This window comes from Silene latifolia, chromosome 4 (genome assembly GCF_048544455.1).
Source record: "Silene latifolia isolate original U9 population chromosome 4, ASM4854445v1, whole genome shotgun sequence".
Lineage (NCBI taxonomy): Eukaryota > Viridiplantae > Streptophyta > Magnoliopsida > Caryophyllales > Caryophyllaceae > Silene > Silene latifolia.
The window spans coordinates 15,086,590-15,194,176 of NC_133529.1; the positions used below are offsets into that span (position 1 = coordinate 15,086,590).

At 38.5% G+C, this 107,587-nt stretch overlaps 11 protein-coding genes and 1 pseudogene across 14 annotated transcripts; all 12 read right to left on the reverse strand.

Annotated features, from left to right (window-relative positions):
• Positions 1-5,533: 5,533 nt before the first annotated feature.
• On the reverse strand, positions 5,534-9,771 carry LOC141653081 (protein KINESIN LIGHT CHAIN-RELATED 2-like). The gene is made up of 2 exons (XM_074460722.1): positions 7,872-9,771; positions 5,534-5,910 (listed from the first exon to the last, which is right to left on the reverse strand). Exon 1 carries the CDS (start codon positions 9,647-9,649, stop codon positions 7,904-7,906), a length of 1,746 nt encoding a protein of 581 aa, XP_074316823.1. The 5' UTR covers positions 9,650-9,771; the 3' UTR covers positions 5,534-5,910; positions 7,872-7,903.
• Positions 9,772-14,660: 4,889 nt separating this feature from the next.
• Positions 14,661-19,208, reverse strand: LOC141653079 (protein KINESIN LIGHT CHAIN-RELATED 2-like). Its single transcript, XM_074460720.1, has 2 exons — positions 16,898-19,208; positions 14,661-15,245 (listed from the first exon to the last, which is right to left on the reverse strand). The coding sequence occupies exons 1-2, from the start codon at positions 18,601-18,603 to the stop codon at positions 15,011-15,013; spliced, it is 1,941 nt and encodes a 646-aa protein (XP_074316821.1). The 5' UTR covers positions 18,604-19,208; the 3' UTR covers positions 14,661-15,010.
• A 247-nt stretch (positions 19,209-19,455) lies between these two features.
• LOC141653084 (uncharacterized) lies at positions 19,456-25,546 on the reverse strand. 3 transcript variants are annotated; one of them, XR_012547332.1, is made up of 7 exons: positions 24,764-25,546; positions 22,376-22,481; positions 22,017-22,072; positions 21,165-21,251; positions 20,452-20,723; positions 20,121-20,312; positions 19,878-20,057 (listed from the first exon to the last, which is right to left on the reverse strand). XR_012547332.1 is itself a non-coding variant. In XM_074460725.1 (4 exons), exons 2-4 carry the CDS (start codon positions 23,594-23,596, stop codon positions 19,691-19,693), a joined length of 381 nt encoding a protein of 126 aa, XP_074316826.1. In that variant the 5' UTR covers positions 23,597-23,653; positions 23,851-25,546; the 3' UTR covers positions 19,456-19,690. The 3 variants fall into 3 exon arrangements, 1 of the variants encoding a protein (XP_074316826.1); XM_074460725.1 differs by lacking the exons at positions 20,121-20,312; positions 20,452-20,723; positions 21,165-21,251; positions 22,017-22,072; positions 22,376-22,481 and adding exons at positions 19,456-19,759; positions 23,465-23,653 and having other exon boundaries at positions 23,851-25,546; XR_012547333.1 differs by lacking the exons at positions 19,878-20,057; positions 20,121-20,312; positions 20,452-20,723; ... (1 more) ...; positions 22,017-22,072; positions 22,376-22,481 and adding exons at positions 22,488-22,739; positions 22,867-23,357; positions 23,465-23,653 and having other exon boundaries at positions 23,851-25,546.
• Positions 25,547-38,095: 12,549 nt separating this feature from the next.
• LOC141653083 (uncharacterized) lies at positions 38,096-39,826 on the reverse strand. The gene is made up of 4 exons (XM_074460724.1): positions 39,538-39,826; positions 39,208-39,413; positions 38,651-38,854; positions 38,096-38,520 (listed from the first exon to the last, which is right to left on the reverse strand). The coding sequence occupies exons 1-4, from the start codon at positions 39,701-39,703 to the stop codon at positions 38,416-38,418; spliced, it is 681 nt and encodes a 226-aa protein (XP_074316825.1). The 5' UTR covers positions 39,704-39,826; the 3' UTR covers positions 38,096-38,415.
• A 1,528-nt stretch (positions 39,827-41,354) lies between these two features.
• Positions 41,355-43,472, reverse strand: LOC141653085 (uncharacterized). Of its 2 annotated transcripts, none has more exons than XM_074460726.1 (5): positions 43,354-43,472; positions 42,608-42,694; positions 42,229-42,418; positions 41,631-41,814; positions 41,355-41,503 (listed from the first exon to the last, which is right to left on the reverse strand). In XM_074460726.1, exons 3-5 carry the CDS (start codon positions 42,327-42,329, stop codon positions 41,450-41,452), a joined length of 339 nt encoding a protein of 112 aa, XP_074316827.1. In that variant the 5' UTR covers positions 42,330-42,418; positions 42,608-42,694; positions 43,354-43,472; the 3' UTR covers positions 41,355-41,449. The 2 variants fall into 2 exon arrangements, with proteins under 2 accessions (XP_074316827.1, XP_074316828.1); XM_074460727.1 differs by having other exon boundaries at positions 43,281-43,355.
• Positions 43,473-44,079: 607 nt separating this feature from the next.
• LOC141653078 (protein KINESIN LIGHT CHAIN-RELATED 2-like) lies at positions 44,080-48,983 on the reverse strand. Its single transcript, XM_074460719.1, has 2 exons — positions 47,267-48,983; positions 44,080-44,570 (listed from the first exon to the last, which is right to left on the reverse strand). The coding sequence occupies exons 1-2, from the start codon at positions 48,976-48,978 to the stop codon at positions 44,336-44,338; spliced, it is 1,947 nt and encodes a 648-aa protein (XP_074316820.1). The 5' UTR covers positions 48,979-48,983; the 3' UTR covers positions 44,080-44,335.
• Positions 48,984-51,108: 2,125 nt separating this feature from the next.
• On the reverse strand, positions 51,109-58,830 carry LOC141651107 (uncharacterized; annotated as a pseudogene).
• Positions 58,831-59,603: 773 nt separating this feature from the next.
• On the reverse strand, positions 59,604-64,845 carry LOC141653075 (protein KINESIN LIGHT CHAIN-RELATED 2-like). The gene is made up of 2 exons (XM_074460716.1): positions 63,068-64,845; positions 59,604-60,215 (listed from the first exon to the last, which is right to left on the reverse strand). Exons 1-2 carry the CDS (start codon positions 64,774-64,776, stop codon positions 60,008-60,010), a joined length of 1,917 nt encoding a protein of 638 aa, XP_074316817.1. The 5' UTR covers positions 64,777-64,845; the 3' UTR covers positions 59,604-60,007.
• A 1,565-nt stretch (positions 64,846-66,410) lies between these two features.
• LOC141651108 (uncharacterized) lies at positions 66,411-71,896 on the reverse strand. Its single transcript, XM_074458832.1, has 2 exons — positions 70,534-71,896; positions 66,411-70,336 (listed from the first exon to the last, which is right to left on the reverse strand). The coding sequence occupies exons 1-2, from the start codon at positions 71,894-71,896 to the stop codon at positions 66,411-66,413; spliced, it is 5,289 nt and encodes a 1,762-aa protein (XP_074314933.1).
• A 538-nt stretch (positions 71,897-72,434) lies between these two features.
• On the reverse strand, positions 72,435-77,230 carry LOC141653082 (uncharacterized). Its single transcript, XM_074460723.1, has 11 exons — positions 77,047-77,230; positions 76,710-76,838; positions 76,332-76,521; positions 75,734-76,224; positions 75,244-75,349; positions 74,669-74,944; positions 74,494-74,583; positions 73,805-74,077; positions 73,471-73,676; positions 72,914-73,117; positions 72,435-72,783 (listed from the first exon to the last, which is right to left on the reverse strand). Exons 6-11 carry the CDS (start codon positions 74,694-74,696, stop codon positions 72,679-72,681), a joined length of 906 nt encoding a protein of 301 aa, XP_074316824.1. The 5' UTR covers positions 74,697-74,944; positions 75,244-75,349; positions 75,734-76,224; positions 76,332-76,521; positions 76,710-76,838; positions 77,047-77,230; the 3' UTR covers positions 72,435-72,678.
• A 779-nt stretch (positions 77,231-78,009) lies between these two features.
• On the reverse strand, positions 78,010-83,097 carry LOC141653080 (protein KINESIN LIGHT CHAIN-RELATED 2-like). Its single transcript, XM_074460721.1, has 2 exons — positions 81,262-83,097; positions 78,010-78,627 (listed from the first exon to the last, which is right to left on the reverse strand). Exons 1-2 carry the CDS (start codon positions 82,971-82,973, stop codon positions 78,420-78,422), a joined length of 1,920 nt encoding a protein of 639 aa, XP_074316822.1. The 5' UTR covers positions 82,974-83,097; the 3' UTR covers positions 78,010-78,419.
• A 2,568-nt stretch (positions 83,098-85,665) lies between these two features.
• On the reverse strand, positions 85,666-90,387 carry LOC141653076 (uncharacterized). Its single transcript, XM_074460717.1, has 10 exons — positions 90,166-90,387; positions 89,036-89,141; positions 88,754-88,859; positions 88,368-88,425; positions 88,147-88,271; positions 87,972-88,061; positions 87,331-87,603; positions 86,997-87,202; positions 86,414-86,617; positions 85,666-86,283 (listed from the first exon to the last, which is right to left on the reverse strand). Exons 1-10 carry the CDS (start codon positions 90,297-90,299, stop codon positions 86,179-86,181), a joined length of 1,407 nt encoding a protein of 468 aa, XP_074316818.1. The 5' UTR covers positions 90,300-90,387; the 3' UTR covers positions 85,666-86,178.
• Between the last annotated feature and the right edge of the window lie 17,200 nt (positions 90,388-107,587).

A 107,587-nucleotide genomic window follows, 5' to 3' on the forward strand; every position in this document is an offset into this window, starting at 1 on the left:
AAATTGAAGAGATTTGTTAATTTTGAGAGAAGTTAGGGTTACCAATACAAAAAATTAGGTTTAAATTTTTTTTGTCAATGGTAGACAAATGGAAAGTAGGCGACAAAAAGTACTGAAATGAATAAAAAAATGTACCACAAAAATAATTTATAATTTTTTACGAATATATGAATTGTTTGATGATGATGATATAAATAAGTCATGGTAAGGAATTGATCAATCATTTATGGGAATCGGTTGGACTGTAGAAGTATACGGAATTTCTAGCGTAAAAAAAAATCAGTTCAATCCTATTTATTAAATGAACAACCACAGTGCTGAGTTGTCAGACTGTGGTTGAAAGTTCATTTTTTTATTTTAATTTTAAAAGTGGCCCACATTGTCCCCCACGTTCTCCTATCAACTTTTATTTACAAATCAGGCAATTCTCATTTTTGTGTTTTTTATAATACTCCGTACAACATTCAAGTTGAAGAATTTGTGCAGTCCAATATCAGTATGTGACTGTTTTAAACTTCTCATTAATTAACTTGAATAAAATAGGAATTAATAACCTATATTAATGTAAAAATAACAATAACAACTGAAATAATACAATCTACCAATTGAACAAAAATAAAAAAACACATACGCTATAATCTCATTAAATAATTTTATTTTACAGTTGGATAACTAATTATTCAGTAAAATTCTAGACAAAATGTGTATAAGTGGAACGGTTCTCCCTCCACTGGGGTAAAAAATGTAGATAAAATTAAGCAAATTGAACGAGGAAGCAGAAGATCTACCTAAAAACGAAATTTAATAGAAAAATTTACTAAGAATGAAGTAAAAAAAATTAGGAGCTTGGTCATCCAAAGCATGTGACTTTATAGAGATCTATAGAATTAAAACATCATTTTAAAAATACATTTTGAAATGTTTAAAAAAATACTATTTTATCAAACAAACCATAAAAACTCAATACAATATAAACTAGAAGCTAAAATAAGATATGAACATGGTTATTTAAATTTTAAAGAAACAAAAAGCAGAATTGACGATTGCATCTATAATTTGTTTATTTTCGGAACTTTATTTAAAAATATAATTAGTTATAATTTATTTATTTTCGAAACTTTATTTTAAAAAAATATAAACTTTATTTTAAAAAAATATAGGTAGAGTAAAATACCATATAGTTGTAGATCTACATACTTCATGTTAAAACCGCAGAAATACACGAGTTTTTACACCGTATTGCGTCAGACTGAGATAGTTTATAGAGTGAGGTACAGGATGTGAAGTATTGTGAACGGAGTGAAGTAAGGGAAAGTGGTGGGAGGCTAGGCGATGTCGCGGTGAAGAGAAAAAGGATGTAAACAGAGGGAGGTAGATGGAGGGATGTGAACGGCGTAAGATCATAGAAAAAAACTTGGGTTTGAAACGAGGAAGTATGGGGGGTGAAGAAATGAGTACAATTTTACAAGGATATGTGAATGTTTGACTAGGGTTTATGTAGCAAATGGATGGGTATGCAAATGGGCTGGATACATTTTGTTTTGGACTGCAATTTTAATTTTCTTTAACAGGTTGCGTATGTATTGTAATGCAAGAGTTGTGCACTTGTGCTACGGGGCATCATACTTCGAAAATTTATACTCCCTCCGTCCCGATCATTTGTTATCCTTTGGTTTTGGCACAAAGACCAAGGAAAGGGGAGGGAGCCAATGACTAAATGACAAGTGGAATAAATTGAGTGTGAATGATCAAATTACTCATCAAATTCAATCTTAAAATAGAAAGGGACAACAAATGACTGAGACACCCAAAAATGGAAAAGGACAACAAATGACCGGGACGGAGGGAGTACTTCATATTCAAAGTTTAATACTCCTTCATCATACAAAATTTGTGATATCAAAAATACTAAATAATATAGTTATTATATATATTATTAATAAACACGCAATAAATTTACCCATTTCCTCATTTAAGACGGATAATGATTATATCCGTCTTAACCTTAAAACGGGTCAAATATCACACATAACACATAACACAAAACACAAAAACAAAATGCATTAAGATGAACAAAACGTTTGTACCATCTATGTAAGTGGAGTGTTATTTAACCCATTACTAATAGTTTAGTCATTATAAAGCTCATCCTGCCCTACCAGCTTTTTAGCGGGTATGGACAAATATTTTTTGTAAAATAAATAAATAAAAGGGTTGCGGGTTAACTCCGGCTCACCAAGTTAAATTGAGGGTATGAACTATGAACATTATAATAATACTTTTATAAAAATTAAAGTTAACATGCTTATAACGAAAATCACCCCATATAAAAAAGATAGGAAAAATATTACAATGATTAACTTCAATTAAATATGGTGTTATAGTGTTGGATATTGCTAGCAAAATAAATTTCGTAATTAGACCATATAAGTACGTTATCGTTTTTCTTTCTTCTTTTTCTTCTTTCTTTAAAAGTTGTTATTATAATTTTTTTAATTATTGTCGTTGACCCATATAAATTCAGAGCTGGTCAATAGTGACCCATCCTACTAACGCAATATGCACATGACACGAAGTTAGCGGGTTCGACATTTTGACCAATTTAAGTAATTGGGTCGACAAAAAAGTTAACTAACTCGGGTTAGGGTTGGGGACTTATGACACAAAGCGACATAAATAACCCTCTTAATCTAAATGGGTTGAAATGAAGTTGGGTTGATTTGTTTAACCTATTTAACCCATAACTACCTTATATCATATATAGTGGTAGACTAAGTTAAAAAAAAAATATCCAACAGAGATGTTGAGATCTTACTTTTGGATTACTACATAACACTTAGAAAATGAAGTATTAGTAAGTTTTTTTACACTTTGATTAAGTCAAGTTGGATGTGAAAGGGTTTGAATATGTCATTTTGGGTTAATTAAGTGGTTTTGGGTTAAAAAGTCAGGGTAAATGGGTTAAATAAGATCAAATTAAGTTGTTTAAAGATATATCAACTTAAAATGTTTGATTACTGTATGTAATTAATTTATACCTATTTTTTGGAATCTTTAAAACTCACTCTCGATGCATGAATCTCAATGGTTTGATGAGAGATTATTCATAATCAAAAGAACAAGTCTCATAAGAAGGATGAGAGACAAAAACTGTGAGATTGAGGCGATTGCCTAAATTTAGGATTGTATTTATATAGTGTGAAATTTATATGGCGGTAAATGAAAAACGAGTCAATGTTTTCATTTTAAATGTACACGGGTCAAAATTTCATTTTAAACTTGCACAACTTTTACAAATGTGAATGAGTTTGACTAAATGAAAACGGAGTTTAACAATTTGCACGGGTCTGCAACTATAGAGATAGGTTCACATTTGCTAATTTTGTTTTATTTTCATCAGAATAATTTGGTCTGATATGTGAGTTGTGTTTTTTTAAAGTCGACCTGAGTAACATGAGAAAGTAGTAAGTCAAATTTAATTAACAAGAGTATATATCATACTAAAATAATTATTTGACCAATTGACCCGGTGCATTATAATATTATATATGTTAATTACAAGCGAAATTTATAATCCAATCTTAAAAACTTAAATATGACTTTATGACTTTAACTATTAGAATTTTGATTTCAATTTATTTAACAAAAAATAGAGAGATTTTATTGCTTTATTTTAAAACTTTGTTTTTAAAGATAATCCTTATTTTAGCTCTATAAGTTTTAATAGTTTAAAAATGAAAAGAGACAAAATCTAAGATGTTAATCAATTAGTATAACTAAATAACAAAATATTTAGAGAGCAACCCGTGCAACGCAAAGTTGCACGGGTTTAAATTTTAACATTTACTTTTGTTATGCTTTGATATATCACTATATAAATTGCAGTTTTATTATTGCCATATTTTAGATACCTTCGGTAGCTACAATTTTGATAATTGCAAACGAAATTATGATACGCATTGAGAACAATAAATATGACTTCAACTAAAGACCAACCACAATTAACACATACACCTTGATACAACATTCTAAATAACAAACCCGTGCAATTTGCACGGGTTTAAAACTAGTTAAGAATAAAACATTGTCCATATCCAACCACTTCAACCCACTATGTCCGAAAATATGTTTTCTGTTTGTTGAAAAGCAATCACACTAGGCATAAAGCAAATAAAATCTATCATCTATGTCAACTTCGCATATTATCAGACCATTCGTCTAGAGAGGCTAATTGGGTTGATGATTGGCTTGCTAATTAAGGAGTTACTTTGTCTCCGTTACTTACCGTCTTATCTGATCCGCCTAATAGTCTACATTCTATTCTATGTGAGGATGTTTTAGGTGTTTCTTTATCTCGTATCGTAACCAGTTAATTTCAGGGCTCTACGGCTCTACCCTCTTATGTACCCAAAAAAAAGACAACATCCATATTCCATAACTCTTCACATACAATCTTCGTAACAAAGTACTCTCTCCCATTTTTTGGAAAGTTACCACTTTCTTTTTCGTATCAATCATTGAATTCATATTTTATAAATGGTTTTTTGTCAAAAGCTACCTTATATTTAGAGGTATTTGTAAAAATACTACCTTATATTAATTTTTTTGTTTTCAACTACCTTTATTTTCTTTATTTTTGGTCAATGACTACCTATGTTAATGGTATAGACAAATTTGGTTAGTTTTTCGGCTTTAAACTGTGTCATACGACTCTTTAATGTTTAAATCATGCCTAGAACAGATTTTAGGAAGTCATGATGTACTTACGCTTAATTTTAGTAGATGCTCATAAGTATTATTGAAATGTGAAAACATAAATCTTGGTCATCTGAAGTTAAATTGTGGTTTTTATGCGGTTGATCATTGTTGTTTGATGTTAACAGAGTCATATGAGATAGGTTAATGTCACTAAATCGATCAAATCTCGTCATCTCGTGAGCTTAGGTAGTTTTTGACCAAGATAAGAGAAAATAAAGGTAGTTTAAAACAAGAAAAATAATATACGGTAGCTTTTTTACAAATACCCCTAAATATAAGGTAGTTTTTGACAAAAAACCCTTTTATAAATGGTGAAAAAAAATGTAAAAAGTCATTCATACCCCTCATTAGTCAGCATTTTTTTTCGAGGAAAAAAATGGTGTGTATTCATTAGTGAACTCCGAAATAAAGTCAGTGGCAACTACATTAGGCTATCGCATCCGGGCACGTGAACCCAGATTCGAGTCAAGAAATCTATCGGTAGGTAAATGAGTCATTCTGTGAGAAATAGGCTGGTATGTTCTTCTTTCGGCAGCTCTGTCCCTGTATATGCAAGTTTTATGCTGGCAAAAGACATGTTTTAACATGAGATGGGTGGCAGGCGGCAGTGTGTAACGATAAAACTACTTGTATCAACTATACGAAGACCGTATACAGTAAGGAAAAGTAGAGTTTTCTTCGGAGACCTGATCTCCCATGTCAGTGTTTAATTATTAACATTAACTCAGTAGTCATTAACGACGTTAGAACTTCAAAGTAAATGGGATCTCGAGCCTAAAGAAAACAAATCTTCATTAAGAGTGAAAATGTTGGTCCATCCAACCACCTAAACTGAATAAAAACTACTGTCATATTCGCATTTTGAAGATAACATACATAACTTCCCAGGTACAATCTTCAAAAATTAGTACGGAGAGAACTATCTAATTCAGCAGTTAATGGAGATTTCAAGGTACTATCGACACAAAAGGGTATAAGCCCGAATTAGCCTGAAATGTTCAAAAGCCTGTTTTAGCCCGAATTAGATTCCTTGGGACTGCTGGGTTGAGGAGCCTGCAAGCCTCCGCTTCCCTATGCTCGTCTTCTGCACTACATCCATGACCCTCCCATGCATCCACTGCCTTTTGCTGGAACTCTATTGCAAGGGGATAGCTGTCATTGAACATACAAGCTTTAAGTATACAGATTTTGGGAAAATTTCCATAAACTGATCCCATAATGTTTTTACGATAATAGTTACTGTCTCAATTCTCAACATAAGTAGTCAAAACTAAATCCGATATATAAAATTTGTTCACATCCTCAACACAAGAAATTTTGGTTTTCAGATATCCACGTCCAGTTAGATAGTTTTATGCCACTCGTTCTTTAAGATAATGGAAGGGGATGCCCCTTAAGGCCTTAATTACCTTAAGAACCCAAAGGAAAACTGCTCGTACAGAAATTAGTACCCCAAAGGAGACTGGTCCCAAAGATGATAAGGAGTTAACACCAAAAGAAAAAAAATCGGCATCATAGTTTACATGATTTGTTTCCGTAGCTTGTAAGTTGTAACTTACATGATTAAACATGTTTTCTCATAATAATCTGCATGATTAAGCACTAAATAGCGTTGGCCACGGGTATTGTGATAAAGTTTGGGTTTTAAACAACGATGTTCTTGACTTCTAAGAGTGTAACCATGCAGTCGTAATATTTTGGAAAACATGCTCAGGTGGTTCAATTAGGTGCATATAACAGAGTGAATTGTTAGGTCTAAGAAAAGGTTCTTCAGACTTGCTAGATGTGTATTTGCCTCATTTTCGAGTGAGACAAATCTTAGGTAGCTTTTGACAAAAAACCCATAGCAATTATTATTTCCCTCATTTTCAAGCAGTACTCCCTTCCACTTCAATAAAGAACCGTTATTGACTGTTTAGACAAACGCAGGATTGTTAAACTGCCTTACTGAAAAATAGGGATAGATATCTGAATAACTCTTCTACATTATTGCTTTTCATTCCCATTGATTAAATACCTCTGAACAATCCCAACAGAGGCAGCGTCTAAGCACATATTATAACAACTTAAAGCTCTGATCTGACATCCAAAACATGTAATATTAAAAGAAGCAATATAACAAAATGATCACGGAGATATTACATAATCTAATAGCAAGAGACGCTGCCTCCAAATGACTAAAGATCAACATAGATCATTAGAACTCAAGTCTGATACCAAAGCTAGTCTTTAGAAAACCCAAAGGAGCAGTTAGCGAAAGCAATTGGTAAATGAGCAGGTAGAGAAAAACTACTCAAAAAGATAACTAAACAGTAAACAGCTTAAAGCACTTGAGCCAAGGATTCAAACATACAGAAGAATAATAAGGTAAATAGTCCTACGGATCAGTTAACTTATACCTTATGGGTTAACTGCTCTACCAGAAATCAAAGAATAGGGACATTTCGTTAACATTGTTCATTCTTAAAACCGTCTTTCTTGACATTCTCCTTTACGCTTAAATCCGTAGTTTATGTGAAACAAACCAATGAGTTAGCTGCTTGACTTCTTTTTCACTGTCAGCTAACTTACCAATTGTTTAGACTAATAGAAGGAACGGAACCAGGAACAACATTTACCTAGGGGCGGAGGCAGCCCTTAGGTTTGTTTACAATTTGGGGCTGAACATTTACCTAGGGGCTGAGGCAACCCTTAGGAATAACATTTACCTAGGGGCGGAGACCTTCACAAAAGATAGAGAAAGAATTTGAAAGTCAAGTATGCAATTTGAATACAATTGGTCAAAAATATAGCTGAATAGTTTGTTTGAATCAAACACATATATACTGTGTATAACTCCCGATAACTCAGGCGGTCATGCCTCAATGGCTCATATATAGTGAACCTTATAAGGTTAGAGATGTTGGCTAAAAGTAGCATGGCTACAGTGTCATTTCTAATATAACGAAATCGCAACATTAATGTCATTTTTACAATGCTTCCTTTTCCAAGATATAACCAGAGATAACAAAGTGCACATAAGATTGAAAAATAAAGCATCATAAACCACTTAATAAAAAATCCGCTAAATAAGTCAACATATCAAGGACAGCAGTGAACGGACAGATATTTACCATTTCATGGCAGCATATGCGTTTTAGAGGTTTTAGCATGTGTGGATGGACTCGTTGTGATGAGGGCCAAGAGGAAAATCCAGAATGTCCTTAGCAACAACAACCATTTCTGCCACCGCCTCCGGTCTCTCCAACTCCAAATAAGCTCTGCCCAATTTGTTACAGATATACCCTACCCCTAAATGCTTATACCCACAGCTTTCTTTGACAATTTCAGCCCCCTTCTCCAAATAGGGTTTAGCTTGTGTAACCTTACCCGTCAACAAAAGTAGGGATCCTATCCTGCTCAATACACCCCCATTTGAATGTTGTTCTTCGGGTAACTTCTCTAACAAAGAGACCGCTCTCATTAACAAAGAAATTGCCGTTTCAAAATCATTCATAATTTCATACTGATCTGCCATTGTTATATACGCATCAGCAACCTCCAACGGATTTGCGTTTTCCTCTTTATCAAGAACACTACAAGCAATTACGAAACACCGCTTAGCCTCCTCAAAATTGTCTTGATGAACCAAGGCCTTACCCATTGTCATCAAAATAAGAGGATTCTCACTATCCTCCTCCACCGCCTTCTCATGCTCCTTCAGCGTATTCACAGCAGCCTCATACCTCCCAAGAGCAATATACACATTAGCAACATCAGTAACAGAACGAATCAAATCAGACCTACACCCATATTCCTTAAAACTCCTTTGCGCTTCCTCATGCATCTCGAACGCCTTCTCATAATCCTCCATCCCAGCATAAATAACCCCAAGAAGCCGTTTTTCACGAGCATGCTCCTCCCCGTCCCAATGCATCTTAGACGCCTTCTCACAACACAACAACCCATCCTTAAAGTTCTTCATCGTGACACACAGTTCAGCGAAATCCCTATTAGCTTTACCAAACCGCACCATATCCCTATTAGGATTACCATACCGGTCGAATCTATCCAACCCCATTAAAAACTTCTTAATCACCAAACTTTTCCGCAAATAATCAACAGCCTCGTTAATCCTACCCATACCAACAACAACATTAACTAACTCCATATAAACAGCATGAAGTGTAATCTTTACAGACTTAACACCATACTCATACTTACAATCATCCTCCAACTTAACCAATATATTTTTAGCTCTATTAAGAAAACCTAATGCATCATCAAACTTACTTAAACTACGATTAGTAGAACCCAAAAGTAGTAAATTCATAGCAACGGCTAAACAACATTTATTTTCTTCAGCATTATCCAAAAGAGCTAATGATTTATTAGCAAAAGATAGAATCTTTTGAGGATCCTCACCTTCTTTATCAAGTTCAAAGCCTATAGTCAAGCAAGCTGCACCAAGTTTACCTTTATCAAACTTATCCTCCATATCCATCTTAAAATATCCAAGCATTTGCATAGGCGAAGTCGCCGCCTTTGCCTCCTTAACAGCTTCCTGAATTAGTGACCTATTCTTCTTGATTTTATAATATGGGGTATTTTCAACATAATATGGTGTCCTTTCAACATAAGATACATAATATGGAGTACTTCCAACATGGGTACTATAATTTTGAGATGGGTTTTTGTGAAATTGATGGGTTTTGAAGGGTTTGTAGATTAAACCATTGGAATTTGAGCAGGGATTTAGGTTTTGAATTGGGGATTTGGAAATTGATGATGATGAAGATGAAGATGATGATGATGAACAAGTTCTGAATTGTGGGGTGAAATTCCCAGAAATTGATGTTGATGAAGTTGTGATTTTGGAGGATGAAATTAATTTGGTCGATAATCTCTTCATTTTGATTTTGGTTTTGACTTGGAGATTTGGAAATTGATGATGATGATGATGATGATGATGAACGAGTATTACTGCCTAAAACCCTAAACCCTTTTTCAAAACCAACTCGAATATTTTCTAGTTTTCCAAAAACTCCGGACTTGATTCATGTAACTGAGTCGGAATTGGGCCGAATAAAACCCCACATTTTTTTTACCAACCTGCTTACCATTTTTTTAATGACTATCCTAATGGCTAATTTACTCCCACTCTAAACCTTCCATATTTACAATTTTTTTTCAAATAGTACGACATTTTCGTCACCATCGCTTCAATTCCGCCACGAAATTCAAAGAATCGACGACAAGTAATCTAAACTAGTTTAATTTTTTAAAAATTTGTAATTAGTTAGTAATTTTACGTGGTTTAGAATAGAATTGTTATTGTTAGAACGGATTAGTGATTATCGATTACCGCAACAAAAATGAATCTAAGTCGGAAAATGTTTTTTTTATCAAAAAAAAAAACGAACGAAAAACATTTTTGTCTAGACGGAAACATTTTTGTCTAGACGAAAATATTTTTCGTCTGGACAAAACCGGACGAAAAACATTTTCGGCTTGACGTAGGTCCAGAGGAAAAATATTTCCGTCCAGAAAAAAAAAATTGGACAAAAATATTTTTAAACCGTTTCGAATTTGATCGTTGTTACCGTATATTTAAAACCGTTTTAATCGAAAAGTTCGTAAATTAAATTACGATTTTGTTCCAAAAAACCGTCTTTTTTTTGTTTTAGAAAGACTAGGGAGAGAGATAAGGGGAAGTTAATGGGGGCAAAATTGGAAAGATGTGTTAATTGTCGACGATAATTAGTAAAAGTGTCGACGATATTTAACACGACCGTTTTTTTACAGCTTGTCCCATTGAAGACGGCATATTCATCACAACTTAGATGGATAATATTCATCTCACAAAATCACAAGTGGGAGGGCAAATTAAATGGGATCCTCCATTTAATTTTCAGCAGATTTGCCACTTGCATTTTGTGAGATAGGAACAATCCGTCTTCTGTTTGTGACGAATACTGTCTATCTTCAATGAGAATTAATGTTTTTTTAATGGCCTAAAAAATATGCACTCAAATTTTTACGGTTGCCTTTTGCAATTGTGTGACACCAAAAAGCAAAAGGATGGTTTGGGGGGTTTGATGAGTCATAATTATATATTTATATGCATATTTATGTCTCCCCTTAGTTGGTTTTGATACGAATTTCGTGCTAGATTATATATCATTTACATGACTTTTATGTTAAAACGTTGATACTTCCGTTATTTGATTTTTAATGCAGGAATGATGCATTTGAGGAGCAAAAGAATAAATTGGGCATCGCGGAGTAGACATGAAAGAATACACGAAGTATGGCACGGGAATGCATATGAATGAAAGAAGAGAAGTTAAAAAGACAACACGAAGGAAAAAGCAGAAACAGAGTGATTCCTCGATCAACTAAGCATGGTCTCGATCGAGGAAGTTGGTTACTCGATCGAGTAAGACTAGGCACGATCGAGGAATCACTTATTTCTAGATTTTCCACAATTTTCCTTAAGTCGGTTATGTTTTATTATAAATAACCAAATCGTACCCTAGTTTATTTTACGTCTTATTTTACCTAGTTTCGCATAGTTACCCTAAAAACTCTATTAGAATACTCTTCACTTACCTAGCCTCTCTAGGTAAGTGGGAGTTCCGACATGAATTCAAGTTCTCACATCCAACCAAACAAGATTTCTACAATTCACATGATTTTCAGCTTCATATGAATTTAATCTTCCCGGGAATTCTATCTTCCCATGGTGAACCAAACGAATCCTTAGTTTAGTTTATTTATTATTCCCTTCGGATATATTGCCCTTTAATTACCGTATTTAATTACGTATCTAATCTTTCTTCAATAATTACAATTCAATCGTTATTCATCTTTTATTATTGTTCATCATGTTTCTTATTATTGCTATTGTTGTTCTTCCCTTTAGTATGAGTAGCTAAGCTTTTAATATAGGGTGAAAGGGATCTAGGTTGTTAGAAAAGGGTTAACTTATGAATTGATTGTTAAATTGTTTTTTTATTATTGTTTAATTATGTCTTACTACTAATTAGTTAATTACTGATCAGAATTGATTAATTAGTCTTCCATAAACTCGGATTTTCACCGACCGGGTTAAGACTAGTATATGCCACGATAATTGAATTATACCGACTTAATAATAGCAACACAAATAGGATTATACATCCAGTTGTACCATAAGCATGGTACAACCAAGTATAAGAATCCGAGCTTATGTGTATTCTTTCTGAGCTAATTTAAATGGATGAACTCAATACTTTCTAATAAAGCTCATATTCTTTAATATAAAGCTCGGATACTTTGACACAAAGCTCAGATTCTACCCGGTACAACATATACAACTGGTTGTATAATCCATGAATTGTAATAGCAATTGCATGTTAAGTTTAGATCTAAAAAGATTATCGATCATATGTCTTTCCTGAATATTGTTCTTAGTATTTGTCTACGTGTTTTCATAGAAGTCAACCTCTTTTTTATGTTTTATACTCCTATTGAAAATTGTTCTTACTAAACGATAAGGGTGATGCATCTCTTATTTTTCAGAACAGTTTTCTGAAACATTAACCGTATGTAACAATAATGAAGATTTTACAGATTGTTAGGTAAAATTCATGTACCACCAAGCACCACCGCGTTGGCCACAACGAACCCCATCAACCTAATTTGATTAATTAAATAAAACACCACTGTAGGCACGTAAAATTAATGTAAGTACCACGTCGAAAGTCAAATGGTAAAATGTTGCCATGTCAAAGGTCAAAAGTCAAAATATTGACCCGTCAAATAAAATGTAAACTAATACGGAGTATAATTATTTTGGACGAAATTTAATTAATTTAGTCCATTTTTAATTATTTTAGTCTGATCCGTTTCTCTAAAGTGACAAAACCCAATAAATGGATCAAATTCACCTAATGGGTCAAATACACTAAAATGGACAGAAATGATTAATTAAATAAAACACTATAAACACTAATTTCATCTCTAACAAACAATAAATTAATCAGATAAAAATTAATAAATAATATTTATTAATATTAGTAATTGTTAAACAGAAAATTACACCATTAATGGAAAACTAGTTTAGATCCTGTGTTAAAGCACGAAATTTTTGAGATATACACCAATATAACAGTGTAAAATACTTTGTTAAAATATATTTTTGTACAAATATTCACAAATAAGAATTATATAAAGTAGACAAACATTTGTATAAATTATACAATGAGCAAAAATGTTAAGCCCAATACTTAAGAATAACTACCAAAATGTTAAGGCCCAATATATACCTGGAAAATTTGAGCGGTAAAATTCCTAGATTCGCATATTCATTTAGTAAATAGAGGATTTTATTTTATTTTAATGAAAAATTATAGTAATGAATTTAATTAAAATATTAGAGTTTAACTATACGAATATATTTATTGAAAAGATAATAATAATATAATAAAGGAATATTTTACTTATTACCTTATTTATCTATATGACTTTTGGAGGGAAAACTAAAAAAAGTTTTATTCTCTTAGTAGTAGAAGGATGATGATCCATTGTTAAGTTTTTTGAGCAATTAGATTAGGTTTTACGAAAAAATTGATAGAAGAGTATGGAAGCAAGTGCATTGGCGGTGTCTTTCAAGACGAAGCTCGCTGACCGAGACTTACCGATTCGGCACTCGGCCAAAATATCCGATCAAGCAAGATCAAAATATCTTCCCCTGTCTGACTTGCACGAGTTGACAATCATAACAGAATATTGACTTAGTTAGTTAGCCTTAGTTTGTATATAAACTAACTCTGTAACAGAATTGATAAGTTAATGAATTCACATATTTTATTTACTCTTCTTCTCTCTTCATTTTTCTCTCTTTTTTAGATATTTTGTTTCTTCAAGCTTCAGCTCACTATTAATGGCGACCTTAAGCTCCATTAACGGAGGTTTCCTTGCTCATATTGCTCAATTTCATAAAGAGTTAATTTATTAGGTTTTAGGTGAGAATGGTATTAGATGTAAATTTATGAAAAAGTGTATGTGAAAGAGTAGAGTGCTGAGTGCGTATGTGAAAAAGTAATTCCGTGTGTGAATATATGAATTAGTCATAGTAAGGGACTGATTAGTTAAGGATAGTGCTCATTCATGTACGTATTTTACTCAATCATGGACGTACATGACCATAATACCCCTTATATTTTAATGAGTTTATTTTAATACCCTTGTTTCACACACACCATCTCTTTCATTTATTCTTTTCTTACTCTAACTACCACCATCCAACCACCACCCGTCCACCATCATCCACCATCGTCACCGCCTAGTAATTGAAAATGCTTTATCTGACCTTCAAATTGTAATAACTCATATTGATAAGTGATCTTTAAGTCTTAATGTGACTTTATATTAAGGGTATTAACTGAGCATTGCGACTATCACATGTGAAACTATATTAGAAATTACTAATAGTAGTAATTGACGGGATCTCCTTTCAAATTTTGACAACTTATTCTATTACAAACCTATAAACTTACATCACCCTCGATGTATAGCCAATTAGCCATCACGAGTATCGCGGCTATCCCTCACCCCAACTCCGACGACGGTTTAAACAAACCCTAATTTGATTAAATCAATTTCTTAATTTGATGATATAATTAAGAATTAGAATTATTACCGGATCAATACAAGAATTAGCATCCATAATTATGTAATGGGCAGTGCTTTTTCACATACGGATTTTACTCTTTCACATACGCTTTTTACGATTTTAGCCTTGTCATTTTTTCTCCTCCCTTGCCCAAAATCAATTACCCACTCGTTACCTCTCCATCTACCGGCCTATCCTCCCTCCGGCCGACCCCATCCACCTGCATACCCTCTCTGCTCCGACGTTACTTCAGAGTAAAACGGGATTTAGAGCCAAAAGAAAAAAATCTTCATGAAAAATGAAAGTTCGTTCATCCCACCACTTGTAAACACATTATGTCCGAAACCATGCAGCAATAACCCTCTATGGAGAGTACTGTCTGAATAAAAACTACTATCACGTTCGCATTTTGATAAGATAACATACATAACTTCCCGCGTACAATCTTCATAAAAAAGTACGGAGAGTACTATCTAATTCAGCAGTTAATGGAGATTTCAAAGATACTATAGACACAAAGGGTATAAGCCTGTTTTAGCCCGCATAGATCAGGTTTGGACTGACACAAAATAGTCTTGAACTTAACTAGAGTGCCTGAGACAACTTTCTTTAAATTTAAACAGATTTCTTGGGACTGCTGGGTTGAGGAGCCTGCAAGCCCCCACTAGCATCGCTAGAGTGCGGTAGAGGCAGAGCCTTTTCAGGGCAGTCTTTGGAAGAAGCACCACGAGCACTCACCTTCAGTTGCTCCAAAAGTCGACGTGCTTCCCTTAGCTTGTCTTCTGCACTATGTCCATGGCCCTCCCATGCATCGACTGCTTTTTGCTGGAACTCAATTGCAAGGGGATAGCTGCCATTGAACAAACAAACTTTAAGTATACAGAACTACCGATTTAGGGAAAAGTTCCATAAACTCCTGCCATAATATTTTTACAATAATAGTTACTGTCTCAATTCTCAACATTAGTCAAAACTACTTCCGATATATAAAAATTGTTTCACATCGTCAACACAAGAAAAATTGGTTTCCAGATATTCAAATCCAGTTAGATAGTTCTAAACCCAGAGGGGAACTGCTCGTACAGCAATTAGTACCCCGAAGAAAACTGCTTCCAAAGACGATAGGAGTTAACACCAAAAGAAAAAAATCGGCATAATAGTTTACATGATTTGTTTCCGTAGCATGTAAGTTGTAAGTACAACTTACATGATTAAACATGTTTTCTCATAATAATTTGCATGATTAAGCATTAAATAGCGTTGGCCACGAGTATTGTGATAAAGTTTGGGTTTTATACAATGATGCTCTTGACTTCTAAGTGTGTAAACCCCACTGACCTTTTTAAGTGTTCCTGTAGTCGTAATTATTTGGAAAACATGCTCGGGTGGTTTAATTAGGTGCATATAACAGAATGAAATATTAGGTCTGAGAACAGGTTCTTCAGACTTGCTAGATGTGTATTTGCGCATATATATCAATCATTATTTCCCTCATATTCAAGTAGCACTCCCTTCCACTTCACTCTTCAATAAAGAACCGTTATTGACTATTTAGGGAGGAGAAAACGGGTCAAACTAGCTTTCTGAAAAATAGGGGTAGATGATCTGAATGTCTTACTCTCTTGCCTCAATTTAGTTTTTGGTAGATTCACTGAAGATGGACGCTCAATTAAGTATTTGTACTGTTTCAACAAACGCAGGATTGTTAAATGTTGGGGCTGCATATGTTTCCAGTCAAAAGTCGATAAAAAGCAAGCTTCTACAGGTATATGGGTGTTTACTTTGTGCTACTTCTAACGACGACCAGAAACACTGTTATATATTAGAATCTGTATCTCTCGCATCCTATTACCCTCAAGAGTAACCGGGATCCATGAAACACTGCCGCATTTCCAAATGCTTGAATAGCAAAGCACTATATACTCTTACCGAGCAGGACATATTATAACAACTAAATCACCATCTTAGATGAACAACTCTTCTACATTATTGCTTTTCATTCCCATTGATTAAATCCATCTGAACAACCCCAACAGAGGCAGCGTCTAAGCACATATTTAACAACTAAAAGCTCTGATCTGACATCCAAAACACGTAGAAGATCATTAGAGCTCAAGTCAGGGAGATATTACATAATCTAATAGTGAGAGACGCTGCCTCCAAATGACTAAAGATCAATATAGAAGATCATTAGAGCTCAAGTCTGATACCAAAGCTAGTCTTTAGCAAACCCAAAGGAGCAGTTAGCGAAAGCAATTGGTAAACGAGATAGTAGAGAAAAACTAGTCAAGAAGATAACTAAACAGCTGAGGATTCAAACATACAGAAGCATAACCAAATTGCAACATTAATGTCATTTTTACAGTGTTTCCTTTTCCATGAAATAACCAGAAATAACAAAGTGCACGTGAGATTGAAAAATAAAGCATCATAACCGACTTAATAAAAATCCCCTAAATAAGCCAACATATCAAGGACAACAGTAAACAGATAGATAATTACCTTTTCATGGCAGCATACGCATTTGAGAGGTTTTGGCATGTGTTGATGGACTCCTTGTGATGAGGACCAAGAGAAGAATCCAGAATGTCCTTGGCAACAACAAATATTTCTGCCGCGGACTCAGGTCTCTTCAACACCAAATAAGCTTTGCCCAAATCGTTATACATATACCCTACTCCGAAATGCTTAGACCCATAACTTTCTTTCACAGTTTCAACTGCCCTCTCCAGGTAAGGTATAGCCATAGCCTGTGTCGCCTTATCCGTCATCAAAAGTAGGGATCCCATCCTGGACAATGCACCCCTTTCTAAATGACCTTTTTCAGGTAACTTCTCTAACAAAGCGAGTGTTCTCAATAACAAAAAAATTGATGCTTCAACTTCATCAATTTTTTCATATAGATCTGCTATCTTTATATAAGCATCAGCAACCTCCAACGGCTTTGATTTTTCCTTTTTATCAAGCACCCTACAAGCATTCTCCAAACACCCCTTAGCATCCGCAAAGTTCTTCTGATAAACCAAGGCCTTAGCCATTGTCATCAAAAAAAGAGGATTCTCACTATTCTCCTCCACCCCTTTCTCATGCTCCTTCAACATTTTCACAGCAGCCTCATACCTCCCACAAGTAATAAGCATATTAGCAGCATCAATCGCAGCATCAATCACATCCTCAGTACACCCACAAATCCTAAAAACCTTTTGGGCTAGCCAATTCTCCTCCAACGCCTTCTCATACTCCTCCAACCCAGCATAAATAGCCCCAAGAAGCTGTCTATCATGAGCAACCTCCACCGAGTTCTCTCCCAACAATCTCAAATGTATCTCCAACGCCTTCAAACAATACGGCAACCCATCCTTAAACTTCTGACTCCCGACACACGCCCCAGCGAATTCCCAATTAGCATCACCAAACTCTTTACTATCCTTCCCCTTTAAAAACCCCTTCGTCTCCACAGATTTCCTCAAATAATCCAGAGCCTCCATACTACGCATACCAATATGAACATCAACTAAGTCCAACTGAACAGCAAGAAGTACATCCTTTACAGACTTAACACCATACTCATAATTACCATCATTCTCTAACTTAACCAATATTTTATTGGCTCTATTAAGAAACCCTAATGCATCATTAAACTTCCTTAGTTTACAATAAATAAAACCCAGAATTTGTAAAGTCATAGCAATAGAAAAAGAACATTTTTTTACAGCATTATCCAAAATAGCTAATGATTTATGAGCAAAAGATAGAATCTTTTGAGGATCCTCACCTTCTTTCTCAAGATTAAGACCTATATTCAAGCAAGCTGCACCAAGTTCATCTTTATCAAACTTATCCTCCATATCCTTCTCAAAAGCTTCAAGCATTTCCTCAGGAGATTTCGCTGCCTTCGCCGCCTTAACAGCTTCCTGAATTAGTGCCCTTTTCTTCTCGATTTCACTCTGCTCAGAGTGATTATATGGGGTAATTTTAACATGGGTACTGTAATTATGAGATGGGGTTTTGTGGAATTGATGGGTTTTGTAGGGTTTGGAGAATAAACCATTGGAATTTGAACAGGGTTTTAGGTTTTGAATTAGGGATTCGGAAATTGATGATGATGATGAACAAGTTGTGAATTGTTGGGTGAAAATGCCAGAAATTGATGTTGAGGAAATTGTGGGTTTGGAGGATGAAATTAATCTGACAGATAATCTCTTCATTTTTTAATTATTTGGTAAAAAAATCCCAAAGTTCTTACCTTTGGAAATGTTCTTACCTTCTCTTGTCGGGTATACCTTTAACCTAAAAGTCTAAAACCCTAAACCCCTTTTTCAAGAGGGTAATTTAGAAGTGATCATTGAATGGCCTAAATTTGCTACTCCGAACTGATCCAACTCGATTTTTTTCGAAACTTTAAAAAACTAGCGACTTGATTCAGGTGATTGAGCCGTAATTGGAACGGTTTGAAGCCCCACATTCTGGTATTGCTTGAAAATTATGCACAATTTTCTACGAATTTTGAAGAATTTGACGATACGAATTTATGAATACGGTTAATACATGTACACACGGTTTCATGTATACCACCATGCAAGAAGCATTTTTCACGTCAAGTTGATGAATAGACCACCGTTTTAATAACCCGCTGAGCTAAATGGTCCATCGCAAATAATACCAACTTGTTACGTTTTCCCTTGTGGACGAAACTTATACCTTTCAAAAGAGCCATCATAATTCTTTATGTTTAAAAATACACATTGAACCTACCAAAGTTGGCTGATGTGAGTGATAAGGGCTCTTATCTCTTAAACAAGTGGTCAGAGGTTAAATTGCCTTCAGTACCTCAGAAGGAAATTACCCGAGCTATCGTTCATCTTACATTGTCAAAGTCCCATGGTCAACACCAAAAAAAAAAATACACATTGAACCTAAGACATTTACATTAAAATTCATCTTACATTGTCAAAGTCCCATTCCATTGCATATCCTCAACCTTTGATTTATATAATCTGAAATTTAAAGGCTGCTAGTCCAATTCAAGCTATAAACCATACTCACCTTTTACAATAGGCTGGCATAACTTCACTTCAATTATGAATGATCGATCACATGTTAGTAGAGGTAAATGTAGCATCAGACAAATTCGAAACAGGTCAAATACAAGGTGATATTCTTGCTTAAGGGTATATCGAAGAATATCTAGGATGTTGGAACTTAAATTTTTTCCTTTGGAACTAATGGACCCGATAGCCAGATCACTTCTTTAACAAGCTCCGTCCAAAAGGCCACCCCAAACCAGCAGTACCCTTATTCGCGGTTCCCTGTAGGCTGTAGTGGCTCTCTCGTTCCTTGTTGGCTTTTGCCGAGTCCTTCACCCTACATAACACAACAAGTATAGAAACTTGATCCAAGCAACCATTGAATATATAATGCACAGCTTACTGAATTACTAACCCGTATCTGAAAGACTGAAGGTAAATAAACCTTTACCATACTCTTTCCAGGTCATGTTTTCAAGAATCTTTTGGGCGTAACTTCCGGCTCCAAGCGACATCTGTAAGGCTTTAGCAGCAGCTTGCTCAGGACATTCTGATGACCCAGCTCCCATGGCCTCACCAAACTCCTTGTGAAATGTTCTTTTGGCAGCTCTGTCCCTATATATGCAAGTTTTATGCTGGCAGAAGACGTGTTTTAGCATGAGACAGATGGTCTGGTGAGGAGTGTGTTATGAAAATACCTTTTTACTAGTAGAGGGTCTATCGAGGAAGGAGCTCTCATTTAATTTGAGGAAATTTGGCATGGTGTCTTGGCATCACGGCCTTCCCTGATCTCTTCGTTGGATATCTCAGGAAATCCCCACCCCTTGGCTGGATTGGATGCATCATAACTTGGTATCCGACATTAGGGCTCCTCAGCTTATACACTTGCCCTACATTCAAAGTTTTCAATTGTACATCTTTAAAGGAAATAAAACTGATTCTCAACATAAAAAAGCAAATATTAGCAAATTGGTGACTAAGTTCTCTAATGGTTTAATGAAATCGGGCCGACAGCAGACCTGATCTAACCTGCACTAAATCAAGATGAACCCTGCATATTGGAGCTGTTTTGAAACGTCTACCATCAATACCACTACAAGTTATAGAAGGATGAAGACTTGAGGAAGGCTTCACCAACAAACTGAGCAGCGTGGCCACTTGGCAATTTCCGTCTTTTTTTACCTCTTGATTCATTTACCAGTCCTATATATCGACAACATGACATTCTGGCCTCGACTCATCCTCCTGTTGGACAACTTGACCATACTGAGCTCGCCAGTTTTCTTCCTCCCAAGAAATTTCTGAATGAGAGATTGTCATCAATTTATTAAAGTCCATGCAACAAATAATCAGTTATTTGGTCAATTGGGAAAGTCAAGAAACATTATAATTCTTCAACAAAAGACTCCAACCATAAGCATCAACCTATTCCGGGTTCACCGTTGCCTTTTCTGATGCACTTCTCCTTATACGTAATGTCAACAACAAATAATGGACATAAATTTTCATCCAAAGGCCTTAGTTTCAATGTATTAAGTATAAAAGTCCCTTTTATTGAATTCAAATAAAAAATTATAATCTTCATTCTTATCAGCGGATTCATACATACATGATTAAAAGCTGCCAGATCAGGCCAAAATGAGATCATTCAGAAGTTCCTTTTCCATTTAATAATTCCTGGTTTGGTTAATTGTGAGAGTTGCATCATCGAATAGTATATAGACGCAGAAGAAACTGCAGACCTTCACAGATAACAGCTGCACTTGAGTTGGTTGGGGCTTGATGGTCGGAACTCAACTCACTATATTGCTGCGCATGGAGTGCACTGTCTGCTGAAAAGAAGAAACGCCAACACAGATGCATAAGTAATGTGACATGGAGTTTTTACTAAATCATAAATGCATCAATTTAATCTCATAATTTTTAGAGTTACACCATGCTATGTTACTACTTCTACAACAAGTTTAAATTGACCATTTTTCTTAAATTCTACATTTACATTTTGCAAGATAAACAAAGGCTACATTTAGCTTCCTAGTATTCTTCCTTGTACAAAAACCTTCGATTTTACGTCAATAATCGAGTATTATCTCCGAATTAATTCATACAGTATTCGAAACAATTTCATATAAGTTTTTTAGCTAAAAAATGTCTCAAGAAATAACGTTTTAAGGATGATGAAGAACCGAGAATGGAGGACCTAACCGAATATGTGACAAAGACGGGACATGGGGTGAAGGGTTTATCCGAATTGGACCTACTTGCCTAAACAATACATACAACCTCAATCAGAAAGACCAAGTAGCACGAAAATCAAGGAAACAGACGGAGTTGAGGAGTTGTCTATTCCTATCATTGACCTGTCGAAATGGGAGGACCCGGGGGTGGCCAAGTCAATATGTGATGCAGCCGAGAAATGGGGATTCTTTCAGTTGGTAACGTAGAGCTGTTCATATCAGCATCTTGTTCACAAGGAAATAATCTTTCGGCAGCATTAAATGTTCCAGTGGGATAACCCGATAAATAAAGTTAACTAGTTTAAAAACACTACATAAGCTGAGATGACAAAAATCTGCTCAAAAGTAACGGCTTACCATTCAGATGGCCGGGAGATTTTCAGGCGCTTCATTGCTACTGCACCCTATATAGTCTGCGAGTTAGAGCCAAGAGAAATTAAACTTATACACTGGAAATATATCACTAATCACCATTTAGGTGTCCTCAAACTCGAGGATAAACACAAGCATACCAACTACCAAAAAAAATTACAAAGTTCAAAGTAAAGCACATACACAGAAAAAAAAAACATCAGTAACTGCATAAAACAAAAGGGGTCGTAAGCACATTTTGAAAAAACGCACGCACACAGTTCACATTTTTACAAGAATTAAAGGTGACCACACTCGTCAGCGCAAGGAAAGCTCATGATTCAGCCAGACTTAGTAAGCTCTACCTTCATTTGGTTCCTTCTCTTGATCATTCTCTAGCCCACCAGTGTTTTGTTCACTTGACTCGTCCTAAGGAATGATGCCTTGGCCTTTGATCATGGATTGGCAATCCTAATATCATCCATAAAACAGATATACTTACAGCATTGTACTTGAACAAGAATTCGAAAACCTATACTACACTGAAAGTCTGAAACAACAAACTGGTGTAGGAAACCGATACAAATGTTACTGCGACGAATGAAAATACACAAGAAACCAATGGATGGCAGCCAAACATGAGGACCACACAACTTTGAACACACAAGATGTCAGTTAAGCTACCGGTAGTAAAGTCATTCCTTGTTGGCTTTAGCCGAGTCCTTCACCCTACATAACACAAGTATAGAAACTTGATCCAAGCAAGCATTGAGTATAATGCACAGCTTACTAAGAGTTCCTAACAAATATCTGAAAGACTGAATCACTGAAAATAAACAAACCACCTTTACCCTACCTCTTTCCAGCCCATATTTTTGAGAATCATTTGGGCGTAACTTCCAGGTCCAAGTGACATCTCTAAGGCTTCGGCCGCAGCTTCCTCATAACATTCTGATGATCCAGCTACTTCATCTGATGACTCATCTCCCATGGCCTCATCAAACTCCTTGTGAAACGTTCTTCTTTCAGCGGCTCTGTCCCTATATATGCAAGTTTTAACATAAGATGGATGGCAGTGTGTAACGATAAAACTACTTTTATCAACTATAGGAGAACAATAAAGGTAAGGAAAAGTAGAATTTTCGGTGTAGAAAACTTCACTTTTCCAAGGCTCGAAGAGATACCCAAGTACACATTTTTTAGAGGATAAGGAGAGCAAGAGTCCGAACAAAGCTAAAGCCACAACCTGATGTTCTGAACACATAGCTAACATATTGGAAAGTTGAAACTTGGAAGCTTTACGCCTTTCCCCACTAAACCTTCACCTCAACCTCCATGCCTAAAGGGCTAAAACAGTTGGTTGCAATAAAGAAAGACTGCAATTACACTATTAAATGCAATGATGGCTCATTAATCCAACGATTTGTCCGGTGAAGAATGTGTTATGAAAATACCTTTTTACTAGTAGAGGGTCTATCGAGGAAGGAGCTCTCATTCTGCTTAGAGGAAATATGGCATGGTGTCTTAGCATTACGGTCTTCCCCGGTTCCTTCATTCCCACCCCTTTGTTGGGTTTGATGCATCATAACTTGACATGGTAGCTAGGAATCCGACGTTTGGGCTCCTCAGCTTATACACTTGCCCTACATTCAAGATTTTAAATTGTACATCTTTAGAGGAAGCATCCACATTTTTGAAAACAAGAAGGGAAAATGTCATGAAAACAAGGAAGAAATGACACCAAGGAAAATAAAACTAATAATTGATGTAAAAACCAAAGATTAGTAAATTGGTAACAAAATCTCTAATGGTTTCGGGCCGACAGCAGACCTGATCTTACCTGCACTGAATCAAGATGAACCCTGCATATTGGAGCTGTTTTGAAACGTCTAGCATGAGAAGTTATAGAAGGATGAAGGCTAGAGGAAGGCTTCACTAAAGACCCGAGCAGCTCAGCAGCCTGGCCACTTGGTAATTTCCGTCTTTTTTGGACCTCTTGATTCATTGACCAACCCTATATATCGACAATATGACATTCTGGCCTTAACTCATCCACGCATGTTTTCTACCTCCAAAAAAATTTCTGAATGATATTGTCATAGAAGAAGTATTTATTTGGTCAATTCTGAAAGTCAAAGAAAACATTAGGACTTTTTCAACAAAGATTTCCATACAAATACTGAAGTTAAATAAAAACTTATAATCTTCATTCTTATCAGCAGACTCATACACACATGATTGAAAGCTACCAGATCAGACCAAAATGAGATCATTCAGAAATTCTTAGGGTCTAATAACCTGAAACCGTCTCAGACACAAACGAATTGCAGACCTTCACAAATAACAGCTGCACTTAAGGCGGTTAGGGCTTGATGATCAGAACTCAACTCACTATATTGCTGCGCATGGAGTGTACTGTCTGCTGAAAAGAAGAAATGCCAACATATATGAAGCTTTACTAGTCTACTAATACCAAGTAAATCTCACTAATCAGTAATCACCATTTAGCTGTACTCAAACTCGCGGATAAACACAAGAATACCAATTACCAACTACAGAAAAGAGAAGTAACAAAGTTTAAAGTAAAGCACACAGGAAAAAAGGATCAGTAACTGCATAAAAACAGAAGGGGCCGTAAGCGCATTTTTGAAAAAACACATGCTCATAGTTTACATCTTACAAGAATTAAAAGTGGCCACACTCGTCAGCGCAAGGAATACTCATGATTCAGCAAGACATATGGTAAGCTCTACCTTCATTCACTTCCTTCTCTTGATCATTCTCTAGCCCGCGAGTGTTTTGTTCGCTTGACTCATAGGAAAGCATAGGTGCCTTGGCCATTGATCATGGATTGGAAATCCTAAGATCACACATAAAAAGTATACAAGAATTGTACTTGGACAAGAACTCAAAAACCTATACACACTTAAACAAATGTTACTGTGACAAATGAAAATACACAAGAAACAAATGAATAATACACTTTAAAATGGAAATAGTAACAATTCACCGGGACAAAGGGTACATGAAATAGTATAACCCATTTTTTTAAGATATTGACTCATACTTTAGGTTTGGAAAAGCTCGCTTCTCTATGCATATAATTGAATCGGAATTGGACCAGCCTTGAAGCCCACTTTTACGGATATATAAACATAGCTTCTAAAGATCGTCGACAATTTACTAATTATCGTCGACAATTTTAATGAACTTCCAAAACTACCCCTCCCTCACACTCCCCCTTATATTTTTCATATTTTTCAAAAATAGACCTTTCACACTTCAAATTTTTTAAAAAACAAACCCGACTCACATAACAACAAAAAACCAATTCAACCGCATCATTTCCGTCATCAAATTCAAACATTGAACAAGGTATGTGATTGTTATTAAATTTTTTTTTTTGGAGACGGAATTAGGATAGATGCCTTTATTGTCGACGGAATTAGGATAGATGCCTTGATTTGAATCGGATTTAGTCGTGTTTTGCAAAAAAAACAATCGCTAAATTCAAAAAAAAAAAAAAAAAAAAAAAAAAAAAAAAAACATACCTGGGATTCGTCCAGGTCCAGGCCAGACGAAAATGTTCTTCGTCTAGTGTGGGTCTTGGACGAAAAATATTTTCGTGTGGGCCTGGACCTGGACGAAAATGTTCTTCGTCCAAGCCCATTTTCGTGTTTTTTTTTTTGAATTTCTCGTTTTTTTTTTTTTTTTATAAATTTTTTAAAATTTATTTTTCCGTCTCGTTTTGTTTTCGTAAAATAATAATTAATTATTACTAATAAACCCCATTTATTACTAATTAAATTTGTGTTTGTTTTCATTTATTTTGTACGTTTTTAAACACTTTCTCTATGTTGGATGATTATGTTAGTTGACTATTCGAACCTTGTTTAATTCAAAAAACATGACGGTTTTAAATTCTGAAATTTCTTAAATACAAAGCAACTGATGCAAATTCATACATTTTCTGAAAATACTCACTATTTCATGACAATGGCCAACACAAGGAAAACAAACAAATATAAGATACACTTGAAATAAAACTTCATCATCCTTGACATTTCAGAAATCTCTTTTTTTATGCTCTTTCATGACATTTCCACTTGATGCATCATCACCTTCATCTTCACATGCTATCTTCAACTTTTTTGTTATTGTCAAATGATCTTCAGTCAACCACGACACAAAATGATTGCAATCTAAACACTTAAAATACGCTTTCTTTGGATTAGTTACAGACCCGGAAATCTTGATAGCGTTTTTGTGACACCGATTGTAACATTGATTCCTAAAATTAAGGCCTTCAATTGGGTGGTTTCCCCACATTGAGGATGATGTCGACATAAGTAGAGAAATGAAGAAGAAAATAGAAGAAGATGAAGATAAGTGAAAAAATACAAGAATATGTATATGTTTATATAGGAAAAATAACCGTTACAATTCAAAAAATAACCGTTATAAATCAAAAATAACCGTTATAATTCAAAATAACCGTTACAATTCAAAAATAACCGTTACAATTCAAAATAACCGTTACAATTCAAAAAATAACCGTTATAATTCAAAAATAACCGTTATAATTCAAATATAACCGTTATAATTCAAAAATAACCGTTACAATTCAAAATAACCGTTATAATTCAAAAATAACCGTTACAATTCAAAATAACCGTTATAATTAATAGCTTATAAATAGGCTATTCTATGTCAATTTCAATCACAACATCCAATCCTATTCACTCACTACAATACTAAAATGGTTCTCACAAATACTCAAAAAATCAGAGGTTATCAAGGCAGAATCGATCTAATTGTTCAAAATTTACCAGTTCTAGTTTCTCGACTTGAATTAGTGATTCCAGTGCCACTTTTTGTATGGCACATGCTTGAAGAGCCTCCAATTGGTAGCCTTTGTATAATTTTAGCAGGAAACCTAGGATCATATTCTAACTCCAGAGTTAGAGATGAGGTTGTTTACGATGAAGCGATAAACGAGAAGATGTGGGAGTTTCGCAGTTAAGTGATCTCTTTACATATTTTGAGCGCGTCCTCACCCTGATCGATTACCCAAGACTATCAGACTTATGTGTCGGTAGAGTGCTGAACCTAGAAAATGTTTATCTCTACATCAATGATTTGTTGACTCAATATATGGCTACCCAACCTGAATAAATTGAGGTTCAAGATCATGAAGAAGATAAGGAATCGTCATCTTCATCATCGGAAGATAATTAAGTTCGATAGTAGTTTAATTATGTTATGTTTTATTTAATATCGTTGTATGGGTTTAGGGTTTGAGGTTTGAGGTTTGAGGTTTGGCGTTGGGGGTTTGAGGGTTGGGGTTTAGGGTTTAGTTATGTTTTAAGTGGTTTATGTAATGTCATTGTATTTCAAATTAAGGAATGTTTTAATTAAATTATGTTTTAAGGACTGTTTTAATTAAATTACGTTTTAAGTCATTTAATTAAATTTTGTTGCATATTAAATTAAATTACGTTATAAGGTACAATAATCGGATAAATAAATTATAAACTACAATAATCGGATAAATAAAATATAAGGTACAATAATCGGATAAATAAAACATAAGGTACAATAATCGGATAAATAAAAGCTAAGATCCGGTCTCGAAACTGCGCCATAAAGATAGCTGATATCGATACATGCCACTATAATGAGCTACGCTTTCATCATGTACCCAACAAGGGGCTATTGGAGGCATAGGTGACAAGGGGCGTACCCGGAGCCTCAGATAGTGGTTTCCCGCATGCAATACCCATAAGACACTATATGGGGTACGTACTCCGGTGGGGGCTCGTAAAGGCAAATAAGTATGACTACTACTCCAATGTCGGTGACCTTCTTGATCTACCCATGAAGAAATACAACATATCACCCAATTGTACATCGTAGCATAACCATATAGATCGAAACTGTCCATCCAATGACCCGAGCCACACGGTATTTGATCCATAAATGTAATTCTAGCTACCTCCGCATCAAATCTCACTGGGCCATAAATATGATCACGGTAAAGGGGACTACGGATTTCCCTAAGTAAATCTATTCTAGCCATCGTGAAATGAGATTGGTCACCTCGAACAACATGTGAGAGAACTCGGAAACCACAATGACCGTCTCCGGAAGGATTATACCACGCTTCTAGATACTCGGGAAACCAGGAAGGCAAAAAGTCAAGATAAGGAAAGTACCTCGAATGTCCAATAGTGTAGTTTACCTCAAGAGGTGCGCAATGCGATGTGCTGAAACTCCCCGTACTCGTGGTAGACGGTGTACCGGGGCCCGTTTGAGTGGATCGGTGGGTACTAGACGGAGTAAAACGAACCGTCGGAGTGGAACGGGGAGTAGTAGACGGAGTAACAGGAACCGTCGGAGTGGAACGGGGGGACTAGACGGAGTATGTTTGGAAGACGAGTTTCTTTGGGGCGTAGCTCTGCGTAATCGAACCCGAACTCGTGCATGCTCAACGGCGGACGGCTCTCTACGAGTTCCCCTACTCGGATGTCCTCTAGGGTTCTCGTTCACCCGAGGCTCGTTTACATCCTCCTTATCCGGATGTACCTGAGAGTACAGGACATCGAACATGGATGATCTCATACTCGGATCTGCAATCCGAATTTCATCGAATAACTCCTCCAATCGATCATTGTCACAAGCCGGCATTGCCTCGGAACCATTGTACTCCAACTTCCTCCAAAATGCATGTAACACATCAACAGGAACCGAGATCCGTTTCTAGCAAAGCGATGAAGTGAACAAGCACATATCAAACCAAGTGTAGTAGCCTTTACACAACCGCAATCGATCATCAAGGCATCTTCCGTCATCTTGGCACCTCTTTCGAATTCTCCACGCAATTTAATGATGGCATTCTTTGATATTTTATAAGCAAGTCTGGAAAATAATCGATGAATCCCCGTCAACCGCCTCAATCTTGATAACTCCAACGAGTGTCGGATCTCAACATATTGCGTTTCCATCAAAGAATGAAAACGAATCCAGATGCTATCAATGGCCAGTTTTGCGCTATTCAACCATCTCTTCAAATTCGCATGAGCCGACTCAACCTGGGATGTAGAAGTATTCTCAAAATGAGTTATCTTGTTCGTTCTATACTTGGCCCATTTTTCCAAGTGCGGGAACCATTGCCTCTCAATATAAGCCGCCACTCCCGCCCATGGCCTTGCCAAATTGCCCCACGCCACATTAAACTTATCTTCGGTCTCCGCCTCGACAACCGCTTGAAACAAGTTACAAGTTATGTGCTTAGCCCAACTATCCCGACCCGTGAGATCAAGTGCTTTCGTCTCCACGTTAGAATATATATGCCAAAGACAAAGCAAGTGAGACGAATCCGGAAAAACAGTGGGAATCGCGTTCAACAAACCTTGTTCGCAATCAGTAACAATAGCATTAGGTTGAACGGCATCATTGAGAAGGGTCTTCAGTTTCCGTAAGACCCACCGATATCCATCATGGGAGTCATGCGTCACAAGAGCATACGCGATCACAAAGCTCTTCCCGACGGGTGTGACTCCAACCATCTCAACAAGCGGAAGACGGTATAAGTTTGTCTTGTACATGGAATCGATCAGGACCACATAATAGTATGATCGAAACATCTTAACGGCTTCTGGATGAGCCATGAACACGTGGGTTAGCTCATCGGTCTCGTGATAAGTGACCCAATAATGAACGTACTTATGCTGAACCGCAAGTGCTAGCATCTGTTGTGTTGGCTTTCTCCTATCTCTTTCCTCGGCCCTTACTTTCGGAGAACGATTGTAGATTTGTCGCCGATTAGGTCTTGACTTTTCCAGATTCCGCTGATGCAAACCCGCACTAATAATTGTCGGTCTAACGTGGGCTCTAACTTGGGCGTCGATATAAGCCAACTCCTCGGTATCTGTCGCCGTCACAATACAACGTTAAAGCATGATTATGAAACCCGGATCTCATGACAAGCTCCCACTTATTCTCTTGTATTCTAGCCATCGTGAAATGAGATTGGTCACCTCGAACAACATGTGAGAGAACTCGGAAACCACAATGACCGTCTCCGGAAGGATTATACCACGCTTCTAGATACTCGGGAAACCAGGAAGGCAAAAAGTCAAGATAAGGAAAGTACCTCGAATGTCCAATAGTGTAGTCTACCTCAAGAGGTGCGCAATGCGATGTGCTGAAACTCCCCGTACTCGTGGTAGCGGTGGTAGACGGTGTACCGGGGCCCGTTTGAGTGGATCGGTGGGTACTAGACAGAGTAAAACGAACCGTCGGAGTGGAACGGGGAGTAGTAGACGGAGTAACAGGAACCGTCGGAGTGGAACGGGGGGACTAGACGGAGTATGTTTGGAAGACGAGTTTCTTTGGGGCGTAGCTCTGCCTAATCGAACCCGAACTCGTGCATGCTCAACGGCGGACGGCTCTCTACGAGTTCCCCTACTCGGACGTCCTCTAGGGTTCTCGTTCACCCGAGGCTCGTTTACATCCTCCTCATCCGGATGTATCTGAGAGTAAAGGGCATCGAACATGGATGATCTCATACTCGGATCTACAATCCGAATATCATCGAATAACTCCTCCAATCGATTATTGTCACAAGCCGGCATTGCCTCGGAACCATCGTACTCCAACTTCCTCCAAAATGCATGTAACACATCAACAGGGACCCGAGATCCGTTTCTAGCAAAGCGATGAAGTGAACAAGCACATATCAAACCAAGTGTAGTAGCCTTTACACAACCGCAATCGATCGTTATTCAACCGCAGTCGGATCTCGGTTCCTGTTGATGTGTTACATGCTTGTGACAACCCTAGAGGACATCCGAGTAGGGGAACTCGTAGAGAGCCGTCCGCCGTTGAGCATGCACGAGTTCGGGTTCGATTACGCAGAGCTACGCCCCAAAGAAACTCGTCTTCCAAACATACTCCGTCTAGTCCCCCCGTTCCACTCCGACGGTTCTGTACCCGTCTACTACTCCCCGTTCCACTCCGACGGTTCGTTTTACTCCGTCTAGTACCCACCGATCCACTCAAACGGGCCCCGGTACACCGTCTACCACGAGTACGGGGAGTTTCAGCACATCGCATTGCGCACCTCTTGAGGTAAACTACACTATTGGACATTCGAGGTACTTTCCTTATCTTGACTTTTGCCTTCCTGGTTTCCCGAGTATCTAAGCGTGGTATAATCCTTAGGAGACGGTCATTGTGGGTTTCCGAGTTCTCTCACATGTTGTTCGAGGTGACCAATCTCATTTCACGATGGCTAGAATAGATTTACTTAGGGAAATCCGTAGTCCCCTTTACCGTGATCATATTTATGGCCCAGTGAGATTTGATGCGGAGGTAGCTAGAATTACATTTATGGATCAAATACCGTGTGGCTCGGGTCATTGGATGGACAGTTTCGATCTATATGGTTATGCTACGATGTACAATTGGGTGATATGTTGTATTTCTTCATGGGTAGATCAAGAAGGTCACCGACATTGGAGTAGTAGTCATACTTATTTGCCTTTACGAGCCCCCCCGAGATACGTACCCATATAGTGTCTTATGGGTATTGCATGCGGGAAACCACTATCTGAGGCTCCGGGTACGCCCCTTGTCACCTATGCCTCCAATAGCCCCTTGTTGGGTACATGATGAAAGCGTAGCTCATTATAGTGGCATGTATCGATATCAGCTATCTTTATGGCGCAGATTTGAGACCAGGATCTTAGCTTTTATTTATCCGATTATTGTACCTTATGTTTTATTTATCCGATTATTGTACCTTATATTTTATTTATCCGATTATTGTAGTTTATAATTTATTTATCCGATTATTGTACCTTATAACGTAATTTAATTTAATATGCAACAAAATTTAATTAAATGACTTAAAACGTAATTTAATTAAAACAGTCCTTAAAACATAATTTAATTAAAACATTCCTTAATTTGAAATACAATGACATTACATAAACCACTTAAAACATAACTAAACCCTAAACCCCAACCCTCAAACCCCCAACGCCAAACCTCAAACCTCAAACCTCAAACCCTAAACCCATACAACGATATTAAATAAAACATAACATAATTAAACTACTATCGAACTTAATTATCTTCCGATGATGAAGATGACGATTCCTTATCTTCTTCATGATCTTGAACCTCAATTTATTCAGGTTGGGTAGCCATATATTGAGTCAACAAATCATTGATGTAGAGATAAACATTTTCTAGGTTCAGCACTCTACCGGCACATAAGTCTGATAGTCTTGGGTAATCGATCAGGGTGAGGACGCGCTCAAAATATGTAAAGAGATCACTTCTTAATCTGCGAAACTCCCACATCTTCTCGTTTACTGCTTCATCAGAAACAACCTCATCTCTAACTGCTGGAGTTAGAATATGATCCGGGTTTCCGGTTAAAATTATACAAAGGCTACCAATTGGAGGCTCTTCAAGCATGTGCCATACAGTGGCACTGGGAATCACTAATTCAAGTCGAGAAACTAGAACTGGTAAATTTTGAACAATTAGATCGATTCTGCCTTGATAACCTCTGATTTTTTGAGTATTTGTGAGAACCATTTTAGTATTGTAGTGAGTGAATAGGATTGGATGTTGTGATTGAAATTGACATAGAATAGCCTATTTATAAGCTATTAATTATAACGGTTAGTTTGAATTGTAACGGTTATTTTTGAATTATAACGGTTATTTTGAATTGTAACGGTTATTTTTGAATTATAACGGTTATATTTGAATTATAACGGTTATTTTGAATTATAACGGTTATTTTTGAATTATAACGGTTATTTTTTGAATTGTAACGGTTATTTTTCCTATATAAACTTCTACATATTCTTGTATTTTTTCACTCATCTTCATCTTCTTCTATTTTTCACTCATCTTCATCTTCTTCTATTTTCTTCTTCATTTCTCTACTTATGTCGACATCATCCTCAATGTGGGGAAACCACCCAATTGAAGGCCTTAATTTTAGGAATCAATGTTGCAATCGGTGTCACAAAAACGCTATCATCAAGATTTCCGGGTCAGTAACTAATCCAAAGAAAGCGTATTTTAAGTGTTTAGATTGCAATCATTTTGTGTTGTCGTTGACTGAAGATCATTTGACAATAACAAAAAAGTTGAAGATAGCATGTGAAGATGAAGGTGATGATGCATCAAGTGGAAATGTCATGAAAGAGCAAGTGATAGGTATAAAAAAAGAGATTTCTGAAATGTCAAGGATGATGAAGTTTTATTTCAAGTGTATCTTGTATTTGTTTGTTTTCCTTGTGTTGGCCATTGTCATGAAGTAGTGAGTATTTTCAGAAAGTGTATGAATTTGCATGAGTTGCTATGTATTTAAGAAATTTCAGAAATTTCAGAATTTAAAACCGTCATGTTTTTTGAATTAAACAAGGTTCGAATAGTCAACTAACATAATCATCCAACATAGAGAAAGTGTTTAAAAACGTACAAAATAAATGAAAACAAACACAAATTTAATTAGTAATAATTAATTAGTAATAAATGGGGTTTATTAGTAATAATTAATTATTATTTTACGAAAACAAAACGAGACGAAAAAATAAATTTTAAAAAATTTTTAAAGTAAAATAAATAAATTTACAACGAGTTCGCCACGGACGAGGTTTATTATTAATAATTTATTAGTTTTTAACGATAACAAAACAAGACCGAAAAATAAGTTTTTAAAAAAATAAAATAAATAAATTTACAACGAGTTCACCACGGACGAGGTTTATTATTAATAATTTATTAGTTTTTAACGATAACAAAACAAGACGGAAAAAAAAGTTTTTTAAAAAAAAAAAAACGAGAAATTCAAAAAAAAAAAGAAAAAAAAACACGAAAATGGGCTTGGACGAAGAACATTTTCGTCAGTCCAGCCCGGCGAAAATGTTACCCACCTTTCGGACGAAGAACATTTTTTAAATGCGGCCCTGGACCTGGAAGAAAATGTTCTTCGTCCCGGCCTAGGTATGTTTTTTTTTTTTTTCGTTTTTTTTTTTTAATTTAGCGATTGTTTTTTTGCAAAACACGACTAAATCCGATTCAAATTAAGGCATCTATCCTAATTCCGTCTACAATAAAGGCATCTATCCTAATTCCGTTACAAATTTACAAACTAAGAAAATACTCAAAAAACAAAATTAATAACAATCACATACCTTGTTCAATGTTTGAATTTGATGACGGAAATGATGCGGTTGAAACGGTGTTTTGTTGTTATGTGAGTCGGATTTGTTTTTTAAAAAATTTGAAGTGTGAAAGGTCTATTTTTGAAGAATATGAAAAATATAAGGGGGAGTGTGAGGGAGGGGTAGTTTTGGAAGTTCATTAAAATTGTCGACGATAATTAGTAAATTGTCGACGATCTTTAGTAGCTAGGATTTCAAAGGTACTATCGACACAAAAGGGTATAAGCCCAAATTAGCCTGGAAATGCCCAAAAGCCTGTTTAGCCCGCATAGATCAGGTTGAGGAGCCTGCAAGCCCCCACAGATTTCTGGGATCTGCTGGGTTGAGGAGCCTGCAAGCCCCCACTAGCATCGATAGAGTGCGGTAGAGGCAGAGCCTTTTCAGGGCAGTCTTTGGAAGAAGCGCCACGAGCACGCACCTTCAGATGCACCAAAAGTCGACTGCTTCTTCCCGAGCTTGTCTTCGCACTATGTCCATGACCCTCCCATGCATCGATCGCTTTTTGCCGGAACTCAATTGCAAGGGGATAGCTGCCATTGAACATACAAGCTTTAAGTATACAGATTTAGGGAAAAGTTCCATAAACTGGTTCCATACTGTTTTTATGATAATAGCTACTATCTCAATTCTCAACATAAGAAGTCAAATCTAAATCCGATATCTAAAATATGTTCACATTGACAACACGAGAAAATTTGGTTTCCAGATATCTAAGTCCAGTTACCTAGTTTTATGCCACTCGTTCTTTAAGATAATGGAAGGGAATGCCCCTTAATGCCTTAACTACCTTAAGAACCCTAAGGGAAACTGCTAGTACAGCAGTTAGTATTCCAAATGAGACTGCTCCCAAAGACGATAGGAGTTAACACCATAAGAAAAAAAATCGGCATAATATTTTACATGATTTCTTTCCGTAGCTTGTAAGAAAAAAAAAAAGGGCTTACTGAAAAATAGGGGTAGATGATCTGAATGTCTTACTCTCTTGCCTCAATTTAGTTTGGTAGATTCATTGAAGATGGATGTTCATCAAGTATTTGTACTGTTTCGACAAACGCAGGATTGTTAAATGTCTTTTGGGGCTGTATATGTTTCCAGTCAAAAGTCGATGGAGCAAACTTCTACAGGTACAGGTATATGGGTGTTTGCTCTCTGCTACTTCTAACAAAGACCAGAAACATTGTTATAAATTTGAATCTGTATCTCTTGCATCCGTAACCTCAAGAGTCAGGCCACAGATCTACACACTGACTAGTGTAACCGGAATCCATGGAGCACTGCCACATTTCCAAATGCTTGAATAGCATAGCATTATATAATCTTAGCAAGCAGGACATATTATAACAACTAAATCACCATCTTAGATGAATAACTCTTCTATATTATTGCTTTTCATTCCCATTGATTAAATCCCTCTGAACAATCCCAACAGAGGCAGCGTCTAAGCACATATTATAACAACTAAAAGCTCTGATCTGACATCCAAAACATGTAATATTAAAAGAACAAAATGATCAAGGAGATATTACATAATCTAATAGTGAGAGACGCTGCCTCCAAATGACTAAAGATCATAGATCGAAGATGATTAGAGCTCAAGTCTGATACCAAAGCTAGTCTTTAACAAACCCAAAGAAGCAGTTAGCGAAAGCAATTGGTAAATGAGCTAATAGAGAAAAACTAGTCAAGAAGATAACTAAACAGCTTAACGCACTTTGAGCTGAGGATTCAAACATACAGAAGAATAACAAGGTAAATAGTCTTATGGATCAATTAACTTGTACCTTATGGGTTAAAGAATAGGGACATTTTGTTAACATTGTTCATTCTTAGAACAGTCTTTCTTGTCATTCTCCTTTGAACGTAAAATCCGTAGTTTATGTGAAATAAACCAATGAGTAAGCAGCTTGACTTCTTTTTCACTGTCAGCTAACTTACCAATTGTTTACGCTAATAGCAGGGACGGAACCAGGAATAACATTTCCCTAGGGCTAACTTTAAAAATTAACCTGTTGTGAAACTATCTTACCAGAGATGATATATATAATCTCAACTAATCTAGCATAAGACATAGACGATAGGAGGTTGATCCTTAAAAAAAGTAATACTAGAAGGAAAATACTTGTATTTTTAGTAACATGAAATGTGTTCTATATCTAATGAGATTTGACTCGACTAATTGCTCTGTGTTGGTTTTACTGATAACAATGATAAATCCCATCTTTAAACGCTATACGCACTGTGAATGACGATATTTGTTTTGTATTTGACAAGATCAGAAAGAAACCCCTCTAATAGCAACAGAATATATATTTTTAACATTATCCAAAAGACCTAATGCTTAATTAGCAAAAGATATAATCTTGTGAGGATCCTCACCTTCAAGTTCAAGGCCTATATTCAAGCAAGCTGAACCAAGTTCACCTTTATCAAACTTATCCTCCATATTCTTCTTAAAACCTTCAAGCATTTCCTCGGGCGATTTCGCCGCCTTCGCGGCCTTAACAGCTTCATCAATTAGTGCCCTTTTCTTCTTGTGTTTACTCAGCTCGGGATCATATGGGGTAATTCCATCGTAATATGGAGTAATTCCATTATGGGTACTGTAATTATGAGATGGGGTTTTGTAAAATTGATGGGTTTTGTAGGGTTTGTACAATAAAGAATTGGAATTTGAGCAGGGATTTAGGGTTTGAATGGGGGATTTGGAAATTGATGATGATGATGAACAAGTTGTGAAAAATTGATGATGATGATGAACAAGTTGTGAATTGTGGGGTGAAATTACCAGAAATTGATGTTGATGAAGTTGTGATTTTGGAAGATGAAATTAATTTGGTGGATAATCTTTTCATTTTTATTTTTGTTAGGTAAGAGAATCTGAAAGGCAACAATGCAAATGTTCTTACCTTCTCATCGACTCTTCCGAGTATACCTCTCGTTTAAAACCCTAAACCCTCTTTTTTAGTGTGTTTAGAAGTGTGATCTGGCTAGTCCGAACCAATTCAACTCGGAACTTTTTCTAAATTTTAAGACTCGCGACTTGATTCATGTAATTAAGTCGGAATTATATCTGCTAGTCCGAATCAATTCAAGTCGAGCTTTTTCTAAACTTCAAAAAACTCATAGTCGTGACTCAACTCATGTAACCAATCCAACAGGTCCTAAGCTATGTTATAACATAGAAGTAAAAGGAATTTCGAGCCTAAAGAAAAAAAATAGTTAAAAGTGAAACATTGTCCATTCAAGTATCCAACCACTTAAAACCACTATATCCAAAATTATGCTTTCTGTATTGCGTGCAAGATTTGGCATTTTCCTTATTCATTAGTGAACTCCGAAATGAAGTCAGTAGCAACTACATCAACTATCACATCCGGGAACATGTCAACCCAGATTCGAGTCAAGAAATCTAATGGTAGATAATGAACCATTATGTGAGCTGCTTCCTTAACCACCACCAACCCACACAAGCCCGCATACCCCCCACACGCGCACACACACGCCCACGCACAGACTCCTAATAAAATTAAAGAAACAAGAATCAAACAAACAACTATATTCTCAAATTTCCGTCACACTTTCAAGGTAACTTCTAGGCGGCTCCCTCGACTTGAGTGCATATATATCTATGCACCAATGCATATCCTCAACTTTTGATTTATATAATCAATTTGGCGAGAATATAATTTAACTTCACACACTGACCAACTTGGCAGGTATAAAATCTGGAATTCAAAGGCGGCTAGTTTCCTTTCCCTTAAAAAAAAAGGGAAAAAAAAAGGAGCTGCTAGTCAAATTCAAGATATAAACTACTCATTTTTTACAATAGGCTGTCATAACTTCACTTCAATTATGAATGATCGATCACATGTTAGTAGAGGTAAATGTAGCATTCGACAAATTCAAAACAGGTCTAAATACAAGGTGATATATTCTGGCGTAGGCGTTAAGAGTATTTCGAAGAATATCTAGGATGTTGAACTTCGAAATTTTTCCTTTGGGACTAATGGACCCGATAGCCTGTTTCAAACACGCAAGCTGGCTAATCCCGATAGCCTGTTTCAAACACGCAAGCTGGCTAATCCCTAGGCCATAATATACTCATTAGGCCCGTTACACATCCAATCCAAGCCTGAATTTGATCACTTCTTTTATAAGCTCCGTCCAAAAGGCCACCCCAAACCAGCAGTACCCTTATTCGCGGTTCCCTGTAGTGGCTCTCTCATTCCTTGTTGGCTTTTGCCAAGTCCTTCACCCTACATAACACAAGTATAGAAACTTGATCCAAGCAAGCATGGAGTATAATGCACCGCTTACTAAGAGCTAAATTTACTAACCCGTATCTGAAAGACTGAATCACTGAAAGTAAATAAACCTTTACCATACCTCTTTCCAGCCCATATTTTTGAGAATCTTTTGGGCGTAACTTCCCGCTCCAAGTGACATCTCTAAGGCTTCGGCAGCAGCTTCCTCAGGACATTCTGATGATCCAGCTACTTCATCTGATGACTCATCTCCCATGGCCTCACCAAACTCCTTGTGAAATGTTCTTCTTTCGGCAGCTCTGTCCCTATATATGCAAGTTTTATGCTGCCAAAAGACATGTTTTAACATGAGATGGATGGCGGTGTGTAATGATAAAACTACTTTTATCTGGAGGACAGTTTAAGGCAAGGAAAAGTAGATCTTTCATCGGAGAAAACTTCATCAATCCAAGGATGAGGCACCCAACACATGGGGAAAGTCCGAACAACGCTAAAGCCACAACGTGATGTTTTGAATGCATGGCTAACATATTTAAAGGTAGGAACTTGGAAGCTTTACCAACTAAGCCTTCACCTCAACCCCAATGCCTAAAGGGCTAAAACCGTAGGTTGCAATTACGCTATTACATGCAATGATGGCTCATTAATCCAAGATTTGTCTGGTGAAGAATGAAATACCTTTTTACTAGTAGAGGGTCTATCGAGGAAGGAGCTCTCATTCTGCTTAAAGGAAACATGGAATGGTGTCTTAGCATCACGGCCTTCCCCGGTCTCTTCATTGGATAGCTCAGGAAATCCCCACCCCTTGGTTGGGTTTGATGCATCATAACTTGACAAGGTAGCTAGGTATCCGACATTAGGGCTCCTCAGCTTATACACTTGCCCTACATTCAAGATTTTAGACCAGGAAAATGATACTAAGGAAAATAAAACTAATAACTGACGTAAAAACCAAAGAATAGTAAAGAGGTAACAAATTCTCTAATGGCTTTCGGGCCGACAGCAGACCTGATCTAACCTGCACTAAATCAAGATGAACCCTGCATATTGGAGCTGTTTTGAAACGTCTAGCATGAGAAGTTATAGAAGGATGAAGGCTGGAGGAAGGCTTCACTAACGACCCGAGCAATCTGGCCACTTGATCATTTCCGTCTTTTTGGATCTCTTGATTCATTGACCAATCCCATATATCGACAACATGACATTCTGGCCTTGACTCATCCTCCTGTTGCACAACTTGGCCATACTGAGCTCGCCAGTTTTCTTCCTCCCAAGAAATTTCTGAAAGATATTGTCATATAACGGATATAATAAGTATTTATTAAAGTCCAGACAACAAATAATCAGTTATTTGGTCAATTCGGAAAATCTAAGAAAACATTAGGAGTTCTTCAACAAAGAGTCCAACTGCAAACATCACCATCATCTAAAATAAAATAACGTGGGTTCAACGTTGCCTTTTCTCGTGCACTTCTTATATGTATGTCAACAACAAATAATGGATGTTGATTTTCATAACAAATACTGAACTCAAATAAAAAATTATAATCTTCATTGTTATCAGCAGATTCATACACACATGACTGAAAGGCTAAGTGAAAGCTACCAGATCAGACTAAAATGAGATCATTCAGAAGTTTTTATACGGTCTAATAACTCCTGGTTTGGTTAATATATACACAAAACGTATTGCAGACCTTCACAGATAACAGCAGCACTTGAGGTGGTTGGGGCTTCATGATCGGAACTCAACTCGCCATCTTGCTGCACATGGAGTGCATTGTTTGCTGAAAAGAAGAAATACCAACATAGATGCATAAGTAACGTGAAATGAAGCTTTTACTAGCCTACTACAACCAAAATAAATCTGACCATCAGTTGCTAACGGAGAACTGTTCATAAGGCAGTAACGTCTCGGCAGCATTAGATGTTCCAGTGGAATAACCCGATAAATAAAGTTCAATTAATGTGTCGTCTAACCTTGAAAACAGGAAGAAAGGGAAAAAATAGTTAACTAGTTTAAAAACACTACATCAGCTAAGATGACATAAATCTGCTCAAAAGTAACAGCCTACGATTCAGATGGCCAGGAGATTTTCAGGCGCTTCATTGCTACTGCACCATATATAGTCTGCGAGTTAGAGCCAAGAGAAATTTAACTTATACACTGAAATATATCACTAATAACCATTTAGGTGTACTCAAACTTGAGGATAAACAAAAGCATACCAACTACAAAAAAAATTACAAAGTTCAAAGTAAAGCACATACAAAGAAAAAAAAGATCAGTAACTGCATAAAACAAAAGGGCCGTAAGCACGTTTTGAAAAAAAACACGCACACAGTTTACATTTTTACAAGAATTAAAGGTGACCACACTCGTCAGCGCAAGGAAAGCTCATGATTCAGCCAGACTTAATAAGCTCTACCTTTATTCGGTTCCTTCTCTTGTTCATTCTCTAGCCCACCAGTGTTTTGTTCACTTGACTCATCCAAAGGAATGATGCCCTATGTTACTCCGACACTTCACTTAATTGCCGTGTCGCGTGTCAGACACGTGTCGGTGTCCGACACGACACGACACTTCGACACTTCAATTTAGACCACAAAACAGGAAAATTCACCCCAAATAGCCGTGTCCGACACGCCGACACGTGTCGGACACCGACACGTGTCGGCGTGTCTGAGTAACACAGATGATGCCTTGGCCTTTGATCATGGATTGGCAATCCTAATATCATCCATAAAACAGATATACTTCCACAAGAACCCAAAAACATATACTACACTGAAAGTCTGAAACAACAAACTGGTGTGAAAACCGATACAAATGTTACTGCGACGAATGAAAATACACAAGAAACCAATGGATGACAGCCAAACATGAGGACCACAAAACTTTGAACACACAAGATGTCAGTTAAGCTACCGGTAGTAAAGTCATTCTTTGTTGGCTTTTGCCGAGTCCTTCACCCTACATAACACAAGTATAGAAACTGGATCCAAGCAAGCATTGAGTATAATGCACAGCTTACTAAGAGTTACTAACCCGTAACTGAAAGACTGAATCACTGAAAATAAATAAACCACCTTTACCCTACCTCTTTCCAGCCCATATTTTTGAGAATCTTTTGGGCGTAACTTCCAGGTCCAAGTGACATCTCTAAGGCTTCGGCCGCAGCTTCCTCATAACATTCTGATGATCCAGCTACTTCATCTGATGACTCATCTCCCATGGCCTCATCAAACTCCTTGTGAAATGTTCTTCTTTCAGCAGCTCTGTCCCTATATATGCAAGTTTTAATATAAGATGGATGGCAGTGTGTAACGATAAAACTACTTTTATCAACTATAGGAGAACAATAAAGGTAAGGAAAAGTAGAATTTTCGGTGTAGAAAACTTCACTTTTCCAAGGCTCGAAGAGATACCCAAGTACACATTTTTTAGAGGATAAGGAGAGCAAGAGTCCGAACAAAGCTAAAGCCACAACCTGATGTTCTGAACGCATAGCTAACATATTGGAAGGTTGAAACTTGGAAGCTTTACGCCTTTCCCCACTAAACGTTCACCTCAACCTCCATGCCTAAAGGGCTAAAACAGTTGGTTGCAATAAAGAAAGACTGCAATTACACTATTAAATGCAATGATGGCTCATTAATCCAACGATTTGTCCGGTGAAGAATGTGTTATGAAAATACCTTTTTACTAGTAGAGGGTCTATCGAGGTTGGAGCTCTCATTCTGCTTAGAGGAAATATGGCATGGTGTCTTAGCATTACGGTCTTCCCCAGTCCCTTCATTCCCACCCCTTTGTTGGGGTTTGATGCATCATAACTTGACAAGGTAGCTAGGTATCCGACGTTTGGGCTCCTCAGCTTATACACTTGCCCTACATTCAAGATTTAAAATTGTACATCTTTAGAGGAAGCATCCACATTTTTGAAAACAAGAGGGGAAAATGTCATGAAAACAAGGAAGAAATAACACCAAGGAAAATAAAACTAATAATTGATGTAAAAACCAAAGTTTTAGTAAATTGGTAACAAATTCTCTAATGGCTTTCGGGCCGACAGCAGACCTGATCAAGATGAACTCTGCATACTGGAGCTGTTTTGGACAACTTGACCTTACTGAGCTCGCATGTTTTCTACCTCCCAAGAAATTTCTGAATGATATTGTCATAGAAGAAGTATTTATTTGGTCAATTCTGACAGTCAAAGAAAACATTAGGACTTTTTCAACAAAGATTTTCATACAAATACTGAAGTTAAATAAAAACTTATAATCTTCATTCTTATCAGCAGACTCATACACACATGATTGAAAGCTACTAGATCAGACCAAAATGAGATCATTCGGAAATTTTTAGGGTCTAATAACATGAAACCGTCTCAGACACAAACGAATTGCAGAGCTTCACAAATAACAGCTGCACTTAAGGCGGTTAGGGCTTGATCAGAACTCAACTCACCATCTTGCTGCACAAGGAGTGCGCTGTTTTCTGAAAAGAAGAAATGCCAACATATATGAAGCTTTACTACTCTACTACAACCAAGTAAATGTCACTAATCACCATTTAGCTGTACTCAAACTCAAGGATAAACACAAGCATACCAATTACTAACTACAGAAAAGAGAAGTAACAATGTTTAAAGTAAAGCACACAGAAAAAAGGATCAGTAACTACATAAAAATAAAAGGGTCCGTAAGCGCATTTTTGGAAAAACACATGCTCACAGTTTACATCTTACAAGAATTTAAAGTGGCCACACTCGTCAGCGCAAGGAATACTCATGATTCAGCAAGACATATGGTAAGCTCTACCTTCATTCACTTCCTTCTCTTGATCATTCTCTAGCCCACCAGTGTTTTGTTCGCTTGACTCATGGGAAAGCATAGGTGCCTTGGCCATTGATCATAGATTGGCAATCCTAAGATCACACATAAAAGTATAAAACAGAATTGTACTTGGACAAGAACTCAAAAACCTATACACACTGAAACAACATACTGATGTAGGGGAAACTGAAACAAATGTTACTGTGACGAATGGAAATACACAAGAAACAAATGAATAATACACCTTAAAATGGAAATAGTAACAATTCACTGACAAAGGAAGTACACGAAATAGTATAACCCATTTTTTAAGATATTGACTCATACTTTAGGTTTCGAAAAGCTCGCTTCCCTATGCATATAATTGAATCAGAATTGGACCAGCCTTGAAGCCCACTTTTTGGTATGGCATGAAAAATATGTACTCCACAACTTTTACGGATATATAAATAGTGTGAATATATGAATTAGTCATATTAAGGAATCGATAAATAAATTGTTACATAGGAATTAGTTTATTACCATTAACTCAGTAAGTCATTAACGACGCTAGAACTTCAAAGTTAAGGGGATTTTGAGCCTAAAGAAAAAAGATCTTCATTAAGAGTGAAAGTTCGTCCATCCAACCACTTAAACACATTAAGTCCAAAATCATGCACTATGTTTGATTAAAAGCAATTACACTTTACACCGGGTACAAAGTGAATAAACACTACGCCATGTTCGCATATTGACAAGATAACATCCATAACTTCCCACGTACAATCTTCATAACAAAGTACGGAGAGTACCATCTAATTCAGCAGTTAATGGAGATTTCAAAGGTACTATCGACACAAAAGGGTATAATCCCGAATTAGCCTGGAAATGCCCAAAAACCTGTTTTAGACCCGCATAGATCAGGTTTGGACCAACAAAAAAATAGTCTTGAACTTAACTATAGTGCCTGAGACAACTTTCTTTCAATTTAAACAGATTTCTTGGGACTGCTGGGGTGAGGAGCCTGCAAGCCTCCACTAGCATCGCTAGAGTGCGGTAGAGGCAGAGCCTTTTCAGGGCAGTCTTTGGAAGAAGCACCACGAGCACTCACCTTCAGTTGCTCCAAAAGTCGACGTGCTTCCCTTAGCTTGTCTTCTGCACTATGTCCATGACCCTCCCATGCATCGACTGCTTTTTTCTGGAACTCAATTGCAAGGGGATAGCTGCCATTGAACATACAAGCTTTAAGTATACAGATTTAGGGAAAAGTTCCATAAACTGGTTCCATACTGTTTTTACGATAATAGCTACTATCTCAATTATCAACATAAGAAGTCGAAACTAAATCCGATATCTAAAATATGTTCACATTGACAACACGAGAAAAATTGGTTTTCGGATATTCAAGTCCAGTTACTTAGTTTTATGCCACTCGTTCTTTAAAATAATGGAAGGGGATGCCCCTTAATGCCTTAACTACCTTAAGAACCCTAAGGGAAACTGCTCCTACAGCAGCTAGTATTCCAAATTAGACTGCTCCCAAAGACGATAGGAGTTAACACCATAAGAAAAAAATCGGCATAATATTTCACATGATTGGTTTCCGTAGCTTGTAAGGAAAAAAAAGGGGGGGGGGGGCTTACTGAAAAATTGGGTTGAAAAATTGGGGTAGATGATCTGAATGTCTTACTCTCTTGCCTCAATTTAGTTTGGTAGATTCATTGAAGATGGACGCTCATTAAGTATTTGTACTGTTTCGAGAAACGCAGGATTGTTAAATGTTTCCAGTCAAAAGTCGATGAAAAGTAAACTTCTACAGGTATATGGGTGTTTGCTCTGTGCTACTTCTAACAAAGACCAGAAACATTGTTATATATTAGAATCTGTATCTCTCGAATCCTATTACCCTCAAGAGACAGGCCTCAGATCTACACACTGACTAGTGTAACTGTGTAACCGGGATCCATGGAGCACTGCCACATTTCCAAATGCTTGAATAGCATAGCAATATAGCATTATACTATAATCTTAGCAAGCAGGACATACAATACTACATCACCATCTTAGCTGAATAACTCTTCTACATTATTACTTTTCATTCCCATTGATTAAATTACTCTGAAAAATCCCAACAGAGGCAACGTCTAATCACCTATATACTCCGTAACAACAAACAGCTCTGATCTGACATCCAAAACATGTAATATTAAAAGATGCAATATAACAAATGATCACGGAGAGATTACATAATCTAATAGTGAACGCTGCTTCCAAATGACTAAATATCATTATAGAAGAGCATTAGAGCTCAAGTCTGATACCAAAGCTAGTCTTTAGCAAACCCAAAGGAGCAGTTAGCGAAATCAATTGGTAAATGAGCTAGTAGAGAAAACTAGTCAAGAAGATAACTAAACAGCTTAACTTACTTGAGCTAAGGAATCAAACATACAGAAGAATAACAAGGTAAATAGTCCAATGGATCAATTAACTTATACCTTATGGGTTAACTGCTCTACCAGAAATCAAAGAATAGGGACATTTTGTTAACATTGTTCATTCTTAGAACAGTCCTTATTGTCATTCTCCTTTACGCTTAAAATCCGTAGTTTATGTGAAATAAACCAATGAGTAAGCTGCTTCACTTCTTTTTCACTGTCAGCTAACTTACCAATTGTTTATGCGAATAGCAGGAACGGAACCAGGAATAACATTTACCTAGGGCTAACTTTAAAAATTAACCTGTTGTGAAACCATCTTACCAGAGAGGATATATATAATCTCAACTAATGAGATTTGACTCCGTAAAAAAAGAAATACTAGAAGGAAAATACTTGTATTTTTAGTAACAAGCAAGCAATGTGTTCTATATCTAATGAGATTTGACTCGACTAATTTCTGTGTCGGTTTTACTGATCACAATGATAAATCCCATCTTTAAACGCTATATGTACTGTGAATGACGATATTTGTTTTGTATTTGACAAGATCAGAAAGAAACCCCTCTAATGTTTGAACACATGGAGTTTCACTCTGTAGCAATATTCGAAGATCTTTACTACCATAGTACAATTGAACCAAATGCTTCCAGCAGTAGTGACACTGTTGAAATTAAAGTAGTAGTAAGAGGAATTACTTTTATTTAATGGTGAAAAAGAATCTTGGAGTTGAAAAGTTATATTCATTTTAAAGAATTAGTAGTATTTTTTTGTATGGTAATCAAGATTTTATGGAAAACACCACTGCTTTTACGAGGAGAGAAATGAGAATGAAGTCCAGAAGTTAAGGATTTTGAACAATAGGGACCTAGGTAAGTGTGCTTGTATCTATTAGCATGTGAAAAACTAAATTAACTTGCTGCTACATGTAATCGAACCCAAGACTTTTGGTTAAAAGGCAAACAAACAATTAATCGAACGATGTCAATTTGGTACACTGAATTTCACCATGGGCTGTTGCCCAAACTGTAAACCAACCTAAGGGCTGCCTCCGCCCCTGGTAAGAGCGAACTGCTCTAGTGCAACAGAAGTTATGGGTTGAAGTCATCAACTTTTATATCGAGAGAACTTCACAAAAGACGGAGTAAGAATTCCAAAGTCAAGTATGCAAATTGTATACAATTGGTCAAAAATAAAGTTGAACAATTTGTTAAGATCAAACACACATGTGTTGTGTATAACTCCCCATAACTCAGGCAGTTAGGCCTCAATGGCTCAAATACAGTGAGCATTATATGGCTAGACATGTTAGCTACGGTGTCATTTCTAATATAACAAAATTGCAACATAATGTCATTTTTACAGTGTTTCCTTTTCCAAGAAATAACCACAGATAACAAAGTGCACATAAGATTGAAAAATAGAGTATCATAGCACTTTTCATGGACAGCAGCAAGGACAACAGCAAACGGGTAGATATTTACCTTTTCATGGCAGCATATGCAATTGATAGGTTCTCGCATGTGTGGATGGTCTCGTTGTGATGAGGACCAAGAGACACGTCCAGAATGTCTTTAGCAACACCAAACATTTCTGCCGCCGACTCTGGCTTCTCCAACTCCAAATAAGCACTGCCTAATGTGTTGTAGATATACCCTACTCCAAAATGCTTACACCCATCTCTCTCTTTGAGAGTTTCAGCCGCCCTCTCCAAATAGGGTATGGCATGTGTCACCTTACCCGTCAACAAAAGTAGGGATCCTATCTTGCTCAATAAACCCCCTTCTAAATGTTGTTCTCCGGGTAACTTATCCAACAAAGAGAGTACTCTCATTAACAAACAAACTTCAGTTTCAAAATCATTCATAATTCCATACTGCTCTGCTATCGTCATATACGCATAAGCAACCTCCAACGGCTTTGCTTCTTCCTCTTTATCAAGGACACTACAAGCAATTACGAAACACCCCTTAGCCTCCTCAAAATTGTCCTGATAAACCAAGGCCTTACCCATTGTCATCAAAATAAGAGGATTCTCACTATCCTCCTCCACCGCCTTCCCATGCTCCTTCAACGCATTCACAGCAGCCTCATACCTCCCAAGACCAATATAAAGATTAGCAACATCAACCATAGAACCAATCAATTCAGACCTACACCCACAATCCTTAAAAACCTTTAGTGCCAACTCATTTTCCTCCAAGGCTTTTTCAAGCTCCTCCATCCCGAAATATATAACCCCGAGAACCTGTCTATCAAGACCAACCTCCACAGAGCTCTCCCCCAACAACCTCAAATGAATCTCCACCGCCTTCTTACAATACAACAACCCATCCTTAAAGTTCTTGATCCTGACACACATTTGAGCGAAATCCCTATTCATATTACCAAACTCCACACTATCCACCCCCATCAAACACCCCTGTATCTCCAAACATTTCCTCCTATAATCCACAGCCTCCTTAATCCTATCCATACAAGCCTCAACATTCGCTAACTCTATATAAACACCAAGTTGTATCACTTTTAGAACATTAACACCATACTTATAATTACCATCATCCTCTAACTTAACCAATATCTTTCTAGCTCTATTAAGAAACCCTAATGCATCATTAAACTTCCTTAAACTACAATAAGCAGAACCCAAAAGACGTAAAGTCATAGCAACTGAATATATATTTTTAACATTATCCAAAACAGTTAATGCTCTATTAGCAAAAGATATAATCTTTTGAGGATCCTCACCTTCTTTCTCAAGTCCAAAGCATATATTCATGCAAGCTGCACCAAGTTCACCTTTATCAAACTTATCCTCCATATTCTTCTTAAAATCTTCAAGCATTTCCTCAGGCGATTTCGCCGCCTTCGCCGCCTTAACAGCTTCCTGAATTAGTGCCATTTTCTTCTTGTGTTTACTCTGCTCGGGATCATATGGGGTAATTCCATCGTAATATGGAGTAATTCCATTATGGGTACTGTAATTATGAGATGGGGTTTTGTAAAATTGATGGGTTTTGTAGGGTTTGTAGAATAAAGAATTGGAATTTAAGCAGGGATTTAGGGTTTGAATTGGGGATTTGGAAATTGATGATGATGAACAAGTTGTGAATTGTGGGGTGAAATTACCAGAAATTGATGTTGATGAAGTTGTGATTTTGGAAGATGAAATTAATTTGGTGGATAATCTCTTCATTTTAATAATTTTAATTTGGTAAGAATCTGAAAGGCAACAATGCACAAATGTTCTTACCTTCTCAATGTTCTCATCGACTCTTCAGCATACCTTTGGTCTAAAACCCTAAACCCTCTTTTTTAGTGTCTTTAGAAGTGTGATCAATTGATCATTCAAATGCTGCCTTATGGCTAGTCCGAACAAATCCAACTCGAACTTTTTCTAGACGTCAAAAGACTCACGACTTGATTCATGTAATTGAGTCGGAATTATATTTGCTAGTCTGAACCAATTCAACTCGAACTTTTTCCACACTTCAAAAGACTTGTAATCGTGACTCGATTCATGTAACTGAGTCTGAATTGGGTCGGCCTGAAATCCCGATATAGCCGGAAAATATGCACTATTTTTTAACGAATTTATGAATAGTTTGATGATGATATAAATAAGCATATATGAGAATCAATTTATTACCGGTAACTCAGTAAGTCATTTACAAGTTATAACATAGAAGTAAATAGAATTTCGAGCCTAAAGAAAAAAAATCATCTTAGTTAAGAGTGAAACATTGTCCATTCAAGTACCCAACCACTTCAACCCACTGTATAAAAAATTATCCTTTCAGTATTGCGTGCGGATTTAGCATTTTACTTATTCATTAGTGAACTCCGAAATAAAGTCAATAGCAACTACATCAACTATCGCATCCAGACACATGTCAACCCAGATTCGAGTCAAGAAATCTAATGGTAGATAATGAACCATTATGTGAGTCGCCTCCTTAACCACCACCAACCCACACACAAGCTCGCGTGCCTCCACGCGCGCGCGCACACACACGCCCATATACAGACTCCTCCACGCGCGCGCGTGCAAACACGCACACGCCCATATACAGACTCCTAATAAAATTACGTAATTGCTAAATCCCGCGCATAATTTTACTATATCCCGCGCACTTTGTCCTTCTTTTCCATCATTACCCTTCATTTAAAAAAAAATTACATTGAGCAATCACCTACAGCGTACCCAACATCCATGCCATACCCGACCACCCCTCCTACCTTCCCCCTTACCATCCCCGCGCCCAAACACTCCTCCACCAGCGCCAACGACGGCCACCCTGATCCCCTCGCCGTCGACCTTGACCAATGCGTCATCGACCATCCTAATCCACCATACTCGATTAATTTGTGTCCCATTTAATCTCCGCAACCGCTTCTCCGTCCATAAACCCTATCCATTCCCGACGACCCATCCACTAGCCCTGAAGACCACCCTACGCCGTCGACCACCCCCATCCCTTCCCCAGCGTCAACTCAACCCTGTACTGTACCATCGAGAAACCTGTCGCGCCGTCAACCCATCCCTTCCCAAGACCTGTCGTCGACCACTATCATCCTCTTCTCCTTTTCCGTCGCCGGTCCGTGGGGGGTGGTTGGTGGGACGCGGATGGAGTGGTTGGTTGAAATCTAGGGTTTGGTTTGGGGATTTCTTGAGGTTTTGATTAGTTGACTTTTTTTTTAGGGTGAGAAATGAGAGGGGTAATTTCGGAATAAGGGGGACAAATGTACGAGATTTAGTAAAATTGTGCGCGGGATTTAGCACGTCCCTAAAATTAAAGGAACGAGAATCAAACAAACAACTATATTCTCAAATCTCCGTCACACTTTCAAGGTAACTTCCAAGCGATTTCCTTGACTTGAGTGCATATAAATTTATGCACCAATGCATATCCTCAACCTCTGATTTATATAATCAATTTTGCGAGAATATAATTGAACTTCACACACTATAAAATCTGGAATTCAAACGCTGCTAGTTTCCTTTCTTTAAAAAAAAAAAAAAAAAAAAAGCTGCTAGTCCAAGTTCAAGATATAAACTACTCATTTTTTACAATAGGCTGGCATAACTTCACTTCAATTATGAATGATCGATCACATGTTCGTAGAGGTAAATGTAGAATTCGACAAATTCAAAACAGGTCTAAATACAAGGTGATATATTCTTGCGTAGGAGTTAAGAGTATATCGAAGAATATCTAGGATGTTGAACTTCAAAAAATTTCTTTTGGGACTAATGGACCCGATAGCCTGTTTCAAACACGCAAGCTGGCTAATCCCGATAGTCTGTTTGAAACACGCAAGCTGGCTAATCCCTAGGCCATAATATACTCATTAGGCCCGATACACATCCAATCCAAGCCTGAATTTGATCACTTCTTTTATAAGCTTCGTCCAAAAGGCCACCCAAACTAGCAGTACCCTTATTCGCGGTGCCCTGTAGTGGCTCTCTCATTCCTTGTTGGCTTTTGCCAAGTCCTTCACCCTACATAACACAAGTATAGAAACTTGATCCAAGCAAGCATTGAGTATAATGCACCGCTTACTAAGAGCTAAAGTTACTAACCCGTATCTGAAAGACTGAATCACTGAAAGTAAATAAACCATTACCATACCTCTTTCCAGCCCATATTTTTGAGAATCTTTTGGGCGTAACTTCCAGCTCCAAGTGACATCTCTAAGGCTTCGGCAGCAGCTTCCTCAGGACATTCTGATGATCCAGCTACTTCATCTGATGACTTATCTCCCATGGCCTCATCAAACTCCTTGTGAAATGTTCTTCTTTCAGCAGCTTTGTCCCTATATATGCAAGTTTTAACATAAGATGGATGGCAGTGTGTAACGATAAAACTACTTTTATCAACTATAGGAGAACAATAAAGGTAAGGAAAAGTAGAATTTTCGGTGTAGAAAACTTCACTTTTCCAAGGCTCGAAGAGATACCCAAGTACACATTTTTTAGAGGATAAGGAGAGCAAGAGTCCGAACAAAGCTAAAGCCACAACCTGATGTTCTGAACGCATAGCTAACATATTGGAAGGTTGAAACTTGGAAGCTTTACGCCTTTCCCCACTAAACGTTCACCTCAACCTCCATGCCTAAAGGGCTAAAACAGTTGGTTACAATAAAGAAAGACTGCAATTACACTATTAAATGCAATGATGGTTTATTAATCCAACGATTTGTCCGGTGAAGAATGTGTTATGAAAATACCTTTTTACTGATAGGTCCATTTTATATACATTTTAACCCCTTATTTTAGCTCTATTTTACATGTCATTTGCACTAATGTAAGTGTTTGCGAGCTAATTCCGTGTTCTAGTTGTGTTTGCTTGTTTTTCATTGTGTTTTGTAGGAAATTAAGCTTTTAGTAGCTTTTTTCCCGTCAAAGTAGCAAGTACAAGAGTTCACGAGGCTAATGAGAGCAAGTCTTGATCATGCAAAGGAATTCCGGGAAGTATATGGGCATTTTGGGAAGTAATTGGAAAACCCGAGCAAGAAGAAACCAATCTTAGTTGGTGGATATGTAAAGAAATGAAATCCAAATGAAAGCCCATGATAAGAGTTTGCATTGGATGCCAAAGGATGCCTAAGATACCTTGGACGGACGCATAAAGACATAAGCATCGGATTCCGCATCAACATTAAGTGCAAAGTTAAGACGGATTTAAGAGGAAAATGAGAAATGCCACGACCCCGATCGGGGTGGGGTGGCCCCGATCGGGGTTACCTCTTTCTTGATTCTTTACGTTACTCCTTTATTCCTATATAAAGGGTGTTGATCCGGGACCTCAAACACACTTCATATACACTTCTTACATACTTTCTACACCACTTTTATACTCTCATTTTAGTTCTTAGTTTAGGTTAGATTAGATTTCCTTTTAGCATTTCCATTATGTTATAAACAATTTCAATTCAACTTATAAACAATTTACATATCAAGTTATTTATATTTGCATTGTTCTTCAATTCCATTTCCATTTCCATTTGCATTTCAAGGTAATTCTATTTACATTTTCATTATGTTTATCATTTTAATTATCATTAGTGTAGTTTACATTTTCATCATGTTTGAGTAGTTACATTTGTCTAAGGAGTAAGGGAAACCATGCATGACTAAGTAAATTGTAAATGTTAAAATGAGGCTAAGTTAAATTGATAAATTGTTTCTATCACATGTTTGCGCCACAACGTTTAATCTTTGGTTATTGGCCGTAATCCTAGATTAAGTTTGTTAATTCATTCTATAAGTCGAGAGGCACGGAATCGGATTAGACTAAGCATGTGTAGTAGGACGACCTAGTCATAAACGAGAGTTTCTCTAGGACCCGATCTATGGTTGACGCTAAGATCGAGAGGTGGGTGTCTTTAAGCCTAAACATTTATCGAGTAATCAACTTCCTAAATTGACATGAGCATTTACATAATTAGCATGTGTGACCCGACCTCCCTAAACATTTTCTTTTTATTGTTGTTTTTACATTACATCAAACCAATCAACCAAAGCGAACGTTAATCTACCAAGGTAAAATTCAATCCATAACAACTCATTAACAACTCCCGTCTCTCTGTGGTTCGACCCCTACGTACTACATTCATTTGTTTTTCTAGGGTATAAATATTATCTTTGCATAAGTGTGCGATAGCCTATCAAATTTTGGCGCCGTTGCCGGGGAGACGGTTTTGTTTGCTAATTAGTTGTTGAATTTTATCTTATTTTATTTTGTCTCGAGGAACACTTATTCCTTGGGATCATCTCACCGGTTTTCTTGTAGTTTTAGTGCCTATTTTTGTAGGTGATAAAGCTATTGGCCATTCATAATGAATTACGAATTCGTCCCACAACTCCAAGATGAGCCTTTTCATGACTATCTTGCCCGATTCTGCCATTTTTGTGATAGTCTCCTCTCTCTTGGACATGTCCTTGATGGGGATTACATGGTTCAATTCGCGCTTAATGGCATGAATTTTGAGACCCGAGAAATAGCTCTAAACTTGAGTAATGGGAGTGTCTACTACATGATGGGGTTAGAACTTTGGGATTTCTTTGATTTCATGGCTAGCCAAAGTCAATTGCGGGAGGTATCACGCCAATTCCATTATTGGCGCATCGAAGAGGAGCTTAAAGTGTTACAGGCTCGTTTGGAAAAAAATTCTCAAGAGAAACCGACACCACGTGAGCCTATCTTTTCTCATTTTGCCTTTTTACCTCCCCAATGTGAGTCTTTTCAATCTAATGATTTTGAATTATTAGATGACGACGATGATAGTCCGACTTTTTCTTCTAAAAGTCCTCTTAGTGACATTCCAATTGAAAATTTAGAGACTCATGTTGATGACATTGACCTTGTAGTGGATAACACACTAACCATGGACGATCTTGGGCCCGAATATAATTAAAAGGATGAGGTTTTACCCGAGACCTTAGACCCCTTTGAAAATCCTTTCGTGGAGGATGTAGTTGACCAATTCGAAGTTGATGGAGGACTTAGTGATACTAATATAGAGGTTAAGTGGGATGAACCCCCCATTTTTGTTGAGTCCTACCACTTAGAGTTTTCACACCACCAATTTGAGACCGTTTATGATTATAATTTGTGCACTAACGGTTATTTTTATGGTCTTAAGCAAGGTGCTCCTACTCTTGCTGACGAGGGAAGTACGGTGGTTCTATTTGAAATCTCTCATGAGCAATTTGATAAGATTAATCCTTTCTTTCCTTTGATCTTTCATGCTTATATCTTATCAATTGCTTACATATGCTTGTGTATTGCTCATGCGCAGGAATATGATCAACTTCTAAGGGCGTTGACATGCTTTTTAAAGGATGTTGGATATTCATTTAGGAAAAATTGTTTTACTTATGCTTTTTAAGACAATTTACAATTGCAATTTCAATTTGGTTTTGATGTAATAGTTAGGACAATAAGAAATTTAGCTTGCTTTCGTATGTAGTAGCTTGTCTTTCGCAGGTACTTTGTTACTTAGATTGGACTTTACCCGTTTTCAAGCTAGCTTGGGGGAGCTTCTACGCAGTTGTACGCTTTCTTTCCTTTCTTTATTTCCGCATGTGTCGTCCCATCTCCCTTTGTTGGGTGTCCTTGTTTGTTTTACACATTGAGGACAATGTATTGTTCTAGCTTGGGGGAGGGATTTAGTGAGTCTAGTTATGGGAAATCTAAAAACCTAAAACTTTGAAAACTTTGAAAAATTTAAAAATTTTCATAAAAAGTGTGTGTTGTGTCCACCCTTTTGTCTTATGCTTAATGTCTTTCATTTTTGCATTTCCCATATTGTAGCTTTTTAAAGCTAATGAGTCGCGCTTTTGACGGGTTTTGCATACATGGGGATGTCTTGACATAGTAGGTGGAAGATGAAATTTGAACCAAATAGGCTTGATCTTGACTTTTGGCAAGCCACAAGATGGTAAGGTAGAACCTCTTTGAACCGATGAATCCATATCCGGTCTCTCTTAGGTGAGTGTAGGTCTCCTTATGGTGTGTGTTACATCAAATACGCACAAGTATGGTTTTTATTTCATCTTTATGAGCATTACTTTCATTTTATGCTTGCATTTGAAGCCATTCACATAGACTTTGTTGCCCATTTTTAGCCCCTTCTCACACATGTTTTACATATTATCTAGCTACATCATACTTGCCTACCTTGTTAAGCTAGTAGCTATGTCTTTGGTGTTAGGGTGCTCATTTGGGATTTGCTTAATTTTTGGTCTTTGTGAGCTTGGTTATGCCGGATTTGCTAGTTTCCGGAATTGGTTAATGAAAGAAAAGAAGTGAAAAAAAATGAGTTGTGAAAAAAGAAAAAAAGAGAAAAATGAAGAAAGAAAAATGAAAAAATCACATGAATGAAAAAGAAGAAAAAGAAGCATGAATTGAATTGAAAAACAAGAAAAAGTGGAAATTAAGAGAATTTTCATATCTTATTATCATCTTTTGGAGAATGTTCTTATGATTTGTATTGAAATATTGGGTTTAGTTTTGGGATTGAGCATCCTTTCACTTGGTTGTTGCTAGCTTGACTTAGCTCCACAAACCATAATTCATATGTTTCCCTTTCTTACCCATTACATATTGCCTTCTTCTACCCATTGACTTCTTTTATATGCTTGCATTTTGATTGTTTTTGGCTTGTGATTTGAAATGACTACCATATTAGATTGCGGGCACATTCTCATGAGTTGAGGATAGGTGAGTGCTACTCATATAAATAATAAATATCCTTTCACATATAAAAGAGCTTGAGTGTACCGTGAGAGTCCAAAGTCAAAAGATCATGCAAGGGCCGAAAAGTTCATTTGAAGTCATTCATGCTACGCCGTCATATAAATCTCATCCATGTTGTTGCATTTTCCCTATGCCCACGTTGTTTCAGGATCTGATTCATTGTGCTCTAAAGTTACTTGACGGAAATTGCATTTGGATGCGATGATTGTTGCTCTTACCCTTATCCTTATCATACATTGTATTGTGTGCTTGCTTGAGGACAAACAAGGGTTTAGCTTGGGGGAGTTTGATAGGTCCATTTTATATACATTTTAACCCCCTATTTTAGCTCTATTTTACATGTCATTTGCACTAATGTAAGTGTTTGCGAGCTAATTCCGTGTTCTAGTTGTGTTTGCTTGTTTTTCATTGTGTTTTGTAGGAAATTAAGCTTTTAGTAGCTTTTTCCCGTCAAAGTAGCAAGTACAATAGTTCACGAGGCTAATGAGAGCAAGTCTTGATCATGCAAAGGAATTCCGGGAAGTATAGGGGCATTTTGGGAAGTAATTGGAAAACCCGAGCAAGAGGAAACCAATCTTAGTTGGTGGATATGTAAAGAAATGAAATCCAAATGAAAGCCCATGATAAGAGTTTGCATTGGATGCCAAAGGATGCCTAAGATACCTTGGACGGACGCATAAAGACATAAGCATCGGATTCCGCATCAACATTAAGTGCAAAGTTAAGACGGATTTAAGAGGAAAATGAGAAATGCCACGACCCCGATCGGGGTGGGGTGGCCCCGATCGGGGTTACCTCTTTCTTGATTGTTTACGTTACTCCCTTATTCCTATATAAAGGGTGTTGATCCGGGACCTCAAACACACTTCATATACACTTCTTACATACTTTCTACACCACTTTTATACTCTCATTTTAATTCTTAGTTTAGGTTAGATTAGATTTCCTTTTAGCATTTCCATTATGTTATAAACAATTTCAATTCAAGTTATAAACAATTTACATATCAAGTTATTTATATTTGCATTGTTCTTCAATTCCATTTCCATTTCCATTTCCATTTCAAGGTAATTCTATTTACATTTCCATTATGTTTATCATTTTAATTATCATTAGTGTAGTTTACATTTTCATCATGTTTGAGTAGTTACATTTGTCTAAGGAGTAAGGGAAACCATGCATAACTAAGTAAATTGTAAATGTTAAAATGAGGCTAAGTTAAATTGATAAATTGTTTCTATCACATGTTTGCGCCACAACGTTTAATCTTTGGTTATTGGCCGTAATCCTAGATTAAGTTTGTTAATTCATTCTATAAGTCGAGAGACACGGAATCGGATTAGACTAAGCATGTGTAGTAGGACGACCTAGTCATAAACGAGAGTTTCTCTAGGACCCGGTCTATGGTTGACGCTAAGATCGAGAGGTGGGTGTCTTTAAGCCTAAACATTTATCGAGTAATCAACTTCCTAAATTGACATGAGCATTTACATAATTAGCATGTGTGACCCGACCTCCCTAGACATTTTCTTTTTATTGTTGTTTTTACATTACATCAAACCAATCAACCAAAGCGAACGTTAATCTACCAAGGTAAAATTCAATCAATAACAACTAATTAACAACTCCCGTCTCTCTGTGGTTCGACCCCTACGTACTACATTCATTTGTTTTGCTAGGGTATAAATATTATCTTTGCATAGGTGTGCGATAGCCTATCATTTACTAGTAGAGGGTCTATCGAGGTTGGAGCTCTCATTCTGCTTAGAGGAAATATGGCATGGTGTCTTAGCATTACGGTCTTCCCCAGTCCCTTCATTCCCACCCCTTTGTTGGGGTTTGATGCATCATAACTTGATAAGGTAGCTAGCTATCCGACGTTTGGGCTCCTCAGCTTATACACTTGCCCTACATTCAAGATTTAAAATTGTACATCTTTAGAGGAAGCATCCACATTTTTCAAAACAAGAGGGGAAAATGTCATGAAAACAAGGAAGAAATGACACCAAGGAAAATAAAACTAATAATTGATGTAAAAACCAAAGATTAGTAAATTGGTAACAAATTTTCTAATGGTTTCGGGCCTATAGCAGACCTGATCTTACCTGCACTGAATCAAGATGAACCCTGCATATTGGAGCTGTTTTGAAACGTCTACCATGAGAAGTTATAGAAGGATGAAGGCTAGAGGAAGGCTTCACTAACGACCCGAGCAGCTCAGCAGCCTGGCCACTTGGTAATTTCCGTCTTTTTTGGACCTCTTGATTCATTGACCAACCCTATATATCGACAATATGACACTCTGGCCTTGACTCATCCACGCATGTTTTCTACCTCCAAAAAAATTTCTGAATGATATTGTCATAGAAGAAGTATTTATTTGGTCAATTCTGAAAGTCAAAGAAAACATTAGGACTTTTTCAACAAAGATTTTCATACAAATACTGAAGTTAAATAAAAACTTATAATCTTCATTCTTATCAGCAGACTCATACACACATGATTGAAAGCTACCAGATCAGACCAAAATGACATCATTCGGAATTTTTTAGGGTCTAATAACATGAAACCGTCTTCAGACACAAACGAATTGCAGACCTTCACAGATAACAGCTGCACTTAAGGCGGTTAGGGCTTGATGATCAGAACTCAACTCACTATATTGCTGCGCATGGAGTGTACTGTCTGCTGAAAAGAAGAAATGCCAACATATATGAAGCTTTACTAGTCTACTAATACCAAGTAAATCTCACTAATCAGTAATCACCATTTAGCTGTACTCAAACTCTACCAACTACAGAAAAGAGAAGTAACAAAGTTTAAAGTAAAGCACACAGGAAAAAAGGATCAGTAACTGCATAAAAACAGAAGGGGCCGTAAGCGCATTTTTGAAAAAACACATGCTCAGAGTTTACATCTTACAAGAATTAAAAGTGGCCACACTCGTCAGCGCAAGGAATACTCGTGATTCAGCAAGACATATGGTAAGCTCTACATTCATTCACTTCCTTCTCTTGATCATTCTCTAGCCCACCAGTGTTTTGTTCGTTTGACTCATCGAAAGCATAGGTGCCTTGGCCATTGATCATGGATTGGAAATCCTAAGATCACACATAAAATATACACTTGGACAAGAACTCAAAAACCTACACACTTGAACAAGTGTTACTGTGACGAATTGAAAATACACAAAAAACAAATGAATAATACACTTTAAAATGGAAATAGTAACAATTCACCGGGACAAAGGGTACATGAAATAGTATAACCCATTTTTTTAAGATATTGACTCATACTTTAGGCTTGGAAAAGCTCGCTTCTCTATGCATATAATTGAATCGGAATTGGACCAGCCTTGAAGCCCACTTTTTTGGTATGCCATGGAAAATATGTACTCCATAACTTTTACAGACATATAAATAGTGAGAATATATGAATTATTCATAGTAAGGAATCAATTAATAAATTGTTATATAAGAATTAAATTATTACCATTAACTCAAGAAGTCAAAAACGACGTTAGAACTTAGAAGTAAACGGGATTTCGAGCCTAAAGAAAAAAAAACATCTTCATTAAGAGTGAAAGTTCGTCCATCCAAGCACCTAAACACATTAAGTCCATAATCATGCACTATGTTTAAAAGCAATTACACTTTACACCAGGTACAAAGTTAATAAAAACTACGCCATTTTCGCATATTGACAAGATAACATCCATAACTTCCCACGTACAATCCTGATAACAAAGTACGGAGAGTACCATCTAATTCAGCAGTTAATGGAGATTTCAAAGGTACTATCGACACAAAAGGGTATAAGCCCGAATTAGCCTGGAAATGCCCAAAAGCCTGTTTAGCCCGCATAGATCAGGTTTGGACCAACAAAAAATAGTCTTGAACTTAACTAGAGTGCCTGAGACAACTTTCTTTCAATTTAAACAGATTTCTTAGGACTGCTGGGTTAAGAAGCCTGCAAGCCCCCACTAGCATCGCTAGAGTGCGGTAGAGGCAGAGCCTTTTCAGGGCAGTCTTTGGAAGAAGCGCCACGAGCACGCACCTTCAGATGCACCAAAAGTCGACGTGCTTCCCTGAGCTTGTCTTCTGCACTATGTCCATGACCCTCCCATGCATCGACTGCTTTTTGCTGGAACTCAATTGCAAGGGGATAGCTGCCATTGAACATACAAGCTTTAAGTATACAGATTTAGGGAAAAGTTCCATAAACTGGTTCCATACTGTTTTTATGATAATAGCTACTATCTCAATTCTCAACATAAGAAGTCAAAACTAAATCCGATATCTAAAATATGTTCACATTGACAACACGAGAAAATTTGGTTTTCAGATATTCAAGTCCAGTTACCTAGTTTTATGCCACTCGTTCTTTAAAATAATGGAAGGGGATGCCCCTTAATGCCTTAACTACCTTAAGAACCCTAAGGGAAACTGCTCGTACAGCAGTTAGTATTCCAAATGAGACTGTTCCCAAAGACGATAGGAGTTAACACCATAAGAAAAGAAATTGGCATATTATTTTACATGATTTGTTTCCATAGCTTGCAAGAAAAAAAAAAAAAAAAAAAGGGGGAAGAGGAGGGGGGGCTCTCTTGCCTCAATTTAGTTTGGTAGATTCATTGAAGTATTTGTACTGTTTCGACAAACGCAGGATTGTTAAATGGCTTTTGGGGCCGTATATGTTTCCAGTCAAAAGTCATGAAAAGCAAACTTCTACAGGTACAGGTATATGGGTGTTGCTCTGTGCTACTTAGGGAGGGGAAAAAAGTCAAAGTGGCTTACTGAAAAATAGGGGTAGATGATCTGAATGTCTTACTCTCTTGCCTCAATTTAGTTTGGTAGATTCATTGAAGATGGACGCTCATTAAGTATTTGTACTGTTTTGTCAAACGCAGGATTGTTAAATGTCTTTTGGGGCTGTATATGTTTCCAGTCAAAAGTCGATGAAAAGTAAACTTCTACAGGTATATGGGTGTTTGCTCTGTGCTACTTCTAACAAAGACCAGAAACATTGTTATATATTAGAATCTGTATCTCTCGAATCCTATTACCCTCAAGAGACAGGCCTCAGATCTACACACTAACTAGTGTAACTGTGTAACCGGGATCCATGGAGCACTGCCACATTTCCAAATGCTTGAATAGCATAGCATTATACTATAATCTTAACAAGCAGTACATACAATACTACATCACCATCTTAGCTGAATAACTTTTCTACATTATTACTTTTCATTCCCATTGATTAAATTACTCTGAACAATCCCAACAGAGGCAACGTCTAATCACCTATATACTCCGTTACAACTAACAAACAGCTCTGATCTGACATCCAAAACATGTAATATTACAAGATGCAATATAACAAAATGATCACGGAGAGATTACATAATCTAATAGTGAACGCTGCCTCCAAATGACTAAAGATCATTATAGAAGAGCATTAGAGCTCAAGTCTGATACCAAAGCTAGTCATTAACAAACCCAAAGGAGCAGTTAGCGCAAGCAATTGGTAAATGAGCTAGTAGAGAAAAACTAGTCAAGAAGATAACTAAACAGCTTAACTTACTTGCGCTAAGGAATCAAACATACAGAAGAATAACAAGGTAAATAGTCCTATGGATCAATTAACTTATACCTTATGGGTTAACTGCTCTACAGAAATCAAAGAATAGGGACATTTTGTTAACATTGTTCATTCTTAGAACAGTCCTTATTGTCATTCTCCTTTACGCTAAAAATCCGTAGTTCATGTGAAATAAACCAATGAGTAAGCTGCTTCACTTCTTTTTCACTGCCAGCTAACTTACCAATTGTTTACGCAAATAGCAGGAACGGAACCAGGAATAACATTTACCTAGGGCTAACTTTAAAAATTAACCTGTTGTGAAACCATCTTACCAGAGAGGACATATATAATCTCAACTAATGAGATTTGAATCCTTAAAAAAAGTAGTACTAGAAGGAAAATACTTGTATTTTTAGTAACATGCAATGTGTTCTATATCTAATGAGATTTGACTCGACTAATTTCTATGTGTCGGTTTTACTGATAACAATGATAAATCCCAGCTTTAAACGCTATATGTACTGTGAATGACGATATTTGTTTTGTATTTGACAAGATCAGAAGATGGAGTTTCACTCTGAAGCAATATTCGAAGATCTTTACTACCATAGTACAATTGAACCAAATGCTTCCAGCAGTAGTGACACTGTTGAAATTAAAGTAGTAGTAAGAGGAATTACTTTTATTAAATGGTGAAAAAGAATCTTGGAGTTGAAAAGTTATATTCATTTTAAAGAATTAGTGGTGTTTTTTTGTATGGTAATCAAGATTTTATGGAAAACAGTAACACCACTGCTTTTACGAGGAGAGAAATGAGAATGAAGTCCAGAAGTTAAGGATTTTGAACAATAGGGACCTAGGTAAGTGTGCTTGTATCTATTAGCATGTGAAAAACTAAATTAACTTGCTGCTACATGTAATCGAACCCAAGACTTTTGGTTAAAAGGCAAACAAACAATTACTCGAACGATATCAATATGGTACACTAAATTTCACCATGGGCTGTAGCCCAAACTGTAAACCAACCTAAGGGCTGCCTCCGCCCCTGGTAAGAGCGAACTGCTCTAGTGCAACAGAAGTTATAGGTTGAAGACGGAGTAAGAATTCCAAAGTCAAGTATGCAAATTGAATACAATTGGTCAAAAATAAAGCTGAACAATTTGTTTAGATCAAACACACATGTGTTGTGTATAACTCCCCATAACTCAGGCAGTCAGGCCTCAATGGCTCAAATACAGAGAGCATTATATGGCTAGACATGTTAGCTACAGTGTCATTTCTAATATAACAAAATTGCAACATAATGTCATTTTTACAGTGTTTCCTTTTCCAAGAAATAACCACAGATAACAAAGTGCACATAAGATTGAAAAATAGAGTATCATAGCACTTTTCATGGACAACAGCAAGGACAACAGCAAACGGGTAGATATTTACCTTTTCATGGCAGCATATGCAATTGATAGGTTCTCGCATGTGTGGATGGTCTCGTTGTGATGAGGACCAAGAGACACGTCCAGAATGTCTTTAGCAACACCAAACATTTCTGCCGCCGACTCTGGCTTCTCCAACTCCAAATAAGCACGGCCTAATTTGTTGTAGATATACCCTACTCCAAAATGCTTACACCCATCTCTCTCTTTGAGAGTTTCAGCCGCCCTCTCCAAGTAGGGTATGGCCTGTGTAAACTTACCCATCAACAAATGTAGGGATCCTATCTTGTTCAATAAACCCCCTTCTAAATGTTGTTCTCCGGGTAACTTCTCCAACAAAGAGAGTAATCTCATTAACAAACAAACTTCAGTTTCAAAATCATTCATAATTCCATACTGCTCTGCCATCGTCATATACGCATAAGCAACCTCCAACGGCTTTGCTTCTTCCTCTTTATCAAGGACACTACAAGCAATTACGAAACACCCCTTAGCCTCCTCAAAATTGTCCTGATAAACCAAGGCCTTACCCATTGTCATCAAAATAAGAGGATTCTCACTATCCTCCTCCACCGCCTTCCCATGCTCCTTCAACGCATTCACAGCAGCCTCATACCTCCCAAGACCAATATAAAGATTAGCAACATCAACCACATAACGAATCAATTCAGACCTACACCCACAATCCTTAAAAATCTTTTGCGCCAACTCATTTTCCTCCAAGGCTTTCTCAAGCTCCTCCATCCCGGAATATATAACCCCGAGAACCTGTCTATCAAGACCAACCTCCACAGAGCTCTCCCCCAACAACCTGAAATGAACCTCCAACGCCTTCTTACAATACAACAACCCATCCTTAAAGTTCTTGATCCTGACAAACATTTTAGCTAAATCCCTATTCGCATTACCAAACTCCACACTATCCACCCCCATCAAACACCGTTGTATCTCCAAACATTTCCTCATATAATCCACAGACTCCTTAATCCTATCCATACCAGCCTCAACATTCACTAACTCCATATAAACACCAAGTTGTACCGCCTTTAGACCATTAACACCATACTTATAATTACCATCATTCTCTAACTTAACCAATATCTTTCTAGCTCTATTAAGAAACCCTAATGCATCATTAAACTTCCTTAAACTACAATAAGTAGAACCCAAAAGACGTAAGGTCATAGCAACAGAATATATATTTTTAACATTATCCAAAACAGTTAATGCTCTATTAGCAAAAGATATAATCTTTTGAGGATCCTCACCTTCTTTCTCAAGATCAAGGCCTATATTCATGCAAGCGGAACCAAGTTCAGCTTTTTCAAACTTATCTTCCATATTCTTCTTAAAATCTTCAAGCATTTCCTCAGGCGATTTCGCCGCCTTCGCTGCCTTAACAGCTTCCTGAATTAGTGCCCTTTTCTTCTTGATTTCACTCTGCTCGGGATCATATGGGGTAATTCCATCGTAATATGGAGTAATTCCATGATGGGTACTGTAATTATGAGATGGGGTTTTGTAAAATTGATGGGTTTTGTAGGGTTTGTAGAATAAAGAATTGGAATTTGAGCAGGGATTTAGGGTTTGAATTGGGGATTTGGATATAGATGATGAACAAGTTGCGAATTGTGGGGTGAAATTACCAGAAATTGATGTTGATGAAGTTGTGATTTTGGAAGATGAAATTAATTTGGTAGATAATCTCTTCATTTTTATTTTTGTTTGGTAAGAATCTGAAAGGCAACAATGCAACTGTTCTTACCTTCTCATCGACTATACCTTTGGTCTAAAACCCTAAACTCTCTTTTTTTAGAAGTGTGTGATCAATTGATCATCAAATGACGCCTATATCTTAGCAGCGCAGCCCCAAAAAAAAAAAAAAAAAATGACGCCTATATGTGGCTAGTCCGAAGTCCGGAACAAATCCAACTCGAACTTTTTCTAAACTTCAAACGAGTCACGACTTGATTCCTGTAATTGAGTCAGAATTATATCTGCTAGTCCGAATTAACTCAACTCGATATTTTTCTAGACTTCAAAAGACTCGCGAGTTGATTCATGTAATAGAGTCGGAATTATATCTACTAGTCCGAACAAATTCAACTCAAACTTTTTCTCAACTTCAAAAAACTCATAGTGGGGACTCGACTCATGTAACTGAGTCTGAATTGGGTTGGCCTGAAATCCCGATATAGCCTGAAAATATGCACTATTTTTTACGAATTTATGAATAGTTTGTTGATGATATAAGTAAGCATATGGACGTGCTTTTTCACATACGGATTTTTCTCTTTCACATACGACTTTTACCATACTACCCTTGTCATTTTTTTCATCACTCACCCAATTGATTTTTTTCTCCTTTTTTCATCTCCCTTCCCCACCAAGTCACTAACACCAACCAACCACGTACTCCGTTCACCAACTCCGACCAACCTACCTCTTACCGGCGACTTCATACCCCCTGCCTCGCACTCCCCCTCCCCTGCTCCGACCACCCTACCGCCGATCCATATTGGTAACTCAGTAAGTCACTTACAAGTTATATAACATAGAAGTAAACAGAATTTCGAACCTAAAGAAAAAAAAAATTCATCTTAGTTAAAAGTGAAACATTGTCCATTCAAGTATCCAACCACTTCAGTCTTCAACCCACTATATCAAAAATTATGCTTTCTGTATTGCGTGCGGGATTTAGCATTTTACTTATTCATTAGTGAACTTCGAAATAAAGTCAGTAGCAACTACATCAATTATCGCATCCAGACACATGTCGACCCAGATTCGAGTCAAGAAATCTAATGGTAGATAATGAACCATTATGTGAGCCGCTTCCTTAACCACCACCAACCCACACACACGCCTGCGTGCCTCCCTGCACGTGCACACACACACGCCCATTTACAGACTCCTAATAAAATTAAAGGAACAAGAATCAAACAAACAACTATATTCTCAAATACAACTATATTCTCAAATCTCCGTTACATTTTCAAGGTAACGTCCAAGCGGCTTCCTGGACTTGAGTGCATATAAATTTATGCACCAATGCATATCCTCAACCTCTGATTTATATAATCAATTTTGCGAGAATATAATTTAACTTCACACACTATAAAATCTAGAATTCAAACGCTGCTAGTTTCCTTTCCTAAAAAAAAAAAAAGAAGCTGCTAGTCCAAATTCAAGATATAGGTGCTGTTTGGCCTAGTTTATGTGAAATAGCTTTTACTTTCTAGAATGAGTTTTTTCATAAACTACTTTTTAAAAAAGTTGTGGTTGTTTGGCCTAACTTTTGTAAAAGTAGTTTTTTTTTTTTTTTTTGAGGATAAAACCCGAAGGCCTTACTGCATTAATCGAGAATCAAAACAAACAGCAATGTTCGCAGTCGGTGGTAAAGTTTCCGACCATACATGTCTACCAACTATTCTAGGAAAAAGATGAGCTAAAGAGTGCGCCACCGAATTGTTCACGCGACTCGTATATGACCAAATAACAGAATTAAACGAATTGCATAGAATTAAAATGTCTTGAATTACGAGAGAAAACATGCTCCGCCCCATGTCCTTCTTCTTCAACCTTTCGATGACTGGCAAACAATCGCTCTCCACCACAATCTTGGTGTGTCCTCGCCTAGCAGCTTCGCTAATCCCTTCCATGATCGCAACCGCCTCCGTCATCTGTGAGTCCCATTGTTGTCTTTGCACCTGCGAAATACCCCAACGAACCGCACCCATCTCGTCCCTACACACCACACCAATGCTTATGCCCACTCCCTCCGTTATCCCCGCATCCACATTTATCTTCACATACTCCGCCGGTGGTGCCTCCCATGCCCTTCCTCCTTCCTTCGTTCTTCTACCCAGCCCCTCGTCCTCCTTCCTTTCCCGAGCACATCCCCCACCCTCCATCTCAGCCATGACATCATTTATTCGTCTAATGATCCCCCTCACATCCACCTCCCTTGTATCAAATACCACCTTGTTTCGATGTTCCCATATCGCCCAGCACCCCACCATAAACATAGCATGTTCCCGATGCCCCAACACCCGCCACCTTGCTTCCACCCAATCTCTTATACTCCCACCTTCATTTTCCTCCTCCCCCAGACCAATGCTCTCCCACACAGCTATAGCACAAGCACAATCACGGAAAAGATGAAGACTCGACTCGTTAGAATTATTGCATAAAGAACAAAAAGAAGACTCACCTCGAACTCGAGAAGCGATATTCGCTCTTGTTGCTAGAGCCTCACTGCAAAGTTGCCAAAAGAAAAGCTTCACACGGGGCCATACCGGGACTTTCCACAACCTATTCCAGAGCCACCTCTCCCGTTCCCAATTTGAGACCTCGCCCACTTCCAGCTCCTCACGGCTTCCAGCAAGGCTTCGATAAGCAGAACGAACCGAGTAAATCCCATCCCTCTCCTCCTTCCAATACCACGAATCAGCAGGTTTGAGTGAACTCAAACGAATGTTCATGACCCTTTCACACTCAAACGGGAGTAAAACCGTACTAAGCAGCTCCTCATTCCACCTCCCTCCTTCATCCTCCATAAGATCCGCAACTCTCATCTCATCACTTCCCAGGACCCGTGGTGAAACAATCCGGCCAGTTTGGGTTTCGGGAAGCCACGCATCTCCCCAAACACGTGTGGATAAACCATCCCCAATTCTTATCCTCCACCCTTGATTCAACATATTGCGAGCCTCGATGATTCCTCTCCACGTGTAACTTGGATTGTGACCAATTCTCGCAGTCATAACATCGTCTGAGGGGAAGTATTTAGCCCGCATAGTACGAGCCCAAAGACAATTTGGCTCCGCGATCAGCCGCCACACTTGCTTCCCTATGAGCGCCATATTAAACAGATGGAAATCCCTAAAACCCATACCTCCAAGACTCTTCGATCGACATAATTTCCTCCAAGAGACCCAGCTGATCCCTTTCTTACCCTCTTCATGCCCCCACCAAAATCTCGATATCAGGGATCTGAGCTCCTCACAAAAGTTGACAGGAATTTTAAAAATACTCATAACATAGGTAGGAAGTGAATTGGCCACGGCCTTTATAAGAACTTCTCTACCCGCCCTAGACAATATTTTCCCACGCCAACCATTAAGTCTCTTACTCAGCTTGTCCCTTAAGATGTCCGTGAGGGCTTTCTTCGATCGACCCAGAACCGTCGGGAGCCCTAAGTACCTCTCCTGTTCTTCAACCTCCACAACCCCCAACCTCGTGGCCAAATTACTTCTCTTTTGTATGGGGATACCTTTACTAAAAGAGATAGTAGTTTTTTCAAGACTAACCAGCTGCCCCGAGGCTCTTTCATAACGGCTCAAAATGCCCTTAACCGTGTCAGCTTCCTCCGTCTTCGCTCTCATAAAGAATATGCTATCATCAGCAAAGAGCAGATGTGAAATCGAAGGGGCATTGGTAGCAATTCGGACCCCATGTAGACTTCCCATCTCAACTGCCCTACGCATGGCACTTGATAGAACCTCAGCACATAGAATGAACAAATAAGGGGAGAGGGGGTCCCCTTGTCGCAACCCTCGTGATGGCCGAAATTCTTCCGTGGGCACTCCATTAATTAGGACCGAGAACGACACTGAAGTAACGCAGGCCATAACTCGCATCACCCAATCCCTGTCCAAACCCATCGTAATTAAAACCCTCCGAAGAAACAGCCATTCAACTCGGTCATAGGCTTTCGCCATATCAAGTTTTAGGGCCATTATGCCTTCCGAGCTTCGACAATTCTTCATATAATGGAAAACTTCAAAAGCTAACATAACATTATCCGAAATGGCCCTTCCCGGTGTGAAGGCACTTTGGTTCTCAGAGACAATATCACCAAGGAACGTCTTCAGACGGTTAGCAAGAACTTTAGAAACCAGCTTGTACACCACGTTGCAAAGACTAATTGGTCGAAAATCTCGAATTTTGTCCGGAGCTTTCTTCTTTGGAATAAGCACAATATTTGTTTTATTTAGTTCCGCAGGCGATCTCTCCCCTCTTAAAATAGCCAAGACAGTCTCTGACACAATAGGCCCTATCGTACCCCAATAAGTTTGATAAAAAAGACAATTCATTCCATCCGGTCCCGGTGCCTTAAGAGGGTGCATCTGATTTAAGGCGTCAAGCACTTCATCTTCACAATATTCCCTCCTGAGATTCTCATTCATATCATTTGTGACTCTATTCCGTATCCCTTCCAAAAACTCATCATCCGCAGTCGGTGTATCCGTCGTAAACAGCTGCTGGAAATAGCTATTAGCGACGGAACCCACGGCCACATCCCCATGTCTAGTAACACCCTCGTCATCCGTCAACTTAGCAATGTGATTTTTTCTCTTTCGCTCTCCTGCTCTTATGTGAAAAAATTTGGTATTCTTGTCCCCATCCTTTAACCAAAGCGCTCTCGACCGTTGTCTCCAATAAAGCTCTTCTTGCCGTCGTAAATTAGCAATCTCAGCCACCAGCTTACGCCTTAAACGGACATTATCCACGGTTCTCTCCTTTGAATCCAGCCGACTCATTTGCTTCTGTCTAGCCGTAATCCCCCTGCCAATTTTGTTGATGTTCGTGCCCTTCCATTTCCTCAATTCACTTGCACACTCCTGCAAAGTATTCACCAAATCCCCTCCCCCACGTTCCACCCCTCTCTCGACGGCCTCAGCACAACCATCCTCTCCTACCCAAATTTGTTCAAACTTGAAGCTACGACCTCCCTGCACCCCGTCGACTCTGCTATTTAGGATTAGCTTTATAGGCGCGTGGTCGGACCACTCCCTATTTAGGTAGTAAAGTCGAGCATAAGGAAACATGTATGTCCAGGTAGAAGAGCTCAAAGCTCTGTCAAGCATACACTGTCTGTTCGCATCTCCCACTTGGCCGTTATCCCACGAGAAATTGTATCCTTCCCAAGTAATATCCCGCAGACCACATTCATCCACAGCTGCACGAAAATTGTTCATTTGCCTTTGGGGTCTACTACCCCCCTTCATCTCCGTCGAGAGCAGAATTTCATTAAAATCTCCGATACAGACCCAAGGCAAGTTTGATTGTCTATTCAACAGCCGAAGAAGTTCCCATGAAAGATGGCGATCAGCTACAACAGGCCATCCATAAAAACCGGTGACTCTCCATTCTCCCTCAGCACTCTTGATTCTGAAATCCATATGGTGATTGGATGCAGACATGAAAGTGCAGTCGATCTCCTTTTTCCAAAGCATAGCTAAGCCTCCCGATCTTCCAATACTATCAACTTCCATACCATAAAAATCAGCAAACCTCTCCCTCACCCTCCGCAGCTCACGACCACTCAATTTAGTTTCACATAGAAAAAGAATGGCTGGGGCCTCTCTCCGGATCAAAGCCCGAAGAGCCAAAACCGTGTCGGGGTGGCCCAAGCCCCGACAGTTGATGCTTAGGATATTCATTGGGCCCGGCGGGGTTGACCACCGTCAACCTCCGCCTCAGGTATAATGACGCCCCCGTCGATAGTTTGTTTAACCCTCTTACTGCCACTCTCCTCAAAATGATCCTCCCTCCTCCTTTTCAGCAACTCACCCTTTCCCACATCCCTTTCACCAGCCAAAGACACTCCTTCCTCCCTTACAGGTCTCTCCCATCGTGTCCAACACCTCTTCCCCCCCGTAATGTCCTCCCTTGTCCCTATATCAGTCCTCAGCAGGCTCTCGTTCGCACTCCTGTCCTCCATCACTAAACCCTCCTCACCGTGCAGCTCCTCCATGACCCCCTCCCTCTCAAGAACAGCATCATCCCCTCTCCCTACCACGCCCCCTCCCTCAATTCGCTCCTGTACAATCCCTTCCTCCGCCGTTAAAGTCCCTCCACCCTGTAACTCCATATCACTCGCATTCCCAAAGTTCTCTTCTCCCCCAGCACTCCTACTCTTAACCACAGGCCCTTGGTCTTTCTTCTTCGACCTAAAACTCAGCGCAATGTTCTCCAGTCTGGTTATCATATTCGAGATAACCTCATCTGAATCTTTCCTGCTAACTTCGTCAAAACATGCCCTAAGATCTCGAGCTGCTTTCCCCGTGCCCTCTTTAGATGTCTTCACCACTTTCCATGGCGAGGCTCGTAACCAATCTCCAAACTGGAGATCTTCCTCCTCATACGGACCGTTCTCGCAATCCTTCTCCCCATGACCAATAAGACCACACCCATAGCAATAAGTTGGGAGCCTTTCATATTTCACACCAAAATTAATCGTACGGCCATCTCGAACTTTTATAGGTATCGTTGCTTTCAAAGGAGATTGAATATCATATAAAACACGCACCCTAATGGCCCTATCAAGCTCGGGATTAGGGCCATGCTCAAACCTCATAAACGTCCCCAAGCAATCCCCCAGGCGTTTAGCGTTCAACTGACTTGTTCGCCCCGCAATGGGGAGGTCATAGATTCTCGTCCATATGGGAAAGAAATGAAGAGAAGCATCAGAGATTTTACCCGATTGATTTGGTATATCGAAACACCACATGAACTTGTCGAAATGCCAAGGCTGTCCCTCAATCACCTTCGCCCTATCACGTTCTGCACCAAATCGAAAGATAAAGGTTTTCTCCTTTGGGTCGATAACATTCCCTACAATCGGCTTCGACGGATTCCACAGTTTAATCATTGTGTCTATGGCTGCCTTGACATTAATTGCCCTCGTCGCCCATAATTTTCCAACAATAAGGATCTTTTCTGAATTAGCATCTGGATCCTCGCCCTCTTCCCATTCGAACAAACCCTCCTCCGACCCCATAGGTTGTTTCCCGTCCCGTCGATGGCCCTGTGCTCCGTTCTCCATTGACACCTGCAAGCAAAACAAAAGCAAAGAAAAACAAGAAACGAAAATCGCGAACCCAACTCACAATCGAAATCGTGAGCAAAGCCTCGAGAAGGAGGAGAGAAAACGAAGAAAGATTAGACAGAGACAAAGATTTTTTGACAGAACCCTAGGAACCCTAGACAATATTGTATTTTTATTTTGTCCAAGTTATTTTATTGTGCTTTTTGTTTGTAAAAGTAGTTTCTTACAAATTGATGTGTTAGTAGTTTTTTTTTTTTTTTTTTTTTTTTTTTTTTAGTTTCCATAATCCTAAGAGTTTTTGGGAGAAGTAGAAGCAGAAGCACAAATTTGGTGCTTCTATTTCTAGTAGCGTTTTATTAACTTCTGACTTTTCAAAAGTAGTTTTTTATCTTCCTAAATTATAGTGTTTGGCTCAGCTTCTACTTTTACAATTAGAAAATCACTTAGAAAGCTTGGCCAAACACCCCCATAAAGTACTCATTTTTTACAATAGGCTGGCATTTCTTCACTTCAATTATGAATGATCGATCACATGTTAGTAGAGGTAAATGTAGCATTCGACAAATTCAAAACGGGTCTAAATACAAGGTGATATATTCTTGCGTAGGAGTTAAGAGTATATCGAAGAATATCTAGGATGTTGAATTTCAAAATTTTTCCTTTGGGACTAATGGACCCGATAGCCTGTTTCAAACACGCAAGCTGGCTAATCCCTAGGCCATAATATACTCATTAGGCCCGATACACATCCAATCCAAGCCTGAATTTGATCACTTCTTTTATAAGCTCCGTCCAAAAGGCCACCCCAAACCAGCAGTACCCTTATTCGCGGTTCCTTGTAGTGGCTCTCTCATTCCTTGTTGGCTTTTGCCGAGTCCTTCACCCTACACAACACAAGTATAGAAACTTGATCCAAGCAAGCATGGAGTACAATGCACCGCTTACTAAGAGCTAAAGTTACTAACCCGTATCTGAAAGACTGAATCACTGAAAGTAAATAAGCCTTTACCATACCTCTTTCCAGCCCATATTTTTGAGAATCTTTTGGGCGTAACTTCCCGCTCCAAGCGACATCTCTAAGGCTTCGGCAGCAGCTTCCTCAGGACATTCTGATGATCCAGCTACTTCATCTGATGACTCATCTCCCATGGCCTCACCAAACTCCTTGTGAAATGTTCTTCTTTTGGCAGCTCTGTCCCTATATATGCAAGTTTTATGCTGCCAAAAAACATGTTTTAACATGAGATGGATGGCGGTGTGTAATGATAAAACTACTTTTATCTGGAGGACAGTTTAAGGCAAGGAAAAGTAGAGCTTTCATCGGAGAAAACTTCATCAATCCAAGGATGAGGCACCCAACACATGGGGAAAGTCCGAACAACGCTAAAGCCACAACGTGATGTTTTGAATGCATGGCTAACATATTTAAAGGTTGGAACTTGGAAGCTTTACCAACTAAGCCTTCACCTCAACCCCAATGCCTAAAGGGCTAAAACCGTAGGTTGCAATTACGCTATTACATGCAATGATGGCTCATTAATCCAAGATTTGTCTGGTGAAGAATGAAATACCTTTTTACTAGTAGAGGGTCTACTGAGGAAGGAGCTCTCATTCTGCTTAAAGGAAACATGGAATGGTGTCTTAGCATCACGGCCTTCCCCGGTCTCTTCATTGGATAGCTCGGGAAATCCCCACCCCTTGGTTGGGTTTGATGCATCATAACTTGACAAGGTAGCTAGGTATCCGACATTAAGGCTCCTCAGCTTATACACTTGCCCTACATTCAAGATTTTAGACAAGAGGGGAAAATGATACTAAGGAAAATAAAACTAATAACTGACGTAAAAACCAAAGAATAGTAAAGAAGTAACAAATTCTCTAATGGGTTTCGGGCCGACAGCAGACCTGATCTAACCTGCACTAAATCAAGATGAACCCTGCATATTGGAGCTGTTTTGAAACGTCTAGCATGAGAAGTTATAGAAGGATGAAGGCTGGAGGAAGGCTTCACTAACGACCCGAGCAATCTGGCCACTTGATCATTTCCGTCTTTTTGGATCTCTTGATTCATTGACCAATCCCATATATCGACAACATGACATTCTGGCCTTGACTCATCCTCCTGTTGCACAACTTGGCCATACTGAGCTCGCCAGTTTTCTTCCTCCCAAGAAATTTCTGAAAGATATTGTCATATAACGGATATAATAAGTATTTATTAAAGTCCAGACAACAAATAATCAGTTATTTGGTCAATTAGGAAAATCTAAGAAAACATTAGGAGTTCTTCAACAAAGAGTCCAACTGCAAACATCACCATCATCTAAAATAAAATAACGTGGGTTCAACGTTGCCTTTTCTCGTGCACTTCTTATATGTATGTCAACAACAAATCATGGATGTTGATTTTCATAACAAATACTGAACTCAAATAAAAAATTATAATCTTCATTGTTATCAGCAGATTCATACACACATGACTGAAAGGCTAAGTGAAAGCTACCAGATCAGACCAAAATGAGATCATTCAGAAGTTTTTATACGGTCTAATAACTCCTGGTTTGGTTAATATATACACAAAACGTATTGCAGACCTTCACAGATAACAGCTGCACTTGAGGCGGTTGGGGCTTGATGATCGGAACTCAACTCGCCATCTTGCTGCACATAGAGTGCATTGTTTGCTGAAAAGAAGAAATGCCAACATAGATGCATAAGTAACGTCATATGAAGCTTTTACTAGCCTACTACAACCAAAATAAATCTGACCATCAGTTGCTAACGGAGAACTGTTCATATCAGCATCTTGTTCATAAGGCAGTAACGTCTCGGCAGCATTAGATGTTCCAGTGGAATAACCCGATAAATAAAGTTCAATTAATGTGTCTTCTAACCTTGAAAACAGGAAGAAAGGGAAAAAATAGTTAACTAGTTTAAAAACACTACATCAGCTAAGATGACATAAATCTGCTCAAAAGTAACGGCCTACGATTCAGATGGCCAGGAGATTTTCAGGCGCTTCATTGCTACTGCACCATATATAGTCTGCGAGTTACAGCCAAGAGAAATTTAACTTATACACTGGAAATATATCACTAATCACCATTTAGGTGTACTCAAACTCGAGGATAAACACAAGCATACCAACTACAAAAAAAATTACAAAGTTCAAAGTAAAGCACATACACAGAAAAAAAAGATCAGTAACTGCATAAAACAAAAGGGCCGTAAGCACATTTTGAAAAAAAACACGCACACAGTTTACATTTTTACAAGAATTAAAGGTGACCACACTCGTCAGCGCAAGGAAAGCTCATGATTCAGCCAGACTTAATAAGCTCTACCTTTATTCGGTTCCTTCTCTTGCTCATTCTCTAGCCCACCAGTGTTTTGTTCACTCGACTCATCAAAAGGAATGATGCCTTGGCCTTTGATCATGGATTGGCAATCCTAATATCATCCATAAAACAGATATACTTACAGCATTGTACTTGAACAAGAAGCCGAAAACCTATACTACACTGAAAGTCTGGAACAACAAACTGGTGTGAAAACCGATACAAATGTTACTGCGACGAATGTAAATACACAAGAAACCAATGGATGACAGCCAAACATGAGGACCACACGACTTTGAACACACAAGATGTCAGTTAAGCTACCGGTAGTAAAGTCATTCTTTGTTGGCTTTTGCCGAGTCCTTCACCCTACATAACACAAGTATAGAAACTGGATCCAAGCAAGCATTAAGTATAATGCACAGCTTACTAAGAGTTACTAACCCGTAACTGAAAGACTGAATCACTGAAAATAAATTAACCACCTTTACCCTACCTCTTTCCAGCCCATATTTTTGAGAATCTTTTGGGCGTAACTTCCAGGTCCAAGTGACATCTCTAAGGCTTCGGCCGCAGCTTCCTCATAACATTCTGATGATCCAGCTACTTCATCTGATGACTCATCTCCCATGGCCTCATCAAACTCCTTGTGAAATGTTCTTCTTTCAGCAGCTCTGTCCCTATATATGCAAGTTTTAACATAAGATGGATGGCAGTGTGTAACGATAAAACTACTTTTATCAACTATAGGAGAACAATAAAGGTAAGGAAAAGTAGAATTTTCGGTGTAGAAAACTTCACTTTTCCAAGGCTCGAAGAGATACCCAAGTACACATTTTTTAGAGGATAAGGAGAGCAAGAGTCCGAACAAAGCTAAAGCCACAACCTGATGTTCTGAACGCATAGCTAACATATTGGAAGGTTGAAACTTGGAAGCTTTACGCCTTTCCCCACTAAACGTTCACCTCAACCTCCATGCCTAAAGGGCTAAAACAGTTGGTTGCAATAAAGAAAGACTGCAATTACACTATTAAATGCAATGATGGCTCATTAATCCAACGATTTGTCCGGTGAAGAATGTGTTATGAAAATACCTTTTTACTAGTAGAGGGTCTATCGAGGAAGGAGCTCTCATTCTGCTTAGACGAAATATGGCATGCTGTCTTAGCATTACGGTCTTCCCCAGTCCCTTCATTCCCACCCCTTTGTTGGGGTTTGATGCATCATAACTTGATAAGGTAGCTAGCTATCCGACGTTTGGGCTCCTCAGCTTATACACTTGCCCTACATTCAAGATTTAAAATTGTACATCTTTAGAGAAAGCATCCACATTTTTGAAAACAAGAGGGGAAAATGTCATGAAAACAAGGAAGAAATGACACCAAGGAAAATAAAACTAATAATTGATGTAAAAACCAAAGTTTAGTAAATTGGTAACAAATTCTCTAATGGCTTTCGGGCCGACAGCAGACCTGATCAAGATGAACCCTGCATACTGGAGCTGTTTTGGACAACTTGACCTTACTGAGCTCGCATGTTTTCTACCTCCCAAGAAATTTCTGAATGATATTGTCATAGAAGAAGTATTTATTTGGTCAATTCTGAAAGTCAAAGAAAACATTAGGACTTTTTCAACAAAGATTTTCATACAAATACTGAAGTTAAATAAAAACTTATAATCTTCATTCTTATCAGCAGACTCATACACACATGATTAAAAGCTACCAGATCAGACCAAAATGACATCAGTCAGAAATTTTTAGGGTCTAATAACATGAAACCGTCTTCAGACACACACGAATTGCAGACCTTCACAGATAACAGCTGCACTTATGGCGGTTAGGGCTTGATGATCAGAACTCAACTCACTATATTGCTGCGCATGAAGTGTACTGTCTGCTGAAAAGAAGAAATGCCAACATATATGAAGCTTTACTAGTCTACTAATACCAAGTAAATCTCACTAATCAGTAATCACCATTTAGCTGTACTCAAACTCTACCAACTACAGAAAAGAGAAGTAACAAAGTTTAAAGTAAAGCACACAGGAAAAAAGGATCAGTAACTGCATAAAAACAGAAGGGGCCGTAAGCGCATTTTTGAAAAAACACATGCTCAGAGTTTACATCTTACAAGAATTAAAAGTGGCCACACTCGTCAGCGCAAGGAATACTCGTGATTCAGCAAGACATATGGTAAGCTCTACATTCATTCACTTCCTTCTCTTGATCATTCTCTAGCCCACCAGTGTTTTGTTCGTTTGACTCATCGAAAGCATAGGTGCCTTGGCCATTGATCATGGATTGGAAATCCTAAGATCACACATAAAATATACAATAATTGTACTTGGACAAGAACTCAAAAACCTACACACACTTGAACAAGTGTTACTGTGACGAATTGAAAATACACAAAAAACAAATGAATAATACACTTTAAAATGGAAATAGTAACAATTCACCGGGACAAAGGGTACATGAAATAGTATAACCCATTTTTTTAAGATATTGACTCATACTTTAGGTTTGGAAAAGCTCGCTCTCTATGCATATAATTGAATCGGAATTGGACCAGCCTTGAAGCCCACTTTTTTGGTATGCCATGGAAAATATGTACTCCATAACTTTTACAGACATATAAATAGTGAGAATATATGAATTAATCATAGTAAGGAATCAATTAATAAATTGTTATATAAGAATTAAATTATTACCAGTAACTCAAGAAGTCAAAAACGACGTTAGAACTTAGAAGTAAACGGGATTTCGAGCCTAAAGAAAAAAAAAACATCTTCATTAAGAGTGAAAGTTCGTCCATCCAAGCACTTAAACACATTAAGTCCATAATCATGCACTGTGTTTAAAAGCAATTACACTTTACACCAGGTACAAAGTTAATAAAAACTACGCCATGTTCGCATATTGACAAGATAACATCCATAACTTCCCACGTACAATCCTGATAACAAAGTACGGAGAGTACCATCTAATTCAGCAGTTAATGGAGATTTCAAAGGTACTATCGACACAAAAGGGTATAAGCCCGAATTAGCCTGGAAATGCCCAAAAGCCTGTTTAGCCCGCATAGATCAGGTTTGGACCAACAAAAAATAGTCTTGAACTTAACTAGAGTGCCCGAGACAACTTTCTTTCAATTTAAACAGATTTCTTAGGACTGCTGGGTTAAGGAGCCTGCAAGCCTCCACTAGCATCGCTAGAGTGCGGTAGAGGCAGAGCCTTTTCAGGGCAGTCTTTGGAAGAAGCGCCACGAGCACGCACCTTCATATGCACCAAAAGTCGACGTGCTTCCCTGAGCTTGTCTTCTGCACTATGTCCATGACCCTCCCATGCATCGACTGCTTTTTGCTGGAACTCAATTGCAAGGGGATAGCTGCCATTGAACATACAAGCTTTAAGTATACAGATTTAGGGAAAAGTTCCATAAACTGGTTCCATACTGTTTTTATGATAATAGCTACTATCTCAATTCTCAACATAAGAAGTCAAAACTAAATCCGATATCTAAAATATGTTCACATTGACAACACGAGAAAATTTGGTTTTCAGATATTCAAGTCCAGTTACCTAGTTTTATGCCACTCGTTCTTTAAAATAATGGAAGGGGATGCCCCTTAATGCCTTAACTACCTTAAGAACCCTAAGGGAAACTGCTCGTACAGCAGTTAGTATTCCAAATGAGACTGTTTCCAAAGACGAAAGGAGTTAACACCATAAGAAAATAAATTGGCATAATATTTTACATGATTTGTTAAAAGAAAAGGGGAAGAGGGAGGGGGGGGGGGAGTCGGGTCTTACGATGATCTGAATTTCTTACTCTCTTGCCTCAATTTAGTTTGGTAGATTCATTGAAGTATTTGTACTGTTTCGACAAACACAGGATTGTTAAATGGCTTTTGGGGCCGTATATGTTTCCAGTCAAAAGTCATGAAAAGCAAACTTCTACAGGTATATGGGTGTTTGCTCTGTGCTACTTCTAACAAAGACCAGAAACATTGTTATATATTAGAATCCGTATATCTCGAATCCTATTACCCTCAAGAGACAGGCCTCAGATCTACACACTAACTAGTGTAACTGTGTAACCGGGATCCATGGAGCACTGCCACATTTCCAAATGCTTGAATAGCATAGCATTATACTATAATCTTAACAAGCAGGACATACAATACTACATCACCATCTTAGCTGAATAACTTTTCTACATTATTACTTTTCATCCCCATTGATTAAATTACTCTGAACAATCCCAACAGAGGCAACGTCTAATCACCTATATACTCCGTTACAACTAACAAACAGCTCTGATCTGACATCCAAAACATGTAATATTACAAGATGCAATATAACAAAATGATCACGGAGATATTACATAATCTAATAGTGAACGCTGCCTCCAAATGACTAAAGATCATTATAGAAGAGCATTAGAGCTCAAGTCTGATACCAAAGCTAGTCTTTAGCAAACCCAAAGGAGCAGTTAGTGAAAGCAATTGGTAAATGAGCTAGTAGAGAAAAACTAGTCAAGAAGATAACTAAACAGCTTAACTTACTTGCGCTAAGGAATCAAACATACAGAAGAATAACAAGGTAAATAGTCCTATGGATCAATTAACTTATACCTTATGGGTTAACTGCTCTACCAAAAATCAAAGAATAGGGACATTTTGTTAACATTGTTCAATCTTGGAACAGTCCTTATTGTCATTCTCCTTTACGCTTAAAATCCGTAGTTTATGTGAAATAAACCAATGAGTAAGCTGCTTCACTTCTTTTTCACTGTCAGCTAACTTACCAATTGTTTACGCGAATAGCAGGAACGGAATCAGGAATAACATTTACCTAGGGCTAACTTTAAAAATTAACCTGTTGTGAAACCATCTTACCAGAGAGGACATATATAATCTCAACTAATGAGATTTGACTCCTTAAAAAAGGTAATACTAGAAGGAAAATACTTGTATTTTTAGTAACATGCAATGTGTTCTATATCTAATGAGATTTGACTCGACTAATTTCTATGTGTCAGTTTTACTGATAACAATGATAAATCCCATCTTTAAACGCTATATGTACTGTGAATGACGATATTTGTTTTGTATTTGACAAGATCAGAAAGAAACCCCTCTAATGTTTGAACACATGGAGTTTCACTCTGTAGCAATATTCGAAGATCTTTACTACCATAGTACAATTGAACCAAACGCTTCCAGCAGTAGTGACACTGTTGAAATTAAAGTAGTAGTAAGAGGAATTACTTTTATTTAATGGTGAAAAAGAATCATGGAGTTGAAAAGTTATATTCATTTTAAAGAATTAGTGGTATTTTTTTGTATGGTAATCAAGATTTTATGGAAAACACCACTGCTTTTACGAGGAGAGAAATGAGAATGAAGTCCAGAAGTTAAGGATTTTGAACAATAGGGACCTAGGTAAGTGTGCTTGTATCTATTAGCATGTGAAAAACTAAATTAACTTGCTGCTACATGTAATCGAACCCAAGACTTTTGGTTAAAAGGCAAACAAACAATTACTCGAACGATGTCAATATGGTACACTAAATGTCACCATGGGCTTTAGCCCAAACTGTAAACCAACCTAAGGGATGCCTCCGCCCCTGGTAAGAGCGAACTGCTCTAGTGCAACAGAAGTTATGGGTTGAAGACGGAGTAAGAATTCCAAAGTCAAGTATGCAAATTGTATACAATTGGTCAAAAATAAAGCTGAACAATTTGTTTAGATCAAACACACGTGTTGTATATAACTCCCCATAACTCAGGCAGTCAGGCCTCAATGGCTCAAATACAGTGAGCATTATATAGCTAGACATGTTAGCTACGGTGTCATTTCTAATATAACAAAATTGCAACATAATGTCATTTTTACAGTGTTTCCTTTTCCAAGAAATAAACACAGATAACAAAGTGCACATAAGATTGAAAAATAGAGTATCATAGCACTTTTCATGGACAACAGCAAGGACAACAGCAAACGGGTAGATATTTACCTTTTCATGGCAGCATATGCAATTGATAGGTTCTCGCATGTGTGGATGGTCTCGTTGTGATGAGGACCAAGAGACACGTCCAGAATGTCTTTAGCAACACCAAACATTTCTGCCGCCGACTCTGGCTTCTCCAACTCCAAATAAGCACTGCCTAATTTGTTGTAGATATACCCTACTCCAAAATGCTTACACCCATCTCTCTCTTTGAGAGTTTCAGCCGCCCTCTCCAAGTAGGGTATGGCCTGTGTAAACTTACCCATCAACAAAAGTAGGGATCCTATCTTGTTCAATAAACCCCCTTCTAAATGTTGTTCTCCGGGTAACTTCTCCAACAAAGAGAGTACTCTCATTAAGAAACAAACTTCAGTTTCAAAATCATTCATAATTCCATACTGCTCTGCTATCGTCATATACGCATAAGCAACCTCCAACGGCTTTGCTTCTTCCTCTTTATCAAGGACACTACAAGCAATTACGAAACACCCCTTAGCCTCCTCAAAATTGTCCTGATAAACCAAGGCCTTACCCATTGTCATCAAAATAAGAGGATTCTCACTATCCTCCTCCACCGCCTTCCCATGCTCCTTCAACGCATTCACAGCCGCTTCATACCTTCCGAGACCAATATAAAGATTAGCAACATCAACCACATAACCAATCAATTCAGACCTACACCCACAATCCTTAAAAATCTTTTGCGCCAACTCATTTTCCTCCAAGGCTTTCTCAAGCTCCTCCATCCCGGAATATATAACCCCGAGAACCTGTCTATCAAGACCAACCTCCACAGAGCTCTCCCCCAACAACCTGAAATGAACCTCCAACGCCTTCTTACAATACAACAACCCATCCTTAAAGTTCTTGATCCTGACAAACATTTTAGCTAAATCCCTATTCGCATTACCAAACTCCACACTATCCACCCCCATCAAACACCGCTGTATCTCCAAACATTTCCTCATATAATCCACAGACTCCTTAATCCTATCCATACCAGCCTCAACATTCACTAACTCCTTATAAACACCAAGTTGTACCGCCTTTAGACCATTAACACCATACTTATAATTACCATCATTCTCTAACTTAACCAATATCTTTCTAGCTCTATTAAGAAACCCTAATGCATCATTAAACTTCCTTAAACTACAATAAGTAGAACCCAAAAGACGTAAGGTCATAGCAACAGAATATATATTTTTAACATTATCCAAAATAGTTAATGCTCTATTAGCAAAAGATATAATCTTTTGAGGATCCTCACCTTCTTTCTCAAGATCAAGGCCTATATTCATGCAAGCGGAACCAAGTTCACCTTTATCAAACTTATCCTCCATATTCTTCTTAAAATCTTCAAGCATTTCCTCAGGCGATTTCGCCGCCTTCGCTGCCTTAACAGCTTCCTGAATTAGTGCCATTTTCTTCTTGATTTCACTCTGCTCGGGATCATATGGGGTAATTCCATCGTAATATGGAGTAATTCCATGATGGGTACTGTAATAATGAGATGGGGTTTTGTAAAATTGATGGGTTTTGTAGGGTTTGTAAAATAAAGAACTGGAATTTGAGCAGGGATTTAGGGTTTGAATTGGGGATTTGGAAATTGATGATGATGAACAAGTTGTGAATTGTGGGGTGAAATTACCAGAAATTGATGTTGATAAAGTTGTGATTTTGGAAGATGAAATTAATTTGGTGGATAATCTCTTCATTTTAATTTTAATTTGGTAAGAATCTGAAAGGCAACAATGCAAATGTTCTTACCTTCTCATCGACTCTTCGGGTATACCTTTGGTCTAAAACCCTAAACCCCTTTTTAGTGTGTTTAGAACGTGTGATCAATAATTGATCATCAAGTGGCGCCTATATCTGGCTAGTCCGAAGTTCCGAACCAATCCAACTCGAACTTTTTCTAAACTTCAAAACAATTGCGACTTGATTCATGTGATTGGGTCGGAATTATATCTGCTAGTTCGAACCAATTTAACTCGAACTTTTTCTAAACTTTAAAAAAACTCATATGTGACTCAATTCATGTAACTGAGTCTGAATTGGGTCGGCCTGAAATCCCGATATAGCCTGAAAATATGCACTATTTTTTTTACGAATTTATGAATAGTTTGATAATGATGTAAATAAGTCATTTTCAAGAGTTGATACATCAATTGATATATGAGAATCAATTTATTACCGGTAAGTCAGTTATAAGTTAGAACATAGAAGTAAACAGGAATCTTTTTTGGCAGAAAGAGAAAGGGAATTATAATACCCCAAATGTTACACAACAAGCTAACGGACTAAGTTGCACTAGAAGTCCGACTAGCAAATCTAGTACAACGAAGCCAAGCATAAAGATTACATAAACATTTATTAAAATTAGAACTACAACAAAGTAATCTGGAGTAACGAGGGCATGACGATGAAGAATAGGTTGAACACGAGCAGTGACGTCCACATCAACAGTATTACTAACAATTCCTTTAATCCAACGAGGCGGACCAGATGCACTTACGCCACACGAGCGTAGAAAGAAAAGGGGAAGAACGAGCCGAACAAGCTTGTCTTCAGCGGAGAAAAAACTCTTACACTGTGGTTATCGACCCCAACAGTCCAAAGACCAACAATCCAAAGAACCAAGTAAACTGAAAATGAGGTCTAGAGAGCTCGCTCACCCACCCAGTCTCTCGGCCAGAAACCTCGAAAGTGCCACAAGACTACAAAGACGACTCCAATAGAAGGAGATTATTTTAACGGAAATTTTTCATGGTACCCTCGAATTTTGGCAGAGTACACATGGTACCCCTCATTTTAAATTTCTACATATGGTACCCCTGTATTTACATTTTTCTTTCCCAAAATACCCTTGGCAGACTTTCGTCATCACGTCGTTACTATTATTGACTTGTGACCCCTTTTTTTTGTTATTTAAATCCTTATTTTATCTAACAAACACATCTCAAGACTAATCTCACTCATCCCCTCTACCACCACACCACCACCAAACTCTGACGACCAGCACTCCCCCACCCTTATTTCCGCCCTAGATCAACCCCATTCCAACCTTATACCTCGCCCAAATCAACCCCATACACAGCCACCAAACACCATAAATCTGCCCTACAGCATAAATCTGCCCTGAACCCACCAACTTCAAAGCCCAAAAAAGAGCCTTCACACAAACACATTCCAGCCGCAAAACCACCGTGTTCCAAACCCGCATTGGCCCCCTTCAACACGCCTCATACAACCCTTCAAGCCACCGGCACAACCGCCTCCCGCTCTCATACAACCACTAGATCCGCCTCACCATCCGCCAACAATTGACCTTAAACACACCTTACCACACGCCCAAAATAACCCCACATTTTTCACCCTTTTTCGGGCTTTGAAGTTCATGTTCGGGGTATATTTAGGGTGTTTGGTGGCTGTGTATGGGGATGATTAGGGTGAGGTATAAGGCTAGAATGGGTTTGAACTAGGGCGGGAATAAGGGTGGGGGAGTGGTGGTCGTCGGAATCTGGTGGTGGTGGTGGTGTGGTGGTAGTGGTGGAGGGGATGAGTGAGATTAGGCATTTAGGCTTGAGGTGTGTTTTGTTAGATTAAATAAGGATTTAGATAACAAAAAAAGGAGACATAAGTCAATAATAGTAAAGATGTTATGACGGAAGTCTGCCAAGGGTATTCTGGGAAAGAAAAACGTAAATATAGGGTTACCATATGTAGAAACTTAAAATGAGGGTACCATGTGTAATCTGCCAATGTTCGAGGGTACCATGGAAAATTTCTGTTATTTTAACATAAAAACATAACAGAAAAAAGACTAGTAACAACATCGATAAAGAAATAAACCACTACCTTCAGACCATCCATCCAGACCGAAAACTCGAGCCAACTAAATCCCACAAGATCCAAAATTAAATCAAAACAGGCCACCCAACATCACCAATCCAAAGATAGAAATGAACCCAGCCGTCGCCAAGGTCAGTAAAGATCGCCCAAAACTCAACCCGCAACGGACACAAAACACCAAAGACACACATGCATGCAACCAAAAACAGGAGAAAGACCGAACAACAAATCAATCAGGCGGAACAGAGACACAAAAAAGACGCCCGATACACCAAACGACACCTCTCAGTACCACCGCCTTACATGCAACCAGACCAACATAAAGGACGACAGAGACAGACACTAGTGATAATGAAAAGGGACCGATGGATGGGGGGAATGGGGGTATCACCAAATCTGACCCAAACACGACCACATAGAACAACATCAAACAGATGAGCTACAATCATCGACACATACAGACAAAACAAAGGACTAGGAATCCAAAACTGAATTTTGAGCCTGAAGGAAAAAAAAAATTACCTTAGTTATGACTTATGAGTGAAACATTGTCCATTCAAGTATCCAACCACTTCAACCCACTATAACTAAAATTATGTTTTCTGCATTGCGTGAGGGATTTAGCATTTTCCTTATTCATTAGTGAACTCCGAAATAAAATCAGTAGCAACTACATCAATTATCGCATCCGGGCACATGTCAACCCAGATTCAAGTCAAGAAATCTAACGGTAGATAATGAACCATTATGTGAGCCGCTTCCTTAACCACCACCACACACACGCACGTGCGCGCGCCTGCACACACACACCCACACACAGACTCTTAATAAAATTGAAGGAACAAGAATCAAACAAACGTAACTTCCAGGCGGCTTCCTTGACTTGAATGTATATAAATCTATGCACTAATGCATATCCTCAACCTTTGATTTATATAATCAATTTTCCTTTGGGACTAATGGACCCGGTAGCCTGTTTTAAACACCCAAGCTGGCTAATCCCTAGGCCATAATATACTCATTAGGCCTGATACACATCCAATCCAAGCCTGAATTTGATCACTTCTTTTATAAGCTCCGTCCAAAAGGCCACCCCAAACCAGCAGTACCCTTATTCGCGGTTCCCTGTAGTGGCTTTCTCATTCCTTGTTGGCTTTTGCCAAGTCCTTCACCCTACACAACACAAGCATAGAAACTTGATCCAAGTAAGCATTGAGTATAATGCACCGCTTACTAAGAGCTAAAGTTACTAACCCGTATCTGAAAGACTGAATCACTGAAAGTAAATAAACCTTTGCCATACCTCTTTCCAGCCCATATTTTTGAGAATCTTTTGGGCGTAACTTCCCACTCCAAGCGACATCTCTAAGGATTCGGCAGCAGCTTCCTCAGGACATTCTGATGATCTATCTACTTCATCTGATGACTCATCTCCCATGGCCTCACCAAACTCCTTGTGAAATGTTCTTCTTTCGGCAGCTCTGTCCCTATATATGCAAGTTTTATGCTGCCAAAAGACATGTTTTAACATGAGATGGATGGCGGTGTGTAACGATAAAACTACGTTTATCAGGAGGACAGTTTAAGGCAAGGAAAAGTAGAGCTTTCTTCGGAGAAAACTTCATCAAGCCAAGGATGAGGGCACCCAACACATCGGTAAAGTCCGAACAAAGCTAAAGCCACAACGTGATGTTTTGAATGCATGGCTAACATATTTAAAGGTTGGAACTTGGAAGCTTTACCAGCTAAGCCTTCACCTCAACCTCAATGCTTAAAGGGCTAAAACCGTTGGTTGCAATAAAGAGAGACTGCAATTACACTATTACATGCAATGATGGCTCATTAATCCAACGTTTTGTCTGGTGAAGAATGTGTTATGAAAATACCTTTTTACTAGTAGAGGTTCTATCGAGGAAGGAGCTCTCATTCTGCTTAGAGGAAACATGGCATGGTGTCTTAGCATCACGGCCTTCCCAGGTCTCTTCATTGGATAGCTCAGGAAATCCCCACCCCTTGGTTGGGTTTGATGCATCATAACTTGACAAGGTAGCTAGGTATCCGACATTAGGGCTCCTCAGCTTATACACTTGCCCTACATTCAAGATTTTAGACAAGAGGGGAAAATGATACTAAGGAAAGTCAAACTAATAATTGACGTAAAAAACAAAGAATAGTAAAGAGGTAACAAATTCTCTAATGGCTTTCGGGCCGACAGCAGACCTGATCTAACCTGCACTAAATCAAGATGAACCCTGCATATTGGAGCTGTTTTGAAACGTCTAGCATGAGAAGTTATAGAAGGATGAAGGCTAGAGGAAGGCTTCACTAACGACCCGAGCAGTCTGGCCACTTGATCATTTCCGTCTTTTTGGATCTCTTGATTCATTGACCAATCCCATATATCGACAACATGACATTCTGGCCTTGACTCATCCTCCTGTTGGACAACTTGGCCATACTGAGCTCGCCAGTTTTCTTCCTCCCAAGAAATTTCTGAAAGATATTGTCATATAATGGATATAAGAAGTATAAAGTCGTCTAAGAAAACATTAGGAGTTCTTCAACAAAGAGTCCAACTGCAAACATCACCATTCACCATCATCAAAAATAAAATAACGTGGGTTCAACATTGCCTTTTCTCGTGCACTTCTTATATGTCTGTCAACAACAAATAATGGATGTTCATTTTCATATAAATACTGAACTCAAATAAAATATTATAATCTTCATTGTTATCAGCAGATTCATACACACATACTGAAAGCTACCAGATCAGACTAATATGAGATCATTCAGAAGTTTTTATAAGGTCTAATAACTCCTGGTTTGGTTAATATATACACACAAAACGTATCGCAGACCTTCACAGATAACAGCTGCACTTGAGGCGGTTGGGGCTTGATGATCGGAACTCAACTCGCCATCTTGCTGCACATGGAGTGCATTGTTTGCTGAAAAGAAGAAATGCCAACATAGATGCATAAGTAACGTGATATGAAGCTTTTACTAGTCTACTACAACCAAAATAAATCTGACCATCAGTTGCTAACGGAGAGCTGTTCATATCAGCATCTTGTTCATAAGGCAGTAACGTCTCGGCAGCATTAGGTGTTCCAGTGGAATAACCCGATAAATAAAGTTCAATTAATGTGTCTTCTAACCTTGAAAATAGGTAAAAAGGGGGAAAATAGTTAATTAGTTTGAAAACACAACATAAGCTGAGATGATTACATAAATCAACTCAAAGTAACGCTTACCATTCAGATGGCGGGGGAAGATTTTCAGGCACTTCAGTGCTACTGCACTCTATATAGTCTGCGAGTTACAAAGAAATTAAACTTATACGGAGTACACTGGAAATATATCACTAATCACCATTTAGCTGTACTCAAACTCGGGGATGGACACAAGCATAACGATTACCAACTACAAAAAAAAAAAAGAAAAAAAAAAGTAACAAAGTTTAAAGTAGAGCACACGGAAGAAAGGATCAGTAACTGCATAAAAATAAAAGGGGGGGTCGTAAGCACATTTTTGAAAAAACACATGCACACAGTTTATATTTTACAAGAATTAAAGGTTGCCACACTCGTCAGAACAACGAAAACTCGTGATTCAGCAAGACATATATGGCAAGCTCTACCTTCATTCACTTCTTTCTGTTGATCGTTCTCTAGCCCACCAGTGTTTTGTCCACTTGAGTCATCCAAAGCAATGATGCCTTGGCCATTGATCATGGATTGGCAGTCCTAATATCATCCATAAAACAGATATACTTACAGCATTGTACTTGAACAAGAACCCGAAAACCTATACTACACTGAAAGTCTGAAACAACGAACTGATGTAGGAAACTGATACAAATGTTACAGCGAGTCTGCGACGAATGAAAATACACAAGAAACCAATGGATGACAGACAATACCTTATTAGTATCTAAAAGTACATAATTTCCATCCTCAAATTTGTAGTAAAGTCCATCACTTGTACTGTAATACCACCCAGCATTTGGGTCATGATAAAATCCACTTCTGCAACCAATCATATGAGCAACAGCCAAACATGAGGTTCACATACTTACTAAACATGCAGATGTCAGCTACGCTAGCCGGTAGTCAAAAGTCATTAAGTGGTGTACCCATGTCTTGCGTCCAAAACCCGTCAGGAACAAAACTAACCTTGTGGCTCCCTTTATACCATAAACAAAAACAGTTTGAATCTGAGAATTCTCACCATTTTGAATCTCTATTAATAGGTGAATGATAATACCAAAGAGAAAAACGTTGCCTGAGACTATGAGAGTATTAATTAATCGGTTTATCTAATTCAAACCTAAAACAAGTGGCATAGTATATCTCTGAGTGGCGTTAATGAGTTACGACTTACAACCACCCTACTAATAACCCAATCAAAGCTCAACACTTCAAAATAACTGAATTCAACCCAGAAGAATTGAGCAAATCATACAATTAGGGTCAAACCATAGTTCAATACAACTGTGTTAACCATGCAGCAAAAGAAAGGGAATTCCAAATACCCTTTAATTAAATTTAGCGAAACGGACCCAAAAATGTACTCCCATGTGCCGATCAACTGTTGTCCTTTTCCACATTGAGTGTCTCAGTCAATTGTTGTCCTTTTTATTTTAAGAATAAATTTGAAGAGCAATTTGATCATTTATACTCAATTTGTTCCACTTGTCATTTAGTAATTGGTCCATTACACTTTCCTTGGTCTTTGTGTCAAAACAAAGGACAACAATTGACCGGGACGGGGACTAGGGAGTATCTCTAACACTAACTAATCCTCATTACTAACAGGATATACGGCTGTTTTAGCTCCGTTTCACGCTTACAACCGTCTTAAATAAGAATTTGCAGTGATAATCTCATTCAGACAAAAAGGTAGTACAATCATTCAAACCCAGAATATAAAATCAATTTGTTCATACAATCAACTTAAATGCTCATCATCTAAACATGTAAAAGAAGATGATATAGCCTATAGAAAGCCATAAAAATGGAAAAATGATTGATTAATAAAAGAAAAAAATACCTTGGATGATAGTAAAGCTGGGAATTTTCGTCCCAAATAAAAGAATCTTGTTCATGATTTTGATTTTGGTGATCTTCTTCCAGTTCCATGGTACATGGCTCGGAATTTTTCTCAGTTTCGCAACTTCCTTTCATTTTACTGTTCTTCCCGTCTTTGATTTCTTATTACAATCGCAAGTAAAATTGCTTAGTAATTACTCCGTAGTTTAATTCGATTAGTTTCGATTAACTCGTTAGTAATTTGATTAGTTTTGATTTGTCGATTAAATAGTGTTGATTAGTTAATTTAGTTTAATTAATTTGTCTTGGTGAGAAGGGTAATTTGGGAAATTCATTCAGCTTGTCAACGATTCGAAATAATGTGTCGACGATGTTTAACAATTGGGTCAAGATTACTAGGACGGTGTGTAGGACCATAGGGACGGTCTAGTTTTCACCCATGAGTCTTAACATCGTTGTATTCGTACATCTCTGAGCTTGAATCCAATAACTACGGTTGTTTTAGAATAACCTCCTCTATAGGTGCCGGTTGACCTAAGTGCAAGTGAAGTGCATGTGTTTTTATCAGCTAGTCTTGTTATAGACAGATATATCCGTCTATAGCTAAAGATGGGTCAAATAGCTTGAAAGTTGTGACATTTTTTAACCCCCCACCCCACTTGTTGCTTGTTCTATTAGTAATGTGGTATTGTATTTGGCCCGTATTTAGTTATAGACAGATATATGCCGTCTATAATGAGATTTTGTGTTATCGCAAATAACAGTATACCTCAAGTAGTACAATAGCTAGGTACTACCAACCTATAGTATAATTTTTCTGAGTTTTGTTAAAGTTTACTTTTTTAATGTTTAAGTGGTGAGTTCAGAAATTTTATGATATAGTTCGAAAATTTTTAAAATAAAACTCGAAAACTTTATTATAAAACTCAGATTCTATGCCAGCAGTTTGTACTACAACGGATTATATAGTCTATTAACTGATTTTATCGTGCTTCTTACCACATAATTCAATTAATATACTCATAAGTTATAACGTGCATTCAAACCCCATCAACCTTATTTTTATTGTTGTGGCTCTCTTTACACTACGAAGAAGAAGAACAAAAAAAAAAAAAACTTTAGTTCATTCAATTATCCTGACTCTTTATAACTAATTTTTCGGGGAATGACAAATTGCTCTCAAAATTAACAACGATTATTGTTGATCTAGGTCAGAAGTCACTTTTTGGATGACTAACTTATAAATCATTTATATTTCAAATGAGATGTTTTACACTAAATTTCTTTTGAAACATATTGAATGTAAGTATGTAACTAGTTCAATTGTAGGATATAGTTATCCAACACTTTCAATATGTGAGATCATCATATATAAATATTGAATTACTATTTATGTAAGTTAATTGATTTCCAAGGTCTAGCCTATATATTTCAATTTTACACAAAACTCGATTAAATTTCCCTATTTGATAAAATTAATTTTGGCAAAAGCAGGTTGTAAAAGTAGATTGTAATTAGGTCATGTTCTTTTAGATTTAATTTCAGTTCTTATAAGTTCAGTTCAGATAAGTTCAGTACAATTTTGTATTGCATACAGACATACGGTTGAATTCAGTTTAGATCAGTTCAGTTCGGTCAGTTTCACACTTTCACCCATAAGAATAGGGCAAGTATATTTTATTATACGTTGTTTATATAAAACCCGTGCTTTACACTTGAGAATAACCATGGGTTATCAACGAAGCTACTAGACTCGAGGCCCAATTAATGAGTTAGTGTCACTATTATGAAGTAGCTTGGTCCATACTACTATATAGGCCCAAGAGGTGTGACAACCTGCTCACGTGGGATCACGTGAGTGGTGTTATATTTGGGAATTTTGGACAATCTAAAGTCTAGCCCTACTTTATTGGACCACAACAAGTCCTTTTACACAATTGCATCACCAAACCGTCCTACACAGAGAATTTTAGTCACCAGTCTTCAATGGTGACAACTCTTGACCTTCTTTTTAATCACTTCCTTTGCTATATTTGTCTTCATTCATATCTTTGGAAATAATCTTCTAAATGTCGATTCAATTAATCTTGCACAAAGCGGGTCGGAAAGAATGACGGATAACGTCATTTCACAAAACGGATAGAGGACAAGGTGAGACACTCCCATATACTTCCTCTCTCCTCTATTTGGGTCATTTGTGAGGAAAAATGGTATCCGTCATTCACAAAAGTGACGGATCGTCGTAAATCATCACAAATGAAATTTTGTGATGTTGATTTGTGTTGTTAATCCTTGTTATGTTATACATAACCTTGAATTATAATGCGTGTTACGGTATGAAGTCGTCATGTAATTAATGTGGAAGAAATATGACATATAGTTTAATTTATCGTGTTATTTAACTAACAATTAATCTTGTCTATAACCGTGGTAAGTTACAATGAAAGGGTGGTATGCTCCATCACCCCCTAAAAAAGTGCGAGTTTGGATAATTTTGTACTCTAATTTTAAATAATTCTCATTTACAACGATTGTAAACAACAATTTACGGTTAACTAATTGCTAACTAAAAAGTGTAAATAGATAAAGTAATGGAACACAATGAAATGAAAAGACTATTATCAAATGTTTTGTTAAATCAATTTTTTTATGTTATTTTTGGCAAAATGTTTTGATACTAGTATTTAGGTACCCCATTGATGGGGCATATTCTGCACCCTCTGACCAAGTCAACATATTGAGCAAGGTCAAAGATATCCACAGCAAGTCAACGGCTTAGAGAGCTTAGCCGACGCAGCCTGTCGGCCCGTCACTTGGGTCTCGGCTGGTACAAACTAGCCAGCCGGGGCACACATCCGCGAACTCATATGCAAGACCCCTCGTCGGCGAGTCAACAGGGCCCGCCGTCCTGCCATGGGTCCCTCGGCCGAGGGCAGAACGGTCTTTCCACCTGCTAGCCACTTGGCCACTTGGCCACTACGTGACAAAATGTGAAAGTCTATAAATACTCCTCAACCCTCATTGAGGAGAGGATCCACAATTTAACCTAAGAACCACTATTCATCTGGTAATATCTTCCTTATCTCTCTACAATACATACTTCGCCAAGTAACAACAACTTATCCCTTTAAGTTTACTGATTTGAGCGTCGGAGTGAGTTCGCTCGGTCCAAAGTCGAGCCCTCAATTTGTTCATCGTTTCAGGAGACCGAGAGGAGGATTCAACCAAAGACGTCATTCTACAAGCACGGGTGGTAACAAATAATCGCCGGAATTACACCGGAACAATTGGCGCCGTCGTGGGAATAGATACTAGAAGCTAGTCACATTCATTCCCAAACAAAACAAAAACCCACCCAAAAAGCTAAGAAGATGTCAAAACAAAAAGAGGTATTCGTGATCGACTAAACCGAATTCTACCATGATGATACCGTCCACAATTACGGTGTTCGTGACCTTCCACCGCCGGGTAATTCAACCGGAGTACGGGATGCCAATAATACAGATACGCCACGCCCGCCGACCAGGTCACCATCATGGGACATGTGGTTGATGCGTGGCCCGAAGCAACTCCGGACCTTGGTAGTACGCTCACACTGTCACACCGACAAGAGCGGCGGAACCCGTCCAGGAGACCGGGGCCCAGAAGGTGACTCCAAGAGACTTGAACGGAGCACTAAAAAAGAAGCCTGTCAAGACGCTGGGAGCCCAGAGTGCTAGTGGTAGACCGAGTCCTTCCCGCACTCGCGGGAGGACAGCGTCGCCGCCGCAAAGACCGACGAGGCATTCCCGCAGGAGGAGTGGAAGAAGTCCGACTTACCAGTCGGAGAAGAAGTCCGACTCACCGAGTCGGGGGAAGCCCGACTCACGAGTCGGAGAAGAAGCCCTTCCCGCCACGGGAGAGGAGCCGGACTAGGGATGCGAGAAGCCGATCGCCGCGTGTCGCTCGACGGGTGGTCGACGGCCCCTCGGCGCCACGTCCTAGAGACCCCGGTGCCAACTAAGTGAAGTTGCCACCCATAGCATACAAAGGAGAAGGCGACCCAACCGACCACGCCGAGGCTTTCGAGTCTCACATGTCGGTGTGGGAGCAACTTTGATGAGGTTTGGTCCGAGTCGTCCCTACGACTCTGCGAGGGGATGACACAAAGTTGGTACAAGGGGCTACCCGATGGGTCGGTATCTTTGTTACGCCGACCTAAAGGACATATTTTTAGCCCGATATTCTTGCAATAAGAGGAAGGCCGTTGAGACATCGGACCTCGACTATCGACGAGGAGGGAGGCGAGTCTCTCCGGAGTTATGTGAAGAGGTTCGACGCCAAGGTTCAGCAGATTCGTGAGTGAGCAATGAACGAAGCGGCCTTCGCAGCGATGAAAGACCTCCCAAGAGGAGACTTAAAAATGAGCTCATCAAGTGCGGCGGCTCGAACCTAGACTCCGCCGGAAAATGGCCGACCTGGCCATAAAGGTGGAGGACTACCACAAAACTGGGAAGGCCGGCGAGGCCGGCACTCGAGAGAAAAAAGCCGCGGGAGGACAACCGGATGAAAGACGCCGTGACAATAATAGGTCACGGTGACAGTGTCCGCCGGGAAAGCGAGCTCGGCGGGCGCCGGGGGGAGTTCGGGAACGTACTACCAGAAGCGGTACAGTGATCACACCCCCCTGGTCGTATCTGCCGCCGAGGTCTTCGCCCTGAGCAAGAACGAGGGCCAAAAGTGGGAAAGGCCCCCCAAGCCGAAGGGAGACGGTGACACGAGCCGATCTTTGCGAGTATCACGGCCACACCGGTCACCTTATCGATAACCGCGCATCTCGAAGAATGCCATTGAGGAAGCGATCCGGAAGGGGAGCCTCGGCAAGTATGTTGCCAAAGGCCAAAAGACTGCGATGCGGCGGTTCAAATAAGAAATCCGTCTTTGAACGGATAGGAGTGATCCATGTTGTCATCGGGGACAACGAGAACGGTGGGTCCGCTCATGGGCACAAACGGCACCGAACGAGCCGTATCAGGCCATCAACTTTGTGCCCAAAACGGTCCCCGCTTCCAACATCCCCGACATGACTATTGGAAAGAAGGACTACGAGGGAGTCATCGCCCCTCACAGCGACCCACTTGTAGTCCACTTGGACATATCCAACCACCTGGTCAAGAGGTGCCTGATTGACACAGGCGCCTACACGAACATCATGTTCAGGGAGTGCTTTCTCAACCTCGGTCTGAAGGTTGAAGACTTGAGCCCCTGCACCAATCCGTTGTACAGTTTTTCCGGAGCTGGCCTCGGTACCCCGGGATTGATCTGAGTGCCGTGATGTTCGGCGAGGAGATGCGGCTAAGAATATCTAGCCGAGTTCGTGGTCATCGACGGCTCGTCCGCCTACAACGTCCTTATAGGCCGAGTCACTCTGAGCGAGGCCGATGCAAGATGTCCATCCGGGCCCCGACACGATGTATGTCTCGGACCGGGGAAGCGCATAAGCTCGTCTCAAAGGACGAGAAGGACGAGGTGGTCAACACCCAGATATCCGCCAGAGGGTGCAACATGCAATCCCTCAAAGTGGCAAAGAAGTCAGAGAAGGGGAAGAGCCCATCCTTGCAGCAGGAGGGCGACCCAATGAATACCAACGTCGGCATGGTTGAAGGAACCCCGACCGACCAAGAAGAGCCGCATCCCGGCGTATGGGAAATAACACCGACGGGTCCCCCACTTAAACGGCTCTCAGAGCCGGCATCCTTATCACCAGCCCAAACGGGGACGTGTTTGAGCACGCCTTGAAATTTACCTTCTCGACCTCAAACAACGAATCCGAATACGAGGCGGTGATAAATGGAGTCGAGTTAGCTAGGGCCGCCGGGGCGGAGCACGTCGTGGTGAAAACATGCTCACATCAAAGTGTTCATTTCCCCCCATAGTCACTATCAAGAAGTAGGCGCCACGGCAGTCACCCCAAGAAGTAGACGCTACGGGCAAATCACCCCAAGAGGTAGACGCCGCGCAGAAATACTCCAAGAGGTAGACGCCACGACGGTCACCATCAAGAAATAGGCGCCACGGCGATCACCCCAAGAAGTAGACGCTACGGCAATCACCCCAAGAGGTAGACGCCGCAGCAGTCACTCCAAGAGGTAGACGCCACGGCTAGATCACCATCAAGAAATAGACGCCATGGCAGTCACCCCAAGAAGTAGACGCTACGGCAGTCACCCCAAGAGGTAGACGCCGCAACAGTCACTCCAAGAGGTAGACGCCACGGCAGTCACCATCAAGAAATAGACGCCATGGCAGTCACCCCAAGAAGTAGACGCTACGGCAGTCACCCCAAGAGGTAGACGCCGCAACAGTCACTCCAAGAGGTAGACGTCACGGCAATCACTATAAGGAAGCAGACGTCATGGCAGTCACTACCGGTAATAGATTGATACTCGCAAAGCGATCAAGACGCGCTTTAGAACGTTAAACACAGTTGAGATACGCATTTAATCGCTTTCGGTCAGCCGAGGTAGAAACAAAAGAAGCGCTCAATTAATAACGTAAGAAGACAACTCAGACGAAGACAAGAAAAGACCTCGGCCAAGCCAGAGGCAAAATAAGCAAACTCTTATGAAAAATGATAACAGGTTACAAGTGAAGAAAACACAGACGACGGCCGTCCCCGTAGGGATAAGCCAAAACACAACCTACCAAAGTTGTACAAAATACAAGGAAAAGAAAAGCAAAAGGTTACAGACATATCATTGAAGCGCCAAAAGATGGCAGGGAGGAAAGGCTTAATAATTGGCTCCCGAACAGCTGCAGCTATCCGAGACGCCGGGTGAGCCTGGTGACAACCGCCCGTCTCCCTATGTCTGTTGCTGCTTGCCATCAGCAGCGTTAGCAGCATCATCGTTGATAGGCGACTCAGAAGCTGTCTTGGCAGCCTCAGCTTCAGCAGCCTCAGCTTCAGCTTTCTTAGCAGCCTCAGCCTCAGCAGCCTCAGCAGCCTCAGCTGCCCTTGCCCTCTCAGCTTCCTCCTTGGCCGCCTTAATCTTCTCAGCAAGGGCTGCCTTCTCGGCGGCCGCCTCTTCCTCCTTCTTCACCCTTACCTCCTCCTTGGCCCTCTCCTCAGCGGCTTTCTCCTTAGCTTCGAGCTTGTCATCAAACAGCTCGTCAAATTTGTCCCACGGAAAGGAGCCATCAAGAGGGAAGAGCTCCCCAATCACTTCCCTGGCGGCTTCTTCGGCCAGGTCCCGGTATTGGACGCACATGTTAGGGAGGATAACGGTTTGGAGCGTCTCAATGTCCTCCTCCCTTTGGGCGATGATAGCATCCTTGTTCCGGACCACCTTCCCCTGGGCCTGAAACAGGCCCCTAAATTCGTCCCTCTGCGTACGGTAAAGGTCGGCGTGCTTCTGAACAAGGTCACGCCCCTCCGGCTGACTTAGCGGCTTCAGTCGCGCAGCCTCGGCCTTGGCTCTCTCAAGTAAGGACCTCCTTTTCGGCGTCCTCCCGAGTTTTCTCTCAAAGACGGACTGCCTCTTGACCTCGGCCTTGGCCCTCTTAGCCTCCTTGTTCGGCGCGTCGAGTTCAAGCCTTAGCTGCTCGAGGCGTGGGGCGCTTGACCATGGTCTTCTCTTACTCCACAATAAGAGCACCGGCCGTATCGCCCACCCGCCGAACCTGATCAAACTCAGGCCCTCCGACTTAAACGGAGGGGGTAGGCTTCGGGAAGGAGGTGACAACGGTGGCGTCTTGACCACTTGCTTGCGCAGTTTTCCCCTCGGCACGCCGTTCAATAGTGTGACCAGTAGACGGCAGCGGTTGATCTACAAAAAATTCAATTAAAGCATCCGTGTCAACATACATGGACATACCAGAGAGCCTGTCATCAGGAACGCCTAATGAAGAAGCTAAGTCCGAGCCACGGGATAGATCTATACCATGCTTGGCTTTCTTGCTCGGAGGGCGCATTTCCTCGCTGGCAGCAGTTGCAGTAGTAGCAGCGGAAGCATTAGCAGCAGGGGTAGGCCCTTTCCTTTTACGGACAAGGGGAGATCCCTCCGCATCGGAATCCTCCCCATTGGTAATGTCAACGATCACCACCGTCTCCTTCTGAACTGAAGGGATGTGAGGTGGAACTGAGGATGTCACGACTTTGTTTTCCGCGTTCGGCGCGGCATATTACTAGCAACCTTCGCCTGGGCCGCCTCCACATTCAAGCCTTTCAGCTGTTGATCCATGAGATCATTCGGCGACGTCCTGCGATCACGGGCTAGAGCCTTAGGATGCAAATCAGCAACGGTCTTGTCCTTGGCAAGCCCCATTCTCCGGAGGATATCCTCAGACAGGTCCGGTCCAAAGTGGTCTGCAAAGGAAGCAAAGCAAGAGTTAAGTAGAAGAAATAAATCAAAATTCAAGAAACAGGAACATTGAGAGCAGAGATGGGCCTCACACCGACCCCACTCACCCTGTGCTAGGGCCGGTATGAGGCCGACATGGCAGAGCAGCTCATCCTGAAGAATGATCTGCGTCGGGGGAATCCATCTTTTCGGCACCCCACTCTTGTCCGCCTCAAAGAGCCTCATCGCCAGCTTCTCATCCTCATTAAGAGGGACCTTACTGGCGTCCATCTTAAGCTTTTTCCGGGTGACCCATCTGTCATGCTCCGCCTTAGTCTCGCACCGCAAATTGACTTGGTGCTGGAAGGACCGGGGCAGCGGATAGTCATCCGGCACCTCAACGTACACCCACCGATCCTTCCAGTCCTTACAGGAAGAAAGTTTATCAACGGAAACGTAACCCGACTCCATTTGCAGGCTGTACCATCCGACGCGACCAGCAAATGACGGCCGAAGGTGGTGAAGCCGACGGAATAAATTAACCGTTGGGACTTCCCCCTTAAAGAGACAGAGCCAGACAAAGCCGACTATGGTCCTAATAGCCAACGGGTGCAGTTGGGCCACGGCGACGTTCATGGCTCTAATGATGGCCATGACATATTCATTCAGCGGAAACCGGAGCCCGTACTCCAGGTGCCGGATGTATACGCCGGTGCAACCCGGTGGAGGGCAACAAACGGCCTGACCCTCCTCAGGGATAACAATTTTGTATCCCCTGCCAAAGTAGAAATGGCCCTCGAAAAATGTCTCGCCGGAACAACTGGCGAACTTATGGGTCCAAGCACGGTCAGGGCCGACCTTACAAGGGTCGCCGTGATCCATGACGTACTGCCTCCCCTCATTAGGACGAGCCCTTTCAGCATCATCGTCGTCATCATCATCATCATCCTCCCAATCCTCCAAAGCCTTTGGATCGACTTCGGGAGAAGGAGACCTAGGGCCCCCAGACCTTATCGGGACGGCGTCTAGTATCTCCTCCTCATCAAGACGCGACGGAAAACCCCCCCGGCGCACGGTTAATAGGTCCGGCATCAGCAAAAGACATGGTAGCAACAATCACTTAACAAAATAAAAGAGAGAAATTTGTTTGTTTACCTTGAAGAAAAGTACTAGCCGAAGTAACGACTCTGAAGATTAGAAGAGAGAGAAGCCCTTGAAAGCTTAGAGAGAAGAAAATTTTAGAGAAAATGAAATTGGTGGCCAATTTCAGGGACTAACTGCCCTATTTATAGGGGAAAGCCCATGAAGAAGGACCAATCAGGGCACAGCCCATAAAACGTCAGCCAATCAGCGAACGGACACGTGTCAGACATGCAACCACGGAATGTCAATCGTTGCAACAGTTGAACGTCAATCAACGCAATAGTGACCAAGCGTCTTCAACACGCCCCTTCATATCTCTTTGCCTATTCATCTTCCTCACCAAATTCCTAAGTATCTGTTCTCCGCCGGCCACATGATCAACCAAGCTTGTCAGCACCGGCTGGGGGCAATCAAAAGCACACGGCGCTCACAACCTCGGTCTCGGCCAACACCACTTTCTTTTTCACATCTGATGTCCATCACACACCCATATGGAGGGGGGATATGGTACGGCCTAAGCAGAACCAAGCCGAGGAAGAAGAAGCCGGGGCAGAAAATTTTCTCAAAACTTGCGCAGAATATACGCTCAACATATATCGGAGCCCATACCACGGCATAGACTACGCTGGGGGCAAATTGATGGGGCATATTCTGCACCCTCTGACCAAGTCAACATATTGAGCAAGGTCAAAGATATCCACAGCAAGTCAACGGCTTAGACAGCTTAGCCGACGCAGCCTGTCGGCCCGTCACTTGGGTCTCGGCTGGTACAAACTAGCCAGCCGGGGCACACATCCGCGAACTCATATCTAAGACCCCTCGGCGGCGAGTCAACAGGGCCCGCCGGCCTGCCATGGGTCCCTCGGCCGAGGGCAGAACGGTCTTTCCACCTGCTAGCCACTTGGCCACTTGGCCACTACGTGACAAAAGGTGAAAGTCTATAAATACTCCTCAACCCTCATTGAGGAGAGGATCCACAATTTAACCTAAGAACCACTATTCATCTGGTAATATCTTCCTTATCTCTCTACAATACATACTTCGCCAAGTAACAACAACTTATCCCTTTAAGTTTACTGACTTGAGCGTCGGAGTGAGTTCGCTCGGTCCAAAGCCGAGCCCTCAGTTTGTTCATCGTTTCAGGAGACCGAGAGGAGGATTCAACCAAAGACGTCATTCTACAAGCACGGGTGGTAACAAATAACTGCTCTGGAATTACACCCGGAACACCCATCTTCTTAACTCTCTATATAATAACTATAGATGATAGTAATACTATGTTTTCTCATAAATGGTATTTTCTCTGTTCCAGTCATTTGTCTACGTTTATTTTTAACACAAAAATCAAGAAAAGATGAGAAAGAAAATTATTAGATGATAAATGGAACAAATTAAGTGTGTAGAATCAAATTGCTCGTCATAGACATTCCTAAAATAAAAAACTATACAATTTGACTGAGATACCCAAAATAAAATAAATAAACATATGACCAAAACAAATAGAGTATATCCCTCTATGAAGAAGCTAATAGTTAAATTAACTTTAATAAATCGATCATAAAATGAGTGTAATATGTAAGAATTGACCAATACTGGGTATTAGTTGATTTTTCTTGAGATGGAATAAGATATCATTCCACACAGCCATATAAATATGAATTTGGATCATCTCTATTACTTTCTCTCCATTATCTCTCTAATACACTCTTATTCTAATATATTTTCTCATTCCACTCATTTAAACATTACTTTTATGAAATAATTACAACAATTAGATCGTCCCAAGATTTAATCCGGACCGTTTAAAAGTAATGGAGGTTCATTTTTTTTAGGTAATGGAGAGAATCCGGACCGATATAAATATGTTTTTTTAATTTTTTCGGAAAATTCACGTGGTACTTCTAAACTTCGTCAATTTGTAAGTGGTATCCAACTTTTTAAGTTTGTGCACATGATATCCTTAAGCTTTGATTTTCAATTATGACGTGTCCTTTTTATCGTTCTTAAAATTTTCAATTGAGCATAAACCGTAGACCGGAAATCGGAATTGAATAATTTTTTTTTTCAAACTTGATTATCTCTTCGAGACTATAATTTTATAAAACGAAAAATGATCATTCGTAAATTTAAGATAGAAATTACAGTTGATTTAAGGTTGTCGGAAAAATAAAACCCTATAAAATGCCCGTCGACAATTTTTTTATATCGAATTGTAGATTATGAAAAAAAAATTATTTTAGGACAAAAAAAAGGCTGATTCCGAATTTCGATGTATGAGTTACGCTCAATTGAAAGTTTTTGTAGCAACAAAAAAAACATATTATGCATGAAAATGAAATGTAAAGGGTACCGTGTACACAAACTTAAAATATTGAATACCATGTAAAAAGTGACAAAGTTAAAGGATATCACGTGAATTTTCCGTAATTTTTTTATATAGACATCTTTAATCCCGTAGTTGCTCATTCATGGACAAACATTACTCTTTTATGGACTTTTTACCATTATTTTTCCATACCTTACCCTTCCTCCCAAAAAAACTCTCTAATTCTCTCCCTCCCAAAATCCATCAAATTACTCAATTAAGGACGATAATTCTCATGTCGATTAAGTAATAACTATAATTTATTAACTTTATTTACTATGATATATCAAATTGGGGAAATTAAATCAATTTAGAGTAATGAAATTAGGGTTTAATGATTTTTTTGTCAATGAAAGTATATTTCTTCTTGTTGGGGAGTTCAAATAATGGTTATCTTCCGTGGGACTACAACATTCTGTGCTCTCAATATCTTGTTGATTGAATGAGGGGTACGTGAATCCATAGAGATACAAATAATAATAGTAGTAATAGATACGGATTATATTTATCATAGTTTTGGTCTCCAACATATTATCGTCATCGCTCTATGCATCTAATGAGGAACACATCGATCTCTCATCATCATTCTTTCCACTGCAAAGTAATGAAAGAGGTGCAATCTTAATAGGAGAGGAGAGATGTGGAGGTCCGATCGATTGGGTGGTGCGGCGGTGGAGGACGGTTGGTGATTTGTTTATGGGATCGGATTGGATTGATCAATTTGCGAGGATTTAGTGATTATGCAACAAAATAGTAAACGAGGGTGTAGAAATGACAAGGGTATAATAGTCATTTATGTCCATGATTGAGTAAAATGAGCATAACCCATCCTAAATGAGAATTAGAGATTGAGTGATATAGCGGTGCCATTATCCCACGTATACCTTAGTCAAAAACTCAAAATATTGATTTTGTGGACCCAAACGAGAGAGATTTTACTGTTAATGCATGGTGTCGTGGATTAGGATTATAGGAGTAGTAAGTAGTAACACTGAGCATTCATGATTTTGGTCCCTTTGTTCAATCTCTAAATTCACTATTTCACATCTATGATGTACTATTTGTTTGTTTGGAAAATTGGAAGTATTCAATGTCGGTATCAAACTTACCGCACAAAATCTCATTGAAGACGGCGATATTCGTTATTAGCTTAGGACGGATACCATTTCCTCTCACAAAATATCCATGAGAGATGAGTGGGGGAGCACATGGAGGGTGCCCCACCTTGTCCCCTCTCCCTGTTTGTGAGAGGTCTTCAAGTTGTGACGGGATTAGCCCGTCAAAAGCAAGATGCTTTAGATTATTGATAATTTTGTGTATGTCCAAGTGTCAAACGACTAAATTGGTAAAATGAAGCATAATTGCCAAATTGGTAGAAAAAAAATGTTCACTCGTGACATACTCCTTTTGTATTGGTTAAAAAAAAATCACAAATTCTCATTGAAAACGGTCATTATCCGTCACAAGTTGAAGACAAATAATGGCCTCTCATAATACGCAAGTTGCACTATCCATAAGATGCTTCATTTCCCCCACTTGCCTGGTTGGGAGAGGAGACTATCGTCTTGAACATGACGGATAGTGTAAATTCTAACAAAACTTATCGTAAAAAAATATACCAATGATGACATATTGATAAAAAAAGTTTCATTTTAACAAATTCTCAATTATTGCAAGTTTGCAACTAGATTTGATAAAACTACTCTTACCTTATGCAAGACTCATCGTTAGCAAGTATGAAGTAGCAACTATGACTCGAAATTTAAAATGAATAAACATGGCCCGAACTCAATTTAACTTTCTTAAATCACAAATTCTCATTTGTGACGGACATATCCATCGCAAGCTTGCAATGGTGAAATACAACTCATATAGGGAGATAAGACAAAAGCAAATTACAGTATTCTCTTTGTCTTATCTACCCATATGGCCATATGGTAGTATTTGACCTGTCGCAACTTATGAATGATATACCCGTCAAGGGAGACTTGTTGTTCTTAAATTGGATACTTCAAATTGAAATAGATTCGGACATGAATTACTCGCAAACATTAATTTATAATATTCACCCGAGATAAATAAATAAATAAATTAAATATTAAATAAAAAAAATTTGACATTCATTTTCAAACTAGGCGGATCGGAGCTTAATTATGAGCCTTAATATTCGCCATGACTGACCCAATTATATGAGTTAGGCCAATGACTTTCGATTCGTGTGCTCTTTTTAGGGCGTCGAGGCCCCGAAAAAAGTCGAGTTGAGTTGGGTTTGCCTCACAAACTTTATTTGGTCACCTTTTCATATTTGTTAGGTTTCCGCTTAGATTTTGTGAGTTGGGTTATTCTGGTAAGGCTAGTTTCGTCAACTTTAATTGTAGGAATGACAAATTAAATCGAATTAGTCTTTCTTAAACATATAGTCTATTTTACGACTCGGACCAAACAAGATCCACTTGCATGGATATAACCTATCTATAAATACTATTAAAAGGCTAACCTAAAATGTTCAATTAAGTCCACGTAGACAATGCCACGTAGGATAAAAAAAGCCACGCAGACATTTGAAGCCCACCTCAGCCCCATAACCCAAATGCCACATACACATTCATACCCAATTACCCCGTCTCTTATATCATCTGTTCCTACCGACAACGACAATCCCCCTTTTTCCGCTCATTTTGTTAACCGGCATTAATTTATTATTACATGACATTAATTTAATTCATTTATCTATAAATTAATTTAGTTCACTTATCTATAATATTAAAATATATTATCTATATTCTTAAATGATTTTTGTATATTAAATATATTGTTTTCCCAAATTTATGTAAACCTTAGAAATTACATCAAAATTTCATAATTTATAGTTAATATTGACATTTTAATTGTAATTTTTGTGATAAAACATAGAGGTGGCAAACAATGACACGACACGAAAACACGACACGAACCCGACACAAAATTAACGGGTTTGGGTTGAGACTTAATGACCCATTTATGTAAGTGGGTCGACACGAACACGACACGATATTTAATTGGGTTGGGTTAGGGTTGACCTCTCTAAACACGAACCCGACACGAATAACCTGTTTACTAAATTAATCCTAATTTTTCTTGATCCTGCATCATATAAATATACTTAAACTTTCAAAATATGGACGTGACACGAAAACACGACACGAACCCGACACGAAATTAACGGGTTAGGGTTGAGGCCTTATGGACCATTTATGTAAGTGGGTCGACACGGACACGACACGAGACTTAATTGGGTCGGGTTTGGGTTGGAGAGATTGTGACCCGTTTACATGTGACACGAACACGAACCCGACACGACCCGATCTGTTTGTCAGGTCTAATAAAACATGTTAATAAAATTTATAATTTATAATTAAAATTGAAATTTTTATAATAAAATATGTTAATAAATTAATTAAAACTTATTAATTAAAACTCTTCATATTACTTACCACCCACCATTTTTATTAACATTTTTTCCTATTTAATTCATTTTTTTTTTAATTAAACACGGAAATAAATTGATTAAAACTCTTCATAATACTTAACACCCACCAAATTAATTAATTTTTTTTTTCTATTTAATCAATTTTTATAATATAATATGTTAATAAATTGATTAAAACTCTTTATATTACTTAAAAGTTAACACCAATAATTTTCATTAACATTCTTTCCTATTTAATTCACCTCTTGAGTTTCTCGGCAATCAATTATCTAATTAAATAATACCACAAAATAAATTAAAAATGAAATTAAAATATTGGATTTTATGGTTGTATAATGGCTATAAAACCTATAAAACCTATAATAGTTTCTATCTATACAATCTTATTAAAAGGCTAACAAAAAAATGTGACATTGCAAGTTTAATTGTGATGTGACAACTTTTAATGTGACATGGTAAAAAAAAGTGATATGGATTACCAATTTAAGAAAATTAAAAAATATAAGGTAAAAAAAGTTAAAAAAATATAAGGGATAAACACACAAAAAAAAAAATATTGTAAACCATTGATCTCCTCTCATAATTTTTTTTATTTATTTACCTTATTTATTTAATAACCATTATTTCCTTTATTTAATGAAATGACCTTTTAACTTTCCCTTCATCATTACTTTATATACTCTGTATTTATGTACCATATTTTTTTTATTTTTCTTTCATTCATAAAATTTTGAGAGAATTTGTAATAGAATTTTTCATATATATAACTATTATATTCACCCTAATTTTCAATTTTATTAAAAAAATAGCACCTAAAGTATACATAGAAAAGTAAACTAATTGTTTCATTTTTCATTTTTCTTATGTTTTGTATTAATTTGTTATTATTTTTTTGTGTTTGTATTAGTATTGCAGGAGAATGAATTTCCAACTTTATTCAAAAAATTGGTAGGTAAGGTATAGCTAAAGAACTAAATTAATTATTTCGCTTTTTATTTTTATTATGTTTTGAATTAATTAGAATCTTATTAGTTACTTTTTTGTGTTTATATTAATATTGCAGGAGAATGAATTTCCAACTTTATTCAAAAAATTGGTAGGTAAGGTCCCCCAGTCGTGTTTATTTATTTACTTTTTTTTTTTTAATTATTTGTGAGTGGTTTTTAATTAAAATTAAACAAATGATTGAGAGGGGGACTACTCCATATAAGTTATTCACAAATTAAACACTTAAACACAATCAATTATTAACGATCCCGTGATTTTCACGGGCTCCAAAACTAGTTTATTGTTATTATTTAGACATTTTGCTTTTATCTTATTCGTGTTATTTGCCAACACCTTTATCTTAAACGATAATTTTGTGAATTAAATAATGAAATACAAATAGTTTTTGTGACCCATTTGTCATATTTCATCATTTATTTTTACCAAGTTGGTTGTTTGGCCTTATAGAGTCACTCAAGTTTATTTTTCTACCCAAATTCATGTTTAAGACGGGTTTGTATTTTTTAAACCTAAACTAGTTCTGTTGCCCGTGAATTTCACGGATCTGACATTAATTTGCGAGTTTGTCAATTGTTGACATTCGCATGGATTAACAAATAGTCTCATCCTAGAGTTTAATAAATAAGTTTCATGTGGTGAAATGAAAAAATAGCCATAAAGATTACATGATTTTAAATACTCATTGAGCTTATAAAGAAAATCAATATGTACAATTGAGATTCCGTGCAACCATACCAAACTCAACCAATATCGAGATTTCATGACAACCATATAACAGTGTATAATCCCCTCACCGCGGGTGCTTTCACGAAGAGGTAAACAGTTGGCCAAAGAGTTTGACCTCATGGTTAAGGGATGAAGTGAACAAACACTACACCAAACCCATTTGGTTACCATATACTCACATAGTGTTAATATATAAAATTACTTGTGAGTTTTAAATTCTATACAAAGTATATCTCAATTGTGATCTAAACGCAAAAAATTAACATTGTATATTGGTATCATAACATGAGTAATAAAGCCCGTAGGCTACAATCCACGAAAGGCATAAGTATTACCATCAAGAAAGTCTATTAACGTTATAATCATAGTTAGCTTATATGAAAATCATTTTTGT

Coding starts and splice junctions, on each gene's coding strand:
- LOC141653081 (XM_074460722.1), bottom strand. CDS start 9,649: ATGAAGAGATTATCGACCAAATTAATTTCATCCTCCAAAATCACAACT.
- LOC141653079 (XM_074460720.1), bottom strand. CDS start 18,603: ATGAAGAGATTATCTGTCAGATTAATTTCATCCTCCAAACCCACAATT. Junction 15,246..16,897: donor GCGTATGCTGCCATGAAAAG/GTAATTATCTAT, acceptor GTTCAATGGCAG/CTATCCCCTTGCAATTGAGT.
- LOC141653084 (XM_074460725.1), bottom strand. CDS start 23,596: ATGATGCATCAAACCCAACAAAGGGGTGGGAATGAAGGAACCGGGGAA. Junction 20,058..23,464: donor GACCCTCTACTAGTAAAAAG/GTATTTTCATAA, acceptor GTCTTCTGCCAG/CATAAAACTTGCATATATAG. Junction 19,760..19,877: donor AAAACATGACCTGGAAAGAG/TATGGTAAAGGT, acceptor TGTGTTATGTAG/GGTGAAGGACTCGGCAAAAG.
- LOC141653083 (XM_074460724.1), bottom strand. CDS start 39,703: ATGAATCAAGAGATCCAAAAAGACGGAAATGATCAAGTGGCCAGATTG. Junction 38,855..39,207: donor GACCCTCTACTAGTAAAAAG/GTATTTCATTCT, acceptor GTCTTTTGGCAG/CATAAAACTTGCATATATAG. Junction 38,521..38,650: donor AAAATATGGGCTGGAAAGAG/GTATGGTAAAGG, acceptor TGTGTTATGTAG/GGTGAAGGACTTGGCAAAAG.
- LOC141653085 (XM_074460726.1), bottom strand. CDS start 42,329: ATGAAGGGACTGGGGAAGACCGTAATGCTAAGACACCATGCCATATTT. Junction 41,815..42,228: donor GACCCTCTACTAGTAAAAAG/GTATTTTCATAA, acceptor TTGCATATATAG/GGACAGAGCTGCTGAAAGAA. Junction 41,504..41,630: donor AAAATATGGGCTGGAAAGAG/GTAGGGTAAAGG, acceptor TGTGTTATGTAG/GGTGAAGGACTCGGCAAAAG.
- LOC141653078 (XM_074460719.1), bottom strand. CDS start 48,978: ATGAAGAGATTATCCACCAAATTAATTTCATCTTCCAAAATCACAACT. Junction 44,571..47,266: donor GCATATGCTGCCATGAAAAG/GTAAATATCTAC, acceptor GTTCAATGGCAG/CTATCCCCTTGCAATTGAGT.
- LOC141653075 (XM_074460716.1), bottom strand. CDS start 64,776: ATGAAGAGATTATCTACCAAATTAATTTCATCTTCCAAAATCACAACT. Junction 60,216..63,067: donor GCATATGCTGCCATGAAAAG/GTAAATATCTAC, acceptor GTTCAATGGCAG/CTATCCCCTTGCAATTGAGT.
- LOC141651108 (XM_074458832.1), bottom strand. CDS start 71,896: ATGGAGAACGGAGCACAGGGCCATCGACGGGACGGGAAACAACCTATG. Junction 70,337..70,533: donor ACCTGAGGCGGAGGTTGACG/GTGGTCAACCCC, acceptor ATGGTATGGAAG/TTGATAGTATTGGAAGATCG.
- LOC141653082 (XM_074460723.1), bottom strand. CDS start 74,696: ATGAACAGTTCTCCGTTAGCAACTGATG. Junction 74,078..74,493: donor TGCAGCTGTTATCTGTGAAG/GTCTGCAATACG, acceptor AATATCTTTCAG/AAATTTCTTGGGAGGAAGAA. Junction 72,784..72,913: donor AAAATATGGGCTGGAAAGAG/GTATGGTAAAGG, acceptor TGTGTTGTGTAG/GGTGAAGGACTCGGCAAAAG.
- LOC141653080 (XM_074460721.1), bottom strand. CDS start 82,973: ATGAAGAGATTATCCACCAAATTAATTTCATCTTCCAAAATCACAACT. Junction 78,628..81,261: donor GCATATGCTGCCATGAAAAG/GTAAATATCTAC, acceptor GTTCAATGGCAG/CTATCCCCTTGCAATTGAGT.
- LOC141653076 (XM_074460717.1), bottom strand. CDS start 90,299: ATGAAAGGAAGTTGCGAAACTGAGAAAAATTCCGAGCCATGTACCATG. Junction 88,426..88,753: donor ACAGAAAGAAGTGAATGAAG/GTAGAGCTTGCC, acceptor TGTAACTCGCAG/ACTATATAGAGTGCAGTAGC. Junction 87,203..87,330: donor TTTAGTGCAGGTTAGATCAG/GTCTGCTGTCGG, acceptor TCTTGAATGTAG/GGCAAGTGTATAAGCTGAGG.